The 107,598-nt window shown below is 47.0% G+C and overlaps 2 protein-coding genes and 1 long non-coding RNA gene across 4 annotated transcripts; 2 read left to right on the top strand and 1 right to left on the bottom strand.

Annotated features, from left to right (window-relative positions):
- Positions 1 to 5,391: 5,391 nt before the first annotated feature.
- On the bottom strand, positions 5,392 to 8,575 carry zic3 (zic family member 3 heterotaxy 1 (odd-paired homolog, Drosophila)). Its single transcript, XM_029257436.1, has 3 exons — positions 7,226 to 8,575; positions 6,135 to 6,298; positions 5,392 to 5,848 (listed from the first exon to the last, which is right to left on the bottom strand). Exons 1-3 carry the CDS (start codon positions 8,226 to 8,228, stop codon positions 5,666 to 5,668), a joined length of 1,350 nt encoding a protein of 449 aa, XP_029113269.1. The 5' UTR covers positions 8,229 to 8,575; the 3' UTR covers positions 5,392 to 5,665.
- A 9,338-nt stretch (positions 8,576 to 17,913) lies between these two features.
- zic6 (zic family member 6) lies at positions 17,914 to 22,559 on the top strand. The gene is made up of 2 exons (XM_029257435.1): positions 17,914 to 18,918; positions 21,262 to 22,559. Exons 1-2 carry the CDS (start codon positions 17,952 to 17,954, stop codon positions 21,849 to 21,851), a joined length of 1,557 nt encoding a protein of 518 aa, XP_029113268.1. The 5' UTR covers positions 17,914 to 17,951; the 3' UTR covers positions 21,852 to 22,559.
- An 18,535-nt stretch (positions 22,560 to 41,094) lies between these two features.
- On the top strand, positions 41,095 to 95,479 carry LOC108922990 (uncharacterized). 2 transcript variants are annotated; one of them, XR_001965174.2, is made up of 5 exons: positions 41,095 to 41,148; positions 72,430 to 72,556; positions 72,998 to 73,148; positions 73,257 to 73,324; positions 93,006 to 95,479. It is a non-coding gene; the product is annotated as an uncharacterized LOC108922990 (long non-coding RNA). The 2 variants fall into 2 exon arrangements; XR_001965175.2 differs by lacking the exon at positions 41,095 to 41,148 and adding an exon at positions 70,675 to 70,823.
- Positions 95,480 to 107,598: the final 12,119 nt, after the last annotated feature.

Raw genomic sequence — 107,598 nt, forward strand, 5'->3', positions numbered from 1 at the left:
CAATAGCGAACCAATGGGTCCCAGGAGAAGACTGAACGGGCTCATCCCTGAGTGATCCTCCACTTTAAAACTTTAAAAAAACTTTAAAAACGTTAAAAACTTTTCTTTGTTGCAAAGTCCACTGGGCTCTTCCAAACTGTAGGTAAAACACGTCGCAACAACATTTCAGGAAACTGAAAATGATAGAAGTAAAAATAATAGGACACATATTGATAAGAAGTGCAGATGTTTGTATAACTAACCTCTTCTAAATTTAAGTATAGCTCGACTTAATTTGAAAACCGAATATCTGAGACAAAACTAAGTTAAACATTAAGCACTTAAATACAGATATGCTGTTTTTTCAGTTAAATAACAGAAAATCTTGGCCTGCAAACGGACTCAAATAGTTTTAAGACCGTGTTCAAAATTAGTTTTCAGTTTTGAATGAAATGTCTAATTTCTGTCATTTTCAATTCAGACCACCGCGATTTTGTTGCCGACATACCTGTGCAATAATGTTTTACAATTAAAATTATAATGACATCTTCACTTATTTATTGTACATACGTTATAATGAATTGCGTAACTCATTAATTCTGCTAAAGTAACACGAATAGGAGCCAATTTCTACTGTAAGCGAGGAGGCTGGACTGAGAAAATGCATTTTCTTTCTGTTTTTCGTTTAGACACCATATCCATTCAACCCCGAGTGTTCATCTCTCCTTTGTGTGGCTCTTGTTCTGTACCAAAATCAACGATCTGTTGTAGAGTCCAGTTTTCGGGTGTTCTGGGTGAATATTTCAACGTGTGCTGTGTGTTGCCCTCTTTTCAGAGGTAGTTATAAACTTTGAGCTGCGACGAAAGCAACAAAATTATATTGTATTGATATACAAGGTGGTTTTGTTCATAACCCTGCATTTGTTCGATATGAAAACATAAACGAATATATAGTAACCGTGCATATTCCAAAAATTTTTAAGCGATTAATTAGAATTTTGCCTCAGTCTAAACCATTATTGCAACGTTTATGCGGTAGTTGAAATATACATCTGAAATATACATCTTTTAAAAACCCCATGAACAGCATATGAACTCCTCTGAGCATAAGGCATAATTTAAACACCTTTATTTTAACTTCGTCGTTTCTTTGATGAAGTCAGTGACACTTTTCAGTTTCGATGTTTCCTGTAAATGTTACTGTTATTTACTTCGCCTTTTAAAAGACGCTAGAACTTCTACTTGTCACATGCACCAGTTAAGTACCGAATTTGGATATTTTCTTACTTATTGTTATAACATGTAACGACAGAAAGTTTCACAACATCCTTTTTTTTAAGAAATTCACGTTGCAAAAAAAAGTCTGGCGTTTCTTTGAAAAATACATCTGTAAATGCTGTATAAATAACCCTCATTACATGCAACAGGGCGACGGAACGACGTTGTCGATGCTGCGCTTATGACGGTCCGATCAGCCCGATCACGAGGGAGTTAAAGGAGAGCTCTCACGCGCATCGCGCGCGTCATTAATACCTGGCAGGTACCGCGCGCCGCACGCGAGACAGCCCAGCCCCAGACCAGCGGCATCACGCAAAAGTCGGTTGCGTGACAGAAAGCGTTTGGAACCTGTTCGTGTCCTTTTATCCTCTTAGACCGTTCCTGGCCGCTTAGCCAGCAAATGCTCTGGTGATCGTGGGGGGTGGGGGGTGTGAGCTGGCGGGTGGGGGCGGGTGGGGTGGAAAGGAGTCAGTCGGCGTTCCACAGAACATGATCGGCAGTGTAAAAGGATCTGATCCAATATTTTTATCCGTTAACCCCCGCCCCGCTCCTTTGATCATTCATACACGTCGGATGGGGATATTTACTGGACATCCAACTCGTGTAACGTCGGATGCATATCATATATTAACTTTAATAGCATCTTATTAAGAAGAAAAGGCTTTCTATTTAAAGTTGATGTTTCAGATAAAAGTCGTCTTGCCACTGTAGTTAACACTGAAATCTCTGCCCCCCCCCCCCCACCAGTGCATTCTTGTCACAGACTGATGTTAAAACTTAATTTGTTTGTTTGTAATGTAGTTCGTGTTTTAGTCGCGCGTGCAGCTAGGCGGGACGGTTCGCGCCATCTTTACACGTCATGAAGTTCGTCAGGAGGAGTCAACCCCCCCCCCTTCCCGACACAGAGTATGAGAGAGAGGTTCGAGTTGGGTGACAGACTGCGCAGGCGCACCACACACCGCTCATCCACGACACGACGGACATTTAAATACAGTCTTAGTACTGTTTATGTTTGAAGATGTGGAGGGGGAGGGGTGGCGAGTAGGATTGCCCTCAAAAGACGTCGGGCACGGACGTGCGGGGAGGTCCTGTGAGGCCATCTCTCTTCCATTCGAAACAGAGCTTAATATGTTTTTGGATGTTGTTGCATCGATGATACTAGTCGTATAAGTGACGGACACACACTAACTTCAACTGATAAAGAAGATGTGACATTAATTTAATTGATATGTAAAGCCCATAGTATGGACTGTTTTGCAGAAGAATCCTTCATAGCCGTATATGCATTATAAGCGCAACGGCTGTGCCTTGTTTTCCTTCCCTGATTAAAATTTATTGCACAGTGACGTCGTCCACGTGCTTAGTTTATGCGGGTTTCACGTTCTTCTTTCGTCCAACCGCGCGACATTTCAGCTTGTTTGCCAAGTCATCAAACCGTCGCCTTTTAGATCACCGCAGACTAGGTTTTGGAAAAAACTGAGAGTGAGACGTACAGTTTTAAAACGTGCACATCTGTTGTGTATACGTATATCTGTGTGTCATCGCGCATTTGAGTACTTATTGTGCGCGCGGCAGTTCCTATCGCAGGGTTTGTACGTTCACTGCATGTCTCCATGAGCTATTGGCGTCCGTACCCTCTTCCACCGGTAAATGGAGCACCGTGCCCCCATACCACCATCTGGAATGTTTACTTAATGTATTTGCTGTTTATTGTTTATAACACTACTAGTTTGTCAGACAAACGACCCACACCCACCCACTGGCTTCCATATTTCCGCCTCTATAATAATTTATCAGAAGCCAGAACATCTTCGATTATGCAGCAAAGCTGCTGAAATCATGCTGTACTATAAATTAATTTCCTGTATAACTGGTATGTTTCGGTTGCTACGTCGAACCTGCGCACAAACGCCTTAGGTGGGTTAACTTTAGCCCCCCCCCCCACCCTTCCGCCCCGTCCAGGCGACAGCCTCCTTAAGACAGTAAGATGTCGCTTTTCCACCGTCAAGTTCAAGTGGACAGTCTGGTCCACTCGAACCATGACATAACGGATCCTCAAACACCAGCGAACAGTCATAACAAAAAGAACAACAGCAACGACCCACGTAGCAACTCATCTTCACTTTCAGCTTTTTTTAATTTCAGTCAAAATTTATGTTCACATTTCTCCATAAATAGTTTGTAAAAAAAAAAAAAAACAACAAACAATAAGGCTACTTCCAATAAAGTACAAGGAACGGCTGCCTCTCGGTATGCTCTATTCCAGATACCCCCCCTTCCCTCCCTCCAACCCACCCCCCGCTCCCCCGTAGCATCAGCCCACTCGGATGTGTGCCACAGTGACACACTTCATCAGTTCAACATTTGCTTTTCAGGAATAACTCCACGCGTGACCCATTTCCCCGGAAAGTGTTACAACATCACATTCTTGCTGCGTTTGCATGAGAAACACATTCTGATAAGACTACAGGGCATATAGCATATAAAGGCGACTAAAATAAAAGTTCATTTCTTTTTAAATTAAGGTATAGAAAATAGTATATAAAACATATATTCAGTAAATCATTTAAATAAGCTTATTTTATATATCACTTGTCACATACGAGGTACTATTTCATATTTTTTGAAAGTAGTGCTGGTGGATTGAAATCATTTTATATGCACAATATATTTCGTTTGTATGCATAATTATCAATTCGTAAAAATAGGTTACAATGCAATGTTGTAACTCTTTGTGCCGCGTAACACATTTCCCTCATCCAACATGTTATCTAGTATTCTTCGGACTAGTTATGTTTCATACAAACACGTTATTTTTTTTTCCCAAAAAAAGCTTATTCACATATAACAAGCCAATGCTTTAGTCAAACCGCGCTATTTATAACACCACAGTATTTTAAGACAAATAACACACTCTTTTCCACTTAACTACGTTTAAAACAATGCAAGCAGACAGACAGAAACTGTTTTATTATTAATTATTTTAAATTACTGTACCGTGTGGAGACAGCTCATTGATGCACATACCGAATCACACACAAAGCTTGGACCAGAAATAAAGGACAATCTTATTCGGTGCCTGTGTTCGGGATTGACACCCCCACATATTTTAATTACCGTATTCATATCACTGCCATCTGTGTATAAAAAAATATGGCTGAAAAATTCGGACTCCTATGTAACTCTTAAGCTGGTTAGGCTGGGAGTAGGGATGTTTAACAGAGCCGCTAAAACTTGTGCTCCAAGTGTCCCTTGAACATGTGAAGCCTACATCCTGTGTTCGAAAAGTGAACTAAAATACATTAAAAGCAGTTATGTGACCAAAAAAGAATCATTTCTGACACTAAAGTTTTAAATGATGACTGGTCACTTGGAAACAACCCATCAGAGTCGATGGTACACAAGTTTTATCAATGGGATGGAAAAAAAAAAAACATAACAGCATCAGATAAAATTAATAATATTCATATAACTGAGCTTTTTAAAAGATCTAAATAAGACACATTTATTCATTAAAAAAGGTACAATCGCAATATTCGAACTTTAAAATTTGATCTTTTTTTTTTAATTTTAACATGGCCATGACCCCGCCCCCCCAAAAAAAACTGTACAAGTCTTGTTAGAAAACATTTTTCCATAAATATCATTTTTTTTTCAGTTCGGAGCTTTTTGCCGATAATTAAATTACAAATCGATAAATATGGCATCATGGATATGTATTTACATAGTTATTAACAAAAGGCAACGGTATATTCAACTGTGACAATCGTAAATCTAATAACCACATTTCTCCACCTGAAAACGGACGCTGACAACAGATTCGACCCCATCAAACAAGGAAAATACATTCACGAATATATATTTATTTATTCATTTTTTCTGTTCAAGTTCAAGACAAAAGACTTTGGCACGTTTCTTAAGACTGTTTTGAGAGTTTGAACAATCGATGCAAAAGGCGAACTGAGAAGCGCCTTCAATATAAAATACCGTCAAAAGATTCTTTTATTTTATTTCTTTTTTTTTTTCTGAATAAAATTTTTGAGAAAAAAATACATAAAATGAAAAATAAAATAATTATCTTGGAAATCTGAAACTAAAAGAGGAAATCCTTTATGCATTTCTTGTTTTGCTTTTTTTGTTAAAGAAATATTTTATTTAGGTTTTGTTTGTTTGTTTGTTTGTTTGATTTCTTCGGCGTTGGAAGAAAAGTCAGATTTGGAATCCTGAGAAAGGACGAGGCCTGTTGGCAGGAGACGTGTTATCATCACACCTCCTCACACTGCTGCTCCACGTCCCACTTCTGTACACCTCGGTGGGGGCTGCTTTAAGGTCTCCTGAAACCCCACGATCCACTCTGGAAATCTTTTTGTTTTTTTTTTTTTAGTTTGTTTGTTTGCTTTATTCAGTTTCAGACGTACCATTCGTTAAAGTTGGGTGGAAGTGCGTCGCTGTGGGCTGAGGGGTTCTGCACGGCTGGCGGGGGCGATTTTGTCGGGTCCTCCGTGTTCGTGGACACCAGAACGGGCGGCGTGGATGACTCGTATCCAGAACTTGCAGCTGGAGATGATTCTGATCCTTGGGATTCATGTACCTGCAACAAAAACATTAATATAATCGTAGGAACTCGCTGAAGCGACATGATGATGCAGCCAACGACGGTCATGTTTTGCTTTCCATGATTTTCCATTATCAATGCACTCACTCACGCGCCTTTTCAGCACTCTTGTAATACACAACAAAGAAACGTTACATTTATACGTGACGCTCATAGACGAGAGTCCTGCACATACATAATGATGCAAAATATATAAGGACGAAACGCTCGCTGTTCGTGCGCTCCCGAACATGCGTCCCTGAAATGCCAGCCGCTTCATTACCTTCATGTGTTTCCTGAGAGAGCTGGGGTGTGTGTACGACTTGTCGCACACTTTGCAGATGTACGGCTTGTCCGACGTGTGCACGTGCATGTGCTTCTTGCGGTCGCTGCTGTTGGCGAAGCGCCTGTCGCAGCCGTCAAATTCGCACTTGAAGGGCTTCTCACCTGCGGGACGAGGGAGGGAATGGAAGGGATACGACGGATATTAAACACGGCCAGTGCGAAGGCAGCTTGCAACACGCCTACATCACTTATTACATTCATAAGGAAACACACGCTTACTCACACACACACACACACACACACACACATTGATTGTAGCTGACTGCGTTAAAACGACCTGCTGTTTGTGCTCGGCTTGAATGACCGAAAACCTCGGCGCTAACTTGGCTAATTTAACCCGCTTCTTTTCAAATAATAATGATAATAATGAAAACACAATGCTTTTCTTTCTCCAAAAGTCGTACAGCTGAGGACATTCCTGGAATGATTCCACTGGGTTTTTTTCTCCCATCTTAAAAGGGTAACTGGGCTATTTTATTGTTACTGTTCGGCGTTTTAAACACAACGCTTTTAACACGGAAAAGGACGACAAAACAAAAAATTTGCAAAACTAGCCGCGCTATTTAAAACTGGGGTCATTCTTCAGGGATTGTTCAAAGGAGACAGACTTTACCAGTAGTGTAAATTAACACGTGCTTTCTGGGCAGTTGGGGAATTATTAAACGCTCGACTTTATAGGGTATTTAACGCAAAAATAAGTTTTGAACAAGCTGAGAAATCTGCCAGTAAGTGCTACGGAGAGAGATGTAACGCCTCGCCCTCGGTGTTACTTTTTGCTACAAACCCTGCTTTAGAAAGTTAGTCGCAGGCCCTTAACCATCCCGGAGAAGGACACACAGTCCCTTCAGAGGACTAAACTGTGTGTGTATGCACCCCCTCCCCCAACCCCCCACCCCAGCCCCCCAGCTAGTAAGTGTAAAACTTACTCATTACTCAAGCGAAAATCTGACCGCGTGCGCGTGGGATCCCTGACAGTTTACACTAGCAGCTCATCAGAGATTCGTATAGATGCGTCGTGCTGTTCTTTACCTGTGTGAGTTCTTTTGTGTATTTTTAGGTTTTCCGACCGCGCGAATATCTTCCCGCAGCCGGGGAAGGGGCAGGGGAAGGGCTTCTCCCCCGTGTGCACCCTGATGTGGTTCACCAGCTTGTATTTGGCCTTGAAGGACTTGCCCTCGCGCGGACAGTCCTCCCAGTAGCAGATGTGGTTCGTCTGCTCGGGCCCGCCGACGTGCTCCATGGACACGTGCGTCACCATCTCGTGCATGGTGCTGAAGGTCCGGTCGCACGTCTTTTTCGGTCTGTTCACCTGGGTCTCGTCTATCCATTTGCAGGACATCTCTTGCTTGATGGGCTGCCGCATGTAACGAAAGAAAGCGCCCGGGCCGTGGTGCGCGGGCACGTTCATGCCCACGTTCATGTTGATGGGGTGGTTGTAGTTGTGCAGCTGGGCTGCGCCGTAGGGGTCCGCGCGTGGGCTGGCCACGGGACGGTAGGGGTCGGGTCTTCCGAAGAGATCCCCGCGCAAACCCAGATGCATCTGGCCGTTCACGACGTGCCCGCCCGGCGACGCGTGGCTCACGCTCTGCTCGTGCAGTCCGGGGAACAGAAGGTGGCCCGGATTGTCGGAGATCCCGGGCGGTCCGTGGAGGCTCCCCGCGGAAGTGGCAAAGATCCCATGCTGAGCGCCGCCGGCCGCTGGCTCCCCGATGCCGGCGCCGCGGTTCCTGAACAGAAAGTCTCGTGTGGAGTTGAAGGCGCCGCCGCCGTACGAGCCCACCTGGCCGCCGTGGTGGTGCCCGAGCGCGGCCGCAGCGTAGCCGCTCGCCTGCGGCGTGAACGCGGACGTCTGGCTGGAGGCGATGTCGTGGGTCACGGGGTTGAGCTTGAAAGCGGCCGAGTGGGAGGAATCTCCGAAGGGGCTGAGCCCCAGCCCCGGGTCTCGGTTCCCCAAGTCGTGGTGCCTCGGCGTCCCGAAGCCCCCAACTCCGAGCGCCGAGAACTGCGGACCCCCGTCGAGAAGCATGGTCATGGGGACCGGAGGAAGAAGGAAAAGAAATAAAGAAAACAAAAACAAGGAGCAAAACAAAAACAGTTTAAAAACCCAGATTGGCGGATTGCTCCTAAACAACAGCGAGCAAAAGTAACTTTGTGCTGCTGCCGCCGCTGCGCTGCTGCCTCTTCGGGAGCGCAATGCACAATTTAGAGACCAAAAAGCAGTAAAAAATGAAGTGACAATCCTCCTCGCGATGCGCGGGGGAGCGCGGACTCCCGAAACTGATCCTTACGAGAAGAGGATCAAACTTCCCCCGGTTTGCGAACGAATGATGTCCTTGGACTGATAAAGTCAATCACTCAGCCCCTGCACATAAATGAACTCGGGAGGCAGCTCTACGATGGCCAATCAGAGGCCGGCTGCCTCCCGCACACGTGACGGCCGACGAGCGAGTTAATTGGCTAGATATCTGTTGATTGGCACAATTTAGTATTGGAAATGGCAGTTTGTGTAAACGCTTCGATCTGATTGGTCGTCCGATGTATTATTCGCAGGTATGGCTACGGGACATTATCTGCCCTGAATAATTATGGTCTGTTTATTTCCAATTTTAAAACGCATAACTGTACCTGAAACTTACACTCAAAAAGTTACTCATGCACAGAAAAACATGAATTTCAATGGCTCCGTCAGTGTGGCTTTAAGTGAAAGAAACCCCATCAATACCACATAAAAAAATTAATATATACATACGTGGAGTAGTATATTTCAGTAGTATATTTTAAAAACAGAACTTGAAAGGAGGTTTTCTCCGTCTGCGGTGCACACTGTGTGGTTCTTCTCAGTTCCTCTGTCGAGCAATGTTGTAAAATCGTCCCTGGAGTCAAGGCTGTAAAACTTCGCAGGCTTTTAGGAAACTGGCAAGTAGAGAATAATAAAATTGGCAGCTCTCTAAACCTTAAAGGTGAAATACATGTATTGCAGTCTTACAAAACAGAGCGAAAAGTGGCTTTTAACTGCTCCCTAATATGTGTTTGTTTCCTTTTAATGAGTAGTTTTAGTGGGACTCACTCCACCCACCACCCCAAACAGCTGCAAATGTGTAAAACTGCTAAACAAGTTTTAACAAGGTTAATATTTTGCTCTTCTGTGCCATAAAGTTGAGCTGAATGAATTTAACGCGTATATAACTTTTTTCCCCAACCAGCAGTAGCGCACACTTTGTTAGCTATGTGACTTTAATTTAACACTATACTCAGTGGCATATATTTGGCAGAGCTCCGAAATGTAGTTTTCTTCCATCGCGTGCAAAAGGGAGGGGGGGATTTTCTCCAAAGCACTATAGGGTGTAGGACGCTGGAATAAAAGACAGAAAGAAAGATGGCAGTAATTGTAATATGCTCAGATTTTTTCGCTTAGCCCAAAAAAAGTGGAGCCATTGAAGGAGTTTCTCGGCACCGCCGCCGACTCGCTGCAGGAAACAGAAAATCTGATCAAGTTCAGAGGCGCCCCGAGTGCTTCCAACGGAGCTTTATAACCCCGAGCCTTTCACGTCCCCTTTCCCCAATCCCTGACCCAGGAAGGATCCCACACTCCTTTTATTATTATTTTTTTTTTTTTTTAGAAATTCTGAGGGGAGAAAAAAAAGGAGAGAAAAAGAAAAAGTCTTCAAATCAGCCCTTCATTCCGCATTTGTTCTTCATCCACCCCGCATTCATTCTGAGCACATTCTTTGAGAATAAGTGTTAGGAAATGTAAGGTGAGTTAACTCTCATATTTATGTGAATATTTTTAAATGTTTTCTTAACGAGCGTTTCCGTTTTTGCGAAAAAAAAAAAAAAGATAGCTGCCACTGGGTGTTTTTTTTTTTTTTTTTTTCCGAGTCTGGGAGTGGGATGGGCTGATACATGGCTGTGTGTTTGAAATATCACCTGGAGTGTGTAGAGACTGTCACAGCTCGTTCAATGTAGAGTCGCTTTCTCCGCGTTGTGCCACCCATAGCACATAGTTAGTGCTTCTTTTGCTGTCGAGCTCGTGATAAAACCGGCTTTGCAAAACAATTACAAACTAGTTAGGAAAGGATGTATATCTTCCCACCGTTGCAGCTCCGCACTCCTAAATGCAACTCTATAAATGTTTTTTTTTCTCTCCTCCTTCCCCTTCTCCTCCTCCTCCTCCTTCTTCTCTTTCTTCTTCTTCTTCTTCTCTTCTTCTTCAGTGCAACACCGGCACACACGCGCCTCGGACCGTTAACCAGTCACTAACTGTTTTTCTCGATGTGTTTCTCTCTTTCACACAGGTCGGGAAACGCACACAAAGACACACACACACGCACACACACGCTTGAGACCGTGAGATTTACAGCGACCTCGCTGAACTTTCTCAACTGACAGGCCGTTAAGTTTTCTTAACTTTTCCTCTGCTATACTTTATTGGGGGGGGGGGGGGTGGTGGTGCGTGTGTGTGTGTGTTGGGGGGTGTTTAAACAGGGAGGACTCTACAAGGTCCTTATTTGCGGCTTGTTCGCGGTCAGAGCGCATCTATAAAATAATTCACGAGACGTGGCACGTGCACTCTGGTCTCTGCAGCAAAAAAAACACAGAACGCATCGCTGAATTTGATCATCAGCCTCCATTCTTGCTGTATTTGGCCTCTGAAGTTGCCCTGTATAAGGCCAACTAGGGCATCTGACCTTTGGCTTCAAAAAACAGCCTCCTGTGTTCTTCTAGGTTACTGTCCTCGCAAAATAATCTAAAGCAACTGTTGCTGGCTAGAGAGCCCAGCGCACATTGTTACAGGATATAATAAAACAGCCTTTTTTCCCCATGTTCTTGAATTTCAGAAATGTAAATCCCTCCAGATGTGTGGAATGTTGAGGTTATACAAAGTAGCAAACCTGTTCCACTTTCTAGGAAGGTTGCACTCAACTGATAACCCTTTGTCTCTTTTGGTAGTTTAACTTTTCCTCTAGATACTGTATGATTTATTCATAGTATATGTTTTCCAGTGTTCATTGAAAAATTCAGTACTGAGGATGTATTGTGAAACAGTTACAAATTACTTTATATAAAAGCTGTTGTGACACTGATAACATAGGACTAGAGTGCATCGTGTGTAAGGAAAATAACATTTTGTAAATACATTTAATCATAGAGAGCAGTCCAGCAAATTTATCCCATTGATTTTTTTCTTGTTTACATTTGTTTTTTTTTTCTGCCTAAATCAAAACAGACAGTTTTGGCCAGATGTTAAAGCCCAGCCTGTCTAGGGATTCCTCGGATAGTGCAGAATATTTTTAGTTTTCTCAAATGAATGAGTGTGTCTTAAGAACCTACCGCTACTAACACGGATAAGACTGCAAAAGCAAAGGGTGGTAATAAGTTCGCAACCAATTAAGCAAATGCAGGTTATTTGTATTATTGTTGCTATGCCTCACACATTTTGTGATATATTTTTATTTTATGCGTGCTGACATGCTGCCAGTTTTATGATGGATAATTTTGCGTCATGTCATATTGTTATTTCAAGAGTTTTTTTGGACTCAAAACACATTTACGCGTCCAGGTTGTCATCATGGAAAAAATGACAGAAAGACATATTGCATTTTGGTTTTGGTTTGGATTTTTCCATCCACATGCATTAACAGCACTTCGCAACGTATTAATATGAGCTGACAGTTTTTTTTTTCTTTTTTTTTTTCTGGTGAACACACATACCATCCCTTAACGCTCTTTTCGTCGTCTGTGCTCATCTCCCACGAGCACACACGCCTGCACTTTTCGCCGCACGGCCGCGAGGAACGGGGCCCGGCGTCACGCGCACGCGTCGCGCGCAAGTGATGCGGCTCGCCGCGCGCCGCGAGGACTCGTTCGGTTCGCGCTGCGGCGTTCGGCTGCGGATGGTGGCCGCGCGCGAGCCGGTCGCGTGACGCACGACCTGCCGCCTCTCGCAGGGGCTGAGTGCTGGACGTGGGTTCGGCTCGAGCGCTTCCATGAACATTCTAAGGACACGGTCCTCGATGCAGCTCCGCACTCCGGAGCTCTCGCTGCACCAGCTCATAGGAGGGTGCATATGAGGCCTACCGAATACATGTGACCTGGGCATGCGCGAACGCTCGAGACGTGGGGGGTGCCATCTGCTTTATTCTGCGAGTCGTATTTGTAAACAGGACACAAGAAGAAGTTGATCTGCAGCATGACTTCGTGGATTCGTCCCCGCGTGACGGTCATATCACATCCAAATGAACGTGGAAATATTATCAGGTAGAATGCTGCTTTCTTCACCGGCATCACACAGTAATAATATTTAGTCAGTGTCTTTAAAATACGAAAAAACAGCAGCTAAGGCTTAGTTAGTGAAATGAAAAATTCTGAAACGTGGGAAGGGCTTGCTCCTCGCAATTAACAAGTAAATAAATTAAAGTGATGTCAATAGTGCAATTAAAAACACATTTTCTTTCCCAGCTTGTGCATAAACCAACGTGTAGAGCATTTAAACTTATCAGTAAACATAGTGATGTGTTTTCTAATGCTCTGTGCATTAGAGTACGAGTATGATAATAAGTTAGTGTGAGTATGTAAAAGCATATTTATGCAAGGCAAAATACTTGTATTCAGCAATATTGTAATATCAGTCCACACAATGTCCCCCCTCAGCACACAGGACAGCCATTAAGAGTTTATTCCTGAAGCCTTAGCAGTGAGAAAGCAACTCATGCAGCAGCTCGCCAAGAAATTACCACAGCGGAAAAGGAAACTAGGACCACACTACTGTTCTTTGGTTTTAAAGTGTCCTACTATGTATCCATCAGCATGCAATACTGTCTTTGAAGAATTCAGATTAAAATTTTTCAAAATTGTTATTGTGGTCCAAGGGAGAAAACTCACGAGTCTGTTTTTTTAAATGTTTTGTATGAATTAACGCGTTATTAGGTTTCTGTGGGCACACTTTGCATTACGACATGGGAAATATGTAGTTGGTTTAAGGTTTAGGTGACGATTTCTAAGTCGCTGAATGAGAGGAAAATAATCTTGAATCACAGGAGTGGTGTGATGTCATCGGTTTTGTGGTTTTTTTTAATTTTGCTATCAGAAACAGTCAAACTGTTTTCCTCACACTTTTGTAGTCATGTGACATATTCGAATTTTCATTTGTTTTCAGGAATTCATGTTTTTACTTAAATGCTCATTAACAAATGCACTTATTTGCTCTGTATACTGCAGGATCACGCTCACAGTTCCCCACTGTTCCTGCCAGTGCGTGTTGTGTGAGCGCCATTGTGCGCTGCGGTGCACGAAGCTCTTCGGAAGACACCCGAGAAAAAAATGGCAATATCTCAATCAGTGACTGTGAACCTCTGACCTGGGGTTGGTCTGCTTCTTTTCCCCCCTCTTTATGGGGGTGCGTGTTGCATTGACTCTTCCTTATGACCTTTGCCCTGTGTTGCTAATTAAGGCATCTGCAGTCTCCTACTGGTCTATTTTACAGGTTCCATGGCTGTGTGTGGGTACGGTTGGTTTAGCCTGCTGCTGTGGCATGGCCCATATTGGACCAGTTGGCGTCCCATACAGTTCATAATCTGCTGGGTGAAATAGCACTTAACCATTAGTTCCAGTGGAACTGCCGTAGTCATAGCATGCAGCAGGCTTTGACTTTAATTCACTCGTTTAAAAGGCTGTCTCTTTCTCATTTTTTATGGTATTATTAGCCAAATATGCAATATATGTTTATCGTATTATTTTACTTCGAAAATTAAAGTGGATTTTTTTTTTTTTTAAAGCAGTTGCGATACGAACAATTGTGCTTCGTGTTGAATCGTAGCCTTACCCGCATTAAGTACTCTGCGTACATTTGAAATATATTAAAAAACAGACATAAGAACCTCATTGTTTCTCTGTCTTTTGTAAGTCAAGAAAGAAACAGAGCAAAAAAACTCATAGACAATAAATTAGAGGGACCACCGGGAAAATGCAGATCCGATTTTTAGTTTTTGAGAAAGGAAGATCGTTATTAGTGCAGTATGTATTTAGTTTTTAGCAGGGTGGTGGGCAAATGTCTAGAAGTTTTCGCTGTAGGAATAATACATATTTGGTCACTAGCCAGTTGTGTGTATCTGATTTTAGGGAAGTACTGAGAATTACAAGATTATTTGTTTTTGCAAGCTAAATAAGTGTGTTCCACTCAGTGTGTGCAAACGTTATTCTGGCCTGTTCTCTTTCGCTTTAAAGAATTTACAGTTTGTTCGTAGTACTCTGTTATCATGGTGCACAGTCTGTGTATAACCAATGTAATTTATCTCGGTCTAATGTTATACATATGTCTATGCATTGTTTTACACATTAATTTATTTATGGGAAATGTGTATTTTTTACGCTGCGCCCTTTTTGGGATGTATGTTAAATACGTCAATTGTCCGTATGCATGTAGGACTGCGTTTATATTTTTCATTTTCTTTTTAGAGTTCTGTGGTCTATGAAATTAATGATGGCGACTTGTGTTGTGTGTCACGTTAAATTTAAGGCTTACTGTATGGCTGACTTCTGGCAGGGCCAAAAATTGCTGACCTTTCACCTATGCAATGAGGCACAGGCCTACTGCAGTTAGGTTTCTTGTCTTTGACCCTCAAAGTGTCCTCTCTGAAACACCCTTCCCAGCATGTTTCCGCGTTCATAGAAAATAAAGTTTATTTGTGCTTTTACATGGGATAACCCCAACGACCCATAATGTGAAAAATAAACATAAAATAAAGAGTAATAAACAAAACGCGCAGCAGTGGATACAGTTACTGATCACCGAGCATTTTCTAAATTTCTTCGGACAAAATACCAAAAATCAAGTAAAAATCAAGTTGTGCATCTAGAAGTCAGTTTTCAGCCATACGGTGGAAGTAGAATTATTTTCCTTATATCTCAATATTATGGCAGTTGTCCAAGAACTGAATTATTTTTAGAAATTATGAAATCACTGTTAGAGTTACTGTGTTCTGTTTTAAGTGAACCTTTCAGAAACACAGTGTAAAAACAATAAAATCAAGTAATTTGTGTTCACAAATAAAATTATTTGCAAGAATTGTTTTGTTACCATTTAATTTAAACCTTCTTTACTTTTATAGGCTAAATATAAAAAGTGTCTTCTGTGGAAAATGCTTACGGGCACACGCTGAAATTATTTTTTCGCGTTTTCCACTCACTGTCTCCATATGAGTCCTTTGCTAAATTTTAGGCAAGAACTATTAATGCATGTTTAATTTTTTAAATTTAATTTATCTTATTTTTCGCCAGGAAATATTTCACACGCGGATATAAAGGGTAGTTCTTTATTTGTTAGGCCTAGAATTGGTGATCAAGTAAAAAGAAGAACGCACTCGATTGAAAAAAAAAACTTGACTTTTCAGTGTTTCGTGTGTGATTTTAAAGTCCACGAAGACAAGAACGCGCGTCCTTAATAGAATAGCGCACGTTTATGAAACCTAAATGTGGTGCCGACGCGCGCAAACACGCCGAATCGCGCGAGATGTACATCAGAAAAATTCAAAAATTAAATTCGGCAAATGTGGCAGCGCTTTCGGACAATAAGGAAATTAAACGATACGCAGGAAAATTACAAGTTTAATATAAAAAATCCGTGTTATACTCAGCGTGGTGAGTGGTGTTGACTTTGACTACGAAATTTGGGATTATTTCTGCAGCCACACAATGAATGATGTGGGTTCGCTGGGGACAAACCCTCACCGGGTTTGCTGTGTACAGAAGGGTTAGGGTTCTAGACCCTTCCTGGAGCACGTGAGGCAGGGCTTGGAGAAGCCGACCCCATGGCGGACGGGTCGAACCGGGGCCTTTAGGGCTCCCCTTCACTTCCAAAAGCAATATTTCTCACGTGGGGAAAATGCTCGTCTTCCCTTACAGTATCTTGTGCTTTTTGGGGGATTTTTTGTATTTTTAAACGTGTAAAAAAAAAAAAACAAACATTATTTCCGCTACGCGCTCCGAACAATGCATTTTTGTTTGTACATGTAAAACAAGCATTTTCACCACTTTATCTGCTCCACATGACACTGTCAACATCTACAGGTCTCCAGTGTCGCACCAACATTCATATATTAGCATTAGTGCTTTACTCATAACCGCGCAGGTAATATCCGCTACCAGTCAGCCTTCTGTTTTATTCCTCACCTTGAAAGAAAATAATTTAATGCATTTGACAGAAACTGACATCAAGTAATTTACTGTAACTAACTTAAAAGAAAAAGTACATGAAAAACGACCAGTTTCATCAACATAAATGGATAAAACAAAATTATTTGACAGTATTATTAGCCTGTGAATTTTTACATAGCTGGACTATAATATTTTTTTCGCATCCGAACTGCGTTAAAAACAGATGGAAACAATTAGCAGGTTGGAAAGTGTCTCTTTGTGACCGGATCGGGATACTTCTCGTACCAGTGTCAGTAAAGACGGGGGACAAACTTTTTTTTCTTCTAAAACCCCCACGGCCCGTCCGGAGCACTCTGTCAAATAATTCTGCAATACATTTTTACGCAATTAAAAACAATCCAAGCCTTATTTCGAATCTCGTGCTGTGCTCGCTCTAAGTAAAAAGGTTAATAATCAGTTACTTAACTAAGTTGAAAAAAAGTCACTCAGAACGTTTGCTGTTGTACTTGCATGGTGTGTTTCTGTGGGCTGTGATATGCGTGGCATGACGAAATATGTCTTGGTATTACATCTTTTGGTATTATTTCAACTATTTTGAGCTCAGACAATGTGATTTCAGTTTTGAAAGAAACTTGAGGCATAAATATATGCATAAGTAGCCGTTGTTCATTTCGATGTGTAGTACAGCCAGTAGGACTAACAGTTCTGCGCTACAAGGAGAGTCGTGGGTCCTTTGCTGCCTGCTTCTGTGGGCTTGAGTGGGCAGAGTGGGCAGAGTGCACAGGGACGAGGCCTTTACACGCCGTCCACGACAGCGTCCGGCACATTTGCAGGATCTGCTCTCATTCTGCTGACTCGCTCGGTCCACTTGTGCTGCGTCTGTCCTTCACGCACCGGAACCTCCACGAGGACTTTTGCTCCACAGAAAACACAGCCCCAAAATGCCCTCACTTTGGAACTTAACTGATTTGTTGTATTTTTTTTTTTTTTTTTTTTTTCTTTACTCCTGTAAAGTCAAAGAGCAGTGCCGCGTTTTTGGCAGCAGCAGCAGTGCGCGCCGCACATTTCAAAGCGTGTGTTTTTTTTCCTTTTTTGCAATTTTTTGAAAGCGGGAGTCTCGCGGCGAACGCATGCGTATCCTTTTTTAAAACAAACCCCGGCTGCCGTCAATCACGCCCGGCTCCAGCCAATCCCAAAGCGCTCCGTTTTGAAAGCAGATCTGCCCGCTGTGCTTTTATATGGCACCATGGCCTGTGCACCGAGGCACTTTTTTCACCACTACGGTTTACTGCCACAAATCACGGGGGCAAAGTGAGCGACATGGGGACGCGCACGGACTCTCACGAACCCGAGTCTGGTGTGCGCTCCTCCCGCGAGGCGCGCGGTGCGCGCGGAGCTCCACGCGCAGATGATGTACGGCGGGGATAACTGGGGGTGGGGGGGAATGGGGAAGGGGGTGGGGTGGTTTCTAGGTAAAATCCTTCAGCATTAAGATCGGTTGTTGTTTTATTTTTTATTTTTTTAATTTTTTTTTTTTTTTTTTTTTTTTTTTTTTTCCAAATTTTTTTCCTTCCAAGTTCACAGCCAAAACTCACAACAAAACATGACAAGCCTGTCGAGGTTCAGTAGCTGCCCTCTCTCTCGCGCCTACCCCGGGGAGAGCAATACCGAGCCCAGCGTGGTGCTGCCACCTTTGGCAGGGGAGCGCATGGGGCACCCCACTGGCGGTTCCTTAAAACTCTGCCCCTCGCACGATTTACGAGAGTACCCCGAGGCGAGGTCCGGTGCATATGTTGACTGCTTGGTGGCCCATCCTTCACACTCCGGATGCGCCAGTCACCGGTTGCAGCGCGCTTCTAGGGGCATGATCGGTGGAGCCCACCTTTCTGGAGCAGCCATGGCACCAGTCACTGACCAACTGGCACCAAGAGCCGCCCAACATGGCGCCATTGGAAGGTATCGTGACCTCCCCAGCTTTAGGGAAGGCAGGAGCCACGCGTTTTTCGCAGCCTACCAGGAGCAGGCCCACGGCTCGTCCGACGCCACCCGAGACCTGGGCGGTCAGGTGATGCTGGGTCTGCACGAGGACCTTCTGACCCGGGCGCACCCCTACGGCCAGGCTCTGAGCGGCCCAAGGGATCACCACGGCCAACAGTTGGTCACCCAGTTCCTGGGTCTCTACAAACCCCTCAACATGGCAGTGCACCGCGGCGGCGACGCGCTCTTCAGGTACTCCGCGCACCACCCGAGCCCGAAGCGCGAGCTGGCGTGCAGGTGGACGGGCGGCCGCGACGGGGCTGCGAAGGGCACCTGCGCCAGGACCTTCGGGACCATGTATGAGCTGGTCACGCACGTCACCGTGGAGCACGTCGGAGGAGCCGAGCAGTCCGAGTACGTGTGCCACTGGGAGGGCTGCTCGAGGGCAGGGAAGCCCTTCAAAGCCAAGTACAAACTGGTGAACCACGTCAGAGTCCACACGGGGGAAAAGCCGTTCCCGTGCCCGTTCCACGGATGCGAGAAAGTTTTCGCGAGGTCAGAAAACCTCAAGATCCACAAGAGAACGCACACAGGTTGGTGGTAGTAATAATAATAATAATAATAATAATAATAATAATAATAATAATAATAGTGTAATTTGTGAATCTAGAAATTTTATATTTATTCTTTTCCGACAAACGAAAAAAATTTCTCAAGTCTATCGGAATATTTTCTCTCTTTTGTTTTCCGTTTCATAAAATTTATTCAAAACAATTTCACCGAGTAGTTTTATGTTTTAATAAAACGTGTGCTGCTTTCGAGAATAACTTTGATCTCTTTGATAATGCGGTGCTAACGGTTTTAATTAACTTTACGAACGTCCTGAAATAAGTATTTCAAACAAGAAAATTATGCAAATATTCAATGCTCGGACACGTTCGAAAAAAGACTGCGGCACGAGAACTATTTTAAATGACTTTTAAAACAGTTTTTAGACTGTTTTTTTTTTCTCTCCTTGCACGTTTTAATATATAACATCAAGCTAATTTTATTGTTCGGTAGGAGGAAAATAATAAGCGTGTTAGCCGCTCGAAGTTAGGCTTTCATCGCGTGCACGGCTCATTTGGGACAAAGAAAAAAGTTACTGAGAAGTACAGAGAACCACCTCAAAAGAGAGCTCACTGTGACACTGCCTTCCTTGTTCCTCCTTTAATTATTTATAACACTTACAAATGTACAAATTCTTATTTTCAAATAATACATTTTATATCTATTATTAATTCTAGTAGCATTAGCAGTAACCAGTAGTAATGTGAAAGTACCCCCTTCCTCTCTATATATAAATAAAAGTATAAGTACAATGCAGCAAAAAATGCCTTATTTAAAAATATTGTACACGTTCATATAGCCTGGTGTAAGAAAATTATATAACGTAAATTTGTATCAACCGTAAATTTATAGTTACAGCCAACGTATGCCTTGTAAAAAAAGGCCAAACCACAGAACACTCACATCAAAGTGTGACTCTCATCATGTGTACTATATATAGGTTAATAAAACACGTCCCGCGAATCCCCCTCCGTCGTGCTGTCACTCCTCGAGGAGGATGACTAACGCGTCCCTCTCGTGCGCTCGCGGATGGGGATTGACGGCAGGCGCGGCTCTTCCTGCGGCCCCTCCCCCTTCCCCGTCCGGAGTTAAATAAATAAAATAAAGAAATAAATAAATAAGTGCGGGACACCGGAGAGCTGTGACGTAGATGCACGCGGCGCGTTCCAGGCGAGGGGGGCAGAGGCTCCTGCTGCTGTGCAGCGGCTCGCGCCGCAGTAGCGCACGTGAGGCGTGCGCGCGATCGGGACGGCGCCGCTGGTTGCTGCGGCCGCGCAGGACGGCGGCACCGCGAAAAGCTTCTTTTCCCCGTCTTGCTCGGTGTCAGAGAATACAGATGTTTCTTTGGCACACACTTTTAATTTGTGACAAATAAGGAAATATGTCAAAGTACCGCGTCCTCGTAACGAAAACCCATTAACAGTCAGCCCTGATAGTGCGCGCGCACTTGCAGTGTGACTAAAGTGTGTATTGTTCTGCCACTGGCTGGTACAAAGAGCTGCATCCACGATGTGTGCGATGTGAAGGATTAATATGAAATGTAAGTAATGAAATGCTGACTTGCGCTGTGTATGGTAACCCAAGTAATCATTCCAGTTTCGGAGAGCATTCTGGGATGACGGACACCTTTGTGTAGAACTGCGGCACGGATTATTAATGATGTATTGAAAAATAACCCTAGCAACAATTGTCTCACCAGAGCCACAATTTATGCCCATATTTTCAGTTGGACAGCTTTGCTGCTGCTGCCACTGTTAATACTGGGAGATCTGGAAAGATTCCTCGTTTCACTTTTAATTAAAATGTCTTGCAGTTTGGTGGAACATGAGAGGGTATTTGGATCACGTTGAAATACCATAATAACTCGGCGATATGTTTTACGTGTATGTTTTGGCTGGGAATCATGAAAAGGGGTTTGCAGACAGTTTAGTGTGCAGAGGTACACGGAGTGGGAGAAAAGTGTGGATGTGAGGAGTCCTGGGGGAGAACAGACACTGGCTATAGGACATTCGTATTCTATATACGTATTTACTGTTAACGCACTTGTGATGTGTTTGAAATTCAAAACAACGAAGGAAACTCTTGTTAACGTAGAATGAAGAATTATGCCGCCGCCGGGGCCCGAACAACTGGTCCGGTATTCGGGGACCGAATATTACTCAATGAAGGCGTCGGCAAATACTGGGGAGTTAAGCTTTGCATAAAGTTTGCTTTAACTTTTTTTTTTTTCTCTTTTTTTTGGAGGGGTGGTGTTACGCCCATGATGTCAAACTGGCCCTTTTCTGCAGTTGTATTAACGATCACTCTTCCCTCCCTTGCGCCTTCAGGTGAAAAGCCTTTCAAGTGCGAGTTTGAAGGCTGCAACCGCAGATTCGCCAACAGCAGCGACCGGAAGAAGCACTCCCACGTGCACTCCAGCGACAAGCCGTACACGTGCAAGGTGAGGGGGTGCGAGAAGTGCTACACGCACCCCAGCTCGCTCCGCAAGCACATGAAGCTCCACTGCAAGGGCCACGCGGCGGCCGGCGACAGGGGCGTCGACGCAGAGCGCGCGGCCGAGGCCCGCGCGTCCGAGGTAACGGATTACCGCAGCGCCTCCTCGTCCAAAGCCGCGCCCTCGCGAGACTGCCCGTCGCCCGAGGCTCGAGGCGACGCCGCGCGCGCGCCGGGCTTCCACGCGCTCGACGGCGCGCTCGGAATCCCCGCCCAGAGGTCGGCGCCGCTGCTGGAGCCGTTGCTGTTGCAGAGGGCCGACTTTAGGGCCGACTCGGCTCAGTACGCTAGCGGCCACCCGGGCCACACCTTCGTCCAGAATCACAGAACCTTCCATAGCGGCGCGCCCTCTTTCCAAAAGAGTCTCGTGAACGGATGGTACACGTGCCATAACGGCTCGGCGTCCGGCGCGTCCCCCGTGTGAACACACACTCGCCGCGGGCGAGCACGCGGAGCGTGGCGCCCGCGGTGGTCCGTCCGTGCCGTCCGTCAGCGGGACTCGGTGCGAGAAGCCGGAGGAGAAACGGAGGTTTATGGCATGATTGATAGCCGCCGGCCCATCCTCGAGCCGCCTCACGTGACTGGACTGGCTGGGCGCGCGGTCGTGCCGCCGGAGACCGACACGCAGCCCTCATCGGGCGCGCAACACTCTGCTCCTTACCTGCAGTGGGCTCCGTGACTTGTGACAGCTCGTGATCGGGTGTTCACCCCCACACCCCACTCCCACGCACCCTCTCGTTTGGCTTCCTAAGTTTGTGGCATTAGTACATGGCGGCGGGTCCCACTCGCAGCCTAAGTTCGTGTTGTGATGAAGACGCATCATCCTCGCTGTCATACCTTTTTATTACCTTTTATACCTGTATGTGTTTAAACGTGTTTGTGGAAAGGTGGCGAGGGCCACGAGGCGTCCTTGGTTACGCACGTGAGGGCTGGCTGCGCTTGGACCCTGTAAAGAAGGAGGCAGCAGCAGCATCCTGTTTTAAATTAATGTCAACGTTGACAAAACCTCCTGCCTAACATCGTTAAAAACGGGTCGTCTAATTTTTGTTTGGTTTTTGTTTTCTTTTTAAAGCAAGAACATACATGTAGTGAAGTGTAACATGTAAGTGGTGGAAAAGACTGAAAATGTAAATGCGATCATGAATGTAATTTAATGTAGAATATGAAAAATGAGTATAATAAAGTGAAGTTATCTGAAACGTTAACTGCGCGTTTTATATTTTGATGGTTGATTGAAACATTTTTTTCATACATTTATATATACAGTTTATTTATATCACCCGGAACCCTACAGGTACTACAGGTAGATGTGGGCGGGACCACCTTCCTTTGTTTATTGCTCATGCTGCGGTGTGTGTGTCGTCAGGGTGTGACACCCGTCCAATAAGAGAAGGCCCTGCAGACACGTGAGACGCGAGGCTGGGTGGCGCCAGGGTGTGGCACAGGTAAATGCTGATGTGCGGGTGCGACGTGATTCCCAGCCTCATGGGCCCATCCACCCTGTCTCTAGGCGCACGGTCCATGTATTTATATATATCTGTGTGTCACTGGGAGTGAGTGTGTGTGTGTGTGTGTGTGTGTGTGTGTGTGTGTGTCTGTGTATGTCTGAGAGAGATCCTTATTTAGGCTCTGCAAAGAGCACTGGCTACACTTTTCATGATAAGAATTGATATTTAATTAATACCATACTGTATATACTGTAGAATTAATTATGCATACAATATTTCATTAAAGTGCCTCTATTCTCTTTGATGAGGCCTGTGTGTGATTAAGAGCAACGCGGTGGTTCCTGCACTCACTGTTTATATCAGCATTACCACACATTCCACTGAATTACACTCCAGGTTTCCTCGAATGAACTCACCATCTTAATGAATTGTAATTAATTATTTCCGTAGTGAGAGAATCTTTTGCAAATATGTAACACCCCATGTATTTGGTCTGGTTTTTAAAATAGTATTAATTTAAGTCTACCGTGCCCCACTTGACTGCAGAGCACTTGTGTTTAAATAAGAATTTAAACGTGCATTTTTTTTTTTGCCTTTGTAGCTCCTACCTCTGCAAGATAAACAACAGTTGTGCAACTTAATTGATGAATATAAAACGGTAATTATACGGCGAGTGCTTCGATGGCTGAAAAATCATGTTATATTGCTACGCATTTGCTGCGAATATATTTTTAGCAACTGTATAAAACCGCAGCTCCCAATATTCATCCCTCACTTGCAATTAATGTGCATCAGGACATAATTAAGCCAGGAGTTTTAAAAAAATCAAGGGAACATTTCGCGATAATGACAATACTGGAGAGTGTATTGAAATTTTAAAGCCGCATTTTAGTTGTGTTTCAGTTTGACTTTGGTGTGACAGCTCTAATAGTGTGTGTTTTGTCCCATCAGGTTGATATTTATTATTTTTTTAAATTACTGTGCAGTTCCATGCTGTCTTGGCTCAGCGTGGGCCAGGACCGATTGCCGGAACAGGCTGCTAATTGCAGAGGAGGCACCTGGCCGCTTACTGGGGATCACAGGCACACCTGGCCCACATTATGGTGGGATGCGACCTGACAGACAGCTGAAGATGCGCTCAGCCTCCCCTCCCCCCGGTTGGGCTCCCTGTATTAGAGGTCAGAGCACCATTTCCCCCGCGAACCTTCTATTGCTGTTATAGGACTGCCGGCGTGGGCACCGTACACAGGCCTTGGTGGGTCTTAAACACCTGTATCTCAGTTTTTAAAGGCTGCTCTAGCGAGCGTAACTTCAGAGACTTAATTTACGCCGTCGATATGATTTGTTCGCTGTCACCGCATGTTTATTTTAATACAAAGTAAAGAAATAAGCGCATGTTTGCTTGGAAAATAGATGAAGGCCTAAATATAAATAAGTTAATAATTCATATGAAAACTAATACCATATTTATGTTGTATCATGCATCATTAAACGTGATATCCATTTTTGATAATTATGTATGTTTAATTGATTAAGACATAGGTGCTTTTATGCATTGTCTCTAATTGTTCTTCAGAAGTAGGTGTGTGTCAACAGTATTTGACACATGGGCTGTGTTTTGCATCTCCTTGCATAATTTAATGGTCCCCGTATAGTTAACAATAATATGACAACAGCCCTTTCATGTCATTTTATACTTTTTAAGCAGAAATGAAATTCAAAAAAAGCTTTTTTTAATAATTTCTTTTACTCAGCACTTGGGCTGCGGAGTGAATGTGCGGTGAGGCGTATGTGAAACTGGCCGGATCCCATTTGGACTTGGTGAAAATTGTCATCTTTGTTTACATTTATATTGTTCATCGTGCATAGAGAGTGAATCAGCTGGGCGACTTGTCAATATTTTTGTGGTTATCAAAGGGCCGCAAATGTTTTTTTTTTTTTTTTTTTTTCCATTTTGCCTTTTCTCTTGATGTTGCCGCGCGTCCTTCCCTACGAACTCGTGGCTCTTGCTGTTCAAATTTGTCTATCGCAGCTGCCTGAAAATTGCATATTTTTTTTCCCAGGTGGCACAGAAAATAATATTAATCGTCCAAAGTTTCGGCACTCGTTTGGCACTGCCCCCCGCAACCACCCCTCGTAACCACACCCAGCAGTCGTCGTCAGCGTGTACTCGAAATCAGGGAAAATTAGGGAAAATGTCAACAGCTCATCGTAGCTCCATCACCTAACATTGTGTGCTTAACCGGCGCTCCGCATTGCACCCGATGCCATGTGACAAGAGCACACATCTCAGCTGAGACCGTGTGACAGCATGAGAGAGCCAGGACTACAAGGCAGCTTAAGGCTAAAATACTGCAGACCTATAACGTGCAACCTGACAAATACCATTCCAAGTAGTGAATCGACCCTGACGGCATGTTGATGGCTTACTAAAATGTGATAAATGAGAAAAATATTTACGACACCGATTGGTACTATATCACTAGCCGGATAATATCTATAACAGCCGAATGTATGAATATTTTTTTCCGTTTTCATGCGTTTAAATACATTCCACAAATAGGCAATGCGTTCCTAATTATTTTACGCTCTGCTGCTGAGAGTCTGCGGTGAAATTTATGCTTCCTTGTAATACTCGGAGCAAATACGCCTCTCTGCTAGTTTCTCACGTCAATATTTTTTCTCGAAATTTTGCAGTGATGAGGGACCCATCATGATTTCTTCATTATGTCACAGATGTGTGAAGTACTCACCGGATCTGATTTTGTGACACATTATGAATTTGAACCAAAGTAACACGTTGTGCCCGAACGCATAAAAGGTCTCAATTTTTCCACGCACCACAGTCACAAAATGCTTAACAATAAACATATTTCCATTACGTTTTAGCTTCATATGTTTCTGTTTATCATTGGAAACTGCTTTTTTTGAAATTGTTGCACCGAGGTCATTGTTCTTCAGGGTAAAAATATGATTCGACAACAGACGGTAACCGTAACTCATCAGTTTTGTCTTCCTAAACACAGCATGCGGTGTGATTGTTGTGTACCTGGAGTACCACGCTGTTACTGCGGTAATGGTGCCGCCATTTTGGTCGAACCTCGTACGTCTTTTTAAAATCATTTCGTCACCGTTTCTCATATTATAGATACGTGTTTTTGGTCTATAGGCCTCGGCTCCTGGGTTGGGGCACCGCCGCGCTCACGGTCCGACCCGCTGCTTTCTGTTGCTGGGCAAATTTTCGAACGTCAGCCATCCGGACCAGCCTTTGCCGACTTGCTTTGAATCGGGCACCCCCGATAGGGACCCCCTACGACACGGCGGCCCTGGCTATGGCATCGCTTGCCTTTACACATGGTTCCTGCGGTGTTGTCCTGCGAGGCATAATAGGAGGATCAAAATCCGTAGCGCAACACTAAATGCACAGGTCTCTTTGATGCATTTCACACTGCAGCGGAGGAGCTGTTGAACGTGTTGTGTCGCTGTGTTTTGTATGGCGTAAATCATTCATTCAACCCAGATTAACGTGTGGCAAAGGTCATGGTCGCCACTCCGAGATTTACCGCCGCCCTGAGCCGTGGGGCCAGCGTGCTTTGGTAACCCGAACTGTTTGTGTGTTTTGAGAAACCGTAAATTTGTCGCGCACAAAGTTGCCACTGTGATCCGGGGTAGCTAACGCTTAGAAGCGGCTTCTAAAGCAGATGGTTCCGCGTCGATCTTTGGGTCGGGGAGCCGAAAGGGGGGCTTCGCCGGTCACGGATCGGCACCGCGACCGCGGGAGAGCGGACCGGGAAGACACGACTCCCCGGGACTGAAGGAGACCGCTGGCTGCTGCAGCTTCAGCTTCTTCGCGTCGCCTCCACTTGGCTCGGTCTGCGTTGCCGTCGTCATCTGTGAGGTTCGCAGACACGTTCGAGAAGAATTAGTTGCGCAGGAAACACTCCAGAACACTGGCAGTGTGCATGTTTTGCCAGAACAGAACATCTGAATACCTGCAAAATAGATTTTCTATTTCTATTCCTGATGCCTATCGTAGCCTCGCATTCCGTTCTTTACCCCCGACTGTAGGGCCCCGCCCTGCCTCCCCCACCTCGCTCTTTGATATCATCTTTAGCATGAGACGACCGAACCTCTCTTTTCTCCGCCAGTTGTCCTCCCTTCCCGCAGTGTTCTTTCTGCCTAGCAACAGGAGTCAGTCGGCTTTGTTTCACTGTGTTTTACAGGGCTTCGCTTCGTAAACTCCCCCCCCGGCCCATCCGCCTGGGAATCGCTTTATAGGCTATGTGCTCGCCGAGCTCTCCCGAGTGCCCTCTGCCCCCCTCTAGGACTCCCACCGTGGCCGGATCCCCGCTACTCGCGTGCGTGGCCAACCGCCTCTTAGCGGCAAACGGCGAGCGAGGCGCTTGTTGCCCGGGCAGCTCAGGATCCCTTGCCCCGCGCGGCATTCGCTCCTCCCGCTTTTGCCTCATCCCTTGCTGCTGAGAAAGTGCTGCTGTGGTAGAAGGCAGGGGCGGGGCTCCGGGGATGCTGATATTGGAGGGGGTGGTTTTGGGGGGGGAGGGGGGTGTTGCGCAAATTGCAAATGGAGTGTGATCTTATTTGGATTCCTGGCTTCTTCTACCCTCCCAGGGTCAGGCCAGGAGCGCTTTTACTCCCTCACTTGATTCCTTTTCATCCGCCATGCCCCCACCCTTCTCCTTCTACCATCTCATCTCGTGCTCTCCTGCAGCTCTGGGGCATCTTCTCCCCCTGACTTCTGTGGGCGACCCTCTAATACCCCGTCTGCCGGCCTCCTCGGACCCCGGTCCACCTCGGCTCCGAATCGCAACCCCCTTTTCTGCCTTTCTACCCCTTCCAAACAGGTGCCGCGGCTCACCTTCAACAGCCCGCCGCGCCGTGCCGAACCCCACTCCCCAACGGCGCTTGTCCACTGAAAGACCCCCTCCCCCATCTTGTTATTGGCAGCCATCGCAGGCTGAACCTCCGCAGATGCGGCCTCGCCTCTGCGTCTCACGCACGCCCGAATGTGCCTTTCGAGCGGAGGGCAGATGCACACGAGGACCGTGCTGTTAGACAGCTGGAAGCACGGGGGGTAACGGCGCACACTTCAGACGCAGATGCAGAAGGTGAAAAGTAGCTGATGATGTGGTGGAACACGGGGAAGGAGCCACCGGGATGAAACGGCGGTGCCAGAACAAACAGTAGCCAAATGCTCGTTTAATTGAGTCCTTTGCCGTCTTGTATGTTTTCCGTTTCCTCGAGGTAATTTGTTATCGCCGGTGTCCTCGAGGAATCTATTAGATGTGGTGCTCGTCTGACAACTTGACACAATTAAGAAGCTCTGGAATAACAAAAAAAAACAACAGCGATAACAAAACAAACGCGGGCGAGCAGGCCGAGGATTCGCGCCGCACGATCCGAGGACGCGTCCCGTCGTATTTCGCGGCGACGGGAAGCGGCGGATGCGGCGACACCAAAGCGGAGGAGCTCGGAGCCGGGGAGGTGGCGTCTCGTACGGCTCCGCGCTCGGATCCGCAACCGGCCTCCCGCGCGACTCCTCTGGCGCCGCCGCTTATTAAAACGCCCCCCTGCCAACTTGCAGGACTGTGGCTTGTGCCGGAGACGTAAACGCACATTAAACGCAACTTAAACGTAACTTAAATAGAAGGGATGTTTAGGCTTCCTGTTGCCGGATTTTTCTCCCCCCCCCCCCCAAGCACCCTCCAGCTGCCGACAGCGACAGAGCGAAAGAGAGAGGGAAGGAAGGAGGAGAAGCCCCGCCCTTTTTCCTTACGTCAGGTGTTTTTTTTCCCCTTCTGTTTTGCCCCCCACCCTCCGCCCTTTCTCTTTTGAAGCATCTGTGGCTCTGCAATGTGCCCCTGTGGACAAAGTTGTTTAAAAAGGCAGCTTTTGCACAGCGCCTGCACGTGCTCCTCCAACCCCTCCCCTCCGCCAGAAGTGTCGCCGACAGGTTTTGATGATTTGGTGCACAGGCCGCCTGGATTTCTCACGGGGCTCTTCCGAGCCATCGGGCCTGGACGTGCCGTGCGGCGGCGGGTCGGCAACGGGCCTCGGGAGCGCCGTGCCACGGGAGGGACGGAGGTTAAGGGTGCTCGGAGCGACAAACAAACAAGGCGGCACCAACGTAGCAGAACTCGTAGTCGGGCGGTGGGGTCGCAGCCCGCCTCAGCTCCATCTGTTGTGCCAGCAACTCCTCCCACCCCCATGTGGACAGCAGAACATCTCTCCCTGCCGTCGGAGGGCCTGGCGGCTTCCCTTGGCTGGGACCTCGGCGCGGGGCCCCCTCTCGTCCCGCAGGCAGAAGCGGCGGCTCCTGCCCCTTCCCCCTCCTCTCGTCTGATCTGCCATCCAGACCGCCATCATTAGACATCAGCCCAAACTGGTGTCTTCAATGTCCTCCACGTCTGGGCAGCTGGCAGCATTTGGTTCTTTGAGGAGCCAGATGAGTGGGCTACAGAAGCAGATTTTTTTTTTGTATGACTCAATTTATTTTTGGCTGGTTATTACGATTTAAGATATTACGCTTTATTTTTTTAATGCCTGTGCTTAATGATTTATGTTATAGGGAATGGATGTTGAGCGCTTTTAAAAGCGCTTTGATCAGAACGCCTAAAGGGAAGAGACCCTCAGATATGACAAATACTGTACCAGGAGACCTCAAGTGCCTGTTGTCTCTGCTGGCCTTCTGTGGCATCACATTTCATTAGGAACAATTTGTGTCTGTTCGTAGATACGGCATTTTAATTTTTCAAATGAAATCCTCAAATCTGCTCTTTTGAGGCAGAGCTCAAATGCGCAATCGCATTGATCAGGGTCCAGGGTATTTCAAAGCAGCGTCTAATCACGAGTATTTAATTTTATCTGCAGCAGGTTGTGTTTGGACCGAGGAAGGGAGAGGGGTGTGAGCGTGAGTGTGTGTGTGTGTGTGTGTGTGTGTGTGTGTGTGTGTGTGTGTGTGTGTATGTATGGGAGTTAACGCTGTGTGTAACCAAGCCCTTGAACTGAACATCTGAAAGAAAGATGCCATTTCTGATCGAGTCCCTCCACTGAAGTCTGTCTGTCTTTCTGTGTCGACGCGCCCGCGACCCAACTAAGCGAGCGCGCTCCTCACACGACGGCGCTCGGCCACGCCAAACGTAATACGCGTGCGTTCGGCCTGCGGTGCCACGGTTCACAAAACAACAAGCGACGATCACGATGGGTCGCCTTGGCTATTTAACCCCTTAGCGTAACAACTGCACTTCTGGGCAAAAACACACAGTGGTGGTTCCCAGACAGGAATGGAGGGCGGATGGGTGAGGTGGTGGGAGTTGCGATTGGGGTAATAGAGACCGGAACCAAGGAATTCCCTCGAGGCTGTTTCAATTACTTTCGGGCAGCTTCTCCCCCACCGATGAGATGCCTTTAAGACCATGACATTAACGGCAGTGACATTAATGCACCGGAGGCTCCACTGTACGCCACAGCAGTCCGTGTTTAAAGGTGACGGGGGGACCCCCATGGGGAGGATGGAAGACGTACCTCAAACACATTTCTCTGTTTGTTTTCGACTGCCCCCCCATCCTTGACCTTGCAACCCCTCCAAGGATGGCTAAGAAATAGACAAGACGACGTGCTTAACTTCCGACAGGCGTTAGGAAAGACAGATGCAGCAAACAGCGTTGGACGTGTGGAGGTGAGAGTCGTGCTGAGAGGTGCGTCGCCGATGGTAATAACACAGTCGCCTGTAACGCTCCAGGGCTTCGAACCGTGCTGTTTGGTCGCACTACGCATCCTTGTTGATCCAAAACATAGACGGCACAGAGTTTACTCATGTCCTCACACTTCCTGAACGCTTCATATGGCTACGAAACACAGACGCGGATTAAGAGACTGTGGAGAAACCTAAAATATATGAAACGTACTAATGCGTGACATGTATATACCGTGGAGAGAGTTCTAGAAAATGCAAAACTTCACATCATCGTGGACCACATATATAATAAATTAAAATACAGTTCACACAGAATATTAAACTGTAGTAGAAATATGTGATTACACATAGTACACAGTGTATGTAAATGTAACCACTATTAACCAGATCTGTTATGTGTCATGCTGCTTATAATTAATAAGTAAATATGAACAAGAGTTGGTTCGGCTTCACTTCTTGCTGGAGAGCGTTAGCGGATTTCAGTCAGTCATCGTGTGGTGTCGTTGGGTGTGGTGGACAGAGGTGTGCGTGTGTGTGTGTGTGTGTGTGTGTGTGTGTGTGTGTGTGTGTGTGTGTGTGTGTGTGAGTGTGTAAGATACCTCGTCATTCACCAGGATGAGAACATCAGGGAGACGATCGCTGTCATGGCTGGTCAGTCTGTAATGAGCAGGTAGCGGCGCCGGAGAGGGAACATCGAACTCTGGAGACCCCTTCCTCTCACACGGGAACCGAGCAGTAAGAACCCAGGCAGATTTCCTTCTGCCATGTTAACGCCGGCTCGACGGAACTGCCATCGCGACCCAACGATATGACCTTCGGCAGGTTTCCTTGTTTTCGTTATGCTTTCGCATTCCAGCTAAGGTGGCCTCTCGCTCGGCGAAACGAAAGCTATCCGCTGCGCTCCAAATTTTTTTCCCGAACAAACAGAAATATATATTTTTAAACATTTTAGCAGTTGCGATGTGAGCGAATTAGAGCTAATTATATTCCCTATCACCCCAGCCCCTTTGTTCTTAACGGTTGGTACCGCCAAGATTGATCCACGTCTTCGAAATCAAAGAGCGCTGTTTATCCGGGAGCGGATGGACCCTGTGATTCCTTTTCCAGTCCTTAATTAATAAAGCCTTGTGCCTGAAGTATTGATGTTGTAGCAAAGAAAAAAAATAGTTTAAAAAGCCATGCGCTTTATGTGAAACCCCTTAGCCCATTATCGGACCGGGATATGGTCGGTGTAATTAGCACGTTGAACCCCGGCTCCCCTCCTCTCCCGCCCAAGTTAGCATGCGTCCACAGCACTCTTGTGGTGCACGTCACGTGTGATGTTTCAGCGTGATGCGGGGCCATGTGCTCTAGGTGGGGTGAGTTGGGGGGTAGGGTAGGGTAGGGTGGGGGTGGCGGGGACAGCCTTTCAAATGGTTAAATCAGGAAATAAATAAATAAGCGTGGCTCACTGCCAATGAAAATTCATTAAGCGAAATAAAGATGTGAAAAATCCCTTTTGGCCTGACAGATACCAGGCCACTGCAGATCCTTGCTGTGTTTGAATGAAAAGCTACACCAGGGGGAGGAACTAACAAAATGAAGGTTAGGACTGCGCTGTCTTTTTTGAAGCTCATTATTGTTTCATGACTGGATTTTTTTTTTTGTTCACCCCCTTCTCTCTGTGAGCTCAAATACCCACTTTGTTGGGGAACGAATCGCTCAGAGACACACACACACACACACCGGCTTGCCCGTGTCCCTTCCTCCTCTTCGGCTAGCGCCATTGGAAGTGGGCGTCTTGCGCGCCCTGCTGCCTGAATGCTAATGCTAATACCTTCGTTTGAAATGCTCACCTGGCCCCGGTGAGAGGCGCTACACAGTGGTGATGCCCCGGGGCCCGAACACCGAGCCAGGTCACCATAGATACCGAGCCTTAGGAACTCCACGGCTCCAGGCAAGGTAAGAGGAACTGGCAAATGATGACATGTGGCTGGTTGGTAATGCAACACCACTACTCACCAGAGTCTACTCTACTACTCTAGATGCGTTCGTGCTTTATCTTACTGTTAAAGAGCACATACTGAGTATCAAAGCAAAGCAACAAAGAGTCCTAAAGCCATCAGCAACTGAGTTGCTTTCTCGCCCCAACGATTTTCTTTCCAGTGAGCCAAATGAAACTCAACATGACTTCAATATACAGTGATTTACTTGACAATTGTGACTAAAGTACAATGCAGTAATGGCGTCTCAGATGTACAGCGTGCCCAAGTTCATTAGCTAGCTAAATACAGTAGGGGTGGGGGGTGGCATTAGAGGAACCAGCAGGTAGATGGCAATTGTGCAGTTTAGCTCCTTGCGGTGCACCGAGTCCCAGGAGCTGACAGAACCTTGCCGATGGAACAATACCACAAAGCACTTGTCTCTTGTGGAGTTTTAAGCGCTCCATTGTAAAAACGATCCCTGTTTTTCGGTTCGGCTGCGTCTCCCGGCCACTGTGGTCTCGGCGCGCATTAGAGCCTCGGCGCGGCTGATGTTGACGGCTCTGACCGTGCCGCACTAGCATCTGATCGCATCTCCAGTCACTGGCGTCTTAGCACACGAGATCTATTGGACAGGCAACTGTTGACATTAATGAGGCTGGTGTGCGAGAGTGTGAAGGCACTGAATTTCGATCGCTTAAAACAGACTGTGGTAATTAATGTTCTGAGCCCTCTTTCTCCCCAAACGATTTTCTTAATGGCAGTCGTTTTCTTTAGATCTGTTGTTAGTAATGCAGATTTTAGGCTTTGTTTTTCCCTTTCCTTCCTATTCTTTATTTCAAAGGTTGCTTTGACCCACATATTTCATTGCGAAAAAATACCAAAGAAATGCTCGCAGGGTTTATATTTTGATATCCTAAGCCAGAAAAGAGAATGAAAGTGTGTTGCATAGTCTCAATCCGCAGAACTACGGGTTGTGAGAAAGTGTAGCACAGAAGATAGTGCAGTGGTTAAAGAACTTCAAACCATTAGATCATAAATCAGAAATGCTTTTATACATATACAGGCATATGAATATTTTGTGTGACGCTTTAAGCTTGTTGTGCCGCTTTGAACGAGGGGGTATTTTATAACCCTGGATGTTGGTGACCACAGGGGTTAGTGGCCAAAGAGTGAGGCTCGTGTGACCAGCTGCACACCTCAGGAAGGACTCCGGTGTTGCCGTCCCTAGAAAGACGCCCAAAACTGAACAAACACCTAGGTGTGAAGTTATGTGTTCAGCACTTTGTAACCCAACAGGTTAATGTTGAGAAAAGCAATAAAAAAACAGAAGAATGTCAACAGAGCAAGACACAATGTCGCGTATCCACCTCATTTACAACACGCAAGCAAAATGCAGGCATGAAACCTTGTTTTTTTTTTTTAGTTTTTATCAATGGGTTAAGAACTGTCCCACAGAAGTTGGAAAACTGAGGTAGAAGTAAAATAAAAATACATGCCCCAGCACTGCATTAATATGCAGCGAAATGGCTTAGAATGATTAAAAGGCTCAGGCACGTGACAAGTTATCAAAACAAGAAATAAACTTCCTGGATTAAAATTCCATCTTTAATTGGATAGATGAAAGAAGCAATTAGTTGCACTTGAGTTTTTGAATGTCTCTTCTTCCTCAATTCTTCTTTTCCTTCGGTAATGGGGAGGAAAATATAGTATGTTTTTTAACGTGCTGCTTTGATTTATTTTTACATTGGGTTACAAAATAATTGTATTTATTTGTTTATTTATTTTTATGCGTCACCGTCTTTTGATCTCAATTTATTCCACGCTCCAAATGAACGCACATGTCTGTGGAATGGCAGGCAAAATTCTGAGATAAAAGGGGATATCGAACATGATTCGTAACTTTGCAGGTATCTGCTTTGTGCATTACCCAGCGGGAGGACAGTAGTATCAGTGTAGACAAGCACTTAGCGGCCTTAGTCGAAGGGAAGAGCTTTGTGAAGAAGAAAGCGAAACAACAGCAATATAATAGTTAACAATTTTTTCTTTTTTGCTTAGTATGCATTTTTCCCCAAAGTTTTGGGAGAAAATGGTTTGAAGTTCAGATTACACAGCTCAATTTTTCACTGAAGCCTCTGTCTTTCTAAACATGGGTTCTTAATTTGGGGTCCATGGGCCCCTTGGGGGACTTTGGTTGGGCTTCAGGGGGACCCTGAAGGACAGACATCTATATTCTATTTGAAGGTAATCAACTTTTAGTACATTAAATAAAATTCAACATGTTCTCCAAGTTTATTTATGGACATTTTGCTACTGGGGTCCTCAGCTTTCATTGGGTCCTTAAAGAGGTCTGCAGCCCGGAAAAGGGCAAGAACCTCTTTTCTTAAGGGGTACGACATTATGGTACTTCCTTGGACTTCAACCTTGGTTTCTTCAGTCCCAACTTGAGCTCCATACGATGCTACCAAGATAAACTTGCAAAAGCCCAAGTATTTCCTTTTCGAAAGATATTCAAATACCTACCCTTGTCCTTAAGACTTAAAGCATCTCTCATCTATGTTAGGCGCTCAGAGATTGGTCTTCTAATGTCGTTTCAAAGATATCGTCCCTGGAATAGAGCTAAAAGAGTTCCAGCGGCAAGAGATTGTGAAAATTAAAAGGGATCCCTTTGTAAGAGAAGTTAAATGAGATAGAGGAGGAACAGCAGGAAACGTAGCGCTTAAGGAACTGGAGAGTGTGATCCACAATATTTATAATATGCAATATGAGGAAGAGGAAACTATTGATAAACTTTAGAAAAGGTTGCATAGGCTCTCTTAAATTTTTATGGCCAGAATATTCCAAGCTCTTCTTGAGTACATGTATAAAAAGTGCAAACAATGTAAGTCGCTGTGTACAAAAAGTGACATGTAATCCTGGTACTGCTGAGAAGAGTCTGCAGTGTTGCATTTTGTTTGCCGAATGGTTGGACGCCGGAGGGTCAGTATTCCCCGTCGTAATTGGCTGGGAACACACTTCCTTTGCCAAAGCATGTCTAGTTCCCACGGCAGACTGCCTGCGGATTGACCTGTCTGGTACTTTGCGGATGCCTCTGGGCTTGCAGTTTGGGATCAGCTTCTCGCCCCACATCTACAGTGTCCATGCTACTGCTATCAACAGGCTCAGTGCTAGGAACTGGTGTATGTGCGTGTGTGTGCGGCATGACTAGTATTTGAACACCCTACAACGGTCCGGGGTGGATTTTGGTGTCCGTAGGCCCTAAGCTCTTTCAACTCAGAAATGTGCAAAAGAGGTTTGAACGCCAATTGAATTACGGTCCATTGACACGATGCACTTTAAACTACTCCGAAGCTCAACCACGTGATTGCGCGAGAAGCCGAGGAAAGGAACTCTCTTAGGAAACACCAAGAAATTCTCTAATTAAAGTTTTTGAAATGTAATTTTCAAGTTTCAGTTGTATTAAATTTGTGTCTCGCCATCGTTTTTTCCGCTTTTAAATTTTTCCCCAACTTCATAGGTCCTAAAAATTTTGTAAGCCCTGGGCACTGTGCCCACAGGACCTAATGGCAAATCCCACGCAGATGACAATGAGGTTATAACAGTGAGCTGGCAGACCAGAGCTGTTGCATTGCCCACCCATGGTATGGAGAGAGCTGCGTACCTCCCAGTGCTCACCTTGTGCATTCAGAGGTTTATAAGCTTCAGGATGCAGCTGCAGTGCTTTTCTGGAGAAAACACCAGCATCCATCTCCTCAGGCTTCAAATCTTTATTGCCAGCCACAGCTGGTTTTCTCTCTCTCTTCTCTCCGGCGCTGTTTTATGATTCATGCACAAATCTGCGCTTACCACGCATATGACTACTCAATTAATTGTTGTTTTCTTAAGTACAGCCATTGGTGGTTGGAATATTAAATAGCTGGCATTGTGCAGGTTGTGGTTCCTGCTGATGCCAAACGTCGCCACTGCCAAATACTGGCTGAGATTCAGTCAAACCGCCATAGCATTTGTCCTTAACTCCGACTAACAGATTCATGCATTTGTTTCTCAGACTTAAGAAAAAAAAAAATGGAACGGAGATTGTGATTTTTTTTTCATCGCTACCCAACTTTCGTAGCCAAATTTAAAACAAATACATTCACAGTTATCCATTACATATTAATTAGAGTAACTGTGATACGTTAATGTTACAAGTGAGTTCAAACCATTAGCTGGCAGGCGACTGACATTTAATGTCTTTTCACTTAATGTTTATGTTACTAAGTAACATCTCTGTTCCTGAATGAAGGATGTCGCAAGTTCTGAAACCGGCTGACGCAAAATGTCACCACCGCCAAGCGTTGGCTGAGAGCGAGCTGCCATGAGATTCGTCCTTCCCGTCTCATTTCGATTAAAATGTTCTCATTGAAATTTACATAATTGTGTGACTCATATACACCTGGCACCCAAACCGCTAGAGGTAACGATGACAGTGCAGGTCTTATAGAAATAAAGATGAACTTTTATTTACGTTTATTCATTTAGCTGACGCTTTTCTCCAAAGCGACTTACAACGTTAGGTTCGTACACTAAGCTACATACGGCGGTTTTTACTCGTTCGTACAGCCGGGTGATTTTTACTGCATCAGTTCAACGTGAGCACTGAAGTGACACCGCCGCAGGAATCGAACCCTGCTCTTTCAAATGCAAGGTGACGGCCTTAACCGCTACGCCACCCGCTGCCTATTTTGTACAAAACATACTAGTTGTGCTAAATATACTGGAGTCCAATAACAGAGTCACACAGGTTTTGCTGAATAATACAGAAGCCATGAGCTCAATATTCTGAAAAGGCGTTTTTATTATTGGTAATAAAGACACAACCCCTCTATTAAAGGGCGAATAATGCAATTTACTGCCGTTTGGCTGCTTCATCACTGGTTAATAAAGAACTATATAAATGGATATCAGCGTGTTGTTACTGCAAATATTTGCAAACCAAAGGGCTGAGCCGAGGCCGCCTCTCGCAGCGATCGCAGCGCCACGTGCGCGCAGCGGAGACGCCAACGGTTTGTCGTCCTTTCGGCCATAGCGGCGACTCCGCACGCTCCATGTGAGGCCCGGGGGGGTCCCCGCCTGCGAGCTGGAAACAGGAGCGTGTTTGTTATTCCAGGTGATGGATGTGGGGAAAGGAGGGGGATACAAACGCACACGGTGCGTCCGGCCATCCGGCCGTCCGGCCATCCTTCCTTCCTTCCTTCCTTCCCTCTCTCCGCCTCACCCATTCTTCCTCCGCCACTTTACTTAAAGCCTCTGGGACTCCGAGACACTTGAGGACTAACTGGTTTCAGCCTTTTTTTTTGTTCTGTTTTTACGACCTGGTCTTTTCCACTCGTTTATAGGTTGGACGAGCTTTGTCACAAGCGCACTATTTATTTAATACAACCGTAGCGCGAGCAGGGCGGCTACGAAGCGAAGGCGCGATTCGTCTTTTTCTTCGCGCTCAAGAAGCGGGCGCGCGCACAACAGCAAACGGGGACCTTTCCAAGCGCAGAAAGTAAATTCTTTTGAAGTGGAACTAATCATCTGAGGGATGGTTCTCGTTGTCCTAACAACGCAGCTGAATTGGAATGAGCCTCCGTTTTTTTTGTGCAAGATATGTTTTCTTTCTTTCATTCAGAACTGATGATGATAGTAGTTTCACGGCCTGTCCTCGCGCATTGTGCGCGCGAACTTCTTTGTCGGCAAGTCTTTTTGCCCGGAGACGGCGAACGCACGGCGGGTGACTCCTGCGTCGTGACGTCAGCGCCGGCCCTCTGTCTCGCGCTCTTTGCGCTTTTGAACAGCGACGCGCTGAAAAGAAGGTGATGTCAGTCCGAGTGCGACCGCAGCACCTTTTTATTTTTTTTTTGTCGTTCCCCAAGCAAACATGCGAATAATAAAATGTTAAGTCGCTTGGGCATCTTTTGATCAACACCTGCCCCGACGCAAGGTTTTGTAAATATATATGAAAAAGTGATGCGTCCATGCAGTTTCTCGTTTCCTCTTAGATTTTGTCGCGTGGGTCATTGTTATTATAATTATTTTATGTTTCAAAAAGGAAAAATCAGTGCAGTAGGCCTACTCCTGTTTCAGTGCTTATTGTACGATATTTAGGAACATTTTGTCAGTCCATTTCTATAAAAACAGGAGCTAAATGGTTAAAAAATAATTATAAAGTAACTCTAATTCTGATAACTTGCCTTTTTTTCTTTTGCTTTTACCGCAGTTTAACATGATTCATTGCTAATATGAGGACAAATTATCATTAACTTCCAGTATTAAACTTACATTAATAGATCAGTTCGACTTTTTTCTACATAAAGATGTTTTTCCATTCTATGTAATCTGACAATTCTGAAGTTCTCATTTCTCTGTAACAAGAATGCAAGTTCGGTGAAACTGAAACTGAACATAAAAATTGAGGGTGTAATTTCAAATGCGGATAGTTTTGAGTTTACATGCCTGATATATTGAACATATTACATTACAAGGATGACAAAAACATTGATCAATTGGGATGCGACACCAGTGATGGCTCTCAGCCTCGCCGTGATGAATTCTGAGTTCTGTTGACCGTTGCTCCTTCATTCGTTGCCTTCTCTTTTCACTCTTGGATGGTGTTGTTGTTTATTTGTGATTTTCTCTTCAAAATGTAATCTCAGTTTTTTTTCCTGCTTGCCAACTTCCTTTTCAGCTCTTTCAAAACCCGACTTTCAGCTACGTCGCTTTACTGTAACTCCGCCTTCTTCCCCTTCGCCATCCCTTTGTCCCTTCCCTTTTTTCCTCGGTTCACAGTCAATAAACACAATAAATATTCGTAGCACTTCCTTTGAACAGCCCTCGATTACGTAATGTTTACATAAGGCCTGCAAAATTGTTTCATAACCCCATCTAAAAATTCAGACAAATTGTATGTAAACAACTTGAAAAGGTTTTGAAGTGCACAAGTGTACCTGGAAATTAATGTAACACACTGATTTCCAATGAGCTGTATGCGGTGATTTAAATTACAGTGTTGAGTGGGAGTGAGTCTTCTGATCCTCTCCTTATTTCACACTCAGGGTGTCATCAGTAAACTCAGATAGACAGATAGATAGATAGATAGATAGATATTTTAGAAACTTTCACATGAGAAATTTAAGCTGCGTTTGTTGTCTTTCAGGCCACAGCTCCTACATTTCACCTTAAGGGTACAAGCTGGAACTTTGGTAGCATCACAAAAATTGCGAAAAAGCAATTGATGATTATCCCTTTAACTCCCTGACTCACAGCACTGACCTTGAAGTGTGCGGTTTGCTGTCTGGAGCTGCTGGCGGGGGTCAAAACTCTCTGTTCTGCCCGAGGTCTCTCTCTGTATGGCGCCCGACTGATCCGCCACTTTCTTTCTTTTCTGCAGAACTTAATTTCTCCATATCTGACAAAGTTTTCGCACAGAACATGCTTAAGGTCTAGTATTCCTTGTCTGGTTTTACTTTTTCATTAATTTATCTGAAGCTTTTCGCCAAAGTGACTTGTAGCGTCTGGTTCTTATATCAGTTATTTAGCCATTTGTTCATCTGTGTAATTTTTACTGTATTAATTCAGAGTAAACACCTCGATCACGGTGACTACCGAGAGTGGAGAGGGGATTTAAAGTCATGTCCTTTGATTACAAGTCACTGGTTCTAACCACTACGCCCCCTGCTGCCCCTAAGCTTCTTTATTTTCATGTATTTTTATTACTGCTATTACTGACATTTCACTGTCACTGACAACATGGTAAAACATCTGGTTTCTTCTTGAAATCTTCAACCATCTTAATTTCGAGGTTGTAGAACATGTGGAAAGTATGAATCATGTTTCATGAGTTAAAATGGAAAATCCCCTTGTTATAAATAAGTGACACCGCTGACAGTTTCGTATTTGACACTGCATTTGTCTCCAAGTTTTAGTGAAACTCATGAGAAAACTTAAGGTAGGTTTGAGTCACCCAGCGCTGTCAAAATGAGGTCCTATGTGCCTGACATTTCGACACAGGGAAAAAGGCCTCTATTTTTAAAAGATGCTGTTTCCAGCAGTGTAAAAACCATACAAATGACAGAGACTCTCTATTATTAAAACATTAAAATCTTGTTTAAAAATAATTTCTACAAAGTATGAAAAATGTATCAAAACAATTTCAATTACAGTTTAATGTACAAAAAGAAGACCAAAAATGTTTTTTTTTTTTTTTTCCCATTGGAAAACACTGTTAGACATCTGAGAGGAAAGACGGAAACATGCAGTTACTCGCTGACTGCACATTTCTTAAAAGCTAAAAATATGTTTTAAAATGAGAAATAAAAACAACAATGTGAATTTACAGCCTGCTAGCGGACCACAAATTTGTACATATGCTCCAACTTGTTGATATTTTAGGTTGTTTTTCATTGTTCCAAACTGGAGGGACAGCATTTGCCACCGCAGTTGGGGAACGGTGTTATAAATAGGGTTATGACAGATGCCAAACAGGAAAGGATGCGTTTTTTTTTTTTCTGTAGCGGCTACGTTCATTTCTTGGATGGTAATCATACTCAATGAAGAGTCAAGGCCACAAACATGGTAAGTGCTTCGCTAAAAAAAAAGAGACCAAAATGAGAGAACATTGAAGGACGGTCCACCTGCAGAATAGCGACCGAGCGGAGACCTTTTATTCGCATTCTGGACTCTCGGTCCAACAGCTATATTATGACTTTGGTGTTCAGAGCTTAACGTTAATTTGAATAAAACTTTCGAACTTAGATGGCCAGGGATTCATTATCAACCATGAATTTATGTAAATGAGCATTGTGTGTGCAAAACTAGAAACCGAGGGAATATCGCTGTCCGCATCCCTTTTCCGTACCTATTTATCAATGCTGTTGAAGTCTCACTGCGGATGTGGTCTGGGTGAGACATTATACTGTATTTCACTACATTTACATGCGTGCATGTGGTGGTCTCTTTTCTCCGAAGCAGTGTACAAGTCGAGAGTGAACTAAACTTTTGTAGACATCGTCTGTTTGACGTGGTTTAGTTGTTTAAATATAGAAAATATGTATGTAATATGTATTAAAAAAGTAATGGTGTTGAAAAAATAACTTACAATAGGATTTGAATTCCATTTCTCACAGATAGATAGATAGATAGATAGAGGCTACAGCAACACACACAGTTTGTTTAGGTTGCTTTCTTGCTCCATCCCAGTTCCCAGGATCAGGCAGCATTCCTGATTCATTGATGACTATTGTACTCATGCTATGAATATTTTCATGTTGCACGTGAATGATTTGTATGAAAAAGACCCAAACGTGACCCGCTGTCTCTCAAGAATGTTTGCTGACAAGGTCACTTCAGGCTGCATGTTAGGATTATTTCAAAGGAAAATATTCATCGTGTATTTGGAATGGGTAAATTGAGAGACTCCAGACTGCACATGGAAGTGTCCCGCAAGAGGATTCCAGCTCTTAATGAGATACCTAAATCACATTTTTGTGCCAGGACTCGTGGGCCTTGGAATGTAATAAACTTTGGATCTTTAATTTAGCTGTGAGTAACTGAAGCGTTTTAGTGTCACCGTGGGGGTCTAAGTTCAGGCAGCAGTGCTCCTTCAGGGGAAATGAACTTTTACCACTGGCGCTGGGCAGTGGGGTGAGTTCTGTAAGCGGTGAACCGTGGAGGAGACCCAGCATCTAAACACACGCACACTGAAACCGGAGAATCCGATTCATCATTGACCTCTCCTGTTATAATATAGTGTATTTACTTTGAAATATTTTAGAATAGTGGGGGTGCTGTGGTGCAGTGGGTTTGACCTGTGCTCTCTGGTGGGGCTGGGGTTCGAGTCCAATTTAGGGCGCCTTGTGATGGACTGACATCCCGTCCTGGGTGTGTCCCCTCCCCTTCCAGCCTTGCGCCCAGTGTTGCTCGGTTAGGCTCCGGTTCGCTGCGACCCCGCTTGGGACAAGCGGTTTCAGTCTGTGTGTGTGTGTATTTTAAAATAGTGTTTATTAAATAGTAAAATGAGTAATCACCCGTCGGCCAGATTTTAGAGTTTGTTTGGGATGGTACATTTAGAGGCAGCAGGTGGCGTAGTGGTTCGAGCCACTACATTGACAGTAAAGGATCCAGACTGTAACGCCTTCTCTTGTACCCACGATCAAGGTACTTAGCGCGATTCTTCCAGTTATAATATCCATCTGTGCCAATGAGCAAATAGCTGACAGTAACTTTATATACAAACCAAATGTTGTCAGTTGCTTTGGAGAAATGAATCAGCGAAATGAATAAAAAGTAATAATAGTTTTCTATAAAAAGGCTGGATGGTCACAGTGATTCATGAAACGTGCCGGAGGAGTAGATTATCAGCATTCACCATGTTGTCAGACATGATTACTTTCCTTTGACTGAGCATTAACCTTTTTGTCATGTCTTAATACTCTTATGAAAACTCTGCTTCTAATCTGCTCTTCTTCTGAAGTTCTTGCAAATCAGCTGTTCTCCATTAGCTGTCCCATCTTCCAACAATGAAAAATATTATTGCTGCCCTTGTTTTCGTATACAACTTCTCGACTCTCCAATGGATCTGAGCAGCCCGACTTAGTGTTTTGAATTAATGATGCTCTGGACCTCTGAAAGCATAACTCACACATTAGTTTGTCTCCCTTCCCTTTGTGAAACGAAGAGCTAAAAGCAAGAAATTGTAATTGGTTTTGCCACCAAAGATCATCGAACTCCGAAACTTCAGAAGATCTCGCGCGTGAACATTTTGGGCTGAAGTAGGTGGGCTGGTGTTTCTGACTCCTTTTATTTCATTTTTCTTTGATGTCTTCCTCACTTTCTGTTAAATGCCCTTCTGAACAGAAGATGTGCATTTTGTTTCCTGAGTGGAACAGATTTATTAATAAACACTTTTAAAAAATATGCACGTATGCGTGCTTAATATAATTTTATGCAAACTGGTGGAACCATAGTCCTTCTCAGCTTTCTGCAGTATTCTTTAAACGTGTTCATTTTAATTTTATTCATTCCAATAGTCATTTTCTGTGTATTCAAAAATGTTTAGAAATAACGCAGTCTCTCCTATCATTCACTATGTAAAATGTAATACGTAGAAAAAAAGCCTTCAGTTTTTTTCAGCTTGCTTGTTGATACATGGTTGCGTAGACATTAATTTTCATAATTTTAGGGAACTGAAGGCTGTAATAAATAATTGATAAAAAGTTGTTTGTCTCTGATATGAGAAGGGTATTTTGAATATCAGCCCTGTCACACAAAACACTATCATCTTGAAAGTTATATAAGCAACATTAAACTAAATTATGCCCATTAACAAAGTTTATCTTTTTTCACTCAGCAGAAAGTCAGAGGCCTTATCTTGAATAATAAACATATCTTTTCAACACACTTTCTGTATTGTCATTCCATAAGGCGTTTTTGCTGCTCTGTTCCCCGACTTTCTTTTTTTATCTCCTGTGTGTAACCCATCGCTGTTAGAGGTGGTACTCGGGGGCACATGAACACGACGCACACTTATATGACAGTGTAGTTAAGAGTCTGCACACCTGTGCACTTTTGGCCCAAGGTGTATTTATGGTCAGTGGCATAGTGGACCCTGAAAGGTGTCACTTCGGCATCTTCACGTAGGTAAAGAGAGCAGGTGTAGATGTGGCGTAGTTAATACAAACCTGGCAACCCGACTTAAATAAACACTCAATTTTCTTTAGATAAAATACACTCGTAGCAGAACTTTTCTGGGTTATCAGTAAATGCAGCGGCATTGCTTTATGATGAAATAACTGAATTTCTCTTTTAACTCTCCTCTGAGATGGATGCCACTTTGGAGGAAAACAACTGCTCAGTTAAATTTAAATCCATCCATCCATCCACCCATCCATCCCTCCCTCCCTCCATCCATCCATCCATCCATCGTCAATAACCGCTTGTCCCGAGTGAGGTTGCGGTGAGCCAGAGCCTCATCTGGTAACACGGGGCGCAAGGCCATGGGAGGAGGGTCACACCCTGGACGGGAGGCCAGAATAAATGTAAATGTAAACATTAAGTTTTGTACTTTCGTTTCTATAGCGAGGAACTGCAAGAAAACTGATTTTTAAGAGCTGTCCATGTCAGGATGTTGTGGCACTAATGATTAATGGGTAAAGATCAGTGTAGGATTACTGTGGTAAAAGTCAAAGCTGTAATGTATCGCGAAAGTACAAAGTTAGTCACTTCCCGTTGTCACGGGACAGTGGTGCAGATTAGATGTGCTGTAATATTTTAATGTTCCGGTTTCAGCTTTCCGTGTGCCATGTATGACACCAGGAATATATTTGGAGACACGAAGCAAAAAGTCATTCCTTTTCCCCGAGCACCTGTTCGGTCTCAGTGCTGATTCCATTTTCTGTCACAAGGCACGTGTTCAAAATGATCACCTTGGATACAACGTGACCTTTACAGGCGCTGTAGGTGGTGTTCATGTATAGGTCTGTATACAGTACATGCACAGTATCTTTATAGTGACGTTATGCAGGGAGGACCTCGTGATCCGTCAGCTGGACGGGATGGGATGCAGCTCTACTTTCTTGAGCTTTCGCTCAGGATGGAGGACTGAAAGCCGCAGCCAGCGACTGTGAACATGTGGTTCATTCAGATGTTGCTTCTGCTGTGTTAACTCGGTGCCAAGTGGAGCGACAGTTCCCTCATGGTTTCTGCAGAACACAGCACAGCTTTTTTCCTAGCCTAGAAGTTTTTTTAGGGGTTTGGTGGCAGTATTGGCTTATATCTTTAGCACACACACACAACACACACACAATGTCTACAACCGCTTGTCCCGAGCGGGGTCGCGGCGAACCGGAGCCTAACCCGGCAACACGGGGCGCAAGGCTGAAGGAGGAGGGGACACATCCCAGACTGGATGCCAGTCCCTCGCAAGGCACCCCAAGCAGGATCCGAACCCCAGAACCGCCATATCTTTAGCAAGGAACCAAAAATAAATTGATCAAGTAGTGTCTCCTCCTTGTTTTACTTCATCACTAGTGACATAGTGGTTAAGGTTGTCTTTGTTTAAATCCCCTACTGGTGTAATACCTTCAGTCATGGTAATAACCCTGAGTTGCTCTAGTACAATACCATTGTGTATGAATACGTACATTATAATAAATAGCTTATCAAAAATTCTGACATTGGTCAGAAGTGCCAATCAAATAGTAAAACCTGGTGAATACAGAAGTACCTTCTACAGATCTTTTCCTCCACCTCTTGGCACGGCAAACCTAAAGGCCAACAGGATCCATCCCCTTTGCTCGGTCTTCATCGGCACTATTCTAATCTTAATCTCCGCAGACATGAAGGTCACTCTCTGTCGTTTCTTTCGGTCCATTAACGGAACCGTCATTCCTGCAAACCTTTAATAAAGCCACTGAGCTCATTTAGTCAAGTTACACATTCAACGAGAAAGAGAACGACTGGATCTCAGTGACCTCTGCGTGGCGTAATTGAAATTCTTCAAATCTAATATTCAGGAATGTGATGTTGAAGGCAGACTTTGTATTTTATTACTGAAACTGTGTGTTTTATGTTAAAAAATGAGTTGTAAAGTATGTATTATCACGTCAGTCACGGCAGATTTTGTTAATCATTTGCGTAAAATGTATAAAACAGACTTCAAACAAGACAGCTGGAACATGTCACGTTTATACCACCGGACTGAAGAAAAGCACATTTTATCCTCTTTGACAGAAAAATTAAAATAAAGCAGGAAACTGTTCTGTTTCAACCACCGCTCCAGGTTTTGAATGCAACGGGCTCGACATGTGGGTGATTTGCGACTGACGTTACGTAACTTCCTAAAAGGATAAGAACAGAGGATTTAGAAGTAGGGGTGTTTACCCAGGCTATTTATTCATCACGGGTCAGTCTGGAGTGCTCCTCACCGCAGCACATGGGAGTGAAGGTGCCTCCGCAGAGCACACTTCTGCCACCACTAACCCCTGTTTCCAGCAGTGGTCACCACATCATCCCACAGCCTATCCTAGAAAGTGAAAAAGTCCTATTGTCGTGGCCTCTCGCAAGCAGCACGCCGCGCACGTGTCCCCAGACCGGCTGGCTTTAAGTTCTCGTTTCGAAATAGACTGGAAGCAGACCTTTGACATACTTTTCATATAAAGCAGTTCATTCCTCTCTACTGCAAATGATACAAAAGTAGGGCAATTTTGGGGGAATTATTGACAGGCAACTGCCTACGCCCTCAGCCCTCATATACAGACACTGCTCTACTTATGTAAATTCTACTTATGCAAATCTGGATTTACGTAAAAAATTCCCGACGTACACATTATTTACGAATAGCGCTTTTATTTTACGCAAAACATCTGAAATACGTTAAGCACAATTCGGCGTAACCAGACAAGGCAGGAAGCTGCATCTTCCCAGTTCCTGCGTGTTTTGAGCCACGAACACATCTCCTCTCCTTAGTGTAGTGCATTTTCCCATATTTTTTACCCATTTCAATATCCACGATGCCTGGTGGTAGATGTGCACATGAAGGAAAATGAGAACCGTCTCGCAGATGTACAGCAATCGATTTGGAGACGAAATTGAAAATAATAAGGAAGTACGAAGGTGGACAAAGATTATGGTCTATAGCACGGGAACCAGGTTTAGCCGTATCCACTGTGAATACGACAGTGAAGGATGCTGCGCGTATAAAGGAGCATGCGATGATGAGGAGGGGGAATCCGACACGTAAATTTTGACTTATGTAAGAGGCTGAAGAACGGTCTATTTGCATAAGTCGAGATGTGTCTGTAACATGGTTCTGAGCACATAAACATCACTACAGCAGCCTGTGGAAATACATACCCTTTTCATACAATGGCATTTCAGCCCATTATGAGGTCATTTGACTTCCACAGCTGGTATTTTATAACAGCTTGTATCTAATACTTTGGGATAGAGATAGACAGGCCTATTTGATTTCTCAAACACATTTATTCATTTAGCTGATGCTTTTCTCCAAAGCGACTTACAGCATTGAGGTTACAATTATTTTCCCATTTATACAACTGGGTAATTTTACTAGAGCAATTTAGGGCAAATACCATGCCCAAGGGTACTACAGCTAGAGGTGAGGCTCAAACCTGCAACCTTTGGGTCCAAAGGAGTAGCTCTAGCCACTACACTACCAGTTGTCCTTCATATAGATTTTGTCCTGTAGATGCATCACTCTGGCTATTTTCCAGTTAAATATGAATGAATGAGCTTTATAGTGAACCAATAACACTATAACAAAACCAGCTGTATACTTCTTATGTTCTTATACTTCCTACTTCAGCTCTACCACATGGACAGTTTGAACCAATCACTGACTGGTTGAGGTAAACCTAATATCTAAAATGCAATGGTCATTTCAGCACTTTAATTATTAATAATCAATGTAGCTGACACTTTTCTCCAAAGCATCTTACAGTGTAAAGCTACTTACAGTTCGTTTCTAATTTATACAACTGGTTCATTTTTACTGTGTCGGATCAGGGTAAATACCTTGCTCAAGAGTACTTCAGCAGCTGGGGTGAAAAAGAGTGCCTGTAAAGGCACTGTGCTACATGCTTTGCAGAGTGAAAGACATAGGCAGTGATCTCGTGAACTTTTTTCTTTATATCCTTTACATTTGGATGTTTATTTCAAGGGGGTGCGGTGGCGCAGTGGGTTGGACCGCAGTCCTGCTTTCTGGTGGGTCTGGGGTTCGAGTCCTGCTTGGGGTGCCTTGCGGCGGACTGGCGTCCTGTCCTGGGTGTGTCCCCTTCCCCCTCCGGCCTTACGCCCTGTGTTGCCGGGTAGGCTCCGGTTTCCCGTGACCCCGTGAGGGACAAGCGGTTCTGAGAGTGTGTGTGTTTATTTCAAAGCATCCATAAGCCAAATGATTAAAATGTCTTATGAAAAGGTATTAGGAAAATAAGGCACAAAAGAATTAGGAAAGTCTGCAAAAGCAGAGAAAGCAAAACTAAAATAATCAGAAATCATATTTTCGTTCAAGAACCAATTTTTTTTCAGAAGTAATGTTAATTCCATCTCCTCACAATGACACTTTGCTGAACAGGAAGATTTCATGGAACGAATCAACCCTGTTACGTGAAGGATGGGTGTACTTGAATTTTAGAGAAGTAAGTATCACGCGCTGGAAGGCCTACATTACGCAGCAGTGCTGAACATGCAGTACATTAAATTTGTCATGAATAAGGAAAACTGTTCTTCCAGCTACTGCTCAGCTCCACATCACTCTGGTAAAAAGCGCTCTAAGTAAAACTGAAATGAACTGAAAACATTTTGTTTGCTTTTAATGTCGTGAATGTTCTAGAAATTATTAAAGCTCATACTTTAAAATGCACCTGTGGTCAGAAAGCAGGTAAAAAGAGGCCAAAAACTGAAATTATTTTCATGTTGTATTATTGGCCGCTTACAGAGAGATGGGTCAGTCATCAGTATGACATGACATCGGTACCAGAGAGAGAGTCCCCCTCCCTTTGTTTCGCACGTCCGTCTCGAACCCGAACATAAGAAGTTGGGTTTCCTTCTGCCTGGGCATCCCTGCGGAATTACATTAACCGCAATGTATTTTTTTTGGCTTCTTATAAGGTTGTTATCCCACCTCATGTTGTTCAGATGCTCTTAAACAGCCCTGTTTCTATTTGAGTTGGACTTCGGTTTTAAATGTTGTTTCTTGCTTTTTCTCACCAGATGGGCTGACAATGCAGGGCCCGTGCCGCTGAACTCATACACTCGCGTTCAGGACGTGTTTGTTTATTCCTTTTCTTTAGTTGCTTTTACTTAAGTGTTAGATAACACTAACACTGTGATATAGATATATCAGTGTTAGAGTGACATAAATCGAAAGATTAAACACAGAGTGGGGCGGTTCTCACAGTATTTATTTTTCACTTGAGAGTAGGAATGGACCCGCAACATCCCTCGAGGAGTTACACACTGTTCACGTTACTCTTATTAGTAATTATTTGGCCGATCCCTTTGTCCAAGGTGACCTATACCGTAAGGTTTATGCCGTAAGGTCTCATTTTTTATCCATTACTAGAGAAGGATATTCTTACTGTTTCGATTCAGGGTAAATACCTTCATCAAGGGGCAGAGATATCTGCAGACCTCAAACCTTTGTCCCCTTTTCAGCGTGATGTTATGCTTTCTGTCTCTTTTCCACTGCAATGACAACCGAAGGGATCCTCGGTTTCACTGGTTTAATGATGGCCTTTGCCAGGGAGGGGGAAAAAAAAACAAGCTAAGAAAAATGTTCCAGTCTTTTCTATGACCAGTCGCAGTATTTTCAAGAGATCATTATTTGTGGGCCTTTTTTTTTTTTTTAAAAAAAAGAATGCCCTCTGTAAATTTGCAAGGCTAGGGCTCAAATACATGGAGGTCTTAAAAATTTATATTGAAAATGTTTTTGATCTCGCAGCCCACTGCAAACACTTTCAGCTGTCTGTGCGTCTCCTAGCAACGGCAAACAAAGACGGGGCACATTTCAAGTTTCCCGCGGAGCGCCCGGTCAGACAGCGCCTTTGATCTGGGACAGGGACAAGAGCTGAGTGGGCATTATGGACATTTTTCTTTCTTTCTTTTTTCGAACCCAAAGTGATTCGAAACAGCCAAATCTTCATCTGTCCCAAGACTTGAACGGCCCCTTCCCACAAATCAGCCGTGGCAAAAGAGTTTATTGAACTGTTACAGTTTCGATGAAGTTTTATTTGTTTTTATGTTTCACTCACCTATATGAAAAATGAGAATAAATCACTGTTGCGCGTGCAAGTGTGTGCCTGTGTGTGTGAAAACGGATGGATGAAATCTTGCTAATGGCAAGAACATGCTTGTGTTTTCTACCTCCTATTACAGCTGGCCGGTGCATAAATTAAACATACAGGTCAATTTGGCACGATGAATCGGTAGAGTTTTTTCTCTCTCATAATTACATAGGATTATTTCACCCACATTGAGCTTTGTCTGTGTGTGTGCGTGTGTGTGTGTGCGCGCGTGTGTGTGTGTGTGTGATTTGGGGTACATTCTAAAGTACTTATCTCCTAAGTAACTCTGGGCGCCTGGAGCTCCTCAGACAAATGGCAGAACCGCGGAGGATTTTCGGGGTCATGGGGCGCTCATAGAGCCTTCCTGTTCGGAATTCTACATAAATCGAGGCGCACATTCAAAACGGTTTTTTTGTTTGAAGCTGATGCTGACGGAGCCAGAGCGCTCCCACAGCGGCCCCGCTGAGCCAAGCTGAAATAGCCTCCCCAACATGGCGGGAGACGCCAAGAACGATGAGCGCATCCCTGCGTTACGTTTCACTCCACGTTCTCCGATTTCGAGCCAAAACCCAAAACGCCCTGGAGCGTAACTCAAACAAAGTGCCCATCCCTCGCTGCGATCGTGTAATCCTGTGGGACGGACATTTCCGTCCATCACGCCGATCCGCGAGCGACATGCTGTCCGGGCTAGAGGACGTGGAAACTTGGAAAGTGTCATTGAAACACTGCGGCGTTCACGTCACGTGCGCTCACGACTGACACTCGTTGTGCAGGATCGACGGCGGAATCGCATCGTTGGGCGACTTCTCGGCAGTATTTCCGCAGCAGCTGTAATTAATAGATGTCGGGGCACCGCGTCCTGCTGCTACGTCGCCGAACGTGAAACGCGCTTTATCATGCATGCTCTATGTTGCCTGTCGGTGGTCCAAGCATGCGTGCCACGGGATGCAAATGTCACGATTTTTCCATAAAGAGGACGAGGATCACTTGAAATGACTTGGCGCTCTTGCGTTTCCTCCCCCATGTCTGCTGTCATGAACCCGGACGGTTAGTCTGAGAATTGGGACGCCTCGGCACATGCATATTGCACATGTTTATCATAGGCAGGATCTCATAGCTCTAAGGGACACTTCTCTTCTGTCACCTCACTCAGTTACGGAGTCACTTTTCACGTTAATATGTAAATATGCGAATTTTTAAACCGCGTGATCCTGCGTACGTGCTGTATGAGGTGAGTGATGCGCTGCGAATCGGGGAATTTTTTCTGCCGGTTGGAATTCATAAGCAGACAGGAGCAGAGCCCTCGTCTGAAAAAGCGAGGCTGTGATACAGCATGTTAGCTGACGTTAAGGCCTACGCTCAACTTCCTTCAGCGTGCACCCTGTACGACACATGGGTTGTGTGATTGTGTGTATATGAGCTGCACACGCGCAAACACGCAGCTATTCCGTGTTGTTTTTTTTTTTTTTTTCCCTTTTTTTTGTAAATGTGCAGAAGGAGTGGGGGTGGGGTGGGGGTGGGGGTGGGGGTGGCATGTCTCAGAGCTCTCATTGGGGTTCAGACAGGCTTCCAAAATGTCTGTCTTTGTGTTTTCACCGCGGCACGCTTTTTTTTTTTATTTTTAAAACGGCAAAATCTGTTCAGGGACCCCTTGATTTCTAAACCGTTGGAGGGTGTCATTCGCAGGGAAAAAAAGGGAACAGGAATACCCACCCCCAGTCCTTCTGTAAGAGACTGGCTGCTTTCTGGAGTCCTTGGGGTTGGGGAGGGTGGTGTGTGATGGTTCATCGGTGCGACGTCCCCCAGATCGCTACCGCCCCCCCCCCCCCCCCCCCCCCCGCCACACACACCTCCGCCCCCACCCCGCCTCACCACTCGCCACCACCTACCTCCATATTTGTGCTTTTACCGCTCCGTGCTAACGCTAGCACCTTCGCTAGTACTTGTTTCGTGACTTGAATAGTTGAAAAAGGGAAAAAAAAACAGCATCGATTGTGTGATTCGCTGGTGGAGATGAAGTGTTTGGTGTTACGGAGACACGTACGGAGACGCACCCCCCTCATGGGATGCCTGGTCGCCGGCAAAGCCCGGTGCTGCTTGGCCAGTGAAAGAGCGCTGTTAGCTTAGCAAGGCAGCGCTGTGACGCTTGGTGTAGGGTGGGGCCTGGCTGCAACCGGGGGTTGTCGGGTGTCAAACGGGAGTGCTAGGGACTGCTGGGAGTCAGGGACAGAGAGAGAGCTCTGTCTCAGTGCCGCCTTGGCCTACGAAGGCATCCGGTGCGGTAGCCCTACTTAATGCATCTAGGATGGCGGGGGTGGTGCTCCTGCACCGTGCGGTCCCAAAAGCGGCTGTGACCCTGAACGCTTTCTGTCGGTCGAGGTCGGGCGGCGGTGATGGGGAGGTGGGGGTCAACCACGTTGCGCAATTAAGAACCCCTCGGTACGGCCCACACGCGCGTGGCTTTGCGGACGGAAGTTGTCGTTCTGTCGACCCCCCCACCCGGTGGCTCAGGCTACGCCATGCTCTCTATGGCTTTGAAGAGCCTGTGAGGTCACTTTTCAAATTATTTGGCTGCAACCACACCACGCGCTTGCTTTGCTCGCGCTCAAATCCATTCTCCACACAATGCATTTCAAATCAAAGGAGCATCACCATAACTCGCCTTAGGGGACATTAAGCCATAGAGCATCGCTTTCATGTCTGCTAGCATAGCTCCCGTAAGCTTTGATGTGCGTACTTTTCTAATGCTTTATTAATAGTAACACACTGCCTGGCTCTCGCACCTCTGCCGCCGTCTTGCCCTCCAGTTTCTAATTCGAGTGTTTGGCAGGCGCGTTTGCTCCCGGTGGTGGGAGGCGGTGCGTGCGCCGCGATCAAATCGCCCGTCGGAGAGCGGTGGGCTGGCCAAGGTGCTCGCGCTCATTTTCCGTGATCCAAAGGATGGCGAAGAACGGCCGTCGGCCCCGATCGATCAGCTCCTCGCCCATTAGAACCGAACGTGCCGTGGTGATGTCAGGAGTCTGTTCCGCCCATCTGCCTGTTGTATATGTGCACACAGTGAACATTTCGGAGGCACAGAAGGTGCTGGGATTAGACTAATAAATGTACCCCGCTCCCCCTCCCTGCTCCTGGCCCAGATTTGCAGAGGCCCTGGTTGTAGTTTTTCTGCTCTTCTAATTAGTAATTAAAATGCCTCCGCTCAAAACTAATGACAGAGGGCAAGAGGTCAACATATCGTGTCACGTCTTCCACCACATATATATGTTTATTATAGATATTATACAGTATTAATGTTTATTTTATATAATGTGTATAAAGTATGCAATAAGCATCTTAATAAGTGTCTTTAATGTGTGACATCATCTTACATTGACATATATGTTTTTTTTTGATGGAGTGTCTGTGTGTAATTTTTGTGTGTGTGTGTGTGTATTTGCCCATGCATAATTAAACGTGTCAGTGTGGATGTAAGTCACCAAAAGACAGGAAGTGGGATGTGGTGGAAATGTGAAGTGATTTGTTGTGAATTTTCGTGAAAGGCCCTTATCCCAGAGGAAAGAGTTGCACTCAAAGGAACCGCACCAGTTTTAGCGGAGTTCGCTTGTTTTTTAAAGAACAGGTCGGGATTTCTTTCTCGCCGGGGACCCCTGACCTCTGGTGTATTTGCAGAAGTAAACAACTGCTATTCCGCAGGTCCGAGCCGTATTTTGTCTCTGGCCTGACCCTCGCTTCCTTGATCGGATCTTTTATTGGTCTTAACTGATCCAGGTGGACGTGTTCTCGGAGCATTTGGGGATTTGGAGTGACTTAGGAAATGAGAGGATTGTGGAGCTGCTTCCACAGACAAACAGTTTGCATGACTCGAGCTGTCATCTGGCCACCATTCCCTCAGTCCTCCAATGTCCAACCAGGCTGGCTCCGTTGTTCTGGAACAAAGTTGAGATCATGTCTGAACCTGGACTTTGGTGCTTTTCTGTGTTATTTGCCCAGGAACACATTTGCGCACATGGGCATAACTGGGCATCTCCTACAGCTAGCGCTTGCAAGTTTACACCGTAGGTTTTGGGTTTCTGATTCCATGCCCCATCCTGATGGAAGAGGCTGGAATCTAAACCAGATGGTTGCGTCCGGAATTAAAACCAGGTAGGAGAGCTGGACGGCATGTTTGTTGAGTCGCCTTGAATTTCTTGCTTCTGCATCCTGGCGTCGGTGCTACTGGGAAAGTGTTGGTCCAGTCCCGGTTCATCCACAGCCACCCGGGAAGAGGGGGGCACCTGGCACTTCTCCCTCAGATCTTTGGCAGGATCAATGGTCTGGATCCATCGGAGCAGAATGACCCAGGTCGGCATCAAAGACCCCCCGCTTGAGTCCTGGACACCTGCCGCTGTGCCGGGGTCGTGTAGACCCCCTTCCACGCTGACCGCCAACACCGGCCGGGAACACGGCCGCCGTCTGATCTCCCGTTCCCCTCACCCTGGCCGCCCCCATGCCCGAGGAGGTCAGAGGTCAACCTCATCAGGCTGCGGCGGGGTCAAAGATACACGTGATGAAGGAGTTCATCTTTGTTTTGAGTCTCTTTGAATGAAGTCACTTGTGAACCTTTGGTTTCCATTTCTCCTTTGGCACTGCTGTTTAAAGGATTGAGTAGGTGGGGAAAAGAACAAATAGAGGCCAGACTGGAGGGGTGTTAACGGATCTTGCCCTCTTGACTGCGTGCGCTCCGCCCCGCTCTTCTGCTTTCACTGACCGATACATAAAGCAAACGAATATTCCTTCATGGGTTTATCGTTGTTTTTAAATTTTCGTTATTAGTGTACATACACACTCACATCCACATATTCATGGATGCTTATTAATCCATTACCATCACGCTTCCAAAGTACCAATTATATTCCATGTGTGATGTGTGAGCAGCTGGTGATGTTGATGGTTAGAGCTACTGCCTTTGGATCCAAAGGTCACAGGTTTGATCCTCACCTCCATCTGTAGTACCCTTGAGCAAGGTACTTACCCTTAATTGCTCCAGTAAAGCTACCCAGCTTTATAAATGGGTAAAATAATTGTAAGCTTGCAACTGTTATAACTGTAACCTTAGCACTTTAAGCTGCTTTGGAGAAAAGCATCAGCTAGATGAACAAATTTGAGGGTAGGATATACATTTCTGGAATAAAAAAACTTTGTAGGTAAAAGGACTCAATCACTGTTGAGTTACATCCAGGAGGGGATTTTTAAAATTTTCTACATAATCCCCGTATATATTTTTCCCTCAGTTTTTCTATCTCGGCAGAATCCTGCATGTGAGATATCATATTGCACTGGATACACATATCCAGATATCGATTGCACAGATCTAATCAATATGAACATATATTGATCGCGCTGGGTACGGTGTTAACGTCTCAGCAATTTGTTACGCAAGTCAGTTTCGGATAAATGATCTGCGTTTTTCACATCCGCACATTTTATCTGCTCATTTATCAGAATTCGTTTTATAGAGCCGTGATCGGGCACCAGCAGAACGCCCGTGCACAGGAATAGAGCGGAAAGAACGGGGAGGGAGGAAGAGGGGAAGCAGAAAAAAAGAGAAGGTCTGATGAAATTGGCAGGAGTGGGACGGAGGGGGAGACAGATGGCGCGAAGTCTGCAGCTCTGGCGCAGTGCGCATTGTGCTAAAGTCCTCCTCTCTCTCACCCCGGCAGCTCCAACCGAGCCGATCGCGAGCGAGTCACACTGTTCATCGGATCCGCGGGGATCTCCGCTCCCTCCAAATCCCTGTTTTAAGAAGGAGAAATGGCAGCGTGAGTGTGCGTACGTGTGGACGGCCCGCGCCGTGCCTACATACGTGTGTTTCGCTGTGTGCTCGGGCCCTTTTAGGATGCAGAGGATGCGGGCCGTCAGGAGTCTGAGCGGCGGAGGGCCACAAAGCACAGCGTGTCGCCGAAGTGTAAAATCCCATGACGGGACCCGGTTCGGGAGCACGGAGGGCATTAAGGATGATGCCGGTGTCGGCGGAGCTCTGAAATAAGGAGCTTCTAAATCAGCTCGTGTCTCTTCGGCGCCGCCCCCATCGACATACTTCCTGCCCGCGTGTGTTTATTCAACACAACGTTAGCGCGTGACCAATTAAGGAAATGGAAATATTAATAATGGAAATTAGTGTGTGTTTTTTGAAACCTCCCGTGGGTGGGGTGTCTGGGGGGGGGGAAAGGGGGTGCCGGTTCCTCTCGAGCGGAGGAGCGGGAGAACGGTGCCGCTCGCCGCCCTCCGAGGCCGAACCCCGCCGCCTACGCTACGCGCCGGCCTTCACCCGGCGTCGAGCGCGGACGGCGTCGCAGGGCCGCGTTCGGGTGAGGAGCGCTCTCGCGGCAGCGGCCGGGCGGCCGACTCGGGCGGAGGTGCGGAGGTGCGGAGGGCGGCGTCGTAGCAGCGCAGAGAGCCAAAGGCGCGCCGAGCGTTTCCCAGCAAGCACGGCGCAAACTCGCGTGATGCGAGGCGTGTGCGGCGACATGTGTTCGCGCACGCGCGCGAGGGTTAACCCCGCTCCTGTCCGTCTGTTTCCGCCGACACGCTAATGAATGACTCGTGGGAATATGCGCCAGTGCGAAAGGTCAAGCCAAATGAAATGTGTATCGTTCTTAACTGTTAATTATATTAAAAAAGAACAATCTGTGCAAAAAACGGCTCTCGACTTTGAGATCTCTGCTGATTTTCCTTTCCCTCAAGCTTGTTGGTTTGACACACGCTGCGCTCAGGTAGCGCAGAGAACAACCCGCTTTGCAAGGTCTTTTCGAGAAGAAAAAAGCACATGAAGCAGGATTACAGTATTTTTCAGTATTTATTTTTTTTTTTGCAGACACTTTACAACTTGCCATGTGAACATAATACTTTTGGGCAGCAGGTGGCGTTGTGGTTGGAGCCACCACCGTTCATCCGAAGTGCCCTCGATCAAGGCACTTACCTTACCGTGATATGGTAAAAATTACCATGCTGCACAAGTAGCTAAATCATTGTAAGGAGCTCAGTGTACAAACCAAACGCTGTAAATTGTTTCGGATGAAGATGGCAAACAAATAATTTTTCATAATTCTTTCGGTTTTGCGCGGGATTGATAAATCAGCAATTCAGATTAAGAATCACGTGCAGCTGCTGTTTTAAATGCTGCAGCTTGGAATCGCAGGTGTGAATTCATCATCTGTCACTCGTCAGGGTGCGGCGCGTTCTTTGTCACGGGATCTCGTGCCGTTCCCTTAGACCCACGAACCACCTACTGCTAGATAATACGTCGTTTTACAATCATTCCGCACGAGCGGAACGCAGATGCATATTGCAGGTAATCTTTCAAACGTGTGCGCAAATGAAAGCTACGGCGTCGTCTCCTTATCCCTCAGCAGACCTGTCGGAAAGCCGTTTCTTACAGAAGCCGAGGCGCCTGATGCGCTGAAGAGAAGAGCGCGGGAACTGCAGCACTGAGGCCAAATCAGGCCGTCTGAGCTAGCTGGTCCGGTCAATAGGAGCCAGGCTTGGGGTTACCCACGATGCCACTCCGACTGCTGCTCTCGGGAAGTATCACAGGGTCAGGGCTCCGGATAGGCTGCCGTAAGTCCGGCTGAAGGGACCGGTGCTGGACCGATCGCCACCGGTCTGCTGGGGTTCGACCGCCCCACCACCGCACGGTCACCCTTCGCCGTCCCCCTTCGTGCCCCGTGCCGTCAGGCCGTTTCCCTCGCGGTCCCTCCGACCTGAAGACACCTCTATATCCGAGACGTAGCTGACAAGATGGAGAACTGGCGCTCGCACACTTCTTCTCCCACCCACAAAGACCACGAGAAGATGCTACAGCAGCGGGCTGCTGCATGATGAGATGCAGAGGGCATATTATAGTCTAAAGTAATATGAATAACGCCTGGAGATCTCCTAGCTCATCCATTTCATTAAGCTTGGGCTGTGAATTAAGGGTCACAGCGCTCACACCTCTGCACTGTAGTTTTAAGATTCGGGCGAAATGCAATTTGGAGGAGCCGAGGTCCGGCCTGCCGTATTCACCGCCTCCCAATCTCATGACCACCTCGGCGGGTGGCTTCCCTTTGAGCGCGATCAGACACATTGTCCTTCCCGTAATTGTCTTCTCCGGAGCGGGCTCTCCATTTATCCTTCCCGTCCCTCCTGCCCGGCACAATGCTTCCCTGTAGGAACGTAGACGTTGGCCACGCCCCGCACACAGGAGGCCACAGCGGTTGCGTAATTAAACTAAATTGCGTAGCCGAAGGCGCCGGTTCGCATTCACTCCTTCCAAGCGTGGAATGGGGTGCATGTATGTTTTACATTAATGAGGCCGGCCTGGGAATCGGGGAGGGGCGGCGTTGAGGGGGGGGGTGATAATTGTGGCGCCGAACACTTAGTGAGCTGTAGTGCGGAAATCAATTTCCCCTGTTGCGAAGGGGTGGGCTCGCTGTATCGGGGCTGCGTGCGCGCGGGCGGGCCGCTCCACGCGCGACCGCGGACGCGCCCCGCGTTCGCGCACGTCGGCCCGTCCGCTCGCGCCCCGCTCAAGTTGCACGGTGTTTTTTGGTCTGTCCGTCCATCCGTACGTCCATCCATCCCCTTTCCTTTCAGCCACAGGGGCCTCGTCCTGAGAAACGGGGCAATTTCTGATTGGAAACAGTGCCTGTAATTAGAGTGCGCGCCATTTGTTACCACTTGGCGTTACATTAGTATGCAAAGCTGGCAGTCGCTAATCTCAGGGAAAACGTTTGTTTCCTTAATTGCCCTCTTAGGACAAAAGTGAAGGGGGGAGGCGAATAGAGTGGAATGCCAACGTTTAAGGGGAGGCGAGGGGTCACGGTGCACAGAGGCGCCCGGATCCCGACACCCGGGGACCTCGCTCGCGCTGACCTTCTCTAGCCGGGGGGTCGTCCGCTGCCCTCCGTCCGGCGGTGATGTTGACGATGAACGAGAAACATGAGTTTGACCGTCCCAGAGCGTACAAGATCCGTGGAGGGTTCAAGTGCTCAACCTATTAGTATCAATTAATTTATCTGGTAAATTAAGAACACATTTACAGTGTTCCTCTTCTACCCATTTAAGCAGCTGAGTAATATTCTCCATAAGTACGTCGATTTTGGACACTACAGCAGGAGCAGGATGCAAACCTGGGACCTTTGAGTCCAAGGCGGGGGCTCTAACTACTACGCCACCTGCTGCCCCCATCATGTGAAGCTCCCCTCTAGGGAAACAAGAGTGACGGTACTTACCCCTGTGAACGAAACATGGTAACTGAACGATTAGAACAGCGCCTTCTCCAAGCGGCACATAAAAGAACCACAAGAGTTTAGAACTGGTCTGCAGGTGGAGAGATGAAGGAGAAACTCACACACTTGTCACACAACTTTTAGTGCTTAGCTGATGCCTACATCCAAACTGACGTGCAGTTTTACCAACTTACAGAAGTGCCCTTAGCTCTTAATTCAGATTAAGCACCGCAGCAGAGCAGGGCCCCTCCTGGGACTTGAACCAACAGCCTGTGTCCTTAACCACTTTGCTACCTGCTGCCATCTTCAGTGAACTGCCGCTGCGTTAAAGTTTTGAAGCAAACATTCGTGACGGGATGCAAACAGATAGACGCAACCGAATGCGTTCCTCATTTATATTTTGCTTTCCGAAAATGCAGCCCCCCCTCCCCCCCCACCATCATTATAGATCACCTGCTAAGATGATACAGTTTCATATATTACCAGCTCAGCCATTTTACAGGCGGCAATTAGCTTGTGAAGCACATGTTTCAGTGATGCACCACAGCTGAACAAGGTTTTTTCAGAGTGGGGGATGAGGCTTGTGAACCTGCAGCCCCCCCACTCCCCCCCACATCCTCCTCCTGGCCCCTGGGAATTCTCCACCCATCTTCCTGCCACTGAAGCTCACGTACCACACACACACCCACCCACACACACACACACACACACACACACACACACACCTGCACAAAGCTTTGGATTCCGTAGGTAGCGCCGGGCTTTGACTGGAGTGATGCACGTAGGCATGCGATGCAGCGCCCGTTCTGGCAGGGCCCCCGGCTTCACAGAGCTGATCTATAGCATGCCCCCCACCTCCGCTCACATGTACCCGTTTCCTTTACTAAATAAATCACAGCGATGTAATATATGCAGGGACCCCAGGTGTTCCTGGACGTGAGGCGCACTGTCAGGTGCTCTGCTATTAAATGTGATTTCTCTGTAACGATTAAAACACATTTACACATAAAGTCTAAGAGCCCCTGCCCAGGTTTTCTAAATTGGGCTCAGAATGGTCGGGCTGGGTTGCGGGGGAGACTTTTGAATCCAGCGGTGCTCTGAAGACGTCTTTGAAATCAAGTCTCCATATTAGACATGAGAGGGACTTTGGTAAAAGGAGGAAAGTTTAGAAGAAGTGAGAAGTTCTCCTGAAGGCAGAGTTACATCACGCTTTGGTGGGGATTGCGTGCGTGACGGGCGCCGCTCTGAAGTGGACAGGTGGCCTCCGCAGCGCACCTGAGCACCCTGCAACATCAAGAGGTAAACAAGTTCTAGTTAGCGAATGATGGCAATCCCCCCCCTCCCCCCTCAAATTACGACTTCATTTTGCATCCTGCCTGTTTGGGGTCTTTAGCTGCAGCTGCAGAATGAGAAGACATTCTGACATTGTTTTTCATCTTCAGAGTGGCTATCAAGCATCAAACATTTTCTCCATCCGGGTTCAGCTTCAGCATTTTCTCCGAACAACACGTAAAAAGAGACGCGATGCATATTCATTTTCCTTTCGTTTTCTGACAGTTGCACTCATCAGTGTTTATTTACTCATTTCAGACACACACACACACACACACACACACACACACACTTTCCGACAATTTTGGGAAATATTCTGGGAAATATTTTCCAGTGTGGATGTATAGAAAAGAAACATTTAAGGTGACACTCTTAATCCAGGAAGCAACATGTAAGACTTAGAGTGTGGATCACGAACTGCTTCGTGTTCAGCTGGAACAGCTCGGTTAAAAATATATGAAATTATTAGATAATTATTAGCAATTATTACTTTATTGTGACCATCACATTTGCCTGGGACAAAATCCCTCATTGAAAGAGACACTGAAACTTCCTCCAGCGATTTTTCCTTAAACACTTGACACCATGACCTAAAACAGGAGGAATATTAATCATAAAGAATGCATGGCCATATTTCAACATCATGTGCTCTATGGCACAAAAACATCACTGGGTTCATTTGGCTACCTGCTCTGTTGCATATTAATTTAATAATCATATATCAGGGATCTGACGCACTTTCTATTGATAAGAAAAATAAATATTGTAAAACAATGTCGAAATATAATTACTGATTGACAAAAACTGTTGTCTGTAAGACCTGAAAGTGCCAGAATGCACGCGACTCTAGAGCGTTGTGCTGTTTATGTTGTATATGAATGTGAATAATGCACATGCTGTGTATTTATTGCCCTGGTCATGAAACACTGAGAGGTCCAGGCAGCACTTTTAACTCACCATCTTCTCCGTGTCGCGACCCAACTGGCAGCACAAGGTGGGACTGATCACAGCCACTAGGCTTTTGTCATGATTTTAAATTAAAAGCATCTACTTAGTTTTTTTTCCCCTCATATGTTTGGGAACCAGCCAGGTGTCATGAACATGATTCAAACAGTCGCACTCGTGTCTAAAGTTAACTTTTATGTCTGTTTTTTATTTTTCATGTCTAGCGAAAAGGGGTTATGAAACATCATGGGCTGGTAAAAGCGATTAATTTGATCGCTGGAGATTTGCGCGTGCACGGGGGGTGGGGTTGGGGGTCTTTGCCCCCTCCTTTGGTGTGTGATGGAGGGGGGGGGGGGCGCTGTACCTGTGTGCCGCGCGACGACACGCGAGAAGGTTCCCTTCAAGGTGCGCAGTGTCGTCGTTCCACCGGGTTCCTGATGAACAAGGAAGGAACACAGGAGAGACGCAAACAGCCTGGGGGGCGGGAGGGGGGGGGGGTCGATTTGATCATCTGCATCGATGGAGATATGAGCACGTGCCTCATTAAGAAGACTTTCCACGAGGCACAAAGTATGGCGTGATGTGTCAGGGCGAATCCTGGGGGGGGGGGGCAAGGAGACAAGGCTGTTTAGCTTTCTTTGCGCTGCCAGTTCAGAAAACACGAAACTGGTGTGTGTGTGTGTGTGTGTGTGTGTGTGTGTTCACAGGGAGCCTCACTTCAAAAAACAACTGAGGTGGACAGAGTCGCGCAGCCAAAATCTCTTTCAAAAGCCCCCCCCGTATTAATATCTCAAAATTAATGTCACGTGCCGCACACTTTCGGGGCTCGTTCGTTCTTTCGCTGCTCCTTTCAAGTTCGCTCGTGACTTCGCGCGAGTTTCATGAAAGTTTCTCTGTGTTTCACCCACAACATTTCGGGGTCGCACCAACTAGTAACTTTACAGGACCACCCCGCCCCCCCCCAGTAACAGACTGGTGGAAGTTCTGTACATATGATATTTCACATCGTACTTCGTGACTTTTTAAGAAAAGTCAGTATTGACACGCAAACGTTCACCACGTGGAGGGAATCAATCGATTATTTCACCGAACTTATTAAATAAATAGCGATTTAATTCTTTCCTTTGCGTTTCCATGATTTGCGCAGACAAACGCAAAACGGGCGGCTTCACATCGACTCTGAAGGAGCTCAAATAGTTAATAGCTGTAATTAATAGTTGAGTTTATGTGGTCCTGAATGTGTCGCTAACTCTCTCCCAGAGTTGATTTAACTTTCTCCCAGAGTTACTTTAACGCAGCAGATTTTGCGTTTTGAAAAGATGATTTTTTTTTTCAATATCGTTGCTGAGTTAAAACAGGTTTCTGCGGGGTCTTTGGAGCACATCGTGAAAATATTATTTATTCTGAACGCAGACATGCCGGCTGTCTTATAGTGATGGAATGTGCGGAACATATTTATTCTGTAATTTTACTGTTTGCAAAGGATCACTTCTAACCACATCAAGTATTTACAATAAGAAAATGTGGAACATTCCGAGGTGAACCATGCAATAATTTCATCGTTTACTTTGTTATAACTGATGAGGGAAAAGTGCAGTGACTGGTATAACGTGTTATTATCACTTTATCGGCTTCTGCTTATTTTTTTTCCCCATTGTGTCTCAAGCCCTTTCTTGTACCTCTTTTTTATTTCTCATCTATTTTCAGATCTTTATATCGGGAGAATTAAAAGGGCCTCATACCACACAAAAATGAACGCAAAACTTAGAGAAATTTCTATATCTGGAGTTAAGAAACATTAAATACTTGTTTGTTTTCAAGCCAGGGCGGTTATTTTTGTTTCTGTAATGAAGTGTCCGCTTTCTGTCCTTGACAGAGTAATAAATGTACAGTGTGGTCACATATGTCCCGGGTTAGACACCGTTCACACCTCTGAGAGACACGTTAGCTCAATTACGCATTTTACACTCGCAATTCTGAATCCACAATTATTGTTAGACTGTTGCTCCTAATGATAATATTGATGCCAGATGTTGCTGCAAAACCAGCAATGAAGGTTTGCTTATTTTGACGCAAAAAAAAAATGATAGAACATGTAAGTAAGTAAATAAATAAATAAATAAAAGGATAGAAGTGGATGGGTCACAAACGAAGGGAAAGAGTTGGAACCTTTGGCTTCGCTCCATTACGTTTCTTTACCTGCACCTGATAATCACCTGCATCAAGGCACAGTGTTCATCAATTAGGGATCAGTTCATCAATCAGTGATGCTTGGAAGAGAACGTGAAGAGCCACGCGCTATTGGACACCGACACATATTCATATCTCTGTGGAAATAAGAGATGTGACACTTGTCATTTTAAAACTGGTGCTTGGTGGGCCGTGGGGGGGTAGTGGTAAAGGTGGGCTGCCTATTACTCTGATGCACTTTAGAGCTACTTCAATAATAAAGGTGCAACAGGTGAAATCAGTCCCAGAAGGTGCTAGAAGGACGGAGCAGTGTAGAAAGGGACGAATTAATTACTGCAAAATGTAATATTGTGTGCAATGGCCAAATTAAAACTTACCGTATTTATCCTAGTATATGCATTTAAATACTTACTATATTATTTATAGTAAAATTGTCATCACTTGTTTTACGGTTTTCACACCAGTATAATGTCTTACAAATAAGTGCGTCTCATCTTTTTAAAATGAATTTACACTAGTGAAGCAATCCAGGACCAGACAGAGATAATGAAAGTATGAAAATATATATTTTTCGCAATCTACCTGACTTCGACTCATAACAAATACAAATGTTGCGAATAATTAATTACTTGAATTAATCAAACCACAGTCTGTGGCCCGTGGAGGAAAAAGAGTTTTGTGTGAAGTGTGTTTCGTATGAACGTGATGACTTGTACATTGATATGTTGTGACTTTTTATAAAATTATGCCAGAAATAAACAGGAAACTCGCCCGAAGAATTTCTCCTTAAACGCTGTAGTTTAATTACACGGCTTTTCTGTTCGACACACGCAGTTATTTGGGAGGCTGTTGCCCTGTTCGTTATTGTCTTTACTGATTATTATTAATTTCTTTCTTTTTTATTGACTTCTTTAGAGGAAAATCACACATTTCAGCGTTCGGATGTTTCACAGCGTTCAAATCCGCGCAGCAGTTCCTGCATTAACTGAAATTAAAACTTTCCTCCCATCATGTCAGATTATTTCGACATTATTTAAAATGATCTTTTCGTCGTACATTTAAAACGAATTTTCTTTATTTAAAGATCATGTTCTTGTCCTTCGTTTCATGCTTCTTCTGTTTTTTTTTTTTCTTTTTTTTGGAATGAAGACTTTTCGTCATAAAATTTGGCAGCGTGTTCCTGCAGATTATCACCAGCCTTCTTACCAATCTAATTTCCTCATTAGCTGCTCATTTCCATTGATTTAATTATATTTCTTATTTAATGACGCCTGGGACCTTATAATTGCACATTTGTTAATGTGAATAACATTTTCGGGTAAACGGCATGTGAGCAAAATATTGCTAAAACATTTTAAACAATTTTAAAATACCAATTTCTTTAATCCATCGCCGGATGACTGAATAATAATAATAACAATAATAATAATAATAAACGTTGATATTAAAATTTAATTTTAATTGTGATTTTGAGTTTCTTTTACATAACAAAACCACATATCAGTACTGCGTTATGAGGTTGGCAAATATTAATGTTAATTTCATTATCTCATATCTCTTCTTCATTAACTGGTGATACTGACTTGATTTTTACACTCGTATTTCTGCACTGGTTCACATAGCACATGAGTCGCTATTGATCTTCAGTCGCCCCTTGGCATTGATGATGCAAATGATCATCATTCTTATCCGTTCATCTTCATCATCTGTATCCGACACCCCCCCCCCCCCCCCTTGTTTTAATCTAAAACCAACCAACATCCGTGTTATCAGCCGAGACCAAAAATCTTCATTACTTTTTGTTCGAATGCAGGTTCTAAAAAGCATTAAACTGTAGGCAATTAGAGAAAAAAACATACACTTTGTTCTTAATTAATTATGCGCCAAATGAAACCTTCCCTTAGCTCTGCAAGTCCGACTGCCACGGGTTAAATGCAAAATGCAACATGTTTGTCCTCGGAGTTAATTGGTAAAAGTGATACAAATGGAGCCCCCTGTTAATTGCCCTGTTGCAAAGGTCATTAAAAGAGCAATTTGGAAAGAGGCCCTCGGTGGTACGACCTGGGATCGGCAACAGTGTGAAAGGCCTCAGCCTCCGAAACAAAGACGATCTCATTTCGTTGGAGGCTTGCATCATAATTTAGTTTGATTTCGCTGCGGAGGGATGGGAGGACAGAGTTTGTCGTCCAATAGAGGGTGGCACGAGGACTGGCTTTGACTCCATTACTGGGGCCTCCTTAGATCAACCACTGAAGGTTAGAGCCAAGCATACGTCAGAGCCCTATTTTCCGCCAACAATGGGGTGTGTGTGTGTAGGGGGTAATCCAAGTAATTTACACAATGCGTAGGCCCGTGTTTACACGGCCAGTGTGAAGAGTGCACACTCCTTCTCCCTGTGACGGAGGAACCTGAGTGGATGGTGAACACAGTGCTCCAGATGTTGACCCCCTCCATTGTTTGGGGGTTTTTTTTTGTGTGGGAAAGGACCATCAGAGGACACAGGAGGAGTCAAAAATGTATAAGACTCACACGGGTGAAGAGCCTTGTCCAGGGTCAGAAGATCATGACCCCTGAGGAGATATTCTCCTCCACCAATTGAGACTGAATACTGAAGTTGGTTTCTTTTTAGGAATTAGGGCAAGAAAGGCCTATATGTTTAAATACAGGCCTGGTCTCCACATGTTTATACATTGAAAAAAAATGCTGTAGATATAGGTGGTTTCAGGTACTGGACTCTGACTGAACATAATTTAACAATTATTTTTCAGTTTCTAGTTCTTTATTTTGTAATGGGGAAACAACTTTGGACATTACTTTTTATAAGACCAAGCATTTAACTCATCATTCCCACTGCACTATGAAGGAATACATGAAAGAATATAACTGGCAAAATGGTTTGCTTTCTAAGCTTTTTAAGCCACAAATGAGATTTGACGAGGCCCTGATTCAATCCAACCGTAATGACTGAGGTCCTTAACTAATTTAATAAAGTGTCACTTTTTCCTTGCTAAAACCAAATGACAGAGTGTACATAATACGTATGAAATTAAATAGGCCTGTATTTGCCTGAATCTTTAAAAAATGCAATTCTGAGTGTTTTGTGAGGGGAAAAAAAAAAGAAAAAAAATATATATAAAAAACAGCACCGTTTTGTCTTTGAGCTATTAGTTCAACGTCTGTTTTATTTGCGCAAATATTCAAAATGCTTCCGTTCGCTAAATTCTAAGTGCATATATTTATTCTTCATAAATACATACTTTGCTCGTGCGAAAAATACTTCTCGGTCGCATAATGAGTCACTGCGAAAAAATAGAAGAATATATAGAAATGTACACACTTCTGCATCGGCACTAAATCGGCGACTTTAGTCAATCACACTTCGAAGAAAACGTCATGCAATACAGTATATGCACTACATACATTAATATACGCTTTTGATTAATTATTTTTTTTCCGCATGGGATTCCAGGCTGAAGGAGCTGCTTTTTGGTTTGGTCAGTACAATTTGAATATATTATTTAGCTATTAAACGCTGTTGAACGAGCTTTACAATGATTTACCCATTTATACAGCAGGTTATTCTTGCAATATCACAGTGAACTACAGCAGGAGTGGGATTTAGACCGAGAACCTTCCGATTCCTGGAAAAAAGCCTTAACCACTACGCCACCTGCTGCCCCAGGTGGAATGTTAAATATTTACATATAGAATTGCACTTTAAAAGGGCCTTTTCTTATGTTTACCGAACAAGTAGTTTTTTAATTAGTAACAACAACCCACAGTTTTCGTGCAAATTAATTCATAAAGGCGTCAAAGGATTCGAACTGGGTAGCAGCTGGGGCTTCACCGCGATCCTCACATCGGGTCTTGGTTCCAGCGGCGGACAGGTCACATGCGAAAGTGGCGGAAAACGTGTCACGCGCCTAGTATGATTGCCTTGTCCGTTCGGAATTTCCGAGAAGGTCGGCCCCACGTTTGAGCGCGCGCACCGCACGTGCGTTAATTCTTTCCTGACTTACTTACTCGCGCGCACAGCCTCGCCTCTTCTCTTCCGCAACCGTGGCCCCGCCTCCGGGTCCAGGTGAGCTCCGAGAGGGAGAGTGTCTCGCGCGCGCGCGCGGCGCAGGTGAGTCTCGCGCAAGGGGGCGGGGCGAGGGGACCGGGGAGCGTCGGGAGCTCTCCGCGGTCCTAAAAACATGCGGAAGATCAAACTGTTGAGCGCGAGCAGGTAATTTCCTGAAAGTGCTTCACCCGGAGCGCGAAACGGCGACTAGAAGCCGCTCATCCATCTGACTCTGTTGTATGATAAACAAAGCTCGCGCGCACGTGATGTCACATTTCGACACGGCTCTTTATTGTCTTTCAGGTGCTGCTGAAATTGAGCGCGGAGTGTTGACACGCAGCCAGAGAGCGGCGTCTCTGCGTGGAGCCCAGTGGGCGACGCGATCAAAACGGTTCATCTGAAGCGCATCTTAATCCTCATCGTCGAGTCGCTGCAGAACAATAAATTAATTAGTATTTACTCACCTTTTAAAAAACACGGTTGTCTGAGACAGGAAAAGCACTTCCCCAACAGTTATTGGTTTCGTTTTCAGGTGTCACTTTCACGTGTGGAGCTTTTGCGTCAACATTTTTATTCTCGCTGATAATTCATGAATGTACTCTTTGATTTGTGCACATCATGTGTTTGTATTTGTGCGCGCGCCACAGAACGACAGATTAAAGCTCAGAGAGTTATTTTTTATTATTGTTTGCCACCCGTTAAATTTAGTTTCTTCTGGGAATTCTTTAATTTGCAGTTGCTGAGAAACAAAAGAGGAGACTTCAGTTCGTGCCGCGGCTTCTCGTGTCAGCCCCGCGTGCGGCGGCAGCGCGAGGGCAGGGGGCGCGCGCCGCGCGCCGGAGTCTTCCCCCCCGGGGGCCGCCGAATCAAAGCCCGCCAACCCCACGCGGGATACACGTGGAACCCGGGTAGTTTTCCCGACATCAGAACATCAAATTGGGGACGTTACTGATGTCGGTTCCGGAACTAAACCACGGCGCGAGACGCGAGTGCTTTGAAAGGGCCGGCGATGCGCAAACTAAGTGCGCGCGAGCGGGACGGGTATCGGTGTCACTTACGGCTACCTATACCTTACCTTTCGCAAGATCCCCCCCCCATTGGGGAGTTAAAGTTCAGCAGTTCTGTGCACTTGTCAAATTTCATGGGCCTCGGGGGGGTAAAGTGCGCTGGAGCAGCGCTCGGCACCTTCCACACGAAAAGTTACAACGAATATTGATGGCGCACTTCAGCAGCAGCGGGGATTCAAACCGACAACCTCCAGATTGCTGATTGCAGCCACAGTCATTATGCAGTCAAATCCCCGTGCAGGTTATAATGACATTATTATCTACTCGCTTAACGGGGCTTTTCTCCAAAGCGACTTAGAATGTTAAGCTACTTACAGTTATTTACACAGCTCGGTCATTTTACTGGAGCAATTTGGGTTAAGTACTCTGCTCAAGGGTACTGCGGCTGGGAACGAGATTCGAATCTCTTACGTTAGGGTTCAAAGGCAGCAGCTCTAACCGCAGCGATACCAGGTGCCACTGAACCGTTTACTACGATTTACACATTTGCACATGCGGGCAGTTACGCCGTATCAGCGCCTTCATCAGGGGCGTCAAAGCAGGAGCACGGATTCGAACCTGCGTCCTTCCCTTTGCGCGGTGACGACGCCAAGTTCTGCGCTGTCGGCTGCCCGTTTCTTTTCACTACCCTTATTTCCGCTTTTCTGCCCCAAAACGCCACGCCACGGTGCTGCTCGCGCACGCACCCACGCAGGGTGCCTGTGCCTCGGTTGCTCCCGTTCGGCTCTGCCCGGATTCCGTTGCGCGAACTGGCACTTGGCTGCGGAACGGAGCGCGGGTCCGACTCAACAGGTCTGCGTCCTGTTTAGGTGAAGTATTTATGTATGCAAGTTTTCCCGCGGGGAAACGCGATACCCAAAGCAGCGCCGTCAAAGGCGTCGCCCGGCGCGCACTGCGGCCACGGCGGCGTCAATCTCCGCCCTTCAAAGGCCCGTCTCTTTGCGGCCTTTGTGTTCCGTGTCCATACTTGTTTCTTAGGAAATAATTCAAAGTAAAAGGCTTGGAGAAAAAAGGCAAGCGACCTTTATTTCCTTATATCTCAGTTCTTTATATGTCTTTTACACACACGATGGTCCTTGTGGATGTACTGGCTGCAACGGGACACCGCGATGTTGTCCGAAATCAAGTGTCGCCTGATCCTATAGGACACACACACACACACACACACAAACAACCACAACCTTTCATTCAAAATGTCTGAATTATTTCAAAATGGCTATTTGCAACGCTTGTCAAGCCCAATGGGCACTTGACAAAAAAAGTGAATTTTAATTACTATTCATGTGCACAGGAATAGTCAGCTTTTTTTTCGGGGGGGGGGGGTAGTACATAACCTTTATATTGCCCACATTCTTAGTGTTGTATTTCAAGAGTATTGACACCAATATTTGGGGCTCGCGGCATTTTGTATAAACCCCCCCCCAAGAAAAAACAGTTTCTGGTTTGGAATAGATGTAGCCTAACTGCATGGCGGGAAACCCTCATCGATCACGAACGTGACCGTTGAAATTTCCTGCGCTTGAACCGGACATGACCGGACACGTAACGCACTCGGAGGAACTGGGACAGGAGCGCCTGAGGGCACGAAAGACAGTATCTGTAGCAGGTAAAACCGTGTTAAATAATAATGATATCTGCATGATAATGATTAATGTTTTCACAGCGGCAACATTTGAACTCACATTATTATAAACTGACGACGGCCGCAAAGAAAACGGAAAACGCGCACTTTGATTTGGCGCAAGCAATAAAAATAAAAGCACGACAGAAAAGAAAAAAAAAAAAAACTACGTCACACTTACTACTAGACATAAGGGAGCTGAACACTCAGGGAGAGTAAATCGCGCGCTGGATGGAGATGCAACCAAACCGCGACGAGGGAGGATGAATGATGATGCCCAGTGAGACAGATAGATACGTAGTAGCGCTCGGGATGACGAGCGATCGCGGAATATTCGTATGATAATGACGAGATGAAAAGAGCGGCCACCTCAATGAACTTGTCATTCAGCCTCGCGAGCCTCAATCATATCTGCGGTGTTTTGCATAACTATGCGCCCCACGTTTCTAATCCTCAAAGGGTCGCGGTGGTACTTGGCTTTGCGCTGCAGTCATTCAAGGTCGCAACCCTGCAGGAAATGCGGGCTGCCATAGCAACGCAAAAAATGGCTTCTAAAGGCTTAGCATAATTCTTCCCTAATAGAAAAATAACAGCGCCAAATCCCGTCCTTAGTGAACTGGTTTATTCGATGGAGGCAGACTCCCACCTGTGATCCAGACAGTCACCAATGTGCAAGGGCCAATGCAAAATAATAAGTCTGTTTTATAAAGAGTTTTTTTTTTTTTGTTTGGAGGAGGGTGCTTCCAAGCTGAAACTCACTGCTTGGCAGCTGGAAAAAAAAGACCACGGTACGTTCCAATTGAGTCACAGCTTGTTAATAAAAAAAAAAAAAAAAAGAAAAGCACAGGGTTCTTGGTTTCTGCGCTCCGCTCTCACCTTTCAGCGGCGCATTTCAAAGCGTATTACCTGTGCGCGCCTGGGCTTCCAGGCGGTTTTCGAGAAACAAAGAAGGTGTAAATGGCACGTTGAAATTCGAGAGAGAATTTAGCAAAGCAGCTCTGAGAAGAGTCCGACTTCTCAACCTGAGTTCGCGTTAACCGGATCGCAGTTAGAAGCAAAGAGGCAGGAAACCGTTACTCCGTGTACGCGTTTCCAGTCATGGGCAATACGAGCGGTCAGAGGACAGCTGGTAGTGTAGTGATTCGAGCTGCTGCCTTTGGACCCAAAGGTTGCAGGGTTGAATCCCACCTGTAGCTATAGTACCCTTGAGCAAGGCGCTAACCCTAAAGTACTCCAGTACAATTACCCAGCTGTATAAATGGTTACATATCTGTAGGTGTGTTAATGTTGGAAGTCACTCTGGAGAAAAGTATCAGCTAAATGAACAAATGTAAATCCACATACATGATGCACAGTGTGCTTGAGGGCCTGCGAGACACAGGTGCGCCGGAACTGCCGGTCCATGACCTGGACTACTGGGAGGAACCCTTTGCGTTTCGGAGCGCAATCGGGAAGAAGATGCAGTTTTCAATATCTGTTTTATTTGCCTCCCACCCGCACAATCCCCCCCAGCTTTTGCACTGTGTCCAAGAATGGACAAATTGGACGTGTCTAACCCCCGTTGCGTCCCGACGTTTATCTTTGTTTACAGGAGGTGAAAGATGAGCGAACATCACTAATGGTCCAAGTGGGAGCGGCGCCGCACACACAGCGGTGAGCTGCGCCAGAACGGAGTTCCAGCGAAAGCCGCGTCCTCTCCTGCCGCCCCGCAGTCTAAGGTCAGGTTAAAAACTGTTGATTCATCAGAGAGACCCCCTCAGACAGCACCAGCTGTTGAGGTTCTTAAAAGGTCCGAAAAGAGTTTTTGCAATTTTTGTTGATGTGTGTATGCACTGGACGTTTCCCCGTCAACATCAGTTAAACGTGCGAGAAATTGTTTGATTCTGGTGCCAGACGGACGAAGATATGTGCGCTTGGATGGTTTCGCTCCATCTGTGCTGGTCTGATTGGTACAGCTGGTTCCCGAGTTAAGAACCTGAGGCCCTGGGGCTCTCGACTTTTTCTCTGTTAGGTCTCCGTAGCTGGTTGAGGTCAGAAAAGTTTCCTCGGCCAGTTTTGGAGTTCTGCTCATGACTCCGATCGCCGTTTTAGCCCCATAGCCGCTTTACAGATGTGTGAAATTCCGAGACAGGTGTGTTTTTTTTTTTTTTTTTTTTCAGGAATTGTCCAAGCCCTGTTACTTCTTACCCACAGCGATGCTCTTCACCAGGACACCTTTTTCCCCACATTAATGAGAATTAACCGGCCATTCCTTCTGTAAGCTACATTCTGCGCCGCCCTCCTCGGCAGAACCGTCATCCTCTTTAACAAGTAAGGCGTTTCTTTGCTGCCCTTATTTCCATGCATTTGCCAGCAGCACCACTGTTACAGGTGATCTCAGGGGAAGTTTTGAGGTTTTAATCACTAATTTCATTCCAGGAATGCTAACTGGCGCGGTGCTGCGCTCCGCTCATTGCAGCGAATCCTTCCAAGCGACGAGAATCGAGGTAATTCAAAGAACACGACAACGCTCTTCTGTTATACTTCTGGTCTTATCTTCAGATCGGCCGCTTCTGTTTGGTGGAACCCAGAGGTTTTGTAATGTAAATTTGAGCTTCCTATATATATGTATATATATTTTTTTCATATCTAATCTTATAAGTATGTATTCAGACTGTCTCGGAGTTGTGAATTTTGGACGTTAATTGTTCTAAGCTTGAAGCAGGTCCAAGCTCACCATTATTGGCCTGTCGGAGCACCGCCCCTCCCACCTTTGTGGCTCTTGTCCGCAGCAGAGCTTCCTTTTCATCTAAAGTGCGCTCTTGATGCTCGGGCCGCACTGTGGGGTGACTTGGCTCGGTGTCCTCGAGACGAATGTGGCGTGACACCCACAGCGGTCCCGTGGGCCTGCACGGTTCATTTGAAATGGAGCGATGCGGGGCGGCAGGGAGGGAGCGAGGGAGGGAAACCCGCGGGTCAGCTTCCTCCCCACTGTTCACCCAAGGGAGTCTCGCCAAAACCTCTCCCAAAAGCGCCCTGTTTTGGAGTCTTAAACCGAGCACCTTTCTACATCAAAGCTCTGTCAAGAGCTGCGGTCCAGGTGGGTGGGTGTGGGCGGGGGGGCGTTTCGGCTGAGATGCGGACACCTCCGGTCTAATTTGTCTTGCTCGGCCCTCATCCCGCTCGCCCTCCCCAAAATCCCAGCCCCCTGCCTCCTGTGCCACCCGGGCCCCAATCTAGCCCCACGCCCATATCTGGTGAGATCACAGGCAGTGCCGTGAGAGCTCGGAGGCGAGGAGGTAGCGTGTGTCCTGCTAGGAGCTCCGGACGACCTCCGTTAGAGAGCTCTCGACGTGCTGGTGAGGCCTAGCGCTGCTCCGCACTCCCTCCAGCCCAGGCAGATTCGCAGGGCCCCGTCGGCCGGCCAGCCGACCGGCCGATGGGAATCTGGCCCCCATTAGTGTAATGAGTCCACCGCATTAGCATGCCAGGCAGGCTCCCTTGTCCGTTTTCATCTCTGCTTATTTATTTATTTATTTATTTATTTATTTATTTATTGAATAGAGCGATCTGCTAACTTGCTGCCGACAAAGACGAGCCACAACAGGGATGCGCGCACCTAATCTGCGAGCGCTTCTCCACCCAAAGTCTTCTGAGAGAAAATTTCTATCAAGCTGTCTTTGCGGGGATGACGATGGGGGGGGGGGACCAAAAAAAAAACACAAACATCGCGGAACTCGGAGCAAAACATTTACTGTCATTAGGAGAATTACCGGGGCTCTTTCCTTCAGATTCAAACCTGTTAACATTTTTTAAAAGGGTAATAAAAACGCCACTGGGATGACATAAGTGGCAGATGATGGGCTTCGGGAGACTTTTATTTGCGTCGTTTACACTCTCTTGGCAGGAAGTCGAGCGCAGTTTGCGCTCGAGAAAAAAAGTTGTGAAATTCGGTGGTTTTTTAGATGAAAACGTATCTGGGTTGAATTAAATCTGTCCCAGTTTAGGCCCACATCTACATATTAAGAGAAAAGGGAGCGCCGAGAACAAATGTTCCCTCTTTCAAGTTAGCGTGCGAGCATCGGGCAGCCGACGGTGCGCGCCTCGCAACGCTCCGCCGAGGGTCCCCTGCTGCGCCGGTACAGGAGGGCCTACTCAACAGGAAGTAGCATGCCAAAAACAGGAAGTGGCATCTGCACGTGCTCGTGAACGCTCGGTAGCCGAGCCGGGCTCGGCGGAGCGTCGGGTACTGTGAAACGGGAGAGCCGGCTGGTCAGCCCTTCCTCTCCTGGGCTCCGCAGACGCTCATAGCCGTGAGACGCGGCGCAGCGAGGAGAGCAGCGAGGGTCCCGGGTCCCGTTTGCCCCCCCCCCCCTCCGTGCTTACTACATAGGAGGTCACGGGAAGTGCTTATCCGAGACCTTACTCACGCGGGGTGAGGGTAGAGACGCCACTCGGCGCTAAAGTTTCCTCCACATCGTGCACAGTCCAGAACCAACTGATAACACAGCTCTCAGCAACCAGTAACCGGAAGGTTCTAGTACCTTCAAGAATGGTAATTCACCAGACTTCCTACTGCCTCTTGTAATGTACACATAGGTGCACTGCACACCTGTGAGCATTAAGAGATATAACAGATTGCAGTAAGAGATGACATGATGCTACTACTAATACTACTGACGATAGGGAGATTGACGTAAGCGATGGTCCGGGATCCGAGTGAAGCCGGCCGAGTCCTGTTGTCTGGAAGGTGGGCAGAGTCTTCTGAAACAGCCCGGTGGCTTAGGCGCAGACTCAGATATGCTATCGCTGGGCTTAGCTTGAATTTAATAATCACACACTCTCTGAACTGCTTGTCCCATACGGGGTCGCGGGGAACCAGAGCCTACCCGGCAACACAGGGCGTAAGGCCGGAGGGGGAGGGGACACACCCAGGACGGGACGCCAGTCCATCGCAAGGCACCCCAAGCGGGACTCGAACCCCAGACCCACCGGAGAGCAGGACCCGGTCCAACCCACTGCGCCACCGCAGCCCCCTTGAATTTAATAATAGTAATAATAATAATAGTAATGATGATGATATATACAGTACATATAAAGAATAAATGCAAGATCTGAGAGATTTTCATATTATGTTCTTTCATTTCACAGACGCTTTTCTCCAAAGCGACTTCCAACGAACGCTATGTACTGTTATCGACCCACACCTTATTCACCAAGGTGACTCGCAGTTTGCGGGTATTTGTGTGAAGGCCCAGACCGACAACACGCACGGCGAGTGCAGGTGAACGTGCACACGATTGGCGTCTTATAGTAACATCATGACCGATCAGCACGTACGGTATTTGCCGGAGAAGGATCTCGGCGTACCCACGGCCCGCAACCAGTACCCGTCGAATTCCCAAACGCGGCAGGCAAAACTGACGGAGACTGTTTTTAATGCGGAGCCGCTGCCCCGTGCACACAGCCAGAATACGAAGAACTTGTTTTGAAATTAGAGGAGCTGTTTTGATTCCAGAATCCTGTTTTCCCAAAGGCCTCCAAAAGGATGGGGTGTCATTGTAATAGAGGGAAAAGAAAAGAAAGTAGTACAAGGAATTTTGCGACAGAAAGACAACTTGAACCCCCCCCTCCCCTCCCCTCCCCTCCGCCTTCCTCACCACAAATGCATTTTAATTTACAGTATATTTCAGAACACGGAAAAGCGGTATAAAGCCCTGTATTGCACTACCATTTCTCAGGTTCTCTATCCGCCCATTTATCTGTCTATCCGTCAGCGCGCCTCTATAGATCTTTGTCTCAGGGTAGGTATAGAATCAAAGCCGGAACGGAATTACCCATCATTCACGCATTACGACCCAGCGATGATTTAGCAACGAAAGGCGGCTGAGGATGTCAGCGTTTCCCTTCTGCGGCCGAGAGAGCGAGCGAGCGAGCGAGCGATTGAACTGATGCCGCGCAAAGCCGTCTTAAGCAGAACTTTGGAGCGCATGTCATACATGGGAGGCGTCCTCTCTTTCCCCGTGCTTCCTTTTCACCACTGTGCACTTTCTGTCTTTTATTACCAAAAAGCGCTTTGAGACACGAGATCCTATTGTTCGGTGCCAGTCTTGCTGCCTGCTTGCTGCCTGCTTGCTGCCTGCTTGCTGCCTGCTTGCTGCCCTGGTGATGTCCTCCGTTTGCCCGCGATCGCGTCCTGCCCGTCTCTTCCTGCCCGGCCGACCATTCGAACCCCCGTCCTCAGGCTCCTATATCACCTTGCCCTGCTTGGCTATTAGAAAGCCTCGTGGGAAGGACCCATTGTTTCAATCTTTGTGTGACTCTGTGTTCGGGACCCTGCTCACTCCTTCTTTGTTTTTAATATTGGGTCATCAATGTGTTGTTTTTAAGGAGGATATGGGCTGAATTATTTCTCTGGGACTAGGAAAAAGTAAAAATTGAACTAAAAAGATGCAAGCGGCAGTCCACGGTGCGAGTGCTGCGGGCCGGCGCCGGCCGCGTCTCTGCCCGCTGCCCGGTCGGAGGGCGCCGTTCATTAAAACGGCGTGACGGGTTGCTGGGCTTGGTTTGAAGGCCTGTCGCAGAACCAGGTGAGGGGGGCGTTCTGATAGGGCGCGGCACTGCCGGAGCATCCAGGAAGAAGGTGCGTACAGGAAAGCGCTGCGGCCGGATTGAGAAATAATGCCGCGCACCGGCCGCGGCGGCGAGAATAATTCAATCCGGCCGTCGGTGCAGGGGGAATTCGATCCGCTCGCCAAGTTCTAGAACATTTCAATAACACAGAAATGGAAGTTCATGGGATTTTAGACTCGCGCTGCAGCCATCATCCCAGACAGGCCAGCTCCTCTTGTTGTGCATAATAGAGAGGGCACCTTTGCGCTCGCTGTCTTCACAGGACTCCGAGCGTGGCGGGTGTCGGCACGGGAGCCGCCGGCTGTGGCCTTTCGGCGTGTTGGGCAGTAGGGTAGCAATCTCATTATGACCCTTGGAAACGGGTGCGACGGGCAGATGTCTTCATAGGGGGGATCTAGCGTGGCGCGAGGAGTGGGGGGTGGGCGGCCCGGGCCGTGCCGATTTCACTTGCCGGGCTTTCATTTCAGGCCCGGCGGCTCTCTGAATGTGGCTTAATGTGCCCTGAAGTGGAAAAACCGGCTCCGCGGTGCACATCACACGTCCGGTCGAACCCGGGAAGAGCGGGGGGGCCCCGGCTCTCGCTGCCAATTCGGCCTTGGCACATCATATAAAAATTGACATTATATAAAATCTCCGCTCGGTTTCCAGCACAAAGCGGGACCGAAAAAAAGCACAGAGTGAAGAGCAGCGAAAAGGTTATCGCTTTGCCATTGTTTCACATTGTTTCTGCGCAACTTCAGCGCTTTAGGGATGGGAAGCGCGCGTTCGGGAAGTCGCAGGTGTACAAAGAGCCACAAAGTGAAGTTTGCTAAATCCATTAAGCCTCTTACAGTAAAACTGGGACGCATAGTAATCAAGAAATCAAGGGGACGATTCACCTTAACCGCCGCGGCGTCACACTTTGCCTAATTTCTACTTTCAGCGGTTAATTTTTTTTTCTGTTCGTTTTAAGGCAATGAGGGCACTCAAAATCTCCGGGGCGACTAAAACAGGCTCACATATGCTGGCCAAAGTTTAAGAACAAAAATAACATTTTTCAGTATATTTCCAACATGCTGGTGTACATATGGATTTTATTTAATTTAATATTTTATTTTTATTATTTTATTTTATGTAATCAGCAGCAGTAATAATAACATTTGGAATAATGCAGCGGAATAATTTTTTTATTTACTTGTATCCGTATTGGCGTGAATTCGAGAAACCAGCGGCAGAAACAATGGAAATGTGCCGTTTCGGGATAATTGTTTCTCATTCCACAGTTCCGGTGCAATAGCCAGGTTAAGAGGAACGTGGGAGGTCGTGGAGCGACAGCTCATCTCTTTTTTTTTTTTTTTGTCTCGTAAGGCGGAGACGGCTGGGGAGGCAGGTGTCGGGTGCCGCGTGCGCATCCCTCCTGCCGCAACCTGGCGTCACGGCGCCCCGCAAACTGTGACAAACGAAATGCGGGGACGGCCACGGCTGGCACCTGAGAAACCACAGCCGGAACACAAACAGTTTCGTGGGCGCAAAATCTTTTACCAAACTATTAATACGCACTTTGCACGATAATGTGAGTCGAATCAAATGCACAATATAATTTTTTTATCCTAAGAAGATTACCTATTCTAATTAGAAATTTTCTCTTAGATTCATGTCAGAAATGATAATCTGTTATGCCTTGGAACATTTTTTAAATTTAATCTTTATATATTTATTTTCAAGGATTTTGTATTTTACAGAGATTTCCAGTATTTTAATCCTAGATATTTATTTATTTTCCGGTGCGCTTTTAAATTTTTTATTTCCAGAATGGAAATTATGTTTGGATATTATGTTGGACTTCTATGAAACCTGGAATCGAGAAGAAAATTTTCGATTTTTATCGTGTCTATTAATTACACAGCGCCGTTGAAAGCGGTCGGAAACATACAGCGATTTGCGACCGCGTGAGCGGAATTATTGCGCGGTTAAGAAAGTGACCGCTCTCACCTGGCGAGGTCACGTTTCGCAGCGTCAGACGGCGTCAGACGCCGGTGACCCGGGGCCGTCCGAGTTTCAGGTGGCGGGTTCGGTCTCGCCTAGGCCCGCGGACCGCCCGGCGTCTTCGCTTCGCCTCGCGGTCCCGCTTCTCCTCTCGCTGACCTTTGCTTCTCGGAGGGCGAACACACGATCTCCAAGCTCCCGTGTGTTTGAACTTGCGAGGGTCTGGCGGCGTAGGGAACAAACGCCGAAATCTCCCGGTCGCGTACACGCGCGGCGCGTAGCGCGAATGCGCGAAAAACGGGGCACGGATGACCTGAAAAAATCCGCCACGGGGTGCTCTGGAGAGCGCTTTGGCACTGATTGTTTTTCCCAAATATCAAAAGACGCGTGGAAATATGAAGTAACATGAGTGTGTACAACCTGATCGGGAGCATGGCCGTCTGAAAGGAAGGGCTTTGATGCCTGCAAATGGCGGAGTCATTGAGAGCAACGTGCTCATCATTGTGCTCATGCAGACACGTGAACACCAGAGGACTTTATGTAAATTCATCAGACGCAGACCCCCATGGCTTTTTTTTTCACCTTTGCACATGGAGCACAATGGCCTCTATAACCGGGCACGCGACGGCGATTCGGCGGGACCGCGCTTATGAGGCGAACCGCATTTAGAGGTCGAAAGCGTCGCTCCTTTTGAGCGTTCGCCGTAGGTTTGGGGTACGGAGGTTTAACAGCAATTTTTAGGTTCACAAAGCTCATTTAGCTCTAATCTACAGGAAGGTAGCGCTGAGCCGTTCCCTTTTAATCAGGCGCCCGCCCTGACAGCGCCTCCTGCTGCTGCTCCTGAGAAAGGCGCCTCGCCTGTAATTGGAAATTCAGCCCTTAGATTAAAAGGTAATCAGAACAGTCTATCTCAGCCTGTTTAAATATAGATTATTTAGCATTTCAATATTTAGCGACATAGGCCCATGCCTTCGGAAAAAAAAAAAAAAAAAAAAAAAAATGAAAAATAAAGTTTGTGTTTTGCCATCTTCAGAGGCTTCTTTCTGGCCAAGTGGCAGCTTGTGGGATGAGATTAGTGCGCAGTGGGAAATGATGCGTCGACGTCTGGCTATTTGCAGCGAGACTCGTGCTCGGCTGCGCAGGCCACCCCTGACACGTTCTCCGCCGAACCTCCAACTTCTGAGTCATCGGCAGAAAAGACACATTGAGAATTTTAGATAGACTTTAGTTTCTGATTGTCTGAATTTTCAAAACTTCCCCCGTTTGCTGGAGTGCACCAAGGAGCAAGCTGTGGGTCCTGGTCCTCGAAGCCCGAATGCATGCGTGGACCCTTTTTTTTTTCTTTTTTTTTCACATTACTTCGCTCTTGAAAAAAAAAAAAAGCAACCGAACCGGCGTTGACTGGAACGCTGGATGTTCACGCAAGGGAGCCGAACGGGCTTTGGCATTTGGGCCGATGAGGGGTGGGGCGGACACCTGTGGTCCTCTGAGCCGGGTCCGGAGGGCGTAGCGGACGACCGGCACCTCGGGGGCGACCGCCAGCCGTGTGACGGCTAATGAAGACATACACTGGCAGGACTTCATCGCCCTGGTAACAAGATGTCACTGTAAACAAGCTGCAGGACGTTGTCAGGCCACTTCCTAGTTATATAATACGTTTTTTTTTTTCCTCTTGTTTTGTTTTCGACGGAAGTTCGGAGCCTCGACTCTGGGGGATGTGATTAAATGAAAACGGCTGGCAAAAAACGTAAAATTTATATAACCGTTTTTTGTTGCCCTTGTATGCAGGCAAATAAGCTAAAAATAAAACGTTCGCCGCCATCTTGACCCCCCCCCCCCCCCTCCCCAGTTCTCTTAGTTATTTATCACCCTAAGTCCCTGTTTCTCAAGGGCCCGATTAATTTCGCCGTTAACCCTGCTACTCCTCTGGTAAACTCCGCGACTCGCTTTGAAGTGAGCAGCTACGTCTGCTTGTCAGGGAGCAGGTTCACGTTTTGTTTATTTTTTAATTATTTTTTTTTTTAAGTTGGCTACGAAATGTCCCCTGTTTTCGGCTGCCTTTCCAAAGCAGCCTTCCGTCCAACGGTTATTACTGTACTTATGGTTATTCCTATAGAATTCATACATGCGCTCGCTTATGGCGAAATACATTTTGGGACTCGCGGGCTCACGGAAGGCGCAGTAGAGGAGCGGCGCGAACGGAGGGAGCGTTCGTGCGGCAGCCGAGGAGCCCGAAACGGCAACTTCGATCGGTATAATCGATCGGGGACAATCGACGAGCGTAGATCGCGGAAGAAACGCACGCCGTCGTTTCGCACCCGGCGGTCGTGTGCTTCGAACGATTTTTCGCAAACGTCGCGAATTCGGGTTTGAATAGGCACGGAGCGGGACCCGGTCGCTTTGTCAGCGAGCTACCGCAACTAGCCAGACGCAGGAACCCAGACACAATCGCAGCCACGGCCCCCCCTCCCCCACGGCTCCCTTCGTTTGCGTGTGATTAACAGCCGGCGTTCCGGGGACCGCTATTTCGGATAGCGCTGTGAGGGCTTTAATTTGTTAGCCGGCCGAGGGGAGCCATCAAAGTCGGCGCCAGGGCGAAGGCGCCACGCGCGGCGTCATCGCGACGAGGTAACGAGCGAAGCGTGGCTGTCCGACGCCGGTCCTCCATGTTGTCGCCTGCGAACGAGAGGGACGCGTCTCTGCGTGAGCCACAGGGACGCTTCCGTGGGTGCGCGCGAGACCTGCCGCTGCGCCCCGTAACGTTTCTCGCAGCGCTAGCTATGTCAAGCATCCCGGATCAAGTTTCGCTCGATTAAACAGTTTTAAAGCAAATGTAAGATATTTAACAATAAGTAATGGTAAGTCTTTTATTCATGATGGACATTTGAGAGTGTGCCTGCTTGAGACAAAGATGCTGGAAGACCAAAAATTAAGATATGTGTAGAATTTGAAGGATGTGTAACGGTTGTTATAACACGTGGTAACGATTGTCAGGAAGTGTGCGAAAGCGATTTTTGGTGAAATTTTATGCTGAGGAACTGCGCGGAGTTTTGTGTATTTTTTTAAAGAAATGCACTTGATTTAGGCACTGATGTTTCTAGGCTCTCAGGCTACAGGGGATCCATTCCGCACGGTTAAAAGTTGCGCCCGAGAAAAAATTCAGAGAGTTTTTGTGAAAAACCAGAGTTAGGGACAGATTTTCTATGAATTGCAATATCTCACTACATTTAAAATAAGCTCCACGTGTAACGTGTGGGCCGAAATTAAAGCGTCTGCAGGACAGGACACCTTGAAAATACATTTTGTACTTTCTGTTTAAAGCATATATCCGTTTCTGACATATAACACAATAGAATATGAAGCTGTGACTGCATTATTTTTTAAACAGCATAATGAAGTAATAAAAATAGCAGAGTAAGCAAAAAATTAAAGGTATGATTAACAGTCTCTTATAAGCTTATTTTGTGTGAACTGAAATCTTCCTCATAAAATGAGAATCAGAACAACATTGACAATTATAAAAAAAGAAAAATTTCCAGCATAAATTTTTTTTTGTGTACTTACAGAGTATATAATGGGTTCACTTTTAATTTATTTCACAAATTCTTTTTTTTTTAAATTTGTGATTTATTAGAAAATTTGTCATTTCTGAAATCACTGTCAATATAAAATTTAACACTGCACAGTTTAACTGGTCCTGAATCAATATTTTTTTAAATTTAGAGTTTATTGTTACACGCTGGCCTGTCAAAATATTAAGTTTAGACAAAATAACTTATTCTCAAGCAAATGTTGTAATAAATGCAACCCTGACAAAGTTCCCTATGCGATTTTAGACATGGGGCCCCTTATTTTTAATTTCAATTTAGGATCATATCGCTTCCTGCTTGTTTTTCAGTTTTCAAGTTCAAAGCCATTAAACGGTTTATGAATATTAGAAGTGTCCTTTATGTGAATTTGCCTTCTTTGGATTTTCAGCAGTTTGCACGCAGCCGTACGCTGATTTGTTGCGGAACAGAAGGACACTCGTCGGCTCTCCGTGAATGAAGGTTTCTAGAATGCGAGCCGCTGTTTTGTGTAAACATATAGCCTTTGCTCGAGCTGGCGCCATTGTGTTCGGTGAGGAACGGCCGGGTGTGTGTGTTCAGGAGACTCTCCCACTTCTTTCACAAACTCACAAGGCCAACGTACTTGTTAATGGTCATTTCACAAAAGCCTTATCAAAACAAGCGGAAGCCGGTGGCCACGTCCTCGATGCCGTTGCCATAAAGACCGGAAAACTAAACAAAACCCCGAACCCCCTACAATCTAACAACGGCATTACTTTCACGATATTCTCGATTGCCTTAAGTAAATGGCTAAATAAATAAAAACAAAACATGAGAAGAATAGAAGCGTTTCAGCCTTGCAGACGCGATTCCTGGAACTTGATGTTCTGGCCGTAACGAAAGCATCTTTGTCTGAAAATCTGAAAACGCGTTCCTATTTCGGAATTTCAGAAAAGCTCCCGGTTCGCGAACTTGGTGGAAAAGGCTGGACTAAGTGCACTTTTCATTGTTAAAATATTGCCGCAGTTAAAACCCCTCCGAGAAGCCACGTAATCTATGACAGGCGGTATTACACGTATATTACAGTAATTTCTGGGTGCTCCAAATATTTCAAATTTCAGAAAGCACAGCGTGAAATTTGTCAGGGAGGCAGAAACTTTTTCCACATCACCAATAGCAGTAATGAAAATGGATTATATATTGTTAGTTGCTTTTATTGATATGAGCAGGTCATCATTAAAGTGGCAGCAGCTCCTGGCAAATGAAAGCGTTGGTTGAAAAGGCTCTATTTGCGCAGTGGCTGTTGAAACGCAGTTTTTGCTCATTTGCTCAATTTCTTCGCTATCCGCTTCTGAAGGCCATCGCCGCGCGTTTGCCTTCGTCTCCTGCGCCGAAAAGTTTACGCACGCCGTCGATTGCAAACCTGGCTCATTTTCTGTTTCATGTTGGACGCCGAGAGGAACGCGCTCCTTTCTGCTGCGGCGGAGCTCCGAACTGCTTCAAGGGAACCAGTCGTGGGTTTATAACAAACCACAATGTCTGCCAGCGTGACAAATTAAAAGGTGGAAGTTTCACCGAAACTCGCGGCCGATTCACATCCCCCCCCCCCCCCCCCCCCCCACAAATTGAAAATCGACGGGTCAAAAACGTGTGAGGGGTTGTGACCCATCTGCAAAATGCGCCTTTTCTCGTAATTACAGTCTCCAGGTGCCGTCGTCCGCATCCCCGGCCACGTCAGTAAGTTTTGTAAAGTTACGCAGGCGCCGCCGCAGACCGAGAGCCGTCCGTCTCAATAATGCGCGTAATTAAAATGTAATAATAATGCGCTGTGTTCTCGATTTAATGTGCGCTTCTCGACAGTGATGCAGCTGAATATGAAATTATATTTTTATTGAATATTTCACGCCGCTCAGTGTGCTATATATTTAAAAAAAAATTTGTCAATATTGATACGTGCCTAATGAAGATTTGAACGCCCGCGATATTCTGCATTGGTGTCAGAGGGGATGTCTGCAAATCCCTGGTTCGTGCCAGTTAATTATGCGGTTGGAGGGCTTGTGGGGGGGACACTAAATGGGTCGCTCTCGTTGAGCTCTTCCTCATTAAGGGATGGTGGGGGCCTTGCCTAATGGTCAGGGTCCTTCACGCGATGGGGGACGGCCCCGCGTCCGTCTGCCACGCCGGCGCCCCGCTACATTCCTGCTCCGGATGAGCGGGGGAAAGGGGGCCGCAGGAAAACTTTTATTTCCGTCCCTTTTCATCCCTCCTGACGGGGAAAATTGCTCTCAAATAATTTTCACAAAGTTCGCTCGGCTCGTGAGTAGAGAAGAGCGAAGAGGAATATTGAATTTTTTTTTTTTTTTTTTTTTTTTTTTTTTTGTTTCATACCATAAAAGCTTTCTAGAACAAAGGCCAAAAAGAGACTTTTATATGAAGCTGTCATATTTTACAAATAAATAAGCTTTAATAAAAGGAGCGACTTTTAAGGGGTTGAAGTAGATTGCAGCGTAATGTGTCCCTGTGGCCAGAGCAGAAAGAACGACTATGATAAAATGTTTTTTTCATGCGCTTCTGTATTTATAAGCACTTTTTAAATTTTTTTTGTCAGTTGACTGCAAGGAGTAACATAACACGGGATATAAATATTGATGGATTTTTCTTTGCATTTATCGTTAGTTGCTGTTTAAAACTTTTGTTGCGTTTTGTAGTTTTCTCCAATTTAATGCGAGGCCGCGAAATGAGGTATTACTCCTGAAGTCGATACCTTAGGTGGCGAAACAAAAAGGCCCGTGCAGAAAGTGTGGCGAATGCCCGAATTCAGCACTTCGTTTTGTCGAGTTGGAACAGGAAGCTCGGCCCGATGCTTCGGAAAAGGGCCTCGCAGGTGTGGCGACGGCGCTACGCGAGCGACCGTCTTCGCGCGGCAGGAAATGAGGCCAAAATATGGGCGGGGTGCGAGGAGTAGCTCGTAGGCTAAAGATTTATTGGAAAAAACAATTATGGCGAAGATCTAGGACGTGTTTTTTTTTTTTTTTTTTTTCCGTAGCGCTACGAAGTTCGCCTACGATCTGAAACGACGAAGGAACCGGGGAAGCGGTGCGCTCGGTTTCCGCTCGCCCTTTCTCGGTTTCCCGCTCTGCCGCGCTACGGAGCTCGGCGGCGGCGTGGCGGCCATTTTATCGTAGCAGCCGCTCCGTTCCACGCTGCCGCGGAGCTCCTCTCTGCCCCCAATGATTATGCTCATCTTATTAGCTAGAAATGCAGAATTTCGCAGAAACGTCTGGGTTTTTTCGGGCTGCGTTTCGCAGAGAGACACCAGAAAGACGTATCGTCGCTCGTATCGCAATGGGGGAACGGGAGCCGGACGGGAGCCGAACGGGAGCCGAACGGGCGCGCTAGGCTCCCTCGTATCCTGTGCAGAATGTTCCAGAAAGTATTGAGCAATAAGCCTTCATCACATGGGTGGCACACGCGACACCAGCGCTTCGCACGTGGGATTGGCTGAAAACAGCAGCCTGGTTGCTCTGAACCCACCCTCAGAGCTCGTCACATGAATATACACCAACCAACACCACCGTGACCCTCCTACCACACACACGGACACGCGCACACACACGCGCGCGCGCGCTCAGGGCACAACCCCAGGACATACATACAGCAGAAACTTCCCGGGGTCACCTTGGCCTGTTTACTGTGGTACAAATGAACCAAAGTCCCAACGTACAACAACAGAGCCCAGAAACTGCAGCTACTTTTCACCATAAGAACAGTGACAGTCACACAGCTCCTTTCTATGGTAAACACCGTGCGGTAAGACTGCCAGGTAACCCAAGCGGCATCGCTGTGAGGAGTGCACGGTCCCGTCAGCGCTCGGGGGGTTCGAAGGGAACACCCAGTCACGTCTCAGGAAGTAACCGAAGAGCTGCGGCGCATTACTTCCACAACTTTGTTTTTCCAGAACTGCACCAGCTAAAGCAAAATGTACAATATCTCATTCGCCGCAGACAAAATACCCTCAAAGTCGCAACGAATTCAAAGAAGTCTCTCCATTGCCAGAAGTTCTTAATAAAAATCTCTGCTTTGATGGCAGCCGTTGAGGTGCGGAGCAACGTGAGCTTCGGAGGATATCGGCTCATCGGGACCGCCGGGGTTCGAACGCCGGTGCCGGGAAACGGGCACGCGAACAGTACGCGGACGCAACCGGTGCGCTCCGGAGTGAAAGAACGCAAACTCGGGAAGCCGTATTCAGCTCCTGAAATTAGCCTGTGGCGAAATTCTGCACCCTGTCCCGGCTGGGCTGGCGGAATTGGAGGAGCGGGAGGGGAGGCGGTCGAGGCCGCAGCCCACGGAACGCGCACACGCGAGCCTGGCCGTCCCTTCTCGCACCCGGACGCACCGAGCAGCGGCAGAGGTGCCGAGGCCCCGATCCGAGGTCCCGTGCCCCGCTCGCCCTGCGAAGATCACTCACCTGGCCGCACGCGTGCCCCTCTGCTCCAGCGCCGTCGTCGTCTGGGTCCGCGCCCGGGGCCGAGCTGGGGCAAGGGGCCTTTGGATGGGTGGGGCGGGGGTCGGGAAGGGGGGTTGGCCGGGTGGGGGATCGCGGGGTGGGCGAGGTGGGCCGGAGGGCTTGACAACAGCCCCCCCCTCCGCCACAAAGTGCAGCACTTTCCCCGTAGTGTGGTGCCCCCGCACGGAGCGGAGCGTTTCATTAGCGCGGAGTTCCCCGTCCCAGCCGGAGCTGCCGGCCGCCCACCGCCCGGGAGGGAACACCTCCTCCCAAATCCCTCCGAGGTCTAAAGCGGGACGCAGGACGGCGCTGAGAAGCCGAGCGGGCCCGGCCCGGCGGGGGTAGGGCTTCGGGCAGGGGGTTTTGTGAAGGGTTTTTTGGGGAAGGATTACGGATTGAGACGTACAGCCGGGAGGCTAAAGTTACACTTTTCACTCCAACTTGGAGGGGGCTGCCAGTTACCCCCCCCTCCCCCCCCAACCCTCAGATATTCGAGTCAGTATTTGCGCCGAGGCAGTTTTTACCTCCTTGCAACTATTTCGTCGCTGATATCTCACACGAGTGCTGAGACACGTGGAAGGAGAAATGTGAGCCAGTCGAGTGACCTTTTTGCTCCCGAGGAAGACAGAAGGGAGACGAGAGGACGCACGTGTTGGGAGTGCTTTTTCGATGACGCTCGGAGTAAAGAGAGAGCGGTGCGCCCCCTTCTGGTCCGTTGCCGTCGCGGTCCGAGGCGCCGTCGCCTCTTCCCCCATCGTCTCGAGATGTAAGCGAGGATGCGTCTTTTGATCGGCCGTGACGGCGTGTGGCGCGCGATGAAGGGGCCTGCAGGACACTGCCACCTGACTTGAAAAGATAACATAAAAAATGCGGAAGAGGAAAAGAAGCGGAAAGAAACAGAAGTCAAGTGTCCGTTTCATGAACGAGCGCCTGGCTTTGCGGACGCTGGACGGGCGTCTCGCCACGTTCAGCCATATTGGACCAGGCTGCCAAGGGCGCGGTCCTCCACGTACTCGGCAAACCCCTGTGCGACGACCGTTAGTAGTGCTGTGCTGCTAATGGACCAGTGGACACTGATGCACACCGGTGGCTTGTTGGATTTTTAATTTCTTTATTATCTCGCGACTGGTTTAATCACTTATCTGAGGCTTCTCCCCAAACCTTCTTACAATGATTCACCCATTTGTGCAGCTGGGTATCTTTTACTGGGGTAAACACCTCGCTCAAGGGAACTATGGCAAGGAGGTGGGATTCAGACCTGCGTCTCTCCAGCCCAAGGTGGTGGCGATAACTGCGGCGTGTACTTACTGCCCCTGTGTCTACCTGCGTCTGCGGTGATTCCCGCGGCTGTATTGAGTTGCGAAAGATCTGTGTGGTGTTTGTTTTAGTTGTTCACGGTTTTAATGGGGTGGGGGTGCGGTGGTGCGGTGGCGCAGTGGCGGGTTGAGTCCCACCTGGGGTGCCTTGCGACGGACTGGCGTCCCGCCCTGGGTGTGTCCCCTCCCCCTCCGGCTATACGCGCTGTGCTGCCGGGTTAGACTCCTGCTCCCTGTGACCCTGTATGGGACAAGCGGTTCAGACAATCTGCGTGCGTGCGTGGTTTTAATGGAGGTAAAGAAGGAGTTGGGGGCCACCTTACCCCTTCACACTTTTTGAGGCTGAAGGGACACCAGATATTTTCCACATCGGGTGCATTCAGATTGGCAGCGCATCTATGGGATAACATGACTCGTGACCTCTGACCTCACGCATGAGAACCGTTGGTGGAACAGGCACATCGAAGCGCTCCGTGCTCCACACTGCCCCACGATGAACACATCATCGCTGTCCAGGGTGGGGCTAAAGCTGGGGGATGGAGGCTGGGCCTTGAAAGGGGGCTGGGTGCCTGGATCCCCCCCCCCCCCATCCTCCGCATTGTGTGCCTTGGGGTGCCCATGCCTGGGTTCCTGCCCGAGGTGGCATCCCTGGGTGCTGTCGCCTGGAAACCTGGGACCCGGGAGGCAGCTCCCCATCAGCGGTGAGTCACCACCCCATAGGCTGTAATTACGCTGCTGGGGGAGAAGCCGATTACCCCCACGTCTTTCAGCACAGCAAAGGGGGTTTGGCTCGGGGGTTGTGAGTGGGAGGCGTGGGGAGGGTCCATGCCCAGCAGGGAGGGGAGCAGGGTGGGGTGTGGGGGGAGGCTACCACGGTAGAGACCAATCGTGTGCGAAGCAGAGCGCGGAAATCCCCCCCCCCCAACCCCCGGCCCACCACCCTCAGGGACCCGATTCAGTGGGAAAAGGGGCCCGGACGCCGCTTCAGAGCCAGCGCGGCAACTTTCACGGATTAGCCGGGACCCTATTCTGGAGCCTGAATGGTGAACACAGCAAGGAGGCAGCTTCAATACGCGCCGAGAAAAAAAAAAAAACCCTTCCAACAGCTGGGACGGTCGCAGCAGCCGGGTGCTCCGTTGCCATGGTAACGGCGTAGCTCCAGCGCTCGAGTCAAAATGAAGACACTTTGGCTGGATCCGGGGTATTTATTCCCCACCTCAAACGTGACTGTTCTAAATGGCTTTTCTGTCGCGCTCTTCCCCTCTCTGCCCATCGCTCCCTAACTGAAAAAGTGCTTCCCCTCGAGTGAGTAAATGAGTTCAATTTGGAAAATTGGAGAGAAGCAGAAAGGGCCCCCTCACCCCTTACAAACAAAAAAAAGAGAGGGGGGAAAAAAAGAAACGTGCGGGAAGCAGATGATCTCGATTACTCGTTCCATGCTGCTCCTGAAGTTCATATTTCAACTCTCTGGGTTCATTGTTTTAAGGAAAATACGGGATCCTCTACGGGAGATTTGAACTTCCAGGATGCGCCCTCAACCGCGACCCGGAACCCGACCCCACCTGGCCCATTGCACTGCGCTTTACTGCTTTAACCCTCAGTATGTTGCAGTGGTGAATTCTTTGCTGGGCCACTGAAACTACGCAGATTAAACAAGTTACTCCAGCTCCGGGGTGTCCTGACACACGTTCCCATTATCCTACATTAACCACTCGTCCTGCGCTCTCCGCCTCTGCTCTGCACAACTTATTCTTTTTGCCATTATTTAGTTATAAAAAGAAGGAGGATTTATTCAGTTAAGTAGCCCGGGGCCCAGTGTCTGTGCCGTCTAGGCGTGGAAACGCGGCACGGGCCACCAACCGCCTCTCCTCCTAGCGGGATAATCATTTCATTACCGCGGTACGCGGCACTCTCAGGCGGAGACCGACGCGCGAGCCGAGCTCTCTCCCTTTTCCCCTTACACGCAATTATTGCCACCAAACTTGACATTAACATGTATATTATGGCGGGTGATGAAATCCTAGTTCCTGCGGAGGGGTATTGTCCCATGCTGGTAGATTTAATGGCTTCTGGATATCGGTGTGTAATGAGGCGTCGCCGAGATGTGACGCGCAACCACTCTCTCGGCTATTCACACTAACGTGAGGAAATTACCAGCGAGGTGCGTCTTAGTGGGGCAGAAAGGAACGGGTTCCTTAAATCCTTCTTCTAATTAGCAAATACCAATATTTTAATGGATCAAAAGGTAAAACCGTGCTAAACGTGGACCTGAGCCGCGATTGGCGAGGCGGCTTGCGGTCATTTCGAATGAGGGAGCCTTTTGAGAAGGAAACTTATTCCTGGAAAATCACTGCTTCTCACTTCAGGAAAACCAGCTGGACATGCATTACCATGGTATTGCTTCTTTAGCTTTATAGGAATGGGTGGTGCAGCGAGTAGTGCTGGGACAGTAAAATTGGTGCATTTTGCCATATTCCACGATGGCTCCTAGGATACGTGTTCATTTGGATTTCCTCCAGGTGCTCTGGTTTCCTCCCTCAGGCCAAAGATAGATATGTCTCAGGTGGATTGGTGACTCGAAATTGCTTTATGTGTGTGTGTGTGTGTGTGTGTGTGTGTGTGTCTCTGAGGGAGTGTGTGATTGCCATGTGATGAACTGTGATCCTCTTCAGGGTGTACTCTGTCTCGCACCCTGTGCTTCCTGAATAGACTCTGGACCTGACTTGATGATGGATTGGTGGATTCCATGAGTATCACACCATTAAACTAAATTTTACTTAGTAAATAATTCAGTAACAGTCACCATCATCCTCTCTGTTAGCTGTGTAGGGATGGAATGTCCCACATTCCTGCTGTGCGTGTTGTTTTCTGCGCCAGGGCTGGGGGGTCGAGGCCCTGGAGTCTGCTCGCGGCCCGCTTTATGTCTGCAGGGCGCGGCGGCCCGTGTTGTACTTCCTCCTTCTTGCCGCGTCGGAGCAGCACCTTCCCCATCAGGTCTCGGCGAATTACGACCCGTCGCCTCGTCATCTCGCCCGTTTACAACCGTCCTCGCACTTTTCCTTCCCCTCCGCCAATAACGGGGCCGAGCGCGAGCGAGCGGGGGCCGGCCGGGCCCTCACACGCGGCTCGCTGTTTGCTAAGAATGTGCCGAAGCCATTAAAATATTTTCCAGGCTTTGCAAGTTTTATGGGCATAATTTGTGTGGATGTCCCCCACTGTGCCTCCGCCGACTCTGCGCTCGGAGCGGGACCGTCGCTGCGCCAGTAGCTCCGCAGAGGGGGTGTGAGCAACAGCGCGGGGTGCGGAGCCAGGGTGCGAGCGCGCAAGCGGGACCCGTGGAGGAAGTCGAACACAGAAACACCCCCTTCTTTCAGCTCATGTCGTGATTTAACGCACTCCTCATCAACTTAGCACCGTTTTACTGCCATGAGGATATGACCGCAGCGGGACCGTGCGTGACACGGCTGCCTGGTTGCTTTTTTTTAGGGGGAGGGGTGCAAAACGAGAGGCCCCAATGCGGGAGACACACATATTTGGAGTCCAGATTCATCCACATGAGGAAGAACAACTTGTTTACTCTTTTGTTTACTCTGGGGCAAATGATGATGATGATGATGATGAGTGTTGTGCCCCAAACAGGTCCATCATTTACCTTTTTGGACCAGGTCCTCTGCTGGAACCTGGACTTCAAGCTGGGCTCAGGGAGTGACATTTACTTATTTGGAGAGACGGGGACCCCAGTTAGGGTACATTTTTGGGGAGTGGTGGTCATGGCCCTTGGGGGGCTTGTATTGATGTAGTGACATTTCACCAATCATAAAGGACCCAAAACAAACCGCAGTTTGTGTTTATAACTACCATTTAGTCATGTAGCTGATGCTGTTCACCAGTTTGTACACTACGCTACTTACAGTGATTTACCCATTTTTACTGTAGGGTGAAATACCATGGTCAACGGTACGGCAGGAAGAGCTCTAACCACCATGCCACCTGCTGCAAGGGATGTAACAGCCTTACATTATGAAGTATAAAGTGATGCTGGAAACTGTACATATTAATTAAGGCAGTTTGTTTCTAATGTTAATATATTCTGAAGCGTAAAGTTTTGCTTTGTCTCCTTTAGCTGATTTATAGCTGTTGCTCTCTCTCTCTCTCTCTCTCTCTCTCTCTCTCTCTCTCTCTTTCTCTCTTTCTCTATCGCTCTCTCGCTCTACTACAGCGAGTTCTGTAAAGAACGGCGGAGCTCGAGTGTCTGCCACCGGTACCCAGATGATGTTCATCTTCCCTACTGACCGTGGAATGCCCGTGTTCTCCGATTTCACATTCCCATGCTGGGCCTTAAACATGTCTGCTTTCTCATGGAGGGGACCCCGGGTTCGAGGCGGGAGCAAAGGGAAGTTTTACTGCTGCCACAAAGTGAAACAAGCAGACTTTATTAGTTCTTCCAGCCAAGGCGGAGGGAAGCTGTAAGCGGGAGAGAGAAGGAGGAAGGAGCAGATTTTTCCACGCCGCGATAAATCCAGAGCGGCGTGAGGGGTGCCGGGCGACGAACGCTCCGCTCTGGGCTCCTGTCTAAGGTGGAAAGAGGGGGAAATGAGCTCCAGGAGCAGCCCGTTGTCAGTCATGTGGCCTTAATGAGGTCCATACACTGCTTTTTCTCTGGCTCACACACACACACACACATACATAACCAGAAGGCCTGTGCTGGAAGGACAGAGCCGAGCAAAGCGCTATTTCGCTTATTCATTGCCATTATATCGCTAAACTAGCGTGCTGCCGACACGTAAAGCAATTCGAAGGACGTGTGATGGCAGCGCCCAGGAACTTGCTTATCGCTGTAAGGTTGTAATGAGTCTCCTGGCCTCCAGCTCTCTTTGCTCGTTTTGTCTGAAACATAAAATCACTCCGAACGCCCGCGCTTTTATATCCTCTCAAGACTCCTGTTAGAGATCTTTTCCTTTGGTTTGTATTGTTTACGAGAGCGCAGATCACTGCTCTGTTTTACAACCCTGGGCCGGTCTCCAACGTCGAATGAATTAAATGTGCTTGCGTCTCTTTGAAGGTTACGCTCCTGCCAAAAATGTGCGCTCGGCTCAATAAAAACCGCGACGCGCTAATGGCTTTTGTTTCTCCGGCGAACCGGCAATTAATGTTTTCTTTCCCTTCTCTCTCTCTTTTTTTTTTTTAACCGAGGACCCGCGGAGCAGCAAATCAAAAGTGTAATGAATTAAAGTTTATAATTGGTCGAGGATCGAAAATGACCTAATGACCGAAATGTGCAGCTGTTAAAAAAGCCTGAATGCGTTTACGATGTTGGAAGCGGCTTAGTGTTCATTTCCTCTCTATTTTTTGGGGGGGGTTGCGACCGCATCCACTGCAAGACATTTTTGCTGCCTCTAAATGAGATTGACGTTTCTGCGTGTGACCGTTCGGACAGAGCGACGCTCCCGAGCGATCGCCGCTTCGCATTTGGCGCCCGTGCCGCAGAAACGCAGCCCTCCCGTGATTGAAACGTACGGAATTTGGTAGCCCGAGAGTCGAGCTCTGCTGCGCCTGCTCACGCACGTGTCCGGTGGAGAAGACCGTGACCTCTCACCTTTCAGGTGTCCCCCATTCCAGCTGGTGATGACTTGTGATTTTTTTTTTAAAATGAACGACTCCTATAAGAGAGTGCTTTTATCGCTGCTCGCTGTTTTAGTGGAACATTTTACAGAGGGTTCAAGTGCAGGGCTGTTTTTTAACAGCTGCTTAACTGTTTCGCCACCTGCTGCCTGGCAGTTTTCGCTGTCCTCTCCAAGTGAGGACAGACTCCTCTGTATGGAATGGTGAACAATTCGCAAGTGACTCACTTCATACAGGTTCTTTTAATGTTATCCTTCGTTCATTTTCCGACACTTTATTTCAAGAGTGACTCACGATGTCAGCTTTGTACACTAAGCGTGTTACACTGATTTACCCATTTATATAACAGGGTCGTTTTTACTGTATCTGCTCAGGGTAAGTACCATATTGCAAGGTATTGCAGTGGGAGGGGGTGTTCGAACCTGGGTTCTTTGAACGCAAGGAGATCTCTCTAAGCACTGTGCCACCTAATGCTGTTAAAGCACGTTGCTTAAGGGTACAACTCCCACTGCAGCTTCCTGTCCGGGTCTTTAAGCTCTATGCCACCTGTGTGACCTGCGTGACCCCCGAGCCCCGTTTGGTCCAGGATCTGTCTCCCGAGCGCGTACGACGGACTGCTGTGTCCATCTGGCCCACGAGCCAAATCTGTCTGCGTCCACACCCCCCCCAACCCTACAGTGAACACATGCAGCGCTCGGTGCCGCCCGCGACACTCGCCGCTCCCTTTCACAGCCAAACATTTAGCCGCTGTTGCTAATTAGCCACTCTGGGAGGAGGAAAAACGTGGCACTTCAAAAGGCCTTGTGCATTTGGAGTCTCCGTCAGCATCTCCCCCCTCGGGGCTCGGAGGTCACTCTTCTCCGCCAGAGGAGGTAGGGCGTCCAAAGATGCGGACTTCTGGACCCTAACCTCTAACCCCCAGCTGGACAAATGAAAGCCAGGCGGGCAGCGGGATCCGCCAGCGTCCCATGCGGAGAAAGGGAGCACATCAAAGGGCCTGTTGGAAAAAGACGAGATGTGAGAGTGTGTGTGTGTGTGTGTGTGTGTGTGTGTGTGTGTGTGTGTGTTGGGGGGGACAAAAACAGATTACGTAAATAAATAAAAAAATAAAGCCAGCTGTATGAACTGCCCCCCTGGATCTGAGCGAGGCAGAGAGGACGAGAGTGACGACTTTCTCAAGTGACCACAGCTTGTCCAGGCCCTCGGGGAGAATTACTGTACCTGATTGGATAGACCCAAGTGTTCCTGGAGGGGTGAAAGGAAGGGTCTCACCCCTCCCCCATCAATAATACCTATAATGAAGTCGCCGGTCAGTGCTGAACCCCCAGGCCCTCCGAGACCTATTTGGATTGACTGATGATAGCAGGGGGTGGAGGGGAGGGCAGCCAGTACAGCAGGAGCCCGTGGGCCGAGATCATTTGATGCACATAGTATATTTGCATCCCCACTTGCAATGTTTACCTCGTGAGCCATCACACATTTCCAGGCCGTCATCGAGAGAAGAGTGCCAAATTTTTTGGAATTTGGGGAATCCAGGGTCAATCGCTTCTTTTTGACACGAACGGACGTTACCGGGCAGCACAGCCGCTCCGCACGGCTCTGCCAGCCATATGCAAATAGAGCGGGCGGACGGGTGGATCCGGGATTATCTGAGCGCCACGGCCCTTTCATCTCTCACCCCTGGTCCCCTTCCAATCGACTCATCACATTTGGCCTGACATTGTCCCCGAAAAAGGAGACACCACCCCCCCCGTCGCGTCTCATGCCCTGGGTCAAGAACACAGGCGTCTGATGCAGGTCGTACCCCGAACACCTGCCTTGCAACGGCGGGTCCCAGCTTGCTGCACGCGCACGATTCAGATGGAAAAATTATGAGCCATCAGGTATCTGACACTTTTCTCCAAGGCGACTGTCAATGTTACATTTGTACACTAAGCTACTTACACTGATTTACCTATTTGTACAGCTGGGCAATTTTACTGTATCTAATCAGGATAAGTACCTTGATCAAGAGTGCTACAGCGGGGATTCAAACTCATCTCCTTCGAGTGGTAGGTGACGTTACAACCACTACGCCCCCTGCTCTTATTAAATTTGGCTTTATTTCCACTTGACCCCCCCAACCCATGTTTCTGTCCTTCTCCCCTTGTCTTTATTTGTCATCAGGTTCCTGCTCCTGATAACAAGAGAGGTGGTCCGCGGTGTCAGCGTTTGCGGAATGTCTCTTTTCCCAGTGCACCCGGCTGTGTGAGTGGGGGCGCTATGCCCTTCCACACCCCCCAGAAAAATCTCCCAAATCTGCCCTGTCCACTGGCCCTCTTTGTTCTCACATGAAAATCAATTGGCTTGAAGACCCCCGATAATCCTGCCTTCGCCGGGGACAATGGGCGCTTGTGCGCCGCCCTGCTGGACCGAGAGCCGGGATGATGCGGCTGTCCGCTCCGATTGCGGCCCTGTCAGGTGCCCACGGGCGAGCTCGCTTTGTAGTGCCGAGCGTCCGCAGAGCCGAGGGAGGGGCGCGCGTGTTTGTGTGTGTGTGGGGAGAACGGCGCACTGGGCTTCACGTTGAAAACGTTTGCCATCATAATTTCCTGTGTAGTAGCGCCGAGCTTCCACCCCCCACCCCGCCCCCAGCTTCATGGCAGCCCTCACCCCCTGAACGCTTTTAATGAAGCCCGACAGCCGCGCAGACCGGAGACCCTTCTGTGAACAATGACCTCCTCCCTGGAACAGCGCCCTCGACAGCCCGGTTAGCGCTCGGCGTGCGGAAAGCGCCGGACACAGAGGGGCGCTCCTGATGACCACCAACGCCCAAATGGGAGCGCACCTTTAGTGTCCTCACCGCGCACAGATGGTCAGCCGGCGATCGACGCACTTACAGTCACAGGAACCTCCCCAGTAACACACATCTATCTCATTGTGTGCGTTTCACACACTCCATATTGTTCACCGACACTCCTGCTTTTCGCCGTTTTCAATGCCGTGGGGGACACCGGGATGACAAATAAAGTCATGCCGCGAAACACACAGTAATCATTTTTTGTCTTTTACAGTGTTTGGACAAGGAGACACCAGAGATTTTATTGCTGCTTTGGGATGTTTTTAATGGCTCCCATGTGAATTCAACAGGTTTGTTCTTTGTCAACAAAATGTTTGTTTATTCACGACTATAAGAACTGGGCACGAGCATCATAGTGCAGACTCATGTTCTTCCTAATTATTATAATAAGCTGTGCAGGTGGGGATGTGTTTTTCGGGGACAGGATTTAAATATCAGTTATTATGTATTGTGTACAAAATAAACACAGCCCAAACCCCCAGAACACCGCAACACATAAAGCCACAAGGCTTTAGCGGATCGGTCGCTGTTATTACCTTTAATACTGGGTTTTACTCTGTCGAATTTCCCGCAGATGGGGAATTCAGTTCAATTCAACTTATTCTTATAGACACAGAGTTATGAACAAAGGATCAGGAGACTTAACAGATGAAAGACTGACGATACGGTAAATCGCTACAATAACTGTATTAATTATTAAAGCCGTAAAGTTAAGCCAACTGGCCACAGGAGGAAAGGAAAACAAAAAAACTCCCAACCGAAAGGCAAGAGTGGAAAATAAAGCTCTAGGGGTGCCCGTGGCTGCCTGGCCCTCGCGGGCATTCCAGATAGAAGAAGACAATCAAAGTCACTGCCCCGTCTTTCCGCAGCGTTCTCCACCTTTTTCCTCGCATTTTTACTCCCCGGAAAAGCGCCTCGCGGTCTCGCTGACCGCTAATAAAATTTTAGAAGAAATTTTAAGCCGACACACTTCAATGGACGGGCCGTGTCGTCGACGTCGCCCCCCCCCGGGGACGCTCGCGGTTTCGGCCGGACCGCCGGACGCCGGAAAGCGCGCTTTGAACTCTCCGAAAGGGCGGCCCGGGTGCCGGCGGAGCGCAGGCGAGCGCAACATCACAGCTACAGTCCCCCTTAATTACAGTCACTGTTATGGCTGCAGAGGAAAAAAAAGAGACGAGGCCGGAACACAAAGGAGCCGGTCCACAGAGGAGTTTTATTACCCTTCCCGCGCCTTACCTTTTCTGTGTTTGGCAAAGAGCGCGAACAAAGGCAGAATCCCACTGATTTAAAACTAGCAGAACGGCGAAACAACAGGACACAACTGATCGCTCATGCATGACTGGGATTAGGAGGGAAGTATAAAAAGAGGGGAGAAGAAAGAGCGCCACAAAAGGAACAGGGCCTGACAAACTTTTTCTTCTTTCTTTCCAGGGTGAAAGGGAGAGAAACAGGTCCAGTCGCATGAAATGATATATAAAGAAAGATTAACAAATAGAGGCAATCCATTTTTTACCCTCCGTACAGCTTCTTTCTGCTCCCCTTTAAACGGGAATAAAGGGCGAGAGGCGAAGGTCGCGGGCAGCCAGCGCCGCATAAACCCGCCTTTAAAAACAAATTAGCGGCGCGGCCGCCATTGTCCGCCGTGGAGCTGTTTGTTTTAAGTTTCGTCTTGAATTTGCTACGAATTCATCATGGTGAGAAATGACGGGTTTGTTTCGGTGACGGCGATGGACCGGCTAACAAGATGGTGTTTTACCCCCCACCAAAAAAAAAAAAAAAAAAAAAAACACAGCTTGTGCTATATGGAGATCATCCAAAAAATGTTTTTGCACCTCCGCTCTGTTTTGGAGCCGTTCCCAATTTTCACTTTTGCATTTAACATTTCCCTTAAAGAGTGAGAGAGAGACACGACGCGATAAAGTCACCGTCCTCCTCCTTTCAACAGCCATGGACAAATTGCGGAGGGTTTTTGTTTTCAGAGGTCAAAGGTCACCTTTGCTGCCATCTTGCCTTCCCTCACGTGAGTTCGTGTGAACTATGGAGGCGAGGATGAAGGCACCGTGCAGACTTACACGCAAGGGACCTTCAGGGCCCCAGTTCGACATGTACCGTGGTAAGAGTCGACCGCATTTGGTGCGAATTCATCACGGTGAAAAATAACGGGTTTGGTCCTGGTCTTTAGATCCGTCGCTTCTTACTCTGCACGACAACAAACGCTTTTAGCAGCGACCAGTGAAGGTGGCTCACTTTTAGTATAATATACCGTATATAATAAAACGCACAGCTTCTTGCAGATATTATGGGGATGATAATGATTGTTATGAATTCATTTTGCGGACTCTTTTCTGCATACAACGTTAAGCTACTTTATGATGATTTACCCATTTGTAATCTTACTTTATCAGTTCAGGGTACTGTAGCAGGAGGGGGATTCGAACCCAGCTTTTTCAGGACCGTTGTGCAGGATTGGTAATTCACGTGGGCTCAGCATATTTACTACATTCTTGACATCCTTACTGTCGATTACATGAAGGGAGTCCGTGGCGGGAGGTACATGGGTGATAGGCGTTACCGTGGTACGCGGTGAAGTAGCCAGGGGTAACTGGTATGGAGAGTGGTTGTTAAGGAGCAGCACATTTGACCCAACAGCTCTTGGTTTAGACATCAGAAGAGGAACTTGTGAGACTAACGTTGTTTCTGGTTAAGAGGAAAAGCAAAAGACGCCAGATTCCCAAGATGGTATGAAAAATGTGACACTGATTTCTTTGACACCGATTTCACTTTCGTTCTATGAAACTTGATGAATGTTCAAAATATCCACCTTTGTATGTGGACAGCAAGCAGTGGTCAAAGCCGTCAGCTCGGAATTGAAAGGTTCTGGGTTTGAATCCCCGCTTCGGCTGCAATACCCTTGATCAAGGTACTCACCCTGAACTGCTATGGTCAAAATTACCTTGCTCTATAAATAGGTAAATCATTGTAAGTAGCTTAGTGTCCAAACATGACATTCTAAGCTGCTTTAGGAAAAGGTATCAGTGAAATAAGTTAATAATAACGTATGAAAACAACGTGCATCATGTGAGACGTCTCCACTGGACACCTGGAGCATCGCTGGAGAAGAAAAGTTTCCGGAAGCTCGAAACATATATGGGGTTCTTTTAAAGAAACGTGCCCTCCCTTCCCCCCGAGTGCCGGCTGTGTCGGGCAGCTGAGCTCGGCGAGCGGAGCTGGCGCTCTCCCAAAGTCGACAGCTACCGACTCTGTGGTGCTCCAGCATCACAACAGAGGCGCGCAGCGGAGGAGCAGAGGAGCGGAGAAGAAAAACGCGAGCAGCCTGTCAGCAACGTGACGAAAAAAAAATGTGCAACACGAGTCCTGCGCCCACCCGTTCATATGCGAATTTGAATTTCTGAAAGTTTTCTAAAAATATTGCTTTGAAAGCATCGAATCGCGATCGTCCGCTAATCCAGCCAGACTGAGTCAACCCTCATGCAAGTGGGAACCCAATTTTTTGAGAAGCAAAGACAATTTCCCCTTAATTAAATGCTACCTGAAATTGTCCAATAAAAGCTCTCACTTCAGCATGGCTGTCATTTACAATTATCCGCTATACTGTGACTTACACTGTTACTACTACATTGTTAACTACTTACTGTGATTGACACCGTTGGGGAATTTTTACTGTATCAGTTCAGGGTAAGTACCCCAATTAAAGGTCCTGAAGCCAGTGGTGGGGATTCGAACCAGTGTCCTTTGAGGCCACAGCAGCTGCTCTAACCACTACTCCATCTGCTGTTTTCCTCTAGCTCTCTTGAGACCAGTCGCTCATCGCCATCATATTGGCTGCTGAGGCAGGACCTTCTTATTGGCCTTACTGGTCCTGTCCTCTGGCCTGGAGGCAGACCGCCTGGGCTCAAATGCAGGGTAACGTGCTATGGCGTCACGGTTGAAGCCTAATGTTGCCCCCCCCCCCCAACTCCTCTGTCTCCCTCTGTGAGGAGCAGAATGGCAGGAAGAGACCGGGGGTGTCTCCCCCGCAAGGCGGTGCCTGAAGGGACAAGCGTCCTGCCTGCGGCTTTGTCCTGGAGCTTCAATGGACTGGAAATGCGGTTCGGGACAGGAACTCGACCTCAAATGTGTCGCACGCGCGTTTCAGCCAGGTGATGGATGGGCGGCGGGGGTTCACTCCATCTAATATTTAATCAGGAGCCCCTTTGGGCTTTGACCCAAACGGGGTGGGTCGGGGGCAGTACCTATGGTGAGACCGATATGGTGTCACCGAAAGTTTCAGGTAGCTGTTTGTGATCGTGGCGGTCGCTGTTGCGCACTTTAACGGTCCCCATAATCGGGTTTTAAAAGGCACGCTTTCTCATCTCACGGAACACCTAAACAGTGAAACGGTAAAGGCGGTTCAGCCTGAGGGGGTCAGTGTCCGAAGGAGTCGCTTGGAGATCCGCCTCTCCTACCACCACCAGCTCAGGAGTACCCCATGTCTGCTGGGAGTGAACGCAGACCTGCCGGACCACGACGGTCCCACGGTTCACACCTTCCAGCGCCGTCCTCAGGGTCCGACACAGGTCATTAAATTTCAACCGGATGCCTGAAGTTGTATGTGGTGGATAGCACTACTGCCTTTGGCTCCAGTGGTCACAGGTTTGAATCCCACCTCCTGCTGTAGTGCCCTTTAGCGAGATAGTTGCCTTAAATTGCTTCAGTAAAAATGGCACAAATGGGTAAATCGGCGTAAGTTGCTTTGGAGAAAAGTGCCAGATAAATGAACGATTATAAATACATCAGCGGTTTCCGGTCGAGTGCGGGGTCGACCCTTAGAGTCACCGGTTCACCTGGAACACGCGTCTTTGTGTTGTAGGAGGACACACGTGAGAACGTGCGAACTCTACACGGACCGAGCCACGCTGGAACCGAATGGCCAGGAATTCCGAGGCTAATCGATTAAATCTGTCTCCGAAACCTGTTGTCTTGTGTATTTAACTTGAAATTTATTCAGCGCTCCATATTTTACATGTAAGGTTGGCGGAGGCGTGGCCCTTTCCCTCGTGCCATAGAATGTCGGCTCATAAATCCGCGGCTCGGCCTTCTCAAGTGGCCTTTGTGCTGCTTTCAGCGAGACAAACAAAAACAAACAAACAGAGGGGAGAAAGGGTCCATAAAGGACTTTGCAGCAGATGGGTCACATGCTGTCCAGGGAGAATCCATCCCATCGACCCCATTCAGGCAGCCCCGCGGAACTGACAGCCTGCCCAAATACCTAACCCGAGAAAGAAAGCGGAGAAGGGAGGCGGGGCGTGCGGACGCCCGGGACAAAATAAATAAGATAAATAGCGTGTTTGACTGATGGATGGAGTCAGGGACTGAGCAACAATGTGACGCAGATGAGACCACAAAGGGGCCGAGCAGCGAATGTAAGACGTCGCCCCGAGTCCTGAATTCTCTCCCTTCTTCCCCCCCTTTTCTCTTAATTGAAGGAGCTTGCTGTGCACATTTTTATGGGGTTTCCACTTGTGTGCGTGGACACCCCGCCGTCCCTTTGTCTCCCTTTGTCTCTTTGGGAAAAGTCGGGCCGGGACTCGGGGCGACGGATGCCGCGGCGTCATCAGGTGACCGGAGTTGTGCGGGGACCCAGCATCCTCTCCGCACAAAGGGCTCCATTCACTGACCTCCGGCACGACGCAAACCACAAAGGCATTTATTCGCAAACGGCAAAAAGTCTGTCGAGAATTACGACTCCGCTTTGGGTTCGAGTGCTTTGGCCGAGCGCTTGGAACAAGCAACAAAAGAGCGAAAATGTGCTTTTGGTTTAATGAAGGTTTAATGAACGATTAACGGAGGTACCTTTCAGCCCGGGTGCGGCAAGATGGGAAAAACGTCCTTCTCCGCAGAAGTGAGATGTTACTCTGCGCTTCGACATCAAACAACAGACGGGGGGAGAAAGATAAATACGGGCCTGCGATTGAAATCCACATTCATGCGGTCCCAATTTTCCTTCTGGGAAAACGCAGTGTACCAGATAGCTGGTTTCATTTGATCTCTTCTGAAAGAGGGAGAAGATGTGTAAACCTCGAAGCCTGTGATCGCAGCCTAGTGCATTGGCAGAAACAGTCAATTATATTGAAAATGGCAGGGAGGAGGAGGAGAGGCGAGCCGTTTGAGCGGTGGAACATATTTATTGCGAACGCGCGAGAGCCGCGGAAGCGGAACCGCAGTTGAGTACAAACAGAGTAAAATGCGGTTTTTGTGGGACCGACATGGTGCGCGGCTCGGATTCGTGGCGGTGCTTCGCGGGTCAAGACGACGTGGTCACAAGTCAAGAAAGTGGCTGTTTTTCTGGGCTTTTAAAGGATTTTTGCAGTGGACGTGGCCACTGCTGTGGAGTATTGCTCTTTTTAACCAATGTTTTTGACTGTTTTCGAAACACGATGAAAGAAGCGTTCCAGCCATTCTCTCTTGCGAAAATGCAAGTTTTAAAGAGCATGATTTAACGCTCCTTTACCGTCCCTTCATAAGTTGGCTGCATCAGATGTTATATTCTACAAAATGCCTTTAAAAACCTGATAAAGAGGTATGGGGTTAGGGGGGTGCAGCCACTCGCTTTTGCCATCACATAATGACAATTTTTGATGAAGCCGCTGAAAGGAGACCAAGAAGAGTTTCATACACAATGACGCTGGGAGTAGGCGCGAGACAAGAGCAGGCAGCTCCGGTGCTTCTCGCAGAAATACGGTGGAAATTGTTGGGCAGATTTGATTTATCATTATATCATAACCTGCTTTTTCCAGAAACTGCATCATTAAATCGTTCTGTCAATACCAGCAGTTATTCACACCGCACTCCTTTGTATCCCTTGGGTGTATTTATGACTATAAGGACTTTATTCTGAAAAAAGTAGTCCACGTTACGTTGTTACACTACTTTCCATGTTTTGCCCATTTATACAGCTTGGTAATTTTACTAGAGTCGGTTAGGGTAAGCACCCTGATCAAGGATGAATCTGAACCTGGTTTTTTAAGAGCAAGGTGCAGCCGTAACCACTACGCCCCCTGCTGCTCCCGGACACTGTGCTGAACAAAGACCCCAAAGGAACGTTACTATCGAGGGGGCAGGTACGCCTTGTACGCACTTGTTCTGATTTTTTAGCAGTGCTGTGATTTGCTCACGGGGGTGTCTCCGTAGGTACCACACGGGCAGTTTTCTCCACTCAATGGGCGGGACTTGCATTGTAATTAGGAGGGATCTTGTCAGTCACAATTTACATTTATTCATTCAGCTGGGTAATTTTCTTGGAGCAATTCTGGGTAACACCTTGCTCAAGGGTACTACTGCCAGAGGTAGGACTCGAACCTGCGACCAGTTTGGGTCCAAAGTCAGCAGCTCTAACCACTATCAGCTACCCCCAGTCATGTGTGGAAACACAGCACATGACTCGTAACTGGTTGCATTCTCCGATGGGCTGTGTGCGCCGGCGTGGTGCGTTTGAGGTTTCTTTTAATAATAACGCCCAAACACACCAGTGGTGTGTGTGCGCTTCGGGATTGTCGGAACTGCGAAAAGCTCATTAAAAAGAAATAAGGGACTCCAAGTTCCAGCGCTGAAAGAATGTGTGATTTGTCTCGCTTAAATAGCTTAATAACACATAATGGACGTGTGCCGTCATCCGAATCAAACTTGCAGTCAGATCTCGGAGCGACGCCAGTTCCGCAAATGAGTCGAACTCGCCGCGTCTCCGGGGCTCCTCGACGCCGGACCCCTGTTTGTCGCTGCTATTAGTCCACATTAGTCACCAACCGGAATCCCCTTGGAAAAAGCACATCACATACACACATCTTCTGAAGTAGGCCAATTTAAGAATTAAGTAATAATTAATAATTAATTGTACACTTTGTGCTACATTCAATATACACCACAGCCGACTTAGTCTATATGAATATATTTAAAAACCGACGAGAATATTTTCAGTGGGCCAGCTTAGGCACTGTGAAGATCACTGATGTAGGCTGTGTTGAAACAGCGCTCTTCTCACACTGATCCTCCCTCGTTTGTTTAGGAACGTGGTGATTGCAGCATCTTTCGGGGCCAATCGCGAGGCACAGCTGTAGTAGGGCTCCTCTCCGCTGAAACCCTGCCAGTTCTCAGTTTTAGCTCTGATGTGGTTCAGTGAGCTCCCCCTGGCCCTCAGAGCTGCTGAGTCCCTCCTAGTCTCAAAACACAGACTAGACTGTCCCAGACCAACTTTGTTCTTCAGCAGCTTCATTAGTTTGTCCTTCACCACCAGTTACCTTTCGTCTACATATTTGCTGTTTGTATGTCATGTCATGGGCAGCAACTTGAGAAATGTGTTCTAAGTGGTGCAAACTATCAAACAAACTCATGTGTCTCAACCTGAAGCTCTTTGTTTCTCATGCGCTGTCACACCTCGCATTTTGGTGTGAGGTGAATGTGCGCCCTCTCGGGTTTTTTTCCTTCATTCGTTGCTAAGTTATTAATATTAACTATTTGAGTGCCAAAGGTGCTTATTCAACTGTCTTTAGGAATTATATATAGTTTAATGAAGATATACACTATTTACAGTTGTCCACTACACATGTGCTATCAATTACACACACATCTACATCACATCCCATAAGTTTCCAAATGAACCCTTTAAATAGCCTCCCTTCATTCTTGTAGGAAGGACTGAACCATTTACACAAAAGGGGGGGGGGGGGTAAATCACAATGGCAGAGACCTGAACCAAGTAAAACACTGACCTACATATAATATGTAAGTTACACATCAATACTTTTCAACAGGCCTGTGCATGAATGTCACTTCCTCTTAAGTTACACTTCACCATTATAAATTACAATGAAAATTCAAAATTGATTCATTCCAAACTTCCCCAGCGATGAGGTTTCCCATGTACCTCAAACTGAGCATGTGCAGCACCGACCCGGGCTATATTTAATACCGCTGAAAACGTTACTTTAGTCTTTTTCCTAGGCCTGAATGCTAATGGATAAGTAATGCATAAGTGAAATACAAATGTTACACATTGTATTTAACGCCTATGTAATAACAGCGAGAGTGGAGTTGGGTGTTTGTATATAGCCAACTAAGTGTTTGGACCTGCTAAGTTTTACCGTGAGGGATGAAGGACTTTCTTGCTAACACTGGGATACACCAGCTGTGTTACTGATTTTTTTTTTTTTGAAAAAAAAAAAACCCCTAAACTGTATATGGTTTAACTGGGGGGTGCAGTGGCGCAGCTGGTTTGGCCAAGGCCTCCTGTGTAGTGGGTCTGAGGTTCAAGTCCTGCTTGGGGTGCCTTGTGGTGGGCTGGCATCCTGTCTGGAGTGTGTCTCGAGCCTCATGCCCTCTGTTGCTGGGTTAGGCTCTGGTTTGCCAAGACCTTGCTTGAGCCAAGTGGTTGTACGCTGTGTCTGTGTGTATATGGTTTAGGGTTAGAGCTCCTCTGAATGAGGGTTTAGGGATAGAGTTGGACTGTAAATGTGTAATCCTGACCACAGTTAAACAAGGAAGTTTCAACTAGTCCATCAGCAGCGGATGAAGTTGTTCAAACATCAATTTATTTAGCAGACACTTCTTTTCTCCAAAGCCACTTCCAATGAACCCTATGTAGTGTTATCAGCCCATGCACCTTATTCACCATGGTGACTTACACTGCTAGATGCACTACTTACACTGGGTCACTCATCCATACATGAGTGGAACACACTCTCTCTGTCACTCACGCACTATGGGGGAATCTGAGCAGCATGTCTTTGGACTGTGAGAGGAAACCAGAGCACCCAGAGGAAACCCACACAGACATGGGGCAAACATACAAATTCCACACATATTGAGCAGGGACCAAACCCACATCCTCTTGCACCACCCAGGCACTGCGAGATAGATACTTGCCGTGCCGCCGTGCCGCCGTGCCACCGTGCCGCCCAAACACACGTACAGACACTGCATCACAGACATTGGTGCAAATTGGACCCAAACTTCAGGTGCAGGCTGCTGTGTGAGGCCTGCTACTCCACAGATGCAAACTTTGGCCATGTTTCACCGCGCATGTTTACACGAGGGCCCTTGGGTCTGTCCGGCACCTCCGTTCCCAGGCTTTCTGAACAGTTTTAGTTTGAGCGACAGGGTCACGGGTTATAAACGTCATCCACAAGGGTCATCGATCATGTGTAATTTATGTAAGATCAGTGTATCATTTTTACACACAGCCATTCTGCGCTGTTTAGTAGTAGAATTTACTGCGTCCTCCTCACCGGATGATCCAAAGGGACGGAGCCTAACAAATATGATCTGTTTGAACTTGGATCCCGGGAGGATTATTGTG

The sequence above is a fragment of the Scleropages formosus genome, chromosome 13 (genome assembly GCF_900964775.1).
Source record: "Scleropages formosus chromosome 13, fSclFor1.1, whole genome shotgun sequence".
Lineage (NCBI taxonomy): Eukaryota > Metazoa > Chordata > Actinopteri > Osteoglossiformes > Osteoglossidae > Scleropages > Scleropages formosus.

Coding starts and splice junctions, on each gene's coding strand:
- zic6 (XM_029257435.1), top strand. CDS start 17,952: ATGACAAGCCTGTCGAGGTTCAGTAGCTGCCCTCTCTCTCGCGCCTAC. Junction 18,919..21,261: donor CCACAAGAGAACGCACACAG/GTTGGTGGTAGT, acceptor TTGCGCCTTCAG/GTGAAAAGCCTTTCAAGTGC.
- zic3 (XM_029257436.1), bottom strand. CDS start 8,228: ATGACCATGCTTCTCGACGGGGGTCCGCAGTTCTCGGCGCTCGGAGTT. Junction 6,299..7,225: donor ACACAAAAGAACTCACACAG/GTAAAGAACAGC, acceptor CTCGTCCCGCAG/GTGAGAAGCCCTTCAAGTGC. Junction 5,849..6,134: donor CTCTCAGGAAACACATGAAG/GTAATGAAGCGG, acceptor TTTTTGTTGCAG/GTACATGAATCCCAAGGATC.